The 144,179-nt window shown below is 38.8% G+C and overlaps 3 long non-coding RNA genes across 6 annotated transcripts; 2 read left to right on the forward strand and 1 right to left on the reverse strand.

Annotated features, from left to right (window-relative positions):
- Nucleotides 1-40,859: 40,859 nt before the first annotated feature.
- On the reverse strand, nucleotides 40,860-65,238 carry LOC119243021 (uncharacterized). Of its 3 annotated transcripts, none has more exons than XR_005124610.2 (4): nucleotides 64,832-65,238; nucleotides 53,633-53,730; nucleotides 47,920-47,991; nucleotides 40,860-41,847 (listed from the first exon to the last, which is right to left on the reverse strand). It is a non-coding gene; the product is annotated as an uncharacterized LOC119243021 (long non-coding RNA). The 3 variants fall into 3 exon arrangements; XR_008551346.1 differs by lacking the exon at nucleotides 64,832-65,238 and adding an exon at nucleotides 54,775-54,994; XR_005124611.2 differs by lacking the exon at nucleotides 47,920-47,991.
- Nucleotides 64,859-112,083, forward strand: LOC119243020 (uncharacterized). Of its 2 annotated transcripts, none has more exons than XR_005124609.1 (4): nucleotides 64,859-65,243; nucleotides 91,522-91,601; nucleotides 92,155-92,261; nucleotides 112,054-112,083. It is a non-coding gene; the product is annotated as an uncharacterized LOC119243020 (long non-coding RNA). The 2 variants fall into 2 exon arrangements; XR_008551345.1 differs by lacking the exon at nucleotides 112,054-112,083 and adding an exon at nucleotides 110,847-110,965.
- Nucleotides 112,084-113,321: 1,238 nt separating this feature from the next.
- Nucleotides 113,322-115,382, forward strand: LOC129145584 (uncharacterized). Its single transcript, XR_008551347.1, has 3 exons — nucleotides 113,322-113,350; nucleotides 115,161-115,226; nucleotides 115,323-115,382. It is a non-coding gene; the product is annotated as an uncharacterized LOC129145584 (long non-coding RNA).
- Nucleotides 115,383-144,179: the final 28,797 nt, after the last annotated feature.

Raw genomic sequence — 144,179 nt, forward strand, 5'->3', positions numbered from 1 at the left:
CCTGCTTACTTGACTCATAAATCTTGAGACTATCATGAAGCGTTAGAAGTCATACAGACTTGGGGGCTTCAGCTTCCATTATCAATGTACACGGGTTGCTGGAATCTTGGTTCTATGTTTCAAGTCACTGAACAAGTTAAACAAGTTATTGGTTAGAGAATTACTGCCTTTTAGAATCTTAATTGATTTCCACAAAGACATATTTGGTTTAACCACATAAATCATTTGCATTTATGAGTATTTGGCTTACCCTTTTTAAGTCCCTGAAAAATCCTAAGGAACAACATGCCAAAGCGTATGTTGCTAGCCCTATTTCTAGATCCGGAAAAACACCAGGGAAGTCATGGACACTGGGAGACAGGGTGGTAACTTTTGCAGGCAAGCATACCTGCTCCGCCCTGGTTGCCTCACGTGTGACCTTAGGTAATTGAACCACAATGGACCTCAACTTCTTCATATGGAATCAGGGGGATTAAAATGCCTACTATGATTTCCATGAAGTTAAATGAGGTAAAGTTAAAAGTGCAAGCAGAATGTCTGGCCCAGAATTGGCACATAATAAATGTTCCTTCCTGTTTCTTCCGCCCCCTGACTTTTAGAACATGTAGCAAAAAGAAGGAAGTAGTCTCTGTTCTTACAAATCATCTTTGAATTTGTCCTCAATATTCTTGAATCCATGAATTGATTTTCTCCTTTCTCGTCTTTGCTTCTCTTCATTGTGCTTTGCAAAGGGAAGAAGCAAGTTGGACTCATCAGGCCCCCTCCCATGGCGGAAGCTGTTTACATTTTCAGGGTTGGAGCTATGTTTAAAGAGAGTTTGTAGCAATTCTAATGATCTCATTGCAAGTCAGGGATGGAGGACTCCAGAGCAAGGTGGATGTACCAGGTCTTTCTCTCAAACAATGTCTCACACTTCTAGATCTACCAACACCTAAAAGTAATATACCCAGTGCTGCAGCCTCAGAATCATCAAGTGTGTATATTAAGGGAATTTCATGAACACAGGTCTTATTCAATGGCTGATAACCCATTATTTTAAGAATTCACTGTCATTCCTTTAAAAAAAAAACTACATAGTGACTAAATATTTCCACTGTCTCAGTGTCTAGAGTAAATTCATACTCAGTGACTGGTGAGAAAACCCCACGGCCCTGGAGCAGACACTCAATTCCACTGTCTTCACCACAATCCCCATGGCCATCAACATACACATTCACATGCTATCCATTAGATAGCATTTTGTCTTGTTTTACAGTCATCCTCAGATGGCCTGACTGGTGAAGGCAAAATCCTCAGCACTGCAAAGAGCCAGCAGGAGGCAGATAGCCATAATTAAAATTTGAACATACAGGCAACATTTTTCCCATTGACTGAGCTTTCTCCCTTTACAACATGTCCACTAACACCTAAAACAGTTGGTGGAGGTCTCTATGGTTATCCTAATTTCACCAACGAGGCTTAGAGAGGAGACGCAACGTTCTCAGCAAGAGTTGTCAGAACTTCAAGACACTATGTATGTATCAAGACACTAACCATGTGTCCCTCCCCATGGAAAGAAGCCACAGCCTAGGGGCCTGGGACAAACACTGATTTTGCTTAAAGTGGGAGGAAGCAACTCCAATGTGCTTTCTGGTCTAGCAGAGACTTAGGCACTAGCACTACACAGAATTGTGTCATTACATTTGTAGTATCCTTTGTGATATTAATTTACCTCCTACTTGTCTTTTCTTCTCCTTCTTTATTCCCATTGCAGGAACCCATTAAGGAGTTCAAGTGGGGGAGGGAGAGGGAAAAAAAGCAGCCACGTTTCTCCTCAGTCCTGAAATCCCACAGTCAGATTCACCCTTCAGGGCATTTACTGCTCTGAGAATAAAGAGTTCCAACCCCACCTAAATCCTGAATAGTTGTTTAATTCCAGCAACTTCAGAAAGACAAGTCAAAATAAAATGAAAACATGGTTTCATAGGCAACATGGCCTTGGCTGATATTCTGAACCATATTCAAAAGCATTTGTTAAACAGGTGAACCCCAGCACTTGGTTGAGGTTGCTTAGTTGCTCCAAAACAGCAACAGACCCACTATGCCAGAATCAGTCAGGTTCATTCAGGGTCCTTTTGACAGAGTCTGCTAGAGAAAAACAGTTGGAAAAAGGAAAAAAAAGAGATGTACCAAGAAACAGCTCTTTTCTTCACAGTTATCTTTAGTCCAGTTACAAGGAGAGCCTTAAACCTAGAAAATAGGCAAAACTAGAACAGAAACTACAAATTTAAAAGGGGAGGCCATTGTTCAGAGCTGGTGAAATGGCCGCACTTGCACATCCTGAATTTGGGATTGAGAAGACATGAATCCAGTGACAATGTGGCTAGAGTGACAGATGCCAGGTTTGATGGCTTGGTTTTGAGAAGGGTCTATGCAAAATTTTCACAGTTAAGGAACCTGGGAGAGGATTGGTCAAAAGGGTAGGCCTTAGGCAGGATGGGGAAAGGACTATAGTTGAGGACTCCCCTTTGGCATAAGCAGGGAGGCCCATGTTTAGTAAATCCTGGGAAAGAGAAGATCAGATCCAATAGTGCAAGTGAGTGATCTCAATGGTGCTTATGCTGATTTCCGGACAGTTGGTGGTGGTGAGAGTGGTTTAATTACAGAGGCCTTTAAAGAAAATGACCCAGGACTTCTTAGAAAACCCCAGCAAGGGATGGTGTCCTAGTTATGGGATGTTCTAACATTACCAACATCCTAGACCTGAATTATTAACTAATAAAGTAAACAGTCATTTGGATCATTCATTCCTTCTTTTATTTTCTTCTTCTTTTTTAAGTAGCTATTGATTAAGGACCTCACGCCTGTGCCACGCTCTACGCTGGGAATACACACAAGAGTGACAAAGGGTCCCTGCCCTTTGGATTCAGACAACTATAAAATGTTGTGATAAATGGTAGAAGACATACATAGCCATGCACTGTTAGAATAGAATGTAGAGGCATGAAAAAAGCCTCAAGGATCTGGAAAGGGGTGTGACTTTTTCCTAAAAGCAAAAACAAGATACCTCTCAGTGATATTTAGTAAATATTTGCTAGCAATCTATTAACCTCTTTTTGAAAATTAAATGAAGGTCTGATGTAGTTATAGTATATTTTTCAAATCCTTCATGTTCAGCTAAACTTTTATGTGCATTTACCTGAGTCATCACCACTTGGATCAAAAGAGAGACATTTCCATGCCCCAGATATTTCCCTCATGCCCCATCTCAGTCAATATTCTCCCCCCCCAGAGGTAACCACTGTTCAGACTTCTGCCACCTTAGATTAGTTTTGACTGATTTGAACTTCACAGAAACAGAATCACAGTTATGTATTCTCCGTGTCTGTCTCTCTCCACTCATCAACTCAATGAGATTCATCCAGATTATGCAAATGTTTTTATACTAAAATGAGGTAGCGGTGGAAGTCATTCCTGGATTTTAGGATTTTCTTGAGGGGAGTTAATTGGCTGGGAAAGAGGAAACAGATGGTGGAGTTGAAAAACATGGACGTTTAGATTCAATGGAGATGGCTTTCAGTCTTGAAGGGGCCACTTGCTAGCAGTATTTCTTGACAATATCATGCTCTGAACTTCAGTTTTCTCTGCAACATGAAGATAAGAGCCCCACCTACTTTATGGGACTATTATAATGTACATGAAGAAATAACTTTTAAGTTGTTAAGTTGCCACAAATAGATTTTTATAACTTTTCATTTATTGTTTGTACACAATCAGTGTCTATGTGTATTTGTGAGCGGCTAAAGATAGGTCAAAGACAATCTCTCTATGTTGCCTTTTATAAGAAGACTCCTAGTAATCAGTGGAGTTTTATTACTCAAATGCAAATCAATTAACATTCAACAATCGCCTTGTTAACTTTAAAATCTTATTCTAGTTGCACGTAATCTGATGCTAAAACACAGGTTGGTGTGCTAAGTCTTGGGGTCTGGTTGCCAAATCAAACAATACTCTGAATTTAGCAGACTTACTAACACCTGTAATAATGCACATTAAAAAGGACCCTACCTCGAGCATCTACTTCCGTCTGTTACAAGTCTTGCATTGTAAAATATCAAAAGCAAACATTCCACAGAAGGAAGGAAAGGTTTTAGATTTTTTCTTAGTTTTTTCCCCAATTTTCACTTTGTGACCACAAGGTAAAAGGCAAAGATGAACGTCTCTTGAAATTAGAAGTGACAAGAGATGGCTAGAACCGAAAAGTTTCAATTTAAGTCAAGTTAGAGAAGAAAAACTTGGAGGCTGGCTTTTTAATTTCTTGAATTAATTGGTAAATACCTTACTTGTTCTTCAGTGAGATTTGGAGTTCAAAATTAGAAAATAGATTCATTCAAATTCTCCACCAACTGTTGTAAATTTTCTTACTGATGGGAAAGAGGGGGAATTCATTTTCTCAATGGCTACATTGCCAGCCATCATCTGGAGCATTCTGTCTATAAACATGAAACCAGAAACGTCGGCAGGAGGAGACATTCACCAATCCCCTACCAGGCTGTAAGTAATACCACAGCCCCCACCTGGCACCATTAATAATCCTATTCAATGAACCCTTTATTATTAATATTACTGGTATAAAAAATGACCCCAGACTTACAGGTGTAACTTAATGAGGCACATGTTGTGGCCAGATGTCGTGCAAGGCCGACTCCCCCACCACAGTGACCATCTTTGTTCACGTTTCATAAAAAGAAACCATCTGAAAGCATTCATTTCAAGAGCATATTCATCACGTAGTGTGGTCAGCTCAGGAGTGACGCTCTTCTACTTAAGCTTAAACAGATGGAAAAAACCTGGGAATTATATTCAACATACCTTTTTTTTTAAAGTAATTATCTGATTAAAACTGCCAAATACATTTTCTTCTTTTCACTTCCTTCATGAAAATGTTGAGGAGTTGGCAGTGCTGTCACAGCCCCAAGTTAGGAGGGACGCCTGCCATTCAATTGGCCTCCACCTGCTGCCTGTTAGAGACTGGGTTTTGTGATTTTATTTCTTTTTCCTTCCCTGCATTTGCTAAAATGTAGAACAGATCCTTGTCAAAACTCAAGGGCCATTCAGAAGTGGATTTAAATAATAATAAGAAGAGCACCTAATTATGGCTTCGCAGACATCTCATTTAAACTTTCAGGATCTTCCGGAGGAAGGCAGGCAGGCAGGCAGCGGGGCTCTTGGGTGCCCCTACATTGGAGAGGGTCCTGCCTCCTACTGCCTGTGAGCAGCCTGGATGCCCTTGTGTCAACTGGCATTTGCAGGGACCATCAAGGGCACAGACATGTTGAGTCTCTTTCATCTTTCACCCTTCTGCAGAGAATTCAGTGTGGGTGATGGCTTAGATAGAACCTCTTTAGTCACTGAATAAAAGCATTATGTAGAAAAAGTGTGGACGCCTAAGAAAAGGTACAGAGCCTGGAATAATCACACAGGACCAGACATTCAAGTATCTTTCATAGGTTCAATTAGGGGTGCTCTGAGCAAGCTTTAATTTGTCATTCCTTCAAACTGAAGATCTCTAAATTTGTTTAGAAAAGAAAAAGAGTAAGACGCTACATGAAAGGAAGGGCAGAGAATAAAAGGGTGAGTGGCAGCACTCAAAGATCTTCATCTGCAAATAAATTGAGCTTTGGCTCCAAACATGTATGTCTCACTCAACAAAACGAGAGCCCCTGATCTCTTTTGAAAGTTATTTTAAGACAAACTGTTGAGCCTTGGGGATGTCTTCTGGGGAAAGGGTGTGTCTTCTGCTGCTCCAGCAGCTTGTCAAAGACTGACTTTCCTCTTCATCAGGAGTCCCGCCGAGAGGAGTGATAGAAATACAACTTGCTACCTACCGCTACATTTCCAGTGCCATTAGAATTGGGGATATTCTCGTGTAGGTAAAAATCCCTAAGATTATTTTAATACATTTATGCAATGATGCCCCATGCACTCTCTTAAAGTGTCCACCCCTTCATCTAATTCTGAGTCTGACTTGGCTGGACAGCAGTGAGGTGAGTAGAACCAGTCATCGAGTTGAAGCACTTTCCAAGTGTTGAGTCTCCGCCCCACAGCTCTTCCACTGATCTCTGCTAATATTCCTCCGGGGAAGGAATGCCTGATTCCTCTTTCCCTTCCTTCTCGTTCTCTTAGAATGTCTAACATTCCCTCTCCCCCTCCTTCGACAACTCCTCCTCCTCTCCCTCTCCATCTCTGCTCACTCTTCTCCCTCTACAGACAACCGTTTTCCTTTTCTTTGGTTTAAATGGTCAAAACATGGCTAATTAGGCTTTCAAGGTTTACATATTCATACTGCAGTCATCTGGAAAAAGAATAATTTCTTCTTCTCTGTTCTAGCTCCAAAATTTTCCAGGACAGGCTTGATGGACTATCTTACCCCAATTCTCTTACCTGAGGGAAAGTGGTTTGGATATCAGTGTGGAGATCAACTAGGAGTTGAGGTAAAACTTCAAGTAACAGAGCTTTGGGGGAGCATGAAGAAACAGGAGATTAAAACTAGATGATGGAGACCTGAGTAGTCAGAATATGTGACTACTATGTTTTCAAGAGAGGATTGTTTCCAGAAGAATAATCTGCCTCAGTCAGGTAGGTGGAAGGGGTGTCAGACTGATTAAAACAGAGGGAGATTGGAATAAGGGAGACACATTTAAAGGCTATTACTATTCTAACAGGATGTTGACTGTAGAATTATTTAAATTTAGTCCCAGATGAGAAAGTATAAACTGTGTTAGAATCATGGATTAGCTATATAAACCTCAATAGTAAATTATGACCAAGCCACATGATGGAATACTGTGCACTCAACAAAAATTCTGTTATGAAATGTTATTAAGAGGCATATCTCATGGTCTCATATTTTGTAGCTGGTCTCTCAGGATGTGGATGTCATGTTACACATGTTGAAGCCACTGAGTCTAGAAGTAATTGAATTCCAAACCTCACTTTGCCAAACCAAAACCAACTCTTCTGATGAAGTTAATATCCAAGTCTGATTAGATAAGACTACTAAATCTCTTACTCATTCCCTTTCCTGTAGAAGTCACCAGGGATTTGCTGAATCATACTGAAGTGTAAATATTCAATCAAAATAACTGTCATTTACCTCTTCAAAAAGTATAATTTTAATAGTTCAAACTGATAAAAAATTAAAAACCAATTGGCATGCACATCTTATATAAAATACAACCTCTGCTTCTTTTAGAACTGAGTTGGGAAAAACAAACTGGTGAGGAGATAAACAAAAAGCAGGCCATCTCTGCCTGCGTTGCACCTTATCAGTGGAAAAATAGAGCATTTGCGATTTTACCACTATCAATTTGAGTATTCTTTTGCAAGCACTAAGCTGTTTTATGGACTATTAGCTCTCTGAAGGAAGTCGTGCTGTAAATCTTTTTTTTTTTTTTTAAGCCAGTCTTAAGAAAAGTGGGTAAAGCACAGTAAATGAGTAAATAAAGTTCAAAGAAGGCTGTGGTCGCCAGCGAGACAGCCATTTACCGATACAGCCTTTATAATACCCAAGTCTGGAACCTCTACACACAGTTAATATCCTCCATGCAATTATGCACTTGGCAAAAGCAGTGTATTTCGTGAGACAGCTTCGATCAGGGTTCATAGAACTGGCTTACAAAGAGGCATCACTTTAATTGTGTTGCAAGAAAGAACAGTGCTATGATCTCAAAAGGACAGCATACTTGTAAAATTTATGTACCTCTTTAATACAATGCGCTTTGGTTTAAAGAGGTGGGGGATTTACATGTGTTAAGTGCTCCTACAAATCTACTTTACCCTTTCTTAGAAAAGGGCAACACAATAATAATAGTTAAATTTATGTGTAAGATGTCTGTATAGTAATGCTGCTCAAATCAGTAACTATTACACAGTAGACTAACTGCTTCTGCTTTTAATCTTTAAATATCCTCAACAAAATGCTGTCTGCTGAGCGAGGACACTTAGCCCACACTCTTTAAACCTTTGTGGTCTGGTTCTATATGATGAACAGAAGATTATAAAATCCAAACTCCACATGGGCTTCCTGCCCACTGTTGTTTCCAGATTCTGCCCACCCTTCATGGAGATGTCAGAATATTCTTTCCTAAATAACATTTTTAAAAGAGTGCTTTTCTATTGAATTTTATATCCTCTCTATTTTCATCTCTGTCCTTATAAGCCTCCGACAACTTTTTCTTGCTTTTATTCTTCCATTGGAAAAAAAAGCCCCTCAATTCTCGTGTTTCTTCAGTATGAAATTTATAAGCAAATCTTCAAAGTATTAACTTGTTTGCAGGATCATCACACACACACACACACACACACACACACACACACACACACACACACACACACACACACACACCCTCACTATATAATCAATATTATTTCAAAGGAAAAGAAAACATATATATCACACACATTTATTTCTTTCTAACAACTCCCATGCTCTCCCCCACCCCCACACTCATATTCCTTTCTTTACAACCGCTCTCTCATGCCAACCCACTGGCCCAGCTGAGGGGTTAGACCCCTCCTGCCTTGTTTTGTCATGCGATTTTACTCCTTTTTGGCCACAGTTGATGGGATGAGAGCTGACACCTGACCCATGACCCGGGCCATTCAAATTCTCTCTCTTAAGAATTTAAACTAAGACACGAGAGACCAGAGGTCATGGTGTTTCCTGGCCCATGAAAATTTGGTGCAGAGAGAGGCCGTCTGCTGAGAAAAGCAAGAGAAGGGAGCAGATGGTAGATCATGTGGCCCCAGAGAGAAAAAAGAGACTGAGAAAGTAGCTGCTTTTGCTCCTGATGATTTTCCAGGTCTCAGTTCAGTCTTCTGAGGACTGGCTGTACTCCCTGCACTGAGGATCCCTGCTTCCCTGTGCCATTGTAACTAATCCCTCGGCTCTTAAATTAGGGGGACTAGGTTTCTGCTTTGTGTACCCAAGTGGATACTAAGAAACTGTGCATATATCTACGTGGGTCATATATCTAATTTATCATGTCTTTATGCGTGTAGATATCATTTATATTTGTCTATGACAGACGCCATGTGCAAAGAGAGTAGGTTTAAAACTGACAAATACTAAAACTTGGCTGCTCCTTTCCTATGGCTCTTAACTAATAAAACAGGCTATAGAAGATAAGAGCACAGCGAGGGGAAACCACTGCAAAGGTCCAAAGAATTTGGAAAAGGAGAGACACCCCATAATGGACCGGTCAACCGAGGGATGGACACATAAGGCAGAGAATAATTGGGTATCATATCACAACAATCGAATAGTCAAGGCTTAGGCAGGCATCAAGGCAAGAGAGAAAAAGAAGTTAGCAAAAGGAAAGTAAGAAGGCAATGAGTGTGTTTGGGGAGTTGGGAAGTGATTAAACGACACTGCTTTGTAGAGGATTCAGGTTGCAACTTGCTACACACACGCTTTCAAGCCCTTTCCTCTCAGGGAGGCCCAATATCCCTGAGTTGGAAACTCTTTATGGGCTGAAATCTTAATTTTGTAACTCAGGGTTTCAAACTGATTGAATTAGCAACGGTTATTAGCTAAGCTGCTCAGATTCTGTTTTGATAATTTGTCAAAGTAAGATTATAAAGTACAGCTTCTTTTTTTAATTTTGAAAAGTATGTTTGGCTATAAGTGATCAGTCATTACCTGCAAGTGAGACAGGACAGGACCTCTGGCTTCTTCTCCTTCGAAGTCGATGTAAATTCCTTATTGTCTTCAAAGGAGCTTTAATTTTACACACCCTCAGACACAGGCACATGAGTGTATCATCATTGGGGTTCCTCATCTGGGAAAGGAAGAAACAATAGGCTTGTGAAGATGGGGATGGTGGGTTTTGCGTTGATAGGACCTCTTCCTCCGCATGTGACTGTGGACAGGGGACCCCAATGGCCTCGACTGTAAGTGGAGTAAGCAACAGCCCCTCCCTCACAGTAGCGCTGGTAAGGATTACACGAGAACATGTGTGCAAGATCCCTGCACCGAGCCTGGTTCAAATCTTGAATTCAAAACTGGGCACCAATCTTACTAGGCCAGGAGAGTCTCCTGGCCCAGACAGCTAGATGTTGATGAGCAAAGATTGACTCAGGACTTCTGACCTTGAGATCAGGGTTCTTGTCACAATTTGTCCTACAAGGATATTTAGAACCATCTTTATTTTATTGTTTTAAAGATTCATTTATTTATGCATAGGAGAACTGGGGTATAGGCCAGAGGTGCAGGGAGGAAGAAGGTGAGAGGATGCACCAGAGACAGAGTACAGAGCAGAACAGGCAGATCTACTGAAATACAGGGGCTCTCTGGTGGTGCTGGGGTTAAAAACAGCACTATCGAGCTATCACCAGCCAATGCAGCGCACATGAATTCAATCCCCGGCCAGCCAGGAAGTAACCCACATGGCACAGCAGACCTTTCCTGACTCTCCCGCTGGTCCCCTCGGCGGTGTATTTCAGTTGATCTGCCTGTTCTGTTCCCCACTCTGCCTCTGGTGAATCCTCTCACCACCCGCACCTCTGGCTTATACGTCAGTTATTGTACGCATCAATAAATAAGTTTTTAACAACAACAAAAAAAGGCCTTCTGAAGTACATTGCTGAGGGGAGCAGCGGGCGAGACAGGAGAGGTCTGCTGTGCCATGTGGGTGGCTCCCTGGCCAGGGATTGAACTCAGGCTGTGGTGGTGACAGTAGTGACACTTAACCCTTACACCACCAGGGAGGCCCTAGAAGCAACTTTAGAAGGAGCAATGATAATAGAATTTGAAGTCAAGGAACTGTGTTAGACAAGCCAATGGAAGTTATTCTTCACTTAAATTTGAGTTAAATATTTATCCTTTTGCATTGTGGAATTTGGCAGTGGGGCTTGCTGGTGTGTCCTGCTTATGCCACAGAAATATTATCAGTCCATGTTTATCTGCCTTTTATGTTAATTCCTTGTTTCAAACTTTAAGGTAAGTCGCCCAACATCTCTACCAGTCATTCCCCTACAACTCTCTAGTTTCAAATTCCTTCTACATTTCAAGAACTAAAATTCCTTTTCCCTCTATCCTCTCCTTCTTTTCTTTCTTTCCCTCTTTCCCTCTCTTGCTCTCTCTCCTCCTTCCTTTTCATTATAGAGGGAGTTTTGTTTTTGTTTTTTTTCAGGTAATACATTCCTCTCTGTTGCTTTAAGCAAATACCCTGTATGTGTGTCCAGGAAGCTTGGGGTGGGTATTTCTCAGACTCCCTGCTAAACCACCACAGTTCTGAGTCTTGTCGAACTGATCTGCTACCCTCAGAGGCCCCAGCCATCCTGCCCTTTGGATTTTTTCCTTGAATATGCCCCCGTGCTGTCTTGCCTCAGAGACTTTACTACTGCTGCTCCCCGTTTCGGTTGGCCTCGCCTGTTAAGATTCCACCCTCCCACCAAGATGACTGCAAATGCCTTCGACTTCATGAGCCAACACTATGAAGCAGGTGTAAATCTCCTCTCTCTGACATCTCCCAGCACGCCTCGCCTTCACTGTAGCACTTCGAGTAACTTATTTATGCATTTGTTTTATTCTCCAACTAATTTTTAAAAACCCCTTGACAGCAGAAATTAGAATATCATCCTTCTCTATTCCCTCTGGTCCTCTGAATAGTGTTTGTGTTAGGTGTTCAAAGAAAAATAGCTGTTTTTTTTTAATTGAATCTACCTGAGTGAAAGGGGTAATACAGCAAGGACATTGCTTATAGGAGTTCAGGTGCTCTTTTGAAGTCTCTCTTTTCCTATTTACTGTGCATGAAATTCCATCGTGCTACAATGAGAAATAGTTTAAACCTGGAAAGCGTCATGGAGGAGGGATATCCATTAATTTAAATACATCTCCAGGTATATAAAAGATGTTATTAATTTGAGAAGGTAGAAGGAGGGTTGGAGTTGATGCATTCTTTTCCTTTTTGCTACTATTTGATGCTGGGTAGAGGAAGCATCCTGGTGGTATAAGCAGGCATAGCTAAGAGTGTGAGCTCCATGGAAACACATTTTCTGCACTCCTCAGCTCTGCCACGGACTGGCCTTGAGCAGGGTCTCCAAGATATGACCTCAGGCCCTGGATGGTGGAATGTCAGTAAACTTTTCCTTGTGAGTGTGGGAAAGAAGTTTTTTGCATTTTATTTTTTCACACCACTCCTAATTCCACATCCTAATGTTCAAATTCTATCATCACTGTTAATAGACTGATATGGAATCTTTCAGACTTATTGCTACACATAGAACAGCTTAATTTTACAAAAATAGGATTTTGTTATTTGCACTGGTCTACCATGGGTTTTGCTTTTAATGAACAATATAATACGGCCATCATTTCAGATCAGTGTGCTTTAACATCATTTTTTAAAAATAATTTATTGTCAGGTAGTATGTATTTTAACAATCTGAAATTTACTCTATCAACTGTATTTCAAGCCCTAAGATTCTTTTTTTTTTAAGATTTATTTATTTATTTATACAAGCACTGGGTATAGTCAGAAGTGCGGGAGGGTGAGAGAATTCACCAGAGCCAGAGTGGAGAACAGAACAGGCAGACTGACGAAATACACTGCTGAGGGGAGCAGCGGGCGTGGCAGGAGAGGCTGTCGCACCATGTGGGACCCTCGCCGGATCGAACCGGCACTGCAGAGGCTGCAGGCAGCTTCGCAGCCCAGTGCTCAACCGCTGCGCCTCCTGGGGAAGCCCTCAAGCCCTAAGATTCTAAACTTAATAGTCCGGTTCTTCTTATCAAGGATTTTGCTTAGGAATAAAGGGGCCTCCCATCTCCACCCCCAACCCCACCCCAGTGTGGGTGGAAACAGCCAGTTTCCCTTGGAGATGCAGGGCAGATACCCTGATGCCTGAAGAGAGAAGGCCGTACAAGTCTACTCTCAGGTTTCTGCAGTGGCATTTTGTTGCCTATCCGGGTACCTTTGAGTGTGTTTTCTGTAGGTACAGATTTGAGTGAGAAATAAACCTGAAGGAAATCTATCCACTCCTGCCTGGCAAAGCCAGTTGAGAGGAAGGACAGTGTGGTCAAACTACCTGGTGAAAGTCTAGCTTCACCTGCATCAGTCTTGTAATGTATGAAAAGTTTATTTAGCCTCCTGTGCCTCAGCTTCTCACCTTTAAAATGGGCATAACAGTAGGAACCTACTATACAAGATTGTTGCAAGGACGAAATGATTTCAAACGTTTAAAGAGCTTGTAAGGGCCTGGCACATAGGGAGTCTTCAAAAAAATGTGAGTTGGACCATGGCGCGTGGCCCTACAACACAGCGGTACCAGCAGGCTCATCTGACGGCCGGGGTGTGAGTTAGACAGCAGGGGAGTATTCTGGTGATCAAACAAAGGGGTTTCTTGGTCCACATAAACACTGGTGGTTGCAGTTCCCTGCAACTTCATCAGGTTTCCTAGCACAAAACCACGCCAGGATAATTTAGCGTGTGCCCATGTAACCTCGGCGCTGCCATCATTGGGGACTAGATCATTTTCTGTTGTGGGGAGCGGTCTTGTGCACTGTGGAATGTTTAGCAGCAACCCTGGCCTGTACCCACTAGATGCCAGTAGCACACCCTCAGCTGAAACCTCCCAAAATATCTCCAGACATTGCCAAAGGTCCCCTGGGAGGCGAAATTGCCCCTGATTGAGAATCACTGATGTAACCTCATGCTGCATACGGAGGTTGCATATTCTAGCTGCTTCTTGTATGCAAACCTTACCTATCTTATTAGACTATAAGAATCTGCAGGTAGGGAACACCTTTGTATCCCAACCACCCACCAACACAAGTGCTACATACTCAGACTTCACTTAAATACATACTGCTTAGCTCAAAACAAGCAATCAAGCTAGTTGGTTAACATTTTAATTTCTGATTTGTACTAAGATTGATTTAAATAGAGGTGACATCAAGACTAATTATTTCTGCTAACTCTTGAAATGTCAATTACTTCAAAACACATCCTTCTCATATAATATGTAACACAGCTCAAGCTGGGTTTTTGTTGTTTGTTGGTTTTTTTTTTTTTTTCCTCTTTTTTCTGATCCCCATTCTGTACATACGTCACACAATAGCTGGGATATATAAAGTTTAGTTTTAATTGCCATCTATTCATTTCCTTCTTTACAATGAACTGCAAATATCTCAGATGCACCAAAGCCGTCGTTCTTGAGATGCCTTTGTCACTGGTGTCACGACGTCTGAATTTTAAATCACTAAAGATGTTCAGCCAAAGAGGCAGGGGGTTGCGCCATGCCTCGCACACGGCCTGGCAGGCAGGGATGCTCCAGGAGACTGTTTGTTCCCTTGAGAGGCTTATTATCCTGACATTTATCACATTCTGATAAATACAAATTCCACACTTCTACTTTTGCAGCTCCTTTATATTTTATACTTCTTTTTGTCTTGCAAATGGAGACACACATGAATATATACACCGATATGTACCCTTGGGGATAAATATATATTCAACCCTCAGTGAGGATGGAAATGTATTATACTATGGGCATGAAGCTGGGGTTGAGAAGCACATTCCTGTGACCACAGGAGACACAGAAAGTGTCAGGCCACCAATGAGAGGGCCTAAGGGGACAGATGTGCAGAGTGCAAGCTATAGAGGCACGCCATAGGGAGGGGCTGGAGAATGTTTGAGAGCCTGGAGGGTGTATTTCCACACTGGACTTGCCTAGGGGTCAGCTGTGTCCTTTGGCCCTGAGACTCAGGACGTGAACTTCAGTCACAGTGATGACCAGTAGGTCCAAGGGCTGACTCACCCCAGCATAGTTCCTAAGATTGTCCAGTCAGAATGCCAATGACTGCTTTGCAATGAGAAGTGAAGATGTAAGAGGTACTCAGTTGGCTGGACTGCATTGTATCCCCCTGTGGCATGGACATGACAGTCAACATAGGGCTTCTGATGGGCTTGGAGTAAGTGCAAAGGGCTGGAGCTCTAAGGACTAAAGACAGGCTTCTTCTCCGAGACATCCAGGACATCCATTCTCCCCACAGGGAGATGTCTTCCCTACAGAAATCAAGCCAAACACAGCTCCTCTGGTTTGAGTGCCCACAGTGCCAATGGTGATACTTGACTCAAGGGCACACCCTTGATGTTTCCATGTCAACCAAACCTCCCCTACAGACTCATTTTTTTCTTCAGAAGAGTATATACCTCTGACAGTTTATTCCTTACTGGTATCCCATGCAGGAAACAGAGGGTGTAGGGGGGTTGGGAATCAAGGGAGACACAAGACTTGACCAGGAAATTAGTGAGTGCTTGAGGGAAATGGAAATTTATAAAGTGTCTATCCTGAAGGACAGAATGGAGAAGAGCATGGACTTCAGAACTGGACTTCTACTTGACAATTTCAACTTTCTCACTTCCTGGTCTGGCCTAGTACCTTTCTGGGACTTTCTTCCTTTGTCTCTAAAGTGGGGATAACAAGGATATTAATAAGGATGGTGGGGACAATCAAGCGAGTTCCACAAAGGGCCTAGATCTATGCCTGGAGTGTAGGATGCCTTTCAAAATGCCAGCCAATACTTTTTAGTCTAAATTATTGAAAAAAATATGAGAATTTTTAGTCCTTTTTTTTAAAAGCAACATAGAAATCCTTTACTAAAGTTTGGTTTAAATATTTTATGCACAAGCTCATAATTTCTTACTCTCTCAAACATAAAAGAAATCATGTAAAATCCTAGGTTCTAAAAGTCCTTGGAGAGCCCCCTTTGGTGTTCTGCACTCTGTAGTGCTGGACAGTGTGTATCTCAGTGAGGGCAGAGCACTTGTTGAAGGTCACAGAGCTGAAGGTCACTGAGTAATAGACAGAAGGAATAAAATCATCTCCCCATCAAAATCCAAAGAACTTTTTCTTATTGCATTGAAGGGTTTTATCAGAGAAAATAAACATTTTAACAATATCATTCCCTTCTTTTTTGACTTACAGCAAAATAGATTAGAGATAGATGATAGATAGGTAGGTAGACAGACAGACAGATACAACCTAAGGTTTTGTCATTGTAGCTGTGTCATATAAAGTGTGACTTGATCATGAAATTCACCAGTAGGAAGAACAACAGGAGCATTTGTAACCAGGAGGGAGAGGAAACAACAAAGTTAAGGGCATTGCTGTGACTGCCAGTAAGTAGGGCATTATTATTTTGGGGTTAAGCATGTCTGCTCATGTCAATGCCTGGTGAGAGAAAATAACAGTATAAATAGCTCATTACCTGCAAACATTACATCGAAAATTTATTTGACACCAGGATCTTAGGATTATTCAGAGGACTTCTTTTATTTCAAGTCTCAAAAACTTTCTGAAGGAAAAAAAAAAAACAAATCTGAAAAACCTCTCTAGCAGGAAGAACAGCAGCATCTGCTTAAGAACACATAGCAACCCTACATTCGGATTAGGACAGGAAGTTAAAAAAAAATAACACATCCAATTGAAACTGCAGGAGGACACAGCAGACAGAATGTAATTAGTTGGGTTGACTGTCAGCCAAAACCTCAGGCTACCACCCCCTTGCTCTTATGAAAACTGCCTGGAGATTTTTAATGATGATGAGCAGTTAGGATCTCGGTTTTAAATCTTCTCTGAAATGCAGGGCGCCATCATTCCCTCCAGCGACACTGGGATATTGGTTTTGCATTGGCTCTGAAGAGCACTCAGAAAGGTGATCCCTAACTCCTGAAGATCTGTGACTTCTATCACCAAGCGTTAGGTTTTGTCAGGACCATGGAGCTGCATTTGGGATGAGCTAGGTGATTACAGAATGAGGATACTGATGGATGGGATTTAGACTTGTGGTTTGGGAATGAGCATCCCCGTGGTGTGTCTTCCTCAGAAGGGTGCAATTTCTGGATTGGCAGTCTAGCTCTGAGTCTAGATTCAGAGAAGCTCTGTGGTATGGAGTAGGTGGGCAGTAGCTACCAAATCCTGCTGCTATTTCACCCTGAGGGTCTCTGAAAGAACCCCTGAAGGAGAATGGGAAGAGCATTGACACAAAAGCCAAACATGGTTTTGAATCCCAGTTGTGTCTCTTACTAGACATGTGGTCTTGGACAAGTCCCTTAACCAATCCAACTTCACATTAAAGAGGGCAGAGAGGAGGTTGCACTCTGTTTCCTCAAATTCCTTTAAGATATAAAATATATGTTATTTTCTGGGTTTTTCTTTTTTCACAAGTGCATGCACAAAAAGTGCCACTCATGGTGCTCTCTCCAGTGGCTAAGATTGGGGTCCAAAGGACCAAGCTGATCCAGGCCTCCTTCCATGCAGATCGTGTGTTTAGTCTGTCCTGTGGCTAATGACTGCAGCTGCTTCCTGCAGAGTCTGTTATAAGATCTATAAAAGACCGAGATATTATGGTTTCAGAAGCAGGTAATGAGCATACACAGAAACCATGTCATTTTTTTCTTTCCATTTGGATTTTTAGTTTGTGGGCTTTCTGCACAGGAGTTTGTGGTAGGATGCCAACTCTCGCAGACAACAAGGATTTATTGTATTAATAATCTGCAAATTATGGATTGCAAAAGCAAAGACATTTGGGGATTTCATTGAACTTCTACCAAAAAAGATGCCTCCATGCTGAGGTTTTCAAGTTTTTCACTGTGCCCGGTTGAAATTAATTATAAACTATACATCCATTTGCATATTAATTATGAAAACATACTATGGAAGATATTTAGGATAAAGTACAACAGAAAATGATGACAATTTATGAATACTGCATACCAAATCAAATGATTCCACTCAACGAAGACTACCTTCCAAAAATAGGATGAAAAATATATCTTCAGTGATAGAGAAATTTTATCCATTCAAGTCCATAAAGGACAAGTCCATTTACACATTTTCTTGATTTGGAATCATGTGATAGTACATACTGGAACAAGTGTGGCAAAACTGTTCTAAAATCAGTTTGACACTTCTTGACTGATGACCACTAGCACAGTCACATCTTGTTCTATAGCTGTTCTACTGGCTCTAAAAATTGGTCCAAAAAAAAGAAAAAGTGGCCAAACAAGTTGTGAAAATGTCTGGCTTGCAATAATTAATTTATTTTTTAAAAGAGTTATTTTTTATTTATTTATGCATACAGGAGCTAGGGTGTAGGCCAGAGGTGCAATGGGGAGCAGAACAGGCAGATCGACTGAAATACACTGCTGAGGGGAGCAGCGAGCAAGACAGGAGAGGTCTGCTGCACCATGTGGGTCAGCTTCCTGGCTGAGGATTGAACTCGTGCTGCAGTGGCTGTGGATAGCCTCATAGTACTGAGACTTAACCCCTTGTGCCACCAGGGAGGCCTGAAACAATTAATTTCTTTATTGCCAGTATGTATTGCAAGTAGTACACAATGGTTACCAAAGCATCTAACCACACCAGTATTCTTTGGGAAATCTTGGTTTTGGTGACTCGCTATTGCCTCAACATGTCTCTTGTTTTCTGGGTTCTTCTTAGCTTTCTGTCCTGCCACTGTGATCATCACCTGCGGTTGGAGCAAGGCAAGTAGAACAGACAATCTCTATCACATCCCTTGTTTATTTCATCAGAGGCTGAACTGCTACTCACATTAGTCCTTTCTGGCTAAAGCTTCATGAGCCACCCACGTTCTGTTCACTTCTGACCTGGAACAGTAGCCTGTGGAGGAAGAGCTGGGAATATCCTCACTGGCTAACTCTGAATCCCATGGCGAGGCTGTGTTCAACAGGAAGTCCATTGTCAAAGATGGAATGTAGAAGCTGTGGCCAATTGTTTCTTACAGCCTTTCTTACAATCAGCATGCTACAGCTACATGATATGTCAATCTTGGTAATTCGATCTGGGGCATTCTATCTCTTTCACAAGCAAAGGGAAAATGCAAAGGGGGATAGTTCTGCCAAAGATGAAAGGAAAGGAAAGAAGAGAGGAACAGAGCACCACTGGAGCTCCTCTGATGTACTCAGCACAGCGTCAGGCACGGTGTGCAGGATGGGTCATGAATCCCACACTGGGACAGCATTTGAAAAGGCCAGAGAAGTTAAGGAAAAGAAGAGAAAAAGAGAAAAAGAACAATGGGGGAGGGCCTCCCCGGTGGCGCAGCGATTCAGTGCTGGGTTGTGAAGCTGCCCACAGCCTCTGCGGTGCTGGTTCGATCCCCGGCTGCTCCCCGGCCACCGGAGGAGGGTCCCACATGGCGCACAGACCTCTCCTGCCGCCCGCTGCTCCCCTCAGCAGTGTACTTCAGTCCCCGCTCTGGCTCTGGTGAATTCTCTCACCCTCCTGCGCTTCTGACTGTACCCAGTACTTGTATAAATAAATAAAAATAAATCTTAAAAAAAAAGTTATTAAAAAAAAAAAGAACAATGGGGGAGCTAAATAGAATATCTCTGTCTCAGGGGAAAAGTTGTACCACCTGTTCTCGGCCAATATGCCACCTGGACCTTTATCTATCTCTTCCCCTGGGACAGCAATTCTCTCCCTTCATCCTCATTGCAATCCCTCTGTTCCACTTCTTTCTTTGCCTGGCAGACATTAAAAGCACTACTCCTTACCATCAACACGCCGCCTCTCCCCTGCATTCTCAGTAAAATGCTCTTTTTGTCCCTCGTTCTTCAGCTGCCCTTACACTCAATTTCCTCGCTGTGGCTCTGCCATCCAGCACCAAGTCTAACCAGTAGGATCACCAAGGACCTTCTAATAGCCAGAACCCATGGGAAATAGTGAGTTCTTGGCGTAGCTGAAGAGTATTCAGTAACTTGTAATCCTGATACTTCCTCTTCGCTTGATTTATTACAATTGTTCTTTTATCGTTCTCTTAAACCTTTAATTCCTTTTGAGACTGTTTGCCTAACTTATCCTTCCCCTACTGCCTTTAATGGTGGCACTTCCAAAGTTTCTATTCTTAGCCTTCTCATTTTACATACTCTCTTTGGGAGATCTCATCCACCATTCCATCTTTAACCTTCCCAATCATCGTGAGTTCTAATTCTCAGTCTGTTGATGCAGCCTGAGCTTTATCTTACATATTCAGAGTGTTTATTGGATATTATATACTTCATCCTTGTTTGCTTTTTATTGACAATGCATCTGATATGGGAGTTTCATTTTATATTTTATTCCTGTACATTAGTGCCCTTTTATACCCAGTTTCTTTACATCCTTTCTTTGGTATAAACATCTGAACTTTTGAGCAACTACTCTCCCCACATTTCACGTGCTCCTATTGGACTGTCAGTCAGAATGTCTTCGTTAGTTCCACCTCCGATTCACAAAGCAGGATCATGGCCTAAGCCAGGATAATCTCTTTTAGGATTTTCTCATAGGACCAAACCTCCTACACTAACTTATTTAGACATGTACTACTTGTGCTTCGAAAGCTATTTTATCTTCTACTTTTGATGATTGCTGGTTTTTTTTTTATTTTCATTGTGTAAGTGTGGAGTTTACTATCCTCCTAATAAATTAACTTTCCCTTAAATCAGCCCGATAGTGATTCTGTAGCTTGCAATGAAATAACTATGACTGGTTTGACATTGCTCAGCTCCATCAGCACTGAATGATGAACGCTGAACAACTGACTTTTGAGTAAGTGAGAGTTGAAAGGAAATGATTCTATGGAAATAGGAAACTTAGAACTTGCAATCCAAGTGGGAAGAGAAAATGAATACAAATAATTCAGGATCAACTAAATGATAAATAGAATGTGACTATTAGATTAATTATATATGTAATTTCTCATTTTGTCAGTAAAAAACTATTTTGGCAATTTTGTTTGGGCCAGCTTAATCAAATTCTAACGGGAGATCAGAAAACAGAGGAAAAACAGAAACAAAATGAACACTTTGAGATGGGAAAAACGTCCTGTGGGAGGTGAATTATGCTGTTCTTGGAAGGACGACAGGCTTGAGAGAAAGAGAAAGGGCTTTGTGTAAGCAAGACACCAACTGGGAAAGGTAGAGAGTTAAATGAAGGTAAATGAGGAGCGCAGCTTAATTTAAGCAAAGGCATGTTTAAGTGAAAAGTAAAAAGAATACAGGAGAAAATGGTTGTGGTAGAAAGAATGTGGAGTGTATGAACTAATCTCCAGAATCTAAGAATATGTTAGGATATTTTGCAAAGGGTAAATAGCTACAGATGAAATTAGGGTTGATTATCAGCTGACCTTAAAGATGGGGGATTATCCCAGTGGACCCATTATTTTCACAAAGGTGTTTGTGAATAGTAGAGGGAAAGAGAACGGAATTTGGAATGGTATGATGTGAAAGGGTTCAACTGTTGTTGAACCACCATTCACTATGGTGGAATGGTGATATTTAATAAAATAATTACTGAAAGATGAGACACAGAGAATGACCAGTGAGAATAAATATGCAACCAATCAGAAGTCGGTGCTGAATGGGACATTCAGGGTGGATGGGAACTAGCCCTCATTCATAGAGAGCCTTGAACTTGATTCCATGAACATAGCTTACAGAGGTCTTGGGTAGACAGAGAGCCTGGTGAAACAGAAGCATCAATGAGGTAGTAAACTGGATGTATCATTGGCCAAACACATTTCTGACCTCAAATAGGGAAGAAGTTTCATTCAAAAGCTGCCTGGTTTGAACATACCAGGATCTTTAAAACTCTGCATGATTCACCTGTGGGACCTGCTAGATCATTTGGTTTGAGTATTTATGTTTAAATTATTAATGTAGCAGATACTGTTGATGTTTATAGCTTGTACTAGGCATAGTTCTTTGGCAGTCACTTTTCTCAGCAAGAGTATCAACTAAATGAAAACAAATTAAAAATTCATAACATTTAAAGGTTTCTTTTTGTATGAGTTATAAATGAGGGGAAATGATGGATTTTCCCCTCTACTCCCAAAATACAAGATGAATGGAGGAGACCAAAGAATCCACGAGGACTGTTTCTGAGTTTAGACGTCAAAGAGCTTGTGATTCTCTCAGAAAGTTTTGTAGCTCAGTTTTGAGGATCACCCTAGAATAAAGGGCATTTTTGTCAACTTTCTCTCCATATAGTCAATAACACAATTCTTTTTTAGTCCAAAATCGTTCAACCTCATTTATACCATTAGCAGCTATTCTGCAAGTGAAGAAATCAAGACTCAGAGATTCTTTATAAACTGCACAAAGTCTTAGAGCTAGAAAGAGCTAGAACTGGGCTCTGAACCCAGGTAGTCCAGTTCCAGAATCTGATCTTAACCATTTAGTCTAATTACTGGTTTCCTTCCTCAATTATTATTTGAAGAATTATGCACACAATGCTCAACTTAAAAATAGGTTCTATTTAAAATTTTCATTGAAGTTTGCCATCTTGATTGTATTTCCCTCTTAAAAAAAAATTTTGCTATAAAATTTTGAATCTACCTTGGTCATTAAAGAAAAGCAAATAAATAAATAAATATATAACCCTAATTGAAATAAAATATTATAGTTTGTATCATAAAAAAAGTAGAAGAAAATACCATACAGGACAGCAGAAATGGAAACAGGGATGATTTAGCATTTTTAGGTCTTCGTAGGCCTACTTATCAAAGACCTTATACCTAAGATTGGAACTAGATAAGACAGTGAATGGAAACTGTAATGGAAAATCTGAAGGGGGAGTCTAGGGTTACATGGCTATGTTTAGAACTTGATGACATGGACTCTTACTTTTGTTAACTTCCCTTCAAAAATACATGAATTTCTTTTCTTTGATATAGGTAAATCATTAGCACTATCTTACTTTTTTTTTTTTTTTGTCCCTCACTCAAGAAGAGAGAAAGGAAAGAGCAGGAGGAAAAGAAGTGGTAAAGGAGATGGTAACATGGAGGACGCAGAGCAAGAGAAGACTCATTGTCTTTGGGGAGATGAGGAACAAGATAAAATGGAGGGGCTAGTTGGATAGATTTGAGGGTGGGTGAAAGGTAAGAGGAAAGTGGTCAATTATGGTAAGTCCAAAGTCTCTGTTAAGTGCATCCATATTGGTAAATCCAGCTCAAGCCAATGTTAAGTAAAGACCTAAACCTTATTGCTAAATGAAAGCCCTGATAAATAAGTACATGGGAAAACAAATGAGTTAAGGCATGAATTTGTGATCAGTTATCTTGTAGATTTCAGAACCGTTGAGATCTGGGGCTTAGATGACCCAGTGGACTGCTGACATTGATTCTATAGTCTGGCTGTTTACTTTTTTCTTTACTTCTCTGAGAACCAGACAGCTACAATTTATAAGGTCTGTTGGTATTGTCACAAAAGTTTCTCAACCTCTCTCTCTTCTCAACATATATTTTTTCTTCATGGGAAAGTAAAAAAAAAAAAAAGCACCTATAAGTCAACCTCTCCTTTTAGGTACAAATTGTTGTATGAAGTGAGGTGGTTGGGAGTAATAGATTGTTTTAAAATTCTGAAAACATTCTAGACCACCAAGTACTGAAACATCCAAGAAAAAGAGAAGATGATCGATGATCTTAATAGAAAAAAGAAGGGCAAAGAATTTGAGACAAGAAGAAAGCCCGCAAGGCCTTCAGTATCTTTTCAATGAATAATTGCCCTGTATGATTCACAGGGAGGAGAAGAAGGTTCTGGAGGTGCCAGATAAAAGAGAAAAACTGATAAGCCAGTCTTCACCTGCTTTACAAATGAGCCCAAGATAACCCTGCTTAGCATTTATTGGAGGGACAGAGGGCTGACCAGGTTAAAGAAACTGGATAGAGAAGCCACCACCTTCTATTGCCTGTTACAGTTGGCTGCTGCTTCCTTTGGTGCCACAAACTGAGTAAAAGTCTCCATCACTAACAGTCCCCGGACTGAATTTTCAGTCCTCTGTGGGAGGATGTCAGGGCAGCTTCCGGTCGTGGGCTGTGCTGGTGCCATATGCGTCACTGGGGCCAGAATCTGGCCCCCAAGCAGTGTGGTCAGAGACCTGGTGAGTGATGTGGTCGGGGGCCGTGGGTGCTCACTGGGTCCTGCTTTGGTCTTGACCACAGCCTCAGAGATGATTTGACGCACTGGGCTTGAACATGTTTTAAGTTACGTTGTATTGAACACACATGTAAAACAAATCTGGGAACCCACAAGTGTGTGACCAATTATTTTGCTCCTCTGCAAAGTGTTTATTAAATTTTGAAAAACGAGATGATACAAAGAGGCAAACAACAGAAGCAATCACAAACCCCAAACAGTTTTCAAATCTATAAACAATTTTTGAAAAACATTCAAGTAACTTTCCAACTGTGTTGCCAATGCAGCGTGGAAAACAGATCTTTCTTAAGATTCGGGAAATTTTCAAGTATGGCCACAATGACCCACACATGTCTGTTTGGCTGCTCTGAGCGACAATAAATCATGGAGACCCTTGCCCTAGATATTCAGGACATAAAAACAGCAGAGGGAAGGCCCTGCAGACCATCACCCTTCAGTGACAGAAGCCTCTTGGGATTTGGAGTCCAGAAATCTGGGTTCAGGGCCTGTTCCGCCCTTGTCATCTGAGCACTGTCAGACAAGCCCCACTGAGTCTCTCTTCTTTATCTGTAGAAAGAAGTGCTTTGTCTGTATCAAAGTTTTCAAGCCATGAGCAGTGACCCATCAGGTTCTGAAAACAATCTGATGGGTCACAAACAACACTTCAAATGAAACAAAGGGAATCAGAATCAAACCAGAGAAAACACCAGTATGTGGCAGGTAGGAAAAGAACATCTTATTTCATGAGATTTTCATCTCACTATGTCTGTATACTGGAATTGCTTTGCTCCTCTATAATAAGCTTATTAAAGTTTTAAAATAAAATACTATAAAGAGGCAATATCAGAAGCTGTCACAAACAAGCACCAGTTTTTAACAATTTTTGAAAAATGTTTAATAATTCCATTCTACAGTCCAGTGATTTTTTTTTTTTTTTGTACTGGGCTATATAATGAAATATATTCTAGGGATTTTTGGTCAAAAGTTTTGAAAACCAGTTCTCTAGGTTTCTGTCCAGTTTTAAAATTCTGGGCTTCTAGGAGATAGGAGAGGCTAGCTCCTAAGCCCATAATGATAATACTAAGTGTGGCATTTTTTAGCATTTACTAGGCTTCCAGGCACTGTGTTAATTGCTTTCCATACATCATCTCATTGAACACTCCCAACTACCCTAAGTGTTAGGTAATCATGATGCTATTTTGCAAAGACTAAGAAAATTAAGCAATCTTGGAGACACTCAGAATATATAGTTGGCAGGAGAGCCAAGATTGGAAACTTATAAACTAACTCAAAAGTTCTTCTCAATTTTTGTTACATTTTGCTGCCAAGTGTGTGAGACTGTAGCATTAGCGAGCAGCTCCACCCGTGGTACAGATGGGCGCAGGTGTTTTGCCTGGATCCCCAGCAAAGGCTGATGACTGACTGGTCCCCATCCTCCTGACTGGGGAAGGTGGTTTGTGCACCCAAACTCACGCCTGGCCCCCGGAGACAAGAGAATCATTTGATCTCTTGGAATTTCATTTATTCATCTGGAAACTGAATTCACGTCACTATCTTTCAGAGTCCTTATGATATCAGAGAAGACAAAATCTGTGAACATGGCTTCATAAAAAGTGGAAATATCAAGCCTTACCATTTTCAAAAGGATCCCTACACTGTCTGAGGCTGGGAAGAAAAAGCACAACTATGCACACTGCGATGAGAAGAAAACTTTAGAAAACCTGCAGTGTGTAAAGGAATAAGTAAGGCTTTAGTAGAAGGATTTATATACCTCATAAACTGCATGAATCCTGGCCTGGCCTTACAAGGAGTCAGGATAGCCCTGGCTATGAGAATAACAAATGTTTCCCTTCTAAAGTCATTGAGGTCCATCTGCATGAAATTTTACCATTAGATAGTCATTCCTTAGGCTTTAATCTGCAGAAATTCTTGTTTAAAAATGAAACCTTTCTATGGCTCACATACAAACTAATTAATAGCCCAAGTCACAACTAGCCCATAACACAACAAAATTCCAATGGTATACTAACAATAAGTTCAACTGGGGTCCAGGGAAAGCACTGTAGTATAAGGTATAATTTGGAGAGTTAAGTTTAATTAGGGGTCTGCGTGACAAAAAATCATCAGTGAAACTCAGAGGGTCACAGAAAAGCACTGAAGATCATTAGGCCAACATTATAATTTTGGCAGAAATTGCAATACTCCCGGATAATCACTATTTTTTCACAGGGTATTTTCCAATTCACAAGGTGTTTTACACTTAAGCCCACGCCATACCCACAACAGCCCTTTGAGGTAGGTATTTCCTGACAAGGAAACTAAGAGTGAGAGCAGGGAGGTGACTTGCCCAGCTGTGACATGGCAGATCCTATAAGTCCTCATCTTCGAATTCAATCACAACTCTGGCTGGGTACAGGGATCACCCTCAGTGCCCACTTCTGTGCCCAGCACTCCTCACACTGCTTTTGATAGGTGCCAGGAAACATGAAGGTGAATAGAAGAATAATAGGTTTCTGGCTTTCATCTTTATCAGTGAAATAAAAACCAGGGATGTGCATGTGTGTGGCACAGACACACGCACACCACAACACACACACACAACGCACAGAGAGGGTCGGGGTGAAAATACATGGTCTAGGTTCATAATTCAGCCACGATGAAAGCATCTGAGCTTTGCTCTGATCTCGGATTTTGCCTTGACTTTCAGTTCTCTGCTTCTTTCTCCTTCTCTCCCCGCCCACTTTTTAGTGGCCTTTGTTCTTCGTTCCTGAGCCATCTGGTTGCAAAGTATGGTAGGAGCACAGTGCAGCAGGCACATGAAAAAGCAGTACAAAAAAAAAATAGTAGGAGTGAAAACAAAAGACATGAAGATTCTGAATTTTTTATTTCTCTTTTCAAATTGAAATATCACAGCTCCTAGTTCTGATGCAAAATTGTGGAGTGTGCACTGGGTCTTCAAATAGGAGACTGACATATGGAGAAAGAGGAGCAGACACCCCCAGGCCACTGTGTGGGACAAGGCTGGACTCGGCATGCCCACTGAGGTCACTCAGTCAACTCTGGACTTGGGGCCTGTGTCACAGGAGATAATAAGGGAACTACAGCAGCCCAGCTGCTTCAAACAGCTCCCAGGCCTCAGACTCTGCCCCTGGTATCATGGAATTGTTTTCTGGAAGCCCAGGCTTTGAGTATCTTCTCCGACAGAGAGCGTGTGTTTATGTCCACGTTCTCCACCATGTGAATGCATGCAGCCACTACCTCAAATATCATAAATCCTCTGTCTCTCCCCCTTTCTGTCTGCCTGTTTATCTACAATCTGTCTATTTAAATTCTTTTTAAACAAGAAGGGAATATCTTTATGCCTGTTTGTAGGAATATTCTACATCCATCTGTTATTTACATCATTCGTTTTCCTGAGGTGTCTCCAACAAATCCTGGCTGGATGCACTGTATGTGTTATTAATAAAACAGCTGTAAAAATATTAACTGTACGGCCTAATTGTCAGCCCTGATTAGGAGCCAAGTTTATCCCCGGACGGATGCGGAGACTCAGAATTTGGGCTTTGGTCCAGATCTGACCCTTGCAGCTCACTTTACATTTGATTCTATGACCATTTAAGCTGCTCTGGCTTCTTTCTCCCCCCAGGGATCCATGTGCATCCGCTGCACTGGCCTCCTGGCTCCTTCAGGTGATGTGGTTCCAGCTTCCTTAATGCTCATGCCAGGACCTCTACCCGACTCTAGCCCCCACTCCACACCTCCTCACCTTAGTTCAACCTAACAGTCATATACTCCATAATGCCCTTTCAGAATCGTAAGAGATGCACAGGAATATAGTCAGCAGAGCTTTTCCTTACACACTAGTAAGAAATTGCATTTGGAAAGTTTTTTTGGGAAGCACATCCCTGTTAAAAGCTGTTGGTTTAGGACACAAGATACCCCTGGGGGAATGGCTACAAAGTGATAATCTACCCCATTCCCCTCAATATCTAAAAGTAGATCAATCATTCAGATCTTCTGAACATGGGCAATAAAGAAGTGATAATACATTTTATTTTTAATAAAGTGTTCAAAATAAACCAAATGAGGGTAGAAGTTAGCAAATGAGACAACTTGTTACTGTTCTCTCTTTACTATAGTTGAGACCCAGGTATTTAATGAAGGATAAGGCTGGGAGGAAATAATTGGGGAGAAAAAAATTTGATTTTGCCAGGTCCCACAAAGCCTTGGCAATGTCTGTGCCATCCAGCTTTTAGTGGATGGGAAAGCAATTGGAGGCAACTTCCACAGACTTGTATTGATGGTTTGCTTGATTACATGTGAAATACATAAATCATGTGCCAATAGATCAAAAGGTTTTCTTAGATCAAAAAATTAATGATACAATTAAAGCGCCTAGTTACATAGCCGTGATCTTTAGTCAAAAGTTGGATAAGATTCCGAGCTTCATGTTACCCTTCCATCAATTACTTTCTTTATGTATGCAATATGCTCACGGAGGGCTTTGTAAATTTTATTAGTAATGACCTTTGATTTTGCTTATTTTTCCAGGAAGATTCCAAGCTGCCTTTCCTGCCACATAAGATTACTTCTTAAATTATCTCCAACCTCACAAGTTCCAGGCCACCCTTGCAAATGTTTCTGAAAAGACAGCATGTGCTGGGGTCGCCATCCTGCTTTCAATTCTCATGACCATTGGTAGTGACAATCTGGTAGGAAGCTAATGGTTTGCTTGACTTTTACATTTTAAAATAATCACTGCTGAGGGGAAACCATATTTTTGTCTCAAACAGAGGTGATGAAATTTGGAAAGTTTTTTTGGGAAGAAGAAACTGAAAAGAAACTGAAAAGAAACTGAAAACTTCTCATGACCATCTCTTAAAAGTAATTGTGGCAGGATAGTAATGAAATCATTGCATAAGCTACTGGAGAGCTGACCGCAACAGCAAGTTCAATGTCCTGCTGTCTTCACTTACAAATACATATATATTTTGAGACATGGTCCATTGTCTTCCCCCAAAATGTCTGCACTGTAAGATGTTTTTGCCTAATAATTTGACTAGATTCAAATGACTTCGTGGATACAAATTATTCTGAAAGGATTAGTAATTGCTCGATGTTTCAACAGATGCTGCTTCCTTTTCTTCTCTTGTTTACTATGATGTAGTCATGAGTTTAAATGTATTGTTGTTTTATGGCCCATATCTACTAACCAGATGACCTTCCAATGAAGCAAATGGAAAACAGCAATATTAACCTTCATGAGAGCAACCCCACTCCCTACCTTGCCTGTGTGTCTCCTACATCCCCTACCTAACAAACAACTGTATATGGACAGAGGACAATAGTCCTTGACTAATAACCAGGGTAATAAAATGTTTTGTTTGGCATGGCAGAAAAGGCTAAATTTCATCTTTCAGTTTCTATGTTTCACTCTCAAATGATAAAATGTTTTCAGCAATTCTTTACTTTGTTGGCTTAGATGTTCAACACTCTTTTTTTGCCCTAGATGCTAAAAAGTATGGTACTTAGCACTAGGCTAGGCACCAAGGTGAATTTACAATACACATAACACATGCTTCCTGCCAACATAAATCAGATAGCTTCCTTAGAGAGCCAGGATATCCCACCTGGGAGGCATTGTATAAGCTGTGTGAAACAGTAGTAGATGGATAGAATCTAATAGAACACTTGATTTTAGGGACAAATGTTGTGGGATTAGTAAAAACAAAGTTGCACATGTAGACAAAGCAGGAGTTGGGCCATGAAGAAAGCAGAAAAGGAAGAAATGTGTAGTTTAAGATCGAAAACTTGGTAAACCCGGCTACAACTTCAGACATTGCTGAGCTAGTTGCTCTAAAGTCCTAAAGCTAAATACCATTAAAAAAAAAACAAAACAAAAACAGATGGAGGCTGGCCGGCACACACAGAGAATACAGAGACAGACAAATCTTTCTTATAATCAATGTTTATGATGTGAAAAAATCTGCACTCAAGTATCTGACATGAATCAACAACTTACTATGTTTAAGACAGACCAAACCTCATGTCATCATTAATGTTTATTAAAACTCAGCAATCTGAAAAATGAGAAATTAATTTTTTGTGATGGCTTCTGGAGAGGGATGGAATAAATGGTTAGTGCATTTCATTACCAGAGAAAAGTCTACTGAGGAAACCAGTTTATCTCACACCATTCTGAAAGTCTCAAGTGAAAGCACTTTCAAAATGACAAATTCAGGAAATATTTACCATTTAAAACAAAACATGGACTGGGCTGGCAGAGAAGTGGAATTATTAATCTCCGAGGAGATAGCATTTTGTTTTGGGAAAAAATCCCGATAGATATTGCAGCTATCTTAAAAGATAAAATGAACGAAGTGTGCGAGAGAGAAAGTTAAACTGTGCTATCTAAAATATGAAGCAGAATTTGGGAATTGGCCACTGGTACCTCAGTGTTGGTTAGAGAGAGCTGAGAAATCTGGCAAGAGAGCGGCAAGAAGCCTGAGAAGAATAGGTGGCTAATGCGGACGTCAAGGTAAGTGGGTCTTGGACGGATTTTCAAGGGTAGTGGCCATTAGTATTCAATCGTTATTTTATTTCCACTCATGCTGTGGAAATATGAAAGCTTCTGTTAAGTCTCTGACTGTAAAGATCTGCCTGGAGGTGTATGTATTAGGGGGTGTCGAGAAAGAACATCATAGTGGGACCATGTTCAGCCTGCATGAAAGCAGTGAAGCAAGAGGGCGTTGGGTCTTGGAGTGAAGAGAACAAGTTTGGGGGCAGAATACACAATGACTGCGCCCGATTTTCCTTAGGAGTCCTTAGAGGCTTCAGGAAGAGCATGGGGGACTTCCCACTGAACACAGGGTAGAAGGTTGAGCGATTTCATTTGGATAGTGAAGGGAGTACTCAGACATCTGACATCTAGGTTACTTTTAGCCTTGCAAACCACCTGGTTTAATAGAACAATGATGACATATCCATCCGTTCAAGCATTGATCCATCAGTCCACCCATCCAACATTCAACAAGTAGCAAGAATCTACTATGTGCAGGGCATCATATTATAGGCGACAGCACACACAGACAAATCGAAGAAATAAAAGTCAAGCCACATAAGGTAAGAGTCACCCACATGTATACACAGCTAATCCTCGTTATACACAGACTCTGTGCCTTTGAGCTGGCTTCATGCTAAACTTTATTTCTCCCCTCAAAATCAATACTCAAAGAGTCTTCACTCATGGACATGTGCCGAGCCATGGAAAATGTGCCTCTTTTCATGTGCATGTTTCCAGCGGAGCTCACACACAACAGCTCTGCCTTCTGGATTCAGCCTCATACTGTAAACCAGTGTCCCCCTCATGGTCTGTTTGGTGCCATGTCTTCCATGAGTTTGTGTTTTCTGCTGGTGATTTTCTTATTTCATAAGGCCCCAAGCATAGTCTGAAACACCATTTAGTGCTCCTATGGGATGGATAGGCCTTATGGAGAGCATGCATGTGCTAGATGAGTATTGTACAGTATGAGTTACAGCGCTGCTGGCCATGAATTAAGTGCAATGATTCAACAACAAATAGTAAATAAACAGAAACACACATGTGACCTGAGGCTCACAGGAACCTAACCCTGCATCTCCTCTAGGAGCAAAGGTTCATGATTTACTCATTCGGTGTGTGTGGTAACTTAATAGAACATAGCCACTCTGAATAATGAAAATTGACTACATTTATATATTCTTTGACTTCAGGTATTAAGTGCAAAGCATTGTACTAAGCATCAAAATAAAAAGTCAATAAGTCTGCATTTTCCAACAGATCCTTCTATACTAAAACTACCCCACGTGCCACAAAGCAGACTTCAATACAGGTTCTCCCTCAGGGAGTGTCTTGGACCTCATCCAGAAGGGGGTTATTTCTGGAAGTAAAGTTATAAGGCACTTTCATTTATAAGGAGGTTTCTAATAAGGACCCAGAGGACAACTCAGAGGACATTTAAAGTGTGACTCCGTGTACTTAGGGTCACAGTTTCCTGTTATAAGCACTACTCTGATTTTCCAGGAGGCTTTGTGGGCATGTGAACTTGGATGAGACTTGGCATGCTGCTTCCCAGCATGGAAGCTTATGTAAACAGGTTGTAAAATAATCAACTTGACCCTTTCCAAAGGTAGCAATGGTAAAAGACAAACAAGCAAACAAAAAAGCATGCTCGCAATCCACTGTCTATGAGAATGATGGTTTCTGCACCTACACAAATGAAATTGACGAGTTTATGAAATGAGTATGGCAAATTAGTGATAACTGACATTGAAGGTAGGACTCTCTTCCCCCTCCAAAAAAATAAAACACACACACACACACATACACATATCCATTTGCTATCTTTAAATCTTGGAGAATTTTAACTCAAAGTTGGTATTTTGACACAGTTATGAAATCATACTGCCAAAGAGGCTACTGCAATCCTCAGGTAAGCTTATGGATAGTTGGGGTTGAATGCTAGCATCTTTCCAAGGCTTGGTGGCAAAATAACTAAAAGTGATAAAATACAGAAGGATGAGGAGCTTGACCACTTTGTTCACTGCTGTATCCCCAGAGCCTAAAACAGTGCCTGAGGTAGGGAAGGCAATCTGGAAGTACTTGTTGAATTAGGTCTGCTCAACATTTTACTACATTGTGATGGGGCCATGCTTATGCTTCTGGGTGAGTATGGCATTCTACATCCATGTCCTGTCTCTCATTTCTGTGTCCTTTTACTCCCCAGCCCAGCCTGCCCCATTATGCTGTTTCAGCCCTAGAGAAAACCAGCAGAAGTGCAAACACCATGGTGTGGGAAGGCCACCAATTCCATCCTAGTGGCCCTGTCCATGAAGCTCCATTCCTAGTGGCCCTTGCCCTGACCATTTCTGAAGGAGTTTTTCAATTTCAGAGCAAACATCCCCTGCAGTTTAGAGGGTTTATACCTTATATATTAGCAACTGTGAGTCTTTTGGCATAGAGTTCTCAACTTGTTTTAACAAGAACATCCTTGAGGTGGAGAATGAAAATGATTTTGTGATTGTTATGCTATTTTTTCTAACTTAGAATCTTTTCCTTTTATGTTTCATCACCCACCTGGAACACAATCTCTCTAGATTTCTGGGAGACCCAGGTGGTTGATTTGGGATTAGAAGGCATACTCTTCCATGCTCCCACAGTTTCCCCCCCTCACATCTGTTCCATTTCTAGGACTCTTCCTTATGATCATTTCTCTAAGTCTCTTATATCCTGTCATACTCTTTGGGAGCAAACTCCCTTTTCATACTAGGGATATAACTTTTATATGAATAGGTAAAATATTACCCCTTGCACTTTTTTTTAAAGATTTTATTTATTTATACAAGAACTGGGGGTACAGTTCAGAGGCGTGGGGGGTGAGAGGCTTCACCAGAGACAGAGGGGGGAGAAGAACAAGCAGATAGACTAAAGACACTGCTGAGGGGAGCAGTGGGTAAGGCAGGAGAGGTCTGCCACACCATGTGGGTATCTCCCTGGCCGGCCGGGAATCAAACCCATGCTGCAAAGGCTGTAGGCAGCTTCACAGCACAGCACTCAACCCGTTGTGCCACTGGGGAGGCCCCCCCTTGCACTTTTTAATCACTTAATGTATGCTGAGGTTTTGAAGAGGGTTATTGACGGAATTGTGCCTCTCCCCCAATATTCATATGTTGAAGCCCTACCCCCAACGTGACTGTATCTGGGGATAGAGTCTTTAGGAAGTAATCATGGTTAGATGAGATGATAAGGGTGGGACTCAAATCTGATAGGGCTGTGTGAAGAGAAGGAAGTGCCGAAGTTCCAGCTCTCTCTATGGGAAGATACAGAGAGAAGGCACCTTCTAAAAGCCAGGAAGAGACACCGTACTAGGAACTGAATCTGCTAGCACATTGAATATGGACTGCCCAGCCTCCAAAACTGAGAAACAAATTTCTGTTGTTCTAGTCACTCACTCAGTCTGTGTTGTTTTGTTAGGGAAGCCTGGGCTAAGACAGAGACCTGTTTTCTACTTTCTATGTAATTCAAGAAGTTTACACAGTATTTACAGCATGAAAACTTACAATCTTAAGAATATTAAAGCTTACACAAGTCCTGAGCCTTCCCTGGCGGCCCAGGCGGTTGAGCACAGCGCTGTGAAGCTGTCCACAGCCTCTGCTGCGCAGGTTCAAACCCGGCCAGCCAGTGAGGGTCCCACATGGAGCAACAGACCTCTCCTATCTTGCCACTTGCTCCCCTCAGCAGAGTATTTCGTCAGTCTGCCTGTTCTGTTCCCTGCTCTGCCTCTGGGGGATCCTCTCACCCTCCCATGCATCTGGTCTGTACCCCGGTTCTTGTATAAATAAATAAATAAATCTAAAAAAAAAAAAAAAAAAAAGCTTACACAAGTCCTGTCAGCCACCATGCTCCTATTTGTAGCCCTATCACCCTTGCCTTTTATTGTAGAACCGCCATGGATACACAGTTCTTACCTCTGATGAGAGCTTTCTGATGCTTATCAATATTCTGGGCTACTATGTAGAACCTATCACTTGATTTCTCTCTAACTCCTCTCTGGTGATGTCCTGTCACCTTTCGTGCTCACAGCTTGGACTTTAGGTCTCCCTTGAGTTTCCGCACCTTGATGCAGTTGAATCAATGGCATCTTCAAGGGCCAAGATGGCACCGTGGTTCCCGAACTTCTCGTCTAACTATCTCTGGTTTTGTATTCACTCTCCTTCAACCATCTTCTGTTCCCCATAGGACTCACACAAGGATCCAGAGTGGGTTGGATCAGAGACAAATTTGAGTCATAACTACCAGGTTTTACTTAAAATGCCTTATCTCTTCAAGAAACGAACTTTTGTTTCTGATTTTATGTCCAGTATGTTGAGTTCCCTTTCAGGAATTGTCTGACTGTTTAAATTTTGATGTATGTTATTTCTCATTCTTTATTCTAGTATTTTCTTTGTTTTCACCTAACGCTATACTCACTCCTCCCCAAGGATTTGTCTTAATTTTCCAGCAGATCATTTAAACATATGTATGTCTCTGAGACATAATGGCACAAAAATGCTATTATCACACATAGAAAAATTAATAAAAAGTTTAATATTATCCAGTATTCCAGTTAATGCTCAAATTTCCCCAATTAAAAAAAAACGCTATTTTACAGTTTGTTTGCTTGGATTGGGATCCTAATAGTGTTCATAGAAAACATTTATATTTATCTAACTCTCTCTTAATACATAGGTTTTTTGTCTCCCTGAAAAGTTTCCCCTTACAATATATTTGTTGAAGGTCATTTGTCTCATAATCCCCACAGTTTGGATTTTTATAAATTAAATTCTCAGGGTGTCATTTAACAGGTTCTGCTGTCCCCTATATTTCTGTGAATTTATAGTTAGACCTAAATAGGAATTCTCCATCTGTGGTATGTAGCCTTCAAAGAGGTTCATGAATAAAATTCAGCAACACATAAATCTGGACCAAAAAAAAAAATCTTCATTTTTACTAGCTTCCAACTAAAATTTAGCATGTTCTTCAAGAATAATCAATTAGTCAACAAACCACACTATGCTAATAGTCAGGTAACTCTGTCATTATAGACATTACATACATTTTTATATCACATTACAGCAGTTGCAGATACACAAAAATATTACTTAAGCTTACCACTACTCATAATTATTATAGGCAATATACCTGCCACTAGAACTTATTATTGAATGCATTAATTACAAAAAAAAAACACTGCATATCAGACTTACATGTGAAAAACATCTATACTGAAAAACAAATGAAAAGTAACTTTCAAATAGAGTTGGTTGAATCCAAGAGTTGATTAGGGGAAGTTTTTCCTTGGAGAAGCATTTTAGCTAATATAACAAAAGAAATGGTAGCATTTGAATATCATCATTATTTTTCTACCACTTGATTACCTAAATTTTAACATAATTAGGTTTATGCTTTTAAACATATTTAAAAATAAAATTTACTATTATTTATGAAATGTTGAGTCAACCTAGTATTTTATTTTATTCTTTTAAAATATTATGATCAAAATGGGCCCAACTATTTTCACCACTCTGCCAAAGTAGTTTGTAGTACAAAAGGGTAAAGAATCCCTGCATCTTGATCAGATGTGGGCTCTGTTTTTTGTTTAGAATCCTTCATAGACAGTATTGTGTACTTTCTTGGAGAGACATAGAATGTCTGGCTTTTCTTTCTCATGTGTGGGATTAGTGACCAGTGCTGATTATGATCCAGCTCCATCAATGGTTCCAAAATGATAATGTTCAAATTCTATAATTTCTTTTTCAGTATCAGTTAAGATGCTTCTATAAAGAGAAACTTCCCTTAATAAACTACTTAATTACTATGAGATGAAGTTCATATAGAACAGCAAAACAAATGCTATATTCTTTCCCTTTATTTTTTAGTTTTCAAAATAATGAGTTGAATCCCCAGAATGCTCCAAAGGTAACCAAGGAATTTTTGGTTTTTGTCTTCTTTTCCGTATCATTACAAATTTATGAATTTGAATAGAGTTTCACATGTTTTAATTTATTAGACCTATTATCCTTAGTGATACTTAAACTGTCTCCATTTTGGACAGTGGAACACCTTAAAGTTGTCTCCTGCATCCTTTGATATGATTCCTGTTGTCATCGACAACTTCTGTGTTTTTCCAAATGAGAAAAAGTTCCTGGTCTATATTGTTTATTTTCTACCAAGACTTGGAACCATGTTCCTTTTAGCTTGATAAGATACTTGGAAATCCCAATCTCTGTGCTAAGAGGAGTACACATTACTATTGTGTTGGTATGACTTCTTGTATTTTTTACCTTACAAATCTAAAAAATATATTTTAAAGGAAAATACACCACAAATTCTTTCTGATGAATTCCAGTGAAATGAAAGGACCATGGCGTTTTGTTTAAACTCACCAATTTTACTTCTGTGCTTTTTCACAAACTGAAAATCCCAGGTCTTAAAAATATTAATGTAGTTAATAACCTGCTTTATCCTCAATATATAACAGTCTCAGAATAACTGTATCAATATTACCATCATGAACTGGTTACAAAAAGTAGTTTAACATTCTTCTACAGTTCTTTTCTTTAGAAAATACCACTTTAGGATGAACAAATGCATTATTGGGTTTTAATATCATTCAAAATAATTCCTTTTTGTATATTTAGATTACCATATCAGTCTCCAGTTAGTTTCATTTTTGCTTTAGTTTTTTTAATGATTGCTTTTTAAAAATATTTTATTCTTTAATTATGTAACACAGTTGTGTTTCCAAAGTCCAATTAACAAAACTAGAGACAGAGAAGTTAAGTTATATATCGGTCTCCTCTAACACTTATTTCTCCATTCTTTGATAAATGGTCATATAACACAAACACTTTTCTTTCTCCATCCCTATTTTGTCCTTGAGATTGTTCCAAGCAGTTTAAAGAGATTCCTTCATCCTATTTACAGCTGTGTAATATTTTATTATGTGGCTTTACCATCATTTTTTAATCATTCCCAATTAATGGATATTTGGATTGTTGCATTTGATTACAACTAGACTGAAGGAAATATAGAATTCATCCAGATGACTTCTACCTTTTCTTGTTTTCCAGTGAATCCTTGGGATAGACTCTTAGAAGTGAGTAATTGAAAGTTTGGTAGGTGTTGCCAAATTCCCTTCCACAGATGTGGTATCACTTAGCTTCCTACCAGCAATATATCAGAATGCCTGCTCTCCCACAACTTTGCCAACCAAGTATGTTTTCCAACTTTTGGGTTTTTGCCAATCTGATATGTGAGAAATGGTATCTCAGGGTATTATAATTTGCATTTCTCTTATTAGGAGCAAGGCTGTGCATATTTTCATATGGTTAAGAGCCATTTGCTTTTCTTTTTTTAGGGAACAGTCTGTTCATTTCCCTAGTCCATTTATCTACCAAGTTGTAGCCTTTTTCTTCTCTATTTTTAGAAGTTCTTTATATATTTGACATGTTAACCCTTTGGGATAAAAGTTGCAAATTTTTTCCATTTGTCATTATTTTCACATCACTTAAGAGTATTTTTTTCTTTGCAAAAGTTTTTTTTAAATGCCATCAAATTCAACTGGATTTTTCCTTAATGCTTATGGACTTTGTTAAATAGTTGAGACAATTTTCTCCATCCTAGTTATTGGAGGAAAATACCCATCTTCTCCTTAAACATGTATAGTTTCATTCATTTCACATTTAGATCTCCGAGCCTTTTGGAATTTATCCTGGTGTACAATGTGAGAAATGGATCCAATTTTATCTTTTTCCATATGGCTATCTACTTATCCCAATGCCACTTATTTAAAAGTCCATCTTTTTGCCACCAATCTGAAATGCCATATTTATTGTATATTAAATTTTCATTTGCAATTAAGTCTATTTCCAGATATTCTATTCATCGATCTATCTGTTCATGTGCCTATCCCATTCTTTATTAATTACAGGTGTGTTATAATGTGGCCTGTCTCTATTCTCATTGGTCTTCTTTTGCAAGGATTTCCTAACTGTACTAGCTTATTTTTTTCTTAATGATAGTTTTTGAATGACATTAAATTGAAAAATTATATGAGGGAGAACTGTCTCCTATCTGTCCAAAAAACTAATATGCTCTCACGTCTACTTTTGTATATTTTACAAGTGATTTTATGTTTTTCTGTACAGTTTGGTTTTACATCATTTGGTTATTTTTTAAATAACCAGTTTTACACCATTGGGTTGTTTTTTAAACCCAGGTTTATTATTATTATTATTATTTTAAAGGTTTATTTATTTCTTTCTGCATAGAAGGACTGAGGCATAGGCCAGAGGTGTGGGGGGTGAGAAAACTCACCAGAGGCAGAGTGGAGAGCAGAACAGGTGGATCTTCTGGAATACACTGCTGAGGGGAGCAGTGGGCAAGACAAGAAGTCTGCTGTGCCACATGTGGGTTGCTTTCTCACAGAGTCCTTTGGATTTTCTAGTTACATACTCATGTCTTCTGCTACTAGAGATATTTTTGCTTTTCCTTTCCATGTATTATGTAATGGCAGGTGCTGTCCTGTTTATCTTTCACTAAACATTATATTATGAGCATTATACAAAATCACTTAAGTGGTCAAGGCACAATTTTAAGGGCTGCTATATTTTGTCATTGGAATATGCCTAATTTAGTCACCTCCAACTTGGAATTCAGGTCTTCCCCTTTACTTTTGTAAGTAATGTTGTAATGAATATTTTTTGTTTATATATATTTGTGTACATTTCTGATTATGTCTTTTGTCTAAATTCCTAGGAATGGGATCAGGAAATCAAATAGCAGGCCAGTTTCAAGGCATTTAAAATATGCAATTGACAAACTATTCTCAAGAAAAGGTGAACCATCATAGGCTCACACCATCAAGTTCATCATCTCTGTATCCCCATTAACCCGGGTAAAGAGTTAAGGAAGCTACAGAGGCAAATAACTTCACATGGTTATGTGACTGGTGTGTTGAGCAATCTCAACACAGTGTAGGTACATCTATGAAACAACTTTATAAGAAAGGGGAGTGTGAGGATAAAGGATCAGTGTCTTCTTACCGATAAGGACATGATGGCAATGTTGTTTCCCCCCCCCCCCCCCCCCCCCACCGGGATGTGATTGCTTTTCTGACTTAGACTAACTGGATATTGATATCTCTACCTAGTAAGCATCCAGGTGCTGCTCTGCCACAGGGTGGATATAAAGTCTTTTGGGGGTTGCTGGATTCTCTGGAAGGTCTTTTGAGATCCCCTCTGTGCTCATGTCTGCTGGGGATAGAGCTGGGCTCTATCTCTTGATCTCCAGCTCCCGCCACTTGGAATGACCTCACCCGTTAGACAGGCTTGAATGTCTCAGTACTAGCTAGTGTCTCTGGTGTCCATGTAATCACCAGAAATGGGTATGTCCTTGGGGCTAGTTGGTGGAAAGTCAGGCTACTCCTCTGTCACCTCTTGTGACTATTTGCAATTCTCTAGCCTTATTAGACAGGCATAAAAGCAGATCAGAAAGCCTGCCTACTACTGAAGCAGCATTCCATACAGGGAAGTAAGTAAGAGCCTGTATATCTGTTTCAATCTCAGTGGGTGAATCTCTGTGAAACTTCTCTGTTCTTTAGGTCGAATAGAACTGGGGGAGGGAGTGCAATCTCCTCTCTCACCCATGGGAGAGAGGGAGTAACTTCTGATGAGTAACATGGCCCCAGTGCCTGACCGCTCCCAACTTTGATTCCTGTACTCTCCTGCCCCTTCCTGTCCTCTGCTTACATAGTGGTGCTGTGGGGCTGGGGCCTGGCTGCTCTTTCACATGTCAAGCACTTAGCACCTGTTGTTTTTGGCTGGGGGCCTAGTGCTGATTCCAGAGCAAAAGGAGAAATTCCACTTCATATCCTAGTGTGCTTGTTTTTATTTATATTTCTTTGCATAGTGGTGACACTGGACATTTTTCATATGTTTGCTAATAATTTTATTTCTCTCTTTATGATTGCCTGTTTATGGTTTGTTCCTTATTCTTTCACTTCTTCCTCTTTTTCTCTTGAAGGTTGCTCTTCATGAAGTCCCTGACCTGAGTTCTCTGGGCTACACACTTTTCTAAGCCCACTGGTTCTGAGTTGAACACAACTTTTTTCCAATTGTATTTCTACCTTCAGGGTGTCAGTATTAATATTCAGAATACAATGAGCTAAGAAACAAGATACACAGATCCTCTACTTAATATTCAGCAGCTGGTGTATAAATTTATGCTAAACACACACAAACAGTGATATATATTTACATGTATGTATGAATACCTAATGTATAAAAAAAGACATGATGTTCAAAATCAGTTTTCACCTCCCATTTAATTTTTCTACAGCTTTTAATTCATTCAACCTAATAACAGTGATCTTAGTCAGAGAATCCATTTATAATCCTACCAGGTGGCAAAAGGCTTCTTGAAGTGACCTCTTGGGGATCCCTTCTGGCGATCTTCTGGAAAATAGGAGATTAAAAACATGTGTGTTCCCACAATGCTGCATTCTGAAGATGTTTCATCTCCTAGTCCTGCCCCCATGTAAGTTATGTAAGACTATTGAAATCAACAAAGAGCAATTCATGCCTTGCCTGGGATTATTGCTGATGTTGTTTTTAAGGACAGACCTAAAAAATCAGAAGAACAACTCAAACGCAAGCAGCTCGTACATACTGTCGAGTTCATAAAACATGCACTTCTGACTTTTCTGCAGAAGATATAAGTAGATAAAAAATCTTGGCATTTTGTGAGTCCATTAATTCTTCAGGATGAAAATAAAATGGATTTCATTTAATATCCTAAGACCTCAAGCCATCGGAGCTGAAACCTGGGGAGCTAGACCTGAAATGTGGGAGGACTAGGAGAATGCCTCCTGAGCACTTGAAGTATGAGAGTGCCCAGCATTTTGATGTTACTATGGGGATTGCTATAGTAACAATTCTACTCATCTTTCATTTATTAAGTTATTTTGTTGTGGAACCAAAAGGTAAACCAAACATCCAATGAAACAATGACTTAAGAGATTTTGCTGTTCCTGCAGTCCAGGCTAAATGCTTCAATGAAAGTACTTTGAGTGGAATGGACAACATTGGCAGATAATTTAATACAATTGAAGGAATGAGATTCCTCAAGGTTTCCTCTAAGACTGCAAAATAACAGCTGATCTATGTCGTAGGGCAGTGTCCAATTTGAGAATTCACCAGTCCTGATATGCAGCCCTCAGAAGCAATAGTGGAAGTACCCTGCACCCCGACACCGGTTCTTGCTCTTTTACTCTCTTGTCACCGTGTCAGAAAACAGCTTCCTGATTTTGTTCTAAAAGAGAATGAGAAAAATTAAGCTGACTAGAAAAATGACCTTAAACTTTATGGGCTCAAAGACTTTAATGGCAGCATCCCACCCACCAGGCCTCAGCAGGACTATGGTCTGCACTGGAAACAACAGAGCTTTAGAACTGGGAGGGGGACAAAGACTCAAGAGTGATCCTGAGGTGGAATTTCCTGCCCTCACCCTTTCCTGGGATCCCTTCTTCTTGACCCCAAGAGGAATCTCTGCTGGGGTGGGTGTATTATCCTGGAAAATGTTCAGAGTTTTAGAAACCAAAGAGGGGTGGAGAGAAGCATGTATTCTGGGGTCTGCCCTATTGTAATGGAACATTGTAATAGGAAATTCCTCAGGGGGTGAGGTTACATAGAGGAGAGAACATGACAACAGAGTGGTTAGGAAAGGCAACTCTGAAAAACGAACCCATATCCATATGAGATAATTAATAATGTGAAAAATTTAATCAAGAAGTCGGCTTGCTCCTCCCACCCCCTCATACGAAGGGGGAGTTTGCACTGCCTTTGTACTTGTCATAATTATTAATTACCAGCCAATGGATTGTTCTGGCGTGGTGAAACCAGGGCTTATGAACAGAGGGGATCACCAAGATAAAAAGGATAGCAAGTAGAGACAAAGTACAGCAAGATATCAAGATACAAAGTGAGTCTGAAAAGGGATTTCAGGAAACAGTAAAACAATGGAATGCCATTCAGCTATAAAAAGATGAACTCTTCACAGTGCACCCGTGCACCATCACCAGTCTCCTGTGCTCCTCCCTCCCTCCTTCTGGTCCCTCTCCCTCCTCCCCTGCAAGGTGGCTTTGGTTTATAATTGTCTGTTTTTGTTTTGCTTTGTTGTGTTTTGTATTATTATTTTTCCCCCTGATGTCCCCATAGGGGACTATACCTGGGGGTGGGGGGAAAGAAAACATTGTTTAAAAATGAACAATGATGCAAAATTTTATAAATAAAAAAGTAAAAGATAAAAAAAAAAAATTGGGCCTCCCCGGTGGCGCAGCTGTTAAGCGCTGGGTTGCGAAGCTGCCCGCAGCCTCTGCAGCGCCAGTTCCATCCCGGGCTGCTCCCCGGCCACTGGAGGAGGGTCCCGCATGGCGCGCAGACCTCTCCTGCCGCCCGCTGCTCCCCTCAGCAGTGTACTTCGGTCCTTCTGCCTGCTCTGCTCCCCGCTCTGGCTCTGGTGAATTCTCTCACCCTCCCGCGCTTCTGACTGTACCCAGTGCTTGTATAAATAAATAAATAAATCTTAAAAAAAAAATTAAAAAGATGAACTCTTGTCATTTGCAATAACACAAATAGAACTAGCAGGGATGATGCTAAGTAAAGTAACTCAGAAGGCAAAAGACAAATAGCAGATGATTTCACTCATATGTGGAATACAGAGAAGGAAAAAATTAAAACAATTTAATTAATTTAATTTAATTAATTAAAAAATTAAAAATTAAAACATTAATTAAAAATTAAAATTAAAAATTAAAAAATTAAAACAAACCCTCAAAATCTGACTATAGAACTGAGACTATTGCATGGGGAGGGAAAGAGTGGGGAGCAAGGTGTGGAGGGGGCTCCGTGGACTGTGCTGCAGGACTGCGGGTGCTTGGGTGGTGGGTGTGGTGTGGTGATGTGAATCTGAAGAGGTGTGAACTTATATTCTTAAATCACACACAGTGCTGCAAACCAATATTACCTCAATAAAAAAATCACACAATTCAAAGTAGATAAATGAAAAAAAAAAAAAGAAGTGTTTGTCCCGAGTCTTTCACACATTTACTCAACCAATTCACACAATTACCCTGGGCAGTACTCATGTCCTCAATCTTCAGATGGGAAACCTCAGACAGAGCTAAGTGATTTGTCTACAATTAAATATTCCATAAAGAGATGAACCAGGTTTTGATGGCGTGTGTGTGTGTGTGTGTGTGTGTGTGTGCACGCGCACTCCTGTGCAGGGGACGGGGTCAATGTTTGCCTCCTCACCCTGACTGCTCCTCTAAGGCGGCTTGTGAAAAACAGGGGAAACAAATTCCAACCTGACTTTCTAATAACCTGGAGGAAGAGCCACACCAACAATAGGGCTTGGCTAATGAAGGTTCATGTTCTCCGGCTGTGGACGAGCAGAAGCAGAAGGCATCTCAAGAGCTAAAAAGCTTGTCAGGCAGAACACCTTGAATGTGGGATGAGGTAAGTAGGCCCAGGACGGCGGCCTTTGATGCTCAAAATGTGCCGAGGTCTGTATCTCCCTTCTATAACCAGATTAGTTCCTCTGCGCTCCCCTTGTATACTTTATAGGAGCAAAATAAGGCTTTATTCCTTTTCTTTCCTCCTTCACAGACCAGAAGAATCAGAAAGAAGAAATCAACTTTCAGATTTTTCTGTTGCATCCCTCAGAGTTAGCATGAACAGCTTAGAAACCTCCCACAAGTCACTGACACCAGCACATTTAAAACCCCCCGTGCACAATTCCTCACCCCTTCAAAGAGAAACAAAAACATTTTAAAATCTCAGCCTCTATTATACTTCAATAAAAAGCTGAAACAGCCCCTGGCCTCCTTTTTAGGAAACCCTCAGTTATTTTATTTTCATCATTTTGTTTTGTTTGGTCTTTAAAAGTTTCAAGGTCTTTGCCACCAACAACTTAAAAGTGAAAGAAAGGCTGGAGCAGGTTTGTCTGGGGAGCAGAAGCAGGAAAAGCTATGGTTGAGAGTTGCCTTGATGAGCGTCCTCTAAGAGGAGAGACTGCACGTACGGATGGTGCGTGAGGGCATGTGCGTGCCTCTGTGTGTGTGCACGTGTGTGCCCACGTGTGAGTACACGTGGGCAGTGGCAGCTGCTGCTGAGGAAGGAATAACCTCCCTGGACTATAATTAAGCCTCCTCGAGGCTGGGGCTTTCGCTCACTAGGCACGTTTTCCTGAGTCTCAGGCTCTGCTAATCATGCAGAATCTTTTGTGCCTCTGAGACCCCAGCTCTCTTCCCACATGGCCAGAGCCTGGGAAGCCCCACCTCATCCTAAGTAGGAAGTTACTGTTCTCCAAGGATGAGTTCATATGGAAAAAAATTACAGCACGTGGGAAGTCTCTGGAAGCCACAGATCCAAATGCCTGGAGGTGGAGCCTCGGAGAAAGGCAAGGGCCAGGAGAAGAAGGAAGACAACAAAGAATTGAACACACTAAATGTCCTTACATTTTATAAGGTGCAAACACGAAGCTAGCTATACTTTGCCACCACATAGTAAATACAAGATTACTAGGCAATTATATTTAAACATTAGAGAACCTCCAAAAATAATGGCCATGTTCGGGGGTAGTTTTTCAATCCCTTGATAACAGTATAGTTTAATGGATAGAAACAACTATATCATTTATTCCTCTTACATAAAACGCTGCCAACCATGTAAGTACATGATCAATAATAGGGGTTTACAGTGGGCGGCAGGAGTCCCAAGAGCTTCAGTTTCATGTGAAGCAGTAAAAGGTAAAATGAAAAACAAAAAACACAGAAGGGAAGTGCTTCAGCTGAACAAGGACCCCAAAGGCTTCTCAATGCATTTCTTTTTATGATGCACAAGGAACAATGTCAAGGCTAAACTTGGCACTTTTAAGGGATTTTTTTTTTTTGTAAATCAGCTATAAAATGCTAGCCCTGGATTGGATTTTTCCATTCGGATATAATGGAAATGAGGATTGGAGTGGCAGAAGAGTTTTGGGCATGGTGGGGAGAATGAAAACACTGGAGATGAGAACATATGTCTTGATTTCTGACCATTTTTCACATAACTAGGTATTAGAAAGAAAATTAAAGTATTGGTTGGAGGCAGGCCTGGATGCTTTGCAAGTATTAACTTTACTGGAACAGATATTCCCAGGTCAGCTATTATGTACCCTGTGCAGCATATCTAAAATTGATTCAATAATTGACTACTCTTCTGGAAAAGCAACAACAACTGCAGATCTATTAATGGGAGGCTGAGGCTGGGATGCTAAGAAGGCAGAGGTGGAGGTAACTGCCCCTGCATCATCCAACCTAGAGAGGCAAGGGACTCCTTTGGAGAGTGTCAGTTTGCAGAAAGTTGTACCCCCTGAATAATTGCTAAGTTACTGAGGGCTTCCTATCTTCCAGGCACTTAGCTAGCTATTTGACTTGCATTGTCTCATTAAATCTTCACACGAGTCCCATGAGGTATGTAAAATCATCCTTGTAGATTCTTACCAAGAGGGAATGGATATTTTTTGAGGTTACATTAGGTTACACAATATTTTCGTGGTAGGGTTGGGACGCAGTCCAGGCCCTTTGAATCCACAGCTTTCATTCCTAACCACTACTGCTTCCATTCTTATCCAATCCAATAATTGATTGCATTCAGGCCAAAGGAGGGAAAGATACACTTGTAAGAATACACTTGTATCTTACCACATAGTTGTTATCGCCCATGTGTGAGTTTATTTACACTAGAAATAGCCTACGGGAAATTTCTTTTCCCTACTGTTGAGAAGAGGAAACTAAAGCTCTAGCAGGTAGTAGGTAGTGAAGCCAAGGCTCAACCCTGCTCAGCTTGAAGTCCAATCTTCCCTATTGCCACCCTGGCAGGTGCCTCCTACAAGCTAAAGTATCCAGGTCAGCTAACCCAACTTACCCAAACTCAGATTGCATTAGTGAAAATTAAAATCTTTTCTGTCGACTTGTATTTTGGGGTGTCAGTGTGACACCCCACACTTCAGGGTGCACTTTCGGGAGAGCTGACGTGCCTCTCAGCTCTGTGTCTGCCTCTCTAGACAGCTAATGTCTTCAATGGTGATTGTAGGGAGATTATCTGTTCTTAATATCCTCTCTCTCCTCCGTTAGGCAGACAGTAAAATGATCCAAATTCGACTTCTGTATCAAGGCTTAGCTCAAATTTGTCTTATTTTCTGGGGTCGTCCCTCTCAAGTTTCCCATGTAGTATCCATTATTCCCTGATCTCCTAAATCATGCAGTGCTATACATGCAGGATATTGTCTGTTTGAAGGTTCTAGTTACTAACTCTTAATTCCTTAAAGTCTCCAGGAACAATGCCGTCTACTTAAAAAAAAAAAAAAGCCCTATAAATGCCTACAGTGAGATTGGAGTCACACACAAACACTTGTTGAGTTTCAATGGAATAAGCTGGCAGCTTTGGGGCCCTGAATATATATTATGGGAAGAAAATAAGAGGAAAACCAAAAAATTAGTTAATAGGGTATATTCAAATGAGACAGCTGGTATAATAAAAAACAAAACTGGGATTCTTGTAGGAGACATCCCCAATATCTTGACACAGAACCAGTCTCGCTCAGTAGTTCTGAAACTTGACTTTGCAGCATAATCACCTTTCAAGACTTCTTAAAACATATCACTGCCCTTTCCCCTCACTCCACTAGAATTTCTGACTCAGTAGTTCTGAGCTAGGGTCCTACCTGAGAATTTCTAACAAATTCCCAGGAGATGCTGATACTACTGGCCCAAAGACCATGCTTTGAGAACTACAGTGATTTTCCACCCTGACTACTCATTACAATTTCCTGAAGCAGGGGTTAAATACTGGCCTGCCCCACACCACAGCCATGAAATGTGAATCTCAGGGGAATGGTCTGCTCTAGCAAGTCATTCTCATAGCTATCACACTGTTTTGTAACTATCTCTTTGCTCCAGTGACTCACCTCTTAAAACTGAGATGCCTGGGGCTTCCATGGTCTTAGTCATTTTTCAGGAATGCACTTAGTAAGTAGAAGGAATTCTACAAGTGTCTATTTAAAAACAAAGAAAGATCACAGAAAAGGGTCCACCCCTGCGATTCAGGGCAGGGGTTACCAAAAAAAAAAACAAGATGGCTTCTGTGGGTATGTTTGTTTTCTTTGAAAATTGCATTATGTCCTCAACATCTAGGATTATGGTCATAGAGGTGAACTTCATATACATTCTGTCCACACTGTCCAAACTGAGAACCATACAATCAAAGGCATACAGTCATGAAGGTAATATAAATTAGCAGAGTTGGGCTGATGCAAGGTACATAGAGGGTTGTCATATACCTATGTGGAGCTGGACTACATCACTGTTAAGTGTTGCATCATATTCCCTTCATGTGTTATTTGCATACCCACCTGGGGAAACAAAAAAGTCAAAGTCATTGATTCTCAAGTGTTATTGAGTATCTTTAAATATTTTTTGAGTATCTATTCTTATTAAGCACCTTTAAATACTTACTGCCATGTGCCAACCACAGTGTCAAGCAAGTTCTTCTGTTATAATCATATCAATGTGCTAGCCATCCCCACTCAAGGCTCAAATGACTCTAAATCTGTGTTTTAACTTCTGCCAGTTCTATTATTGAAAGGACCTAACCTCCCCACCAATCAGGTCAAGATGTCATTCGATGCTGAATTAAGTTGAATCTTCTCCAGAAACCTTCCCTTTTCCTTGGGGTTTCATCTCACGATTATTGATGGCTCTCCCTCTCCTCTTTATGATCACCCATATTTCACCCATGGCATGTAATGCAGCATTGTGGTTGCCCCATAAATGTTAGCTAATGAAATTAACTGCAAGCTTGTTAGGTGCCCAGTCATTTTTCCTAAATGAGTCATCAGGGATGAGTCGCTCAGCTCAGAACCCTTTTATCCTCTGGAGAGTGGAGCAGTTTCTTCTGGAAGCTCAATGAAGTCGAATCCCTGAATTTTGAAATTCTCTTTGCTCTGTTGGGACACGCCCCTTCAACTATAAATGTTCTCTTTTTTTCAGGATTACTTCCCATTCATGAGTATATTCATTTTTCTCAAATTATTAGGATATTTTTCATAAAGGTCTGCATGTTCAAAAGTGAACATTTTCTTTGACCCAGAACAGTGAATAATTTCTACCTAATTGATAGTCCTGCTGGATATTTAACTTAAAATTACTTCCATAAAATCTGCAACATATTTCTTTTATTGGTTTCTATACTGACTGCTTTTGGCTAGATTCACACCCTAAAATTCCAATGGGTGTGAGCCAAAGCTGCATAGTTTTGTGGCTAATAATAACAATAATAATGAGCACATTTCAAAAGTGCTAATTACAAATTCAATTGGATTGTGTTCTCATTATAAATTCTACAGGTTTTCTGCCAGGTTGGTACTTTATGACAGTATGTTTTCAAACACCTGTTTACCTTTATTATCACTAGATATATTCAGAAAGAGAAACTTTTAAAAGTTGAGATGCATATTAAATTTCATGTGCTTTGTAAAATTTGTAAAAATCTATTTTACCCAGAGTCCTTTACTATACACATTGAAGCAAAATGAGTAATTCTACCTTCTGCAGACAAAGAGCATGAACATTTCAAGAATTCTTTACTTAGGGCCTCCCTAATGGTGCAGGAGTTAAAGTCTCAGTGCTATCAAGCTATCGCCAACCACTGTAGCATGAGTTCAATCCCTGTCTCTGGTGAATCCTCTCACCCCCTGCACCTCTGGGCCACACCCAAGTTCTTAGATGCATAACTAAATAATTTTTTTTTTTAAAAAGAACTCTTCATTTATCCAATAGACTACAACAGAATGGGGTTTGGAAGGTTGAGAAGAGCATCATCCTGGTAATTTTCTTGCCCCAAACTAAATTTTACTACAAGTCAATCATATTTAAATCTCTGCTCCAGGTATGGGAAAGTAAAACACAAAGGTGGCTAAGACATAGCCCCTGCATACAATATAGTGAAGATCCCATTAGACAATGCCATAAGGAGAAGGACGGTGGACATCTGGAGAAAGAAGGAAGCCAAGTGGAAAACTCTGAGTGTGGACTTCAAGCACAAAGGCATTAAGGTTAAGTTAAAAAATTTTTAAATGACTCTTTAAGTTCTGTTCCAGTAATGTGGTTAATAACAGATCTTCCTTGGGTCAGGAGGCATGAAAGCACATTGATGATGGATGGGCACCTAAAGTTATTGGAAAAGTTCATGGGGAACTTGATAATGGATGGATCAGGCAGATCACACCAGTGTTACTAGTTTCTTATGGCGACTGTAAGAAAGCATCACAAACTTGATGATGTAAAACAACAAGAATTTATTTTCTGTCTGTTCTGGTATCAGTTTCATTGAGTGGAAATCAGGTGTTGGCAGAGCCAGGCCCCCTCTGGAGGTGATAGGGAAAAATCTGTTCTTTGCCTCTTATTTTCTGGTGACTGCTAGCATCCCTTGGTTTGTGGCTATTTCGCTCTAATCTTTACCTCCTTAGTCACAATGCCTCCACCTCTTGTGTGTGTGTGAATGATATGTAATTTCTGACCCCCTCTTATAAGGACACAAGTGATGGCATTTTGATCCTAACCAGATAATACAGTATAATCTCTCTATCTCAAGTGCTGTAAGTCAATCATGTCTGCAAAGAGCACCCCAATATTTTTATATTAATTAGCTTTGTGTTATATTGGATTATATTATGTTACAGGGATTAATATAGATATATTTTAGGGGAATATTTTTCAGCACACCATGATAATGAACTATTGATCAATCTTAATGTCAAAGAAAATGGAATTAATCCCATCCAATCCCACCGTTGTATATACATATTTATTCCCCTATGCCTATATATACCACTATATATGTGGTCTGTATATATGTGGCATTTACACATATAACTACTGATTTATAGGAGATAGAAAAATATTTTAGATAACACCAAAAGATATATTCAGCCAAAGTCAGGAATTATTTAAGACAAAAAAACCAACTCTTAACTTCTATAATAAATGCACCAAAGAAGGGAAACTATTATATGTCAAAACATATGTAAAAGAACACTCACCACTTGCAACATTCACAGAATCTTCTTTGGATTCTGAATTTAATAAATCAACCATTAAAAAAAAGGTGTATTTGACACAATTGATAAAAACAACACAAATTGAAGATACCAAGGGATTGTTGGGTTGGGAGGGATTCTGATTATAATAAAAGAATAAAGCTAGTTACGCCTACTGAAATATGTCCAAGTAAAATAATATTATGTCTAGAATTAGCCTTAAAATGTGCCAACAACAAATAAATAAGAACAAATACAAAACAAATAAACAACAGAAAAAGTGATAGTAGGGGAACAGATAAAATAAGAACAACAGATGTTAATTGTTGAAGCTAGGTGATAGATGTGTGGGAGTTTATTAAATTTGTCTTTCTACTTTTATGCATCTTTGAACATTTGCAGAACAAAAAGTACATATATGAGACGATGTAACAAGTCCACACCAGGCCAGGTTTAGCTGACCGTCCTCATGCCTAGCCTCAATCCCTCCAGGAAACGTTCACGGAACAGTAATATCCTTCTCACCTCTAAGAACTACTGTGGGGAAGCATCGAAATAGATAAGACAAGTTTACATGGAACTCATTCCTGAAGCCTCAGCCTTTGGTTTGTCTTTTACAGAAAACTATCACACCTTGACAGGCACTAAAATTTCAATAAGAAGTTGAGATCTGTTCATAGATCGCATTCAATGCCTCCCATTCTGCTCCAAGATTTTACTCACTGAGTTAACTCCAAGTGAGAATGGGAAAGAGAACAGTGGACAAAGACAGAAGTTTGCACACTAGCCAAAAACTGGAAGTAACCCAAATGTCCATCAGGAGGTGAATGGCTAAACAATATGCAGTGTATCCATAGAATGGAATATTATTCAGCCATAATAAGGAATGAAGTGCAGGTGCATGCAACCACCAATATGCGGACAACTGTTGGCAAGATTATGCTAAATGAAGGAAGCCATACATGAAAGGTTACATGCCATATGATTCCATTTATATGAAATATCCAGAACAGTCAATCTCTGGAAACAGAGAGCAGATTAGTGGTTTCCAGGGCTGAATGGAGTGACTCCTTAATGCATATGGCATCTCCTTTTAGGATAATGAAAATATTTTGGAACTAGGAGGAGATGGTGAATGCAAAGCATTGTGAATGTGCTGAATATCACTGAATTGTTCACTTTTATGTGGCTTATTTATATTAGTCCAATTAGAAGTTATTTAATAAATTCAAGCAGGAAAATGCCATGATCAGGATTGATATTAAAAAGAGTAACTCTAGGAGTTAGGTAGGAATGGATTATAGATGGGGGAGACTAAAGCAGAGGGAACACAGCGAGGAAAGTAGTGGGCAAGTTGGAGTAAATCCTTCTCTTCCGTAAGCCCCTGAAGCAAGCCCAAAGCAGTATTCCTTAGTGTCTCTATTCTGAAACCCAACTCATCCCCTCTGTGTGTGCCAATACACCCATGAATTCCACAGGCTCCCAAGCTTCAGGGAGAATTCATGACTATAGGTGTTGATATTCCACACAGTCCAAAATATGAAAATATTTCACAGGTATGAAAGACATGGTCTGAACTTTGCCCCTGCTTCCCATTTCCTTGAGAGACTTTTCTAAAAGAAGGGAGACTTTGTCTGCAAAGTGTAAAAAGATGGTACATGGGCTTCTGGGTTCCTTAGACCTGAATTTGAATCTGAGCTAATGTGATACTCTCCTATAAAATAGTTTGTGTGAGGATTATGAGAAATGGCATAAGTAGACACTCACAAATAATTTTCATTAGTGTTTTGAAGTCTTCACTTGAACTTAAACTGGGATGCAGACATGACTGAATATTTTTGATGAAATGTTAAGTAAGAATATTTTTGATGAAATGTTAAGTAAGAAATGGAATGTCTCCAGGACATCATTCCTTCTAAGGTAAAATGAGATCAGAACAATGCATTAAGCTTCACTAAAAATAGTTAAAAGGTTTCATAATTGCAGGAAGAAATGATTTTAAATCACTCAAATTTTTTTCAGAATTAATCCCATATACTCCTTGATATTATTGTAAGGAAAGGCTATAAATAAAACCAAAATAGCTGCTTGCTAAAACTCAAAAACAAGCATCAACATTACATTGATAGCCTGCAAATCTAGGATGATTCACAAAACATTTATAAAAACAGGCAAGGATACCACCTAATCAAAACAGAACAAACACCAACCATGACCTGTGATGAGCTCAAGGTCATTATTACCAAAAGATACCACGAAAGTTGGTAAATAGACATCCCTTCTAATTTGCTAGTAATCCCAGGACCCTCATGATCCTCTGTGATTCCCTCTGTAGCCACAGAGGACAGGGAGGTTTGCATTTCTATTATTTGGCGCCACCACTTTCTTCCTGGAATCCCTCTTTGGGCAAGTTGGGAGAGCAGACTGCGAAGCAGACCCATCCTATGAACTAGATCACATAATTTATTCCAATTAAAGACCAAGACTTGGGGTTTAGAATTTAAGATTTTTAAATTATGTTTTGAAACTACAGGGAAGGCTTTTTTTTTTTTTTTGCTTTTCATGAAACAAAACAAAATGATTAAATTGGTTGCATTCTCAGACATTGTGATTAATTAGGATGCTTAACTCTGCAGTAACTATGCTGCTTATAAAGGTAAATCCTGAATACTGATATAAAAAATTCAACTGTCAGTTTTCACTCATAATTTTTGATCAGGATGTTAGACAGGGTCATCCATCCATCAAAGACAATTCTAAGGGCAGACAGACAAAAGACCTTATACCCCGGTATAATCTCTCCCCTAACCCAGCGTCCTAAGACATTCATAAGGGTTGGCACTGAATTTAAGCTCCAAATCACTCAAATCAAAAAGCTTCTCTCAGTCTGTCATCAGGAAGCAAGCTCTCCAAGGTGTATTTTTATCCCTGCCTCATCTAAGTTATGACAACTCACCTGGTTGGTTTCTGCCATTTGAGTAGAGAGAGGCATCAAAGTGACAGGACATCACTCTCTGTGTTCCTTGTGAGGTGTGATGGAGAAGAAAAACAAACCTGGGGGAACAGATTTCAAAGTATTTCCAAGACGTCTCCAGATTGAACAGATACAGGGCGCTGTTTATGCTTTTTCTTACCCAGGACTCTTCTGGAGTTGAAACTCCTGCCTCCTTCATAGGTATTTATTTGTTTGTCTGTTTCTTTCTTTTACAGCTTGGATCTTATAAACTTACCTCCCTATCTTACAGTTCTTAAAATGTGTAACCCTAATATGCTGTGTTCCTGGTCACTGCCTCGAACCTTGGATTTCAACATTTGGCACCCTCTTCCCATTGCTAGGCCACATTTGTACTGGATTAGTTAACCTTCCATATTCTTAGGCCACAATGATTTCCCACTTTGGGAAGTAGTGGAATCTAGTGCTTACTTAATATAAATACATAGATTAGGTAGAGAGGTAGATACATAGGTAGGTAGATAGGTACAGATATGAATATGTGACATATAGTCATGAAATATATATAAATTTATATATAACATCTATATCTACATTGAAATGTAGGTATGTATATCTATTACATATAATTAAAGATGTTAATAGCTATCAGAGACCTTCAAATCTATACAATAAATGACTGTCAAATCTAGCCAATCTCCTAATTTTCCAGTTGAAGTATATTTTTGCTGCCTCTGCTGATATTATTTTAGTCAGTTAATATTTATTATAATTTATTATAATTATGTATCTATATCAACTTTTTCATCTTAATATTGGCTTTCTTGACAATATTTTTTTCCTTTTCAAGTCACTGAGTTGGTTTTATTTTCAATCTGTCCTCTACTCGCTTTGAGACTTGTTCTATTCTTTTAGACATTATTCTTAAATTTTTAATATGGGGCTTGACCTAGCAATGTCTAAAGTTAATCTTTTAGTTTTGCTCTAATATCTCAAAAGCCTTATAACTATGCTCACCTTCTCCCAACTGACCCACTACTTTGTCTAATATTTAGTTTATATTATTTTTATATACTTGCAAATTATTCATCATAATTATCACCATTGCTGATTTATACAGTTATTGGTTGTTTATATAAACTCACATTTTTACCAGTTTCTCGGCTCATGATCTTACATCCACCTCCTTTCTTTGGAGTCTAAATTTCTGTTTCCCAAACCATACCTGTATATGCTGTGCTTCTGGCATGGTTCTGAGGGTGGTAAGCCCTCATTTTTCACCTAATAATTTATTTTATTCTTTTTCATGTGTGATAGCGTATTTGTATATTAAAGTCTAGGTTGCCAGTTATTTCCCCTGGCACTTTGAAGATGTCATTCCCTTGCCTCCTACATTTCCCTATCTTTACTGAGGTCATAGTTACTATGATTGTTTTTGTCACAGATGATTTATCTTTTCTTTACTGTTACTTTTAAGATTTTTTTGGTTGGTCGTTAGTATTTTTGTAAGATGTGTCTGTGTATCACTTAATCCTGCTTGGGCCTCCTAAATCTGTGGTATCATATATCTCACCAAATCTGGATGATTCTGAGACTTCTCTCTACATACACTTCCCATGCTCCATTCTAGTATTTTCTCCTTATGACATTCTCATGACAGAAATTTTTCTCTCCTTAATGAGTCTTAACCTCTTTTATATTTTTTATTTTATCTTAATCACTCTGCTGTTTTGGAAAAATCTTTATTGGACCCTTAGAATTTCTCAGTTAAACTATTTGGTGTGCTTTTTTTTTTGTTTTCAATATTTACACGTTTTAACCTTAAAAATTCAATTTAGTTATTTTCTTTTTTGTAAAGATTTATTTATGCATACAAGAACTGGGGTACAGGCCAGAGGTGTGGGGGGGTGAGAGGATTCACCAGAGACAGAATGGGGAGCAGAACTGGCAGAGTGGCTGAAATACACTGCTGAGGGGAGCAGTGGGAGAGACAGGAGAGGTCTGCTGTGCCATGTGGGTAGCTCTTTGGCCGACCGGGGACTGAATGAACTCTTGCTGCAGAGGCTGCTGATAGCTTCACAATGCTGTGCTTAACTCCTTGTCCCACCAGGGAGACCCCAATTTAGTTATTTTCAAAAACTTCCCATGCCTCACTTCTATTGTATTTTAAATCAAATTGTACTGAGTTGCCACTTACTTATATCGCTCTATAATTTTGAGAGTACAACTTCATACCTGAACCTGGGCACATGCTTCACTGTCCCGCACCCCACCCCGCCCCACACACAAGGGTCCAGTGTCAATCCGGATCACACTCCCTCCCCTATCCTGTCCTTCCACCCCACCATCTGATAACCACCATATATTTCACAGAGACTAAGAGTTATTTTGTTGTTTTGCCAATTTGTTTTCTCTGGTTATTTATATTCCACAAATGAATGAAACCATCCGGTAATTGTCTTTCACTTTCTCACTTATTTCACTTAGTATAATCACTTCAAGATCCATCCATTTTGTCCCAAATGTCACTATTTCATTTTTTTTAATAGCTGGCTTTCTCTTGCTGTTTTATGCTTTTCTGACATGTTTTTCCTTAACCATTTTTAACATAATATTTTATAGTCTCTAATAATCCATTACTTAAAATTCTTTTAGTGCTAATCCTTTTTATTTTGTGTGTGTGCTCATTAACATTTATGATGGATTATTTCCTGCTGTATTTCATAATTTGGGGTTGGACATTCATCTTCAACTTTCCCTTAATCCCATCCTGTCCCAGGAAGACCACGATGTCAAGTCCACTTCTTAAGTACTTGTTTGAGTTGAGGATTCTCTCACTCTCCTTACTTCTTGAAGGACTCAGCTGTGTATTCAGAAGCATGTTTATAAATATTTTGTCCACTTTTCTGTGGTAGCTTTTAGCAAGAACTTCTGCAATTATCTACTCTAAATCATTGCCAGAAGCACATGTCACATTCCCGAGAATTAAAGTTACAAGGAGAAGATACAACTAGAACTAAATGAGCTAACTAACAAACCAACGAACTACTTAACTATTGTCCCTTGCTAAAACATTTTGTCTGACGTATTTGTATTTATCTTGCAGACCTCATGCTAAAGAGGATCTCCTCAAGAAAACCAGTAAATTTCCCCTTTACTTCTCCTATCATAAATCTCACCATATGTTACTGAAATTCCTTGTTTCCTATCTGAGTCTCCTTTCTCCCTTTGCTCCCACCACGCCACCCTTCTGTTCTGGTAGCCTCAGTTTCGCTCAGATTTTGAGTGTTTGTATTGTCTATTCCTTTGTTTTGTTTTTATATTCCACATAGGAGTGAAATCATGCTGTATTTTCCTTTTTCCTTCTGACTTATTTTACTTAGCATAATCCCCTCCAGTTCTATCTGTTGTTGCAAATGGAAAGATTTTGTCTTTTTTTTGTAGCCAGGTGGTATTCCACTGCATATATACCATATCTTCTTAATCCAATCATGTGTCATTGGGCACTCAGGGTGTTTTCATAGCTTGACTACTGTAATAGTGCTGCAATAAATACAAAAGTGTATATATCCCTTTGAATTTGTGTCTTTGTAGTCTTTGAATAGATACCTAGCAGTGGAATTGCTGACCATATATTAGCCATATTTTTAATCTTCTGAGGGACTGCCATACTGTTTTCAATAGGCTGAACTAGCCTACATTCCCATCAACTGTGTACAAACATTTTTTTTTCTCTCTACCTTCACAAAACACAAGTTGCTTTTTACTTCTTCCTAACTCATAGGGTTACTAAACAAACAAGCAAGAGTGAAATTGTATGGGGAATATAAAAAAAAAAGAAGAGTGAGCCCTAATTAAGAACTATGCACATTAGTTAAGAACAATATATCAGTATTGGCTCATCAATTGTAACAATATATAACAGTAGGCAAGATGTTAATAATAGAGGAACTTTGGGGAAGGGGATGTGGTGTGGTATGTATGATATCTTTCAGGTAAATCTTTGTGTTTAAAAAATAAAGAACATCTTTGAAACTACATGCTACTTGAAACAATATGGTGACTACTCAAATTTTACTGTGGACACACCTACTATAACTTTTAACAGATTTCAATGAAATTGAATAGTGACAGAGATAAATGTCTTAAATGAATCTGTAAATTCATTGATAATTTTCTAATCCATCCTACTTTTTTATTAAATTATCTTTTGAAAATTTAATTAAAATTTTAATTAATTCCATTTATGAATGGCAATAATGTCTTCCAATTATGTGATCACACCAAGTGAAGTCTGCTATTCCTAAAACTACTGGCTAAGATGTCTAAAATTACCAAGGCTACATTATCTTTCCTCTATAATATACATAACATAGAAAATTGCCCTTGTGATTAGTACTCTTTATGCTTCATATAGTACATTAACAGAATCTAAAGTGCTGATACTAGAACAAGTGTAGGATGTGTAAACTGTGCCAGGCAAGCTGGTGCCAAATGTGTCCAGCTTTCATGGTGGCAACTTCACAGAAGACACGCGGTAGTTAAAGGATGTTTATTGAGAGGAAAGCGTCAGAAATGACAACATCTTAGTTTGGAAGGCACTTGGAAGACAGACACCTTGCATCCGTAGATCCATCTTACACTTTTCTTGACTGGGAAAGGCAATTCCTTCCTTGCACCCCCCCTGATAACATCTGCCCCTTTCGGAGACCCAGTGGGCTTTGCTCAGGGGCATTTCTAGAGGAGGGTAAGCAGGATTCTTGCCCTTGGTGATCTCAGAATCTTCCAGAATCTTTAAGTTTTCGACAGATTTCCTGGACTAGGCAGTTTGCTTCCTCCTAGCAGTCAAACAGGCGCTAGAAGACCTCTTGTCACTTATGAAAAAGAACGTGAAGGATAGGGTTCAGGTTTTGCTGCACTCACTCGGGGTTGGAGAGGTAGGGCAGAGGATGGCTAGACCATCTCCAGCATACATTAACAGAACCTTTCTTCCAGGTAACGCCACATGAAAGCAAATCAGTCTTCTGTCCTGCCCTTGAGACAAATGGAGTGGCCTCGGCTACAGTACATTTTCTTCCTTGATGCTATGAACAAAATGCTGGAGCTTGTCTCTCCCCCCCTCCCCAACCCATCACTACAGAGAGATGGTCCACGATTTCACAGCAGTTAACTTCCCACCAAGAGAGAAATTGCTCTCAACCAGTCTTTCATTAATGACAGTAATCGCTACATCAGCTTTCGCCGAATGACAATAATAGCTAACATTTATGCTGTACTAATCATAGTATAATACTATATCATTGAATTTCATGGTACCCCACGAAGTAGGTAGCATGGATATTTCCTTTCTGCCCATGAAGGAATGCAGATTCAGAGACGTTTAGGGATTTGTCCTTTCTACCACTAAACATTCTAGAGTCACAATTCAAATCCAGTATGATTCTTAAGCTGGGCATTTAACCCTAAAGAAGCTGCCTCTATTTGGGGAGCAGAGCAGAGCATGGGGGTGGCTAGAATGGAAGCACAAGCACCTGCCCGCACACCTGGCCAGAGTTCTTGGAATTCCAGACACCCCTTAAAGCCAGGCTTATGTCAACAAGAGTTTCGAGAGGAGCTGAGGTTATCTGGGAATCTGGCTGCCAGCGTTCCCGTTCTCTGATCTGCCCTGCTCCTTCCAACAACATAGACCTGACTTTCTTGCCAGCAGCCAGCAGCACAGGGCAGCCAAGACTAACAAGTGTAGGCACTGTGCAGGGGACGGGGTGCATGAATAGCGCTATTCTTTGCTGGCCAACACTGGCCCCATTGTTTCAGGCCATGAATAGAGCTGTGTGGAAAAAATTCACACACGAAGCAAAAGCAGCAAAATTTGTCTCTTTGTGATGGTTTCAAGACTGGGTGAAAAAGTCGTTCTTCACCTGGTGCTATTTTACATATTCTTTCACAAACAGAAAGCACTTTCTGGCAAGGGAAGAGCCTTTCTCTCAAAATTAAAAAGTTACAGGTCACAGTGCAGGTGGGAGAACCGGGCGCCGACCCGAAAGTTGAACTGCATTCATTCATTGAACACTGCGGAGAGGGTGAATGCTCATGCATCATTTTGATTTAGTGTCATTGAGCTCTGTTCCCACAATCATCTCGATCTATTTGAGACACGCGGGGTTCGCCTGCATTTTCCCAGATAACAGAGGAAAAGTTAAGCACACAGCATTAACTATGGTAGATGATTAGGCTTTGTTTTCAAGGCAAATAACTGCCAAACTTCTATTTCCCCTCTGCAACATTGGGCTCAGGCTGTCCCAGAAACCATTTCTGGGGTTGCCTTGCTGGGCTGCATAAATGACAGTCGGGGGGTGTACTGGTAGTTTGTCCTGTGTCTGCCACTCAAGGAAGTCAGAATCCCGCAGACCACTGCATTTCATTGCACTTCTACATGTGCAAAATATATTCCTCTCTTAAAAACAGGCGCTAACACGGTTCTACACAGGCGTGGGTCCTTACACAGAGTCTGCTTCGCATTCTTAAATGTTTGTAAAATCACCACGGGGAGTAGATGTCCTACAATACAAATAGTCCCAAAGAGAGGCTGAAGGGATTGTGATTTTGGATGTCCCGGTGCCAGACAGATCGGTGAATTCAGCTCCTCTGAAATTGATATTCTTATTTTTGTATGACTTTCAGAAGCAGCCTAATGCGGTGACAAGAGCAGGCATGGGCTTTCGATGCAAGTTGATTTAATTCCTTTGCTCTAAAGTAATTCTGTGGGGTGACTGTGCTAATGTCCTGGAAAGCCCCCATTTACACTCCAAGCCTTGGTATAACTGTTACCATTACCCTCTTTCATTCTATGGAGTGTCCTGTTTGAATGATAGATGATAAGGTCACCCTAGGGTTATGTTACCTTGGGCCAGCAACTTAGTTTCTATCTTTTATGAAATGCTTTCTTCATTTATTATATCAGAACAATACCGTCCATCTCTTAAGATTAGCACTAAAGAATATATGTGTGCATCTCTCTGGATACTGTCTGAGGCATAGCAGGAGCTCAATAAAGAGTAGCTGTGGTTAATATTTCCTCTGGAGACAGTGTTTTACAGCAAGTTTCCAAATGTCTGAGAAATCAGGGACCACAGAATTAAAAAGAAAAGTGAAAAAATATTTTGAGATAAAGACATTGAGCACCAAAGATTTATTTTGACCTTAGAGGGAGAAAGATGAAAAGAAACCTATTTTCGTGAAGGAAATGTTCTTTTAAAAGCTGAAAATGGAGGAAAGAAAATCTTAGAATAAAAGTCCATTAACTTTAAGGTATTTAATCAGTATTTTGCAAAACATATTCTTACCTTTTGCTAGGGATCACAAAATGCCACCCAAAATATATCACTATGACATAAGGATTATTTTGAGCCGAAGGCAATTAAGACTCAACAGATGCAGGGAAAGTTCTTTGCCTTCCCTTTGGCTACCTAAAAGCAGGGCACAAATTTCTCTTTGAGGAAACTACCCCATTCCCCAGCCAGGGAAGAAAAAAGACTCATATTTAAAAATAGTAGTCAACAGCAGGAGGATGATTAAACAGACCTTACTAAAATAGCTCTTCCATTCTATCAGTGCCCTCAAATATTACCCAATCACCTCCTACAACTTGTCCTGTGAAGTCCATATCCCCTTTTCTTAGTTAAGAAGGGTCCATAAAGCCCTCAGTGTCATTGCTTCTTTGAATTTTGCTTCCTTTCTCATGAACATGTATGCAGAGAAATAGTAATAAAAATTGTGTGCCTTTGTCCTGTTGATCTGTTTCTTGTTCATTTAATTTGCAGACCCCTGGTTACTAAATCTAAGAGTTTTTCCTCCTCACTCAATCTGTCCTCCCCTTTTCTGACCTATGTTCTCTTCTTGTTTCCTGTCATTTCACTTGCACACACATCACCTTATCATTGATAGCCTCATGCTCCTAACCATTCTTTACTCTTCAAGCTCAGTACTCAGAAGACTATGGATGCTTTAAAATTATGTGGATGATTTTCAACTTCATGTCTTCTTAGGTAAAATTAACAATTTTGCCAGTTTAGTTAAACATGATTGTTACTTTAATTCACCTGTGCCTTTTTCTGTAGGCTTTGTACACGACTGGAGATTCCAGTTAATATAGGTAGAATTTAAGTGATTCAATAAAGAAAAAAAAAGTGGTTCTGCAGCTGCCCACCTCATACATTCATTTTTAGCAACTGCAGCATTATACAAACTTAGTTTGCCTTTAAATCTGGACATATGCAGAAGCAAAAACTCTTCCCGCCCCCGCCCCCGCCCCCACCTTTAACTTTCTAAAACATTCACCTTTGATAAAAGTTGAGACAATCTGGTCCAAGTAGATGGTTTTAAGGAAGGAAGAACCTGAGAGACCTCCTCACTTTCCTCCCATTTTTCCCCCTCTGAATGCCATTTCATACCTATAACGATTTCCTACCATTCACCCTAACAATGCTTTTAGAGATTTAATATTACCCTCTTTTCCCTCAAATGATATTTGCATAAGCCATAATTAAGTTTTTGGAGTCTTATGAAAAAAAAAAAAAAAAACCTATTGAAAGAAATAAAGCAGTGAGGCAAACACTGTAAATTGGAGTAGCTAATCACACAAAAAATGATAATAGCTTCCAAACTGTAAAGTCAAAATTTACTTATATTTCCCGAATATTATGACTACTAATATCTTAAGATCTATTTATACTAAGATACATCTTTGCTTTCTAATTTGCTCCTTTATTCAAAAGGATATCTTTAACAACGAAAACCCTGAAACCCGATATCTTAATCAAGCTATTGAACTTTTAAATTGAAGCCAAGTTCTTTTTCAGCACCTCATTTTCAAACATCATGAGATGAAAAAGCATTTATTCTAAGATGCAAAGTTTTAATTGTTTAGGAAAGTAGAAGCTTCTTCAGACCTAAAATTGCAATGTGAAATGTCCTTTAACAAATATGAATCTTTTGAAGAGATGCAAATTCATCATTATTACTTTAACTCTACCATTAATTTTCTATTTAACAGAATATTACATTTCATTGTATTACGTTTTTTTATTTTGCATTATCAAAGTCCTCAGCAACTTAACAAATTCTCCCAGAAATGGAAATGTGTAATTCAAGCTGTGCCTGCCACTGAACCCACACAGTTTGTAATCACACAATACCTATCACATGAGGCTGATAAGCAAATGACAAGAAACACTGTACATTTCAACAACATTGACTTCGATTAACCCTCTGCGACTGGAATTTTTTTTGCAGGCCTCATCAATGTTCATTAGACGCATGAAATAAAAGGGGGAGGTAGAGTGGGCGTGAGACCAGGACACCCGGAAATCACATAAACAATGAAGAAAACCAGAGAGGTACAGGCAAGATGGTTGCCCTTAGCGTGGGTCTCATTCAAGCCCTCCTTACACAGCATTTCCTCAGAACTTTGGACAAAAATTACATTACTGGCTTCTCTTTGAAGGTGACAGTTATTTCCAATATTTTATATAATGGAGTGATAAAACCACGGGAACTTTAAATTAAACCTTAGCATGTGCCAAACTGAGTTTTGTGTGCTAGGTTGGGAAGAGCCCTGCAGACATTATTTTTTTATCATCTTAACAAATGTTTGTTTTCAATTTGTATTTGACAATGGACTTAATAAACTCTTTTACCTAGTTAAGATTTATGAAAAGTGTTTCTCCCCCTACTTATCTCATTTATAGAATGTGCAATTTGCATAATGGTAAGACAGGGCATTTCATTCTTGCCTTTCAAGCACTTCCATTCTAATTTTCATGGTAATGGTAAGTGCACTTAACAACAATGGTCCATTGATCCAGCGTGTCTCCTACCTGCCCCGGAGCAACTGGGCAATTGTTAACCAGAGGAGCCACGAAAACAGATAACGGAATCAACCATTAGTGTAAAAGCGCTGCCTATAATGGTTTCAATAATAATTAATATGCAGGATAGCTAGTCCTGTCACACACCATTTCAGACTAGAATTGCATCTGTCAGTCCAAATCCTGACTCCATTCGAGGCATCCAGCACCGAATCTAGTTAGACAGCTAACTGAATTAAAACAAAAATCTACAGATGCATGATAAATGCGCAGGATGCCATGTCACACATGAATGACTCCTGTACAGGCCAAATGACAGATGTATTTCCGAGACTCCAGGCCAGGCTCCAGCACAAACCACTCTTCATTTATCAATAATTGGGCCTTAATTTCATTTGGCAGTGGTGGAGCAGCATGCTCAGCTTCCTCTCCAATAGACGAACACTAATTAGACTTTTTTTTGGGGGGGGGAGGGTGGGTACCAATCTTTTGATTTTATTTCAAATAGTCAACCATAAGCAAAGTTAGAGCTTGTCCTTTGGAAGGGAAAGATCTGTTCAACCACAACTCATTATAGTGACAATATCTAGCAAGGGGAACTATTCATTATTTATGTTTGATTCTGATAAAGATGAGAAACATAGAAGAGGCCAGGCTTGTGGAAAAAGAACATGAGGATGAACCAAGGTTCTATATCAAATTTCTGAAAATCCTTGCTAACTTTTCCTCCTCTTTGTTGAGTTTTACTTTGGTTCTTGAGAGGGGAGAGAGAGAGAGAGAGAGAGAGAGAGAGAGAGAGAAAAGAGAGAGAGAGGAGTGACAAATATTGTAGATAGACAGATGGCCTCTCAATGTAAACAGAAAAATTGTAAAATATTCTGAAATTTTTTAACTGTAAAATGTAGAAAACTATTCAGATTATTTTCTCAAATTATCATGAATTTTTAGACCAATTTTAATGTGGTTGCTTTTATTTTAAGTGAATTCATTGAAAGAAATAATAAAATGCCCAAGAGTTCCTGAGGGGAGTCCCATGAACATCTCCATGAACATCCCCACGGGAGAGACCCCCCAAAGGATTTCCAACTATACAAGGGAGCAAACCAAGTCTCTACTGCATGTCAAATAAACCACCCCAGAGAGATGAAAGATACATGGAAATAGCCACATATTGGCCACTGTCCTCTTATATCTACATTATAGAGATTAACATTCTTTCTCTCAATGTACACATAGTCCAAGTGTTCACTTGTTTGCCAGAGGCAAATTGGCACCATAGAGCATGGCTTTCGCGCTGGGTAGATCTTTCTCTATTTAAGGAGTCATTGTTACTCACTCATTTGGATTTAGAACTTTCTATGACTTCAAGTTCTCTTGAGCTTCTTGCCTCTTCTTCCAAATGCCAACACAAAAATGAGTGACAAGTGGGTGTTCTGCTTCTCCCGCCACTTCTGAACATTAGCTTAATGTCAGCAGGGAGCTCTATTGATCTACTCTTGTGATTACACTATTCCCTGTCACTCAGAAACTCTTCAATACCACATTTATTATTCTTCGTTGGCATAGGTGACGGCAGTGATGTTGTCCTGAGGACTGATTGCTATGCCCAGATGATCTGTTGAAGTTGGCTGCCTGATCCCACATACAGCATAATTGAAGAGGATGAGGAACAGAATTCATTCCCGTTTCACCCCAGTAACTATGCCAAATTCAACAGAGAGCTCTCCATATGGTCTAACACAAGTGAGGTAATGTGTATATTATGCCATAATAAATGAAGTCTCATAGGTTTCAATGGCTCATAGTAGCTATCAGGAATCTTTCCTAGCAACTCATGGGAAACTGAGCAGCGTGCCATAAATGGGAAAGCCATAAATAATTTTGCAACTCAGTCACCAGGGTTGTGGTGAAATGCTGTGCTTGCATTATCCGCTCTAAACACTGACAGACACATGAGCATGTCTGCCATTTTGTAAGCAGGCTCCCCCGCAGACCACAGGAGCACTGAAGGACTGACAATTCACATGGGAACAACATGAAACCTTCAGAAGTTGTGAAGACAAAGCTTTAGACTATGGTACTAATAATTCCAGAGTTACAGGAATTTTCAAGACTGTTGGTACTTGTATTTCTAAAGACATGCTTAATGAGTATTCATAAGATATACTGTAATATTTACACTGGACAAGGGGGCAGGCCTGGGGGGTAGGGGTCCCTAAGTTCAATCCCACCCTCCAACAATACAGTAAGCTGGGGATGAACCAGCCTCTGTCCACTGCTCCACCCACTGGAAATCAGAGGGATGTACAGGGGTGGCTGGTCTGCTCCCAAGTCCAAGAAAGGGCCCTTGTGACCCTCTGGTGAAGACTGAACCTACAGTACAAGGGCAGGCAAGGAGTCAGCATTTATCCATCAGGGGAAGACAAGGAAAGAGAGGTCAGGGGAGACCTCTCTGGGCATTCAAGACTCTGAGGTGCCAGGGTTAGGGGTCTATCTAGGTTTTAGGGCTGGGGTCTGAGAACAAAGGAATTAAACTTTTTGACTCAGAAGGCAAGGAGGGTGGACTTGGCTAAAGTGCATTTCTTGTTGCTAGCTGTGAGCACCCATCAGCTGCAGATTGGCTGTGACAGGGCCCATGACCATCTCATGATGGTGAATATCTCCTGGACACTGTGAGCCCACAGCTCCAGTCTGATCCTGTCTGGTCTCAAGGTCTGTAAAGAGATAGCTCAGGAATGCACAGGCTGGGGAAAGTTAGTTTAAAATGGATCAGAGTCAGATTTATTTAACCTCTTGTTGACCAGTCCAACAAAACAACAGGAACAGCAAGGTTCTGTCCTTGATCCCTGTCCTGTTTTTCCTCCAGGACTCTTCTTGTCTCATCATTACTTAAAACACCCAGTGATTTCTTCTGTGAGGGAATGTCTCTACCCTATTGGGTTTGACCACGAGACTCAGTCAGTGAAATGCGAGTGAAAATGTCACATGTCAATTCTCAGCATGAGCTTTATGCTCATGTGATTCTGCCATTCTCTTTCCCTTTGCACGAGGCTAATGATATCCCAGACAGGGGCTGCCTCTCCAGTCTGGGTCCCAGAGGGAGACTTGGAATAGTCAGAGGCAACCTAGGATGAACATTAACTGAGCAGAATTGGACTGCTGTTGCTTTGTCACTCATGGAGATTTGGGAATAATTTATTACTGCAGAATAATTTACCTTAAGGTGGCTGATACAGATCACAACACATGTTTAAGATATTATGGACTATTTAATTCTAATTACTTAAGTGTTAACATTTAACAATGGCAACCCATGAACCTGAACAAATGAGAAGAGGATTTGTTTTCAGCCATATATATAAATACACATACACAATAGTTATCTGCTACTATTTAACTTCTCTTCTACTTGTGTGTAATTCCTTAAATTGACCTACAGCAGTTTCTGCCATTACTCTTGCATGTAAAACTACAGGTGTGTTTTTTTCTCCTAACTATGTGGCCTCCTTCTCATATTTCTAGTTCTTGCTTAGCCATCACTCTCCCCATGGTTTCCTTAAGGTGCGATTTCAGAGACTAAATATGAATATGAGCTATTTCCAGGCATGCTGATCTACACTGGGATAGATCAGTGTGTGGTACACAGCGATAACATTGTCTTATTATACTCACAGTCTGTCATGGGATCAATTAGTTGTCCCAAATCCCTCCTGGAAAATGCAAGCCTGAAGATACTGACTTGGGCAGAGATTCCTGGAACTTAGATTGAAGTCAAGGGCGGGGCAGACTTGGCAAGAGGTCTAGAGTGGGTAGGGCCATGGACCCTGGGGATAGGGCCAATCCGCACTTAAGTGATCCCACTGAGCAGAGAGGTGGAGTTCAGGCATGAAAGAGAAACTGGAGATCAGGGTTCTGAAGGAGGCTGGGAAAAGGAGTAGAGAGACATTCCCAGGAACACTCCAGCCTCGCCCCAGGGCACTATGGTCTTGGTTTTGCCCTTAGGTATGAAGGTTTCTGTTAAGAACAAAAGCCAGGTAAGCCCCTAATCAGCCTGACATGTTTACAGGTTTACTGAGCAATGTTGCTTTCAGGCCTTGCACACTGAGCAAGTCTGTGCTCAGCAGAAAGGTGAGCCTGCAGCAGAGACTTCTATCTATGTGTGACCTCCAACCCTCCACAAGGTGAGGAGCTCTGCCTCCAGGGTCCTCTTCAGAGGCCTGGATCTAGTCACCATTTCTTAGACCAGGGCCTGTTTTTCACACAGCAAATTGAGGAATTTAAGAACAATATAAATTAGGTTTTCCCAAAAGTTCACTTAATTGATTTGATGTGTGTATGTGCATGTGTGTAATTTTTGCACTGCCTGCTTTTAGTCTTTAAATTTACATTTCTTTTAAGACCTATACAAAGAAAAGTATAAAACACTATTAAAAGAAATTGAAGAAGACACAAAGAAATGGAAAGATATCCCCTGCTCATGGATGGAAGAATTAACATTGCTAAAATGGCCATCCTCCCGAAAGCAATATACAGATTCAATGCTATTCCAATAAAAATTTCAATGACATTCTTCAAAGAAATAGAACAAATACTGATGGAATTCATATGGAGCCACAAAAAAAAAAAAAAAAAGAATATCCAAAGCCCTACTGATGAAAACAAAGGAGAAAGGGGTATCACACTTCCAAACTTCAAGCTATACTACAAAGCCATAATAATTAAAACAGTTTGGTATTGGAACAAAAACGGACAATGGAACCAACACAGACCAATGGAACCGAATAGACAGTCCAGAAATAAAGCCACACTTATATGAACAACTAATCTTTGACAAAGGAGAAAAGAATATGCAATGCAACATGGACAGTTTGTTCAATAAATGGTGCTGAGAAAACTGGACCTCCACATGCAAAAAAATGAAACTAGACCACTACCTCTCACCATGCACAAAAATCAACTCAAAATGGATAAAAGAACTGTACATAAGACCTGAAACCATAAAATATATAGAAGAAAATATAGGTAAAACACTACAAGACATACATCTCAGAAACATCTTTATTTTTTTAAACTTTTTATAAATATTTTATTTTATATAATTCTTACATCATTTTTCATCTCTGTACAATATATGCATTTTCATTTTGGTTATATTCCCCATACAACTGCACGCCCCCCCCCCCCAGTGTGTCTCTGGTTTATAGTTGCTTGTTGATTTTGATTTTTACTTTGCATTGATTAGCCTTTTTCCTGGTCTCTTATTTAGGTTTTCTAAATTCCTGCTATGAGTGAGACCATCTGGTATTTTTCTTTTTCCTTCTGACTTATTTCACTGAGCATGATCCCTTCTAGCTCCATCCATGTTGTTGCAAACTGCGTGTGTTTATCTTTTTTGATTGCTGAGTAATATTCCATGGTGTATATGTACCACATCTTCTTGATCCAGTCATCTATTTTTGAGCATTTGGGTTGTTTCCATATCTTAGCTATTGTAAATAGTGCTGCTATAAACATAGGCTTGCAGGTGCCCTTTGGAATTACTGTTTCTGTGTCATTTGCATAAATACCTAGGAGTGGAATTGCTGGATCATATGGAAGCTCTATGTTTAGTAGGTCCAGAAATCTCCACACAGCTCTCCATAGTGGTTGGACCAGTTTGCACTCCCACCAACAGTGCAGAAGAGTTCCTTTTTCTCCACACCCTCGCCAACATTTGTTGTTGCTAGTTTTTTTAATATGTGCCATTCTCACTGGTGTAAGATGGTATCTCATGGTAGTTTTGATTTGCATTTCCCTGATGACAAGTGATGTTGAACATTTTTTCATATGCCTGTTGGCCATTTGCATTTCCTCTTCAGAGAAGTTTCTTTTTAGCTCTTCTGCCCATTTTTTGACAGGATTATTTTCTTTGTTGTTGTTGAGTCTCATCAGCTCTTTGCAGATTTTTGTGATCAGTCCTTTATCATTAGTGTTGTGTGCAAAAATGTTCTCCCAGTGGTGGGGTTTCTCTTTGTTTTTGTTATTGCCTCTTTTGCTGTGCAGAAGCTCTTTAATTTGATGTAGTCCCAGCTGTTCATCTTTGCCTTCACTATCACTGTTTTGGGTGATGTGTCTGTAAATATGTCTTTGAGGTGCATGTCATGTAGTGTTTCGCCTATATTTCCTTCTATGTATTTTATGGTTTCAGGTCTTATGTCTAGTTCTTTAATCCATTCTGAGTTGGTTTTTGTGTATGGTGTGAGGTAGTAGTAGAGCTTCATTCCTTTGCATGTAGTGACCCAGTTTTCCCAGCACCATTTATTGAACAAATTTTCTTTGCTCCAGTGCATATTCTTTGCTCCTTTGTCAAAGATTAGTTGACCATAAATCTGTGGGTTTATTTCTGGATTTTCTATTCAATTCCATTGGTCTGTGTGTCTGTTCTTGTTCCAATACCAGGCAGTTTTGATGATTATGGCTTTGCAGTATAGCTTGAAGTCTGGGAGTGTGATGCCTTCATTCCCTTCTTATTTTTTCAGGAGCGCTTTAGCTATTCAGGGTTTTTGGTGATTCCATATGAATTTCATCAATAATTGTTCTATTTCTTTGAAGAACGTCATTGAAATTTTTATGGAATAGCATTGAATCTGTATATTGCTTTTAGTAGGATGGCCATTTTAATAATGTTTATTCTTCCAATCCATGAGCAGGGGATGTCTTTCCATTTCTTTGTGTCTTCTTCTATTTCTTTTAACAGTGTTTTATAGTTTTCTTTGTATAGGTCCTTTACCTCTTTTGTTAGATTTATTCCCAAGTATTTGATTTTTTTTTGTCAGAAGCATCTTTAAAGACTCATCATCCAATGCAGTGATAGTGAAGGCAAAGATAAACACCTGGGATTACATCAAACTGAAAAGCTTCTGCACATCAAAAGAGACATAAACCAAAATAGAGAGATACCCCACTGACTGGGAAAATATCTTTGCACTCCATTCAACTGATAAGGGACTGATCACAAAGATATAAAAAGAACTCATACAGCTCAACAAAAACAAAACAAACAATCTAGTCAAGAAATGGGCAGAAGAACTTAAAAGACATTTCTCCAAAGAGGAAATGCAAATGGCCAATAGGCATATGAAAAATGTTCAACATCCCTTATCATCAGGGAAATGCAAATCAAAACCACATTGAGATACCACTTTACACCAGTAAGAATGGCACATATCAAAAAAACAAGCAACAACAAATGTTGGCAAGGATGTGGTGAAAAAGGAACTCTCCTACATTGCTGGTGGGAGTGCAAACTGGTCCAACCACTGTGGAAAGCTGTCTGGAGGTTCCTCAGTCTACTAAAAATGGAGCTACCATATGACCTGGCAATTCCACTCCTAGGGATTTACCCAAAGGACACAAAAACATTGATTCAAAAGACCACCTGTACCCCTATGTTTATTGCAGCACTATTTACAATAGGTGAAACCTGGAAACAACACAAATGCCCCAAAACAGTTGACTGGATCAAGAAGATGTGGTATATATACACAATGGAATATTATTCAGCAATCAAAAAAGATAAACTCATGTGATTCACAGCATCATGGATGGAGCTAGAAGGAATTATGCTCAATGCAATAAGCCAGAAGGAAAAAGAAAAACATTGTATGCTTTCACTTAGAACAGGAATATGGGGGAACCAAATAAGACATCAGTGTAAAAAAATAACAGTACAAAACACAACAAAGCAAAAACAGACAATTATAAATCAGAGACATACTGCTGGGGAAGAGGAGGGAGAGGGATCAGAGGGAGGGAGGGAGGAACACAGGGGACAATGGTGATGGTGCATGGGTGTCTTGGGGAAGGAAATTCTATAGGGACTCAATCTGAGGGGGTGGGGGAAGCAAATATTGTTTAAAAATAAAAAAAAATTAAAAATAGATAAATTTACCTTTCTTTTAAGTATCAGTGGTGATAGGATTTGGTCATATTTTTCTACTTTCATACCCTTATTTAGCAATATATATTAGCTGGATCATATTCCTGGCTAAGAAAGATTCTGAGATTTACTATAGATGTAAGGGAAAAAAAGGGAGATGGTGAAGATTAAGTTTTTTTCTACTCTTCTTTCCTTCCTCCACTCCCAAGGTTAGAAAGGGGCAGAACAGACTGACCCTCTCTCAGGTGATTTCAAGGACTTTGAAAAAACTATATTCTCCCCTATAAATTCTGTAAATGGTCTGATGGATTGTCTAATGATAAGATAAATGTATAAAAGACACTGAACTCTGTGAAAAGCAGAAGTCTATGTTTCTGTGATCACTCTACCTTTACCAAAGGTTTACCTTTATAAACCAATCTGTGTGAAGCTTTAGGGGGTAGGGTAAGTCCTTAACATTGTTGCCCACAGATTTTTGGAAACTGACTTTAAGAAGGGACATTGATGAAAGGTGGTCCTCAAATAATGTCATTTCATTCAACCTCAGAATTCTATTATTCTCATCAATGTTTCAGTAAAACATCACTGAACAAAATGATGTTATTCGAAGACCTGTTATGTTTGGCTGTCTACAACCTCCCTGCTATGTGTCTATGTGTCTTTCTGGATGGAGCTTATTCCCAGGTTCCCAATGACCCACATTATCTACATCTCCTTCAGGATATATGGGTTGGTTAGGATCTTATGTTATGCTAATAAAGGGAAGAAAAAGTAATTTTCCCAGTACTCTTCTGAGTCCTTAGCTGAGACCCCTATAACAAAAACCAGATTAACAGAAAAAAATCAACAAAAGTGTATGATGGTAACGTTTTATGTATAGATGGGAGATACTTTAGGAGAAAATGTAACTCCCTCAGATGACTTAGAATTAATTTAAATACCATCTTAATAGGGAAAGGGGAGGGAGGCATTGGTCTTGTCAGAAACTGCATGATTTTTTGGAAAGATGAATGGGCCCTTAGAAGAATAGATGGGGGTGTGACAACATTTGTGTGGGTGTAGTATAAATTTCCAGTCTCCTCTTCTGTGCTAAGAGTCAATCTTCCCGGGTTTGATGATATTCCCCAGAAGGGGATTTATGACAATGACATTCCTTTTGGAGGGTCTATCTTTAAGGGGAGTTTAAGGAAGCCTCTCCTAGAAGTGACTCAGTGCTGACAGCTCAAAAGAGTCAATATAGCGAAGTAGCATATCTTAGAAGGGGGGAGGAGGGCATCATGCTACCCTTCACAGCAGCAGAAAAGAAATGTGAAAGGAATTTGTTGGCAGGATAGACTTCCAATAACTACACTTTGGATAACTCCAAGATCAAAAGCTATAGAGATAAAACAGGTCTTAGAAAGACAGATGAGCCTCTAGGGATCTCAGTGGTAGCAACTACACAACAGTCTTCCCAGCAAGCCAGCACTGAGATGAAGCAATTCTAATCCATTTTAGATACCACACCCTCAATACTTAAAGAGAGTCTAATATCAGTAGCATCATGTACCTGTCCTTGGTCTGAAGTGGATGATGCATTTTCACCTGGACTGTAGCCAATGGGAGGGGGGAAGTCCCCAAAAGGAAGGCTGAGGGACTATGACCAGAAGGCAAAGGGTGGCTTTTAGATGGGATTCAGATTAGCAGAACAAAATCCACCTGAGTCTTCAAAGAAACTTTCTTCTCTGCATTCCAGATGAGAACCCAGGAGCTCCCCTCTCCCATCAATCTCATCCTTAGTGGGATGCATTGTTAGCGAGAAACTCATAAACTCACTGGCTTGGAGCGGGGGGGGCACTTGTTATTTTAGCAAGAACAACATATTAACTTAAAAATCATTTCCTGGCATTTAAAATGGACTTAACCTAAGAGTAAAGCTAATACTCCCGGCAGGTGGAATTGCCTTGGGGTTTATGATGAGGGAATTTACTGATTCTGATTGATGACCTCAGTGCAAACCTTTGAATGTTAACAGAAAACAAAACTCTGTTTTCTGATCATATAACCACCCCCAAATCATTCAGCACATTAAACATTCTAGCTAGTCAAATAATCATGGACAACAATTCTTAGGCTCTTATCATTTAAGTTACAGACACCAAAGAAAGTCCTTTTGAAGACTCTCTACTGATACTTAACAGTTTACAGCAATATTCTGACTATATTTGTATGTGCTATGTGAAAGCTAACATCATTTTTTTTATTTCTTATGACTGAACACTCTACAAATTATCCTTTATGTCCTATACTACTAGGGCCAGGAAAGCTGGTACTTAGCTTTAACAGGATTTCTGAAATGCAACTTGATTCTGGTACTGAAAGAGTCTGTTCCATCTTATTTCATTTTTGATTATTTAAGAATTTTGGATTTCACATTATTTTATAATATTTCATGCATTATCACCAAAAGAAAAATCTTAATGAGTTTTTAGTGCCATAGGCCTTTATTGTCTTTCTTTTTTTCTTTTGGTACACATAGCCAATTTAATTTTCAGCACAGTAGAAAAAATTTTTTTTCACATTGCAAAGGGGAAAAACAGCTTGTTGGAATTGGATGCATGATTTTTACAAAAGGGAATAGATGCTTTTGTTTAACTGCATTATAATGGAATATGGTAATTGATTAATTAGTTGTGGGTATTTTTAGGAAATTATTTCATACTCACCTTCCTCACCTAGGTCCCTTGGAATTTAAACATAAGTTAAAACACAGTGATAACCTTTGCCTTCTGTGCCCTTGATAATCATCTGCTCTCTCTTCTATCGATTATCTTGCCAATCTGTCAGCATTTAGATGCCTTGTGCAGAAGAACAGGCTGACAGCCAGAAAGCAGACAGGAAGGTGGAGGATAGGGGGTGTTAACAGGAATGCTACTCTTGTCCCCCAAAACTGATTCAACTCCCCTTAGTACTGATCTCAGAGCATGTGGTTGAGCTTGGGATGAGTCATTCATAGTCTGCTCAGAAACATGGAATCATATAGAAAAGCTGATGTACATTGGATGAACCCAAAGGTTTCAAAAGCACTGTACCTTGAAACAACAAAGGAAAAGAGAAGGAGGGGTAGTGGATCTTTGCAAAATGGAAGGCCTACAGACTTTCACTACCTTCTCTTCCCGCCCTATCCCCTAATTATCATGGTGTTTCAAAAGGTAACACATTTATGGAAGATCTGAGAGTCCAGCCAACCTTCAGTTCAGCATATTTTATGACCTTGTCCCATAAGGTCATAAGGGGATGAACAAATAACCCACATTCTCTCAACTTGAGTTTTCTTACAATGAATCTGTGAGGATGAAGTAAAATACACCCTAATAATACCTTCTTTTTTCACTTTAGTTTGGTGTAATTGATGAGTTAAAAGAAAATCAATTCCCAACTGGGAGGAGTTTGCATAATTTCCCCAGGTCTGATTTGCTTGAAGTCTAAGCTTCCAAGAATCTATCTTCCCTATCCATCATGTTAAATGAGGACTTACTGTGATAAATCAAAAGGTTTTGGTCTTTAAAAAGTGTTTTAGTTGCTTTAAGATTAGCTCCCATTTAGAGCTGGAAGGGATTATGCTAAGCAAAATAGGTCAGAAGAAAGATAAATACCAGATGGTTTCACTTATACGTAGAATACAGAGAAACAAAACAAAGGGTCAGACAAAGACAAACCTTGGAAGCTGACCACAGACCTGAGGCATGTAGGAGGGGAGAGAGACGATAAAAGGTGAAAATGGGGGTGGAGGTAGAGCACAAGGGACCATAGTGATGGACTATGGGCGCTTTGGTGGTAGGAGAACTACATGATCACACTGGAGGGAGAAATAATATATTGTCCAAAAATTAACAGTGATGTAAGAAAAAAAAGTACTTCATTTAAAAATAAATTAATTTAAATCATAAAAAAGTAAAATAAAATAAATTTAGCTACCATTTAATGAGAGCCTGTACATTGCATGTATATTACATATACTCATTCCAGATACAATCTAAAGGAATCATCACCATTTAAAGTGTAGGAAATAACAGTTCAGAAAGGTTGAATAATTTGGAATTTGAACTTGGGTCTTTGAAGTGCAAGACCTACAGTTTGTTATTGGGTGCTAGCAACTTAGAGTTCATCCGTTTGATCAAGTCCTGTGAGCCCATAGCAAAATTGGGAGTTCTACAAAAGTGTTCACAAAAGTGTCTATATTCAATTTTCAAATGAAATAAAAAATAAAATAATAAAATAAAAAAGGTGGTATACATACTACCAGATTATGTTTTAAATTACACTTGAAGACTTTGCATTCAAAGAGGTCCTGCTATGAAGCTATTAGAAGGATCCAGTTGCCTTTTCAGTACCTAACATCATTAGTGTGTTCAACTGTGACAGTGGATACATTAATAGTTAAATATATGATAACTTAATACTTAAAATTTAAGACTCCAAAAAGCAAATCATGAAAGTAAATAGAAATCCCAAAACATCAGCTCAATTATCAAAATTTCAGATATATTCTTTCTAGTAATAATTAGTAAAACCATTGTAATAAATTAGAAAAAAATATTTACTACTTTTATCAGGAGAACAAATATAATTTTAGTCTTGGTTACATTCTAATGACACTTGTTAGTACACTGGGAAGTCCTTCAAGAAGAGAGGCAGGTAATATACTGGGGGCTGGCTGCACTTAGGAGATCCAGGGTCCAATCTTTGCTCTCCCATGACTGAGTATTCTCACTTTAGGCAGAACAACTTCTCCAGACCTTATGTCCTATTTGTGGAGTGTTTCTAAGGTTCCTTCTAACACTAAGATTGTATAGTCTACAGTAGCAAAGAGGAATAGTTAGGCAGATCATGTGGTTGATTTTCTAATTGCACGGCAGCGATGTGCCTAATTCTTAGACAACAAAGACAAATATGAAGGGATGAGAAGCGTTTTCTTCGTTGCCCATTAGCAAACACTCGATTGTTGCCTCAACAACCTTTCACAGGGCCCAGCACACAGCAGGCACTCTGCAAATGGTCATTGAGAGCTGCTGCCGCTATTGCTACTGAGCAGAATGATGATAAAGATGATGATCATGATGTTGATGATTATGAAGATGATGAACTAGAGCAGAAGGCAAGACACATGAATGCCTACTGAGAATGTTTCTTGCAGGTCATACTTCTCCCTTCTACTTCCTCTGAATTCATCTTCTCTGGCTAACAGGGGCCCAGGACTATAATAAATCAACAAAGCAATGAAAGGCAAGAAGTGATTTTGTCCAGATTCCAGAAGGGCAGGCATGAATTTGAAAGATTTTCTGTTTCTTTTAGAGCTGTGAAATGTGGTTTCTTGGTTGGAAGAGGAGAATGTCATGGGTTAAACATTGTCTTTCTGAATTCTCTTAGTAAAAGAGATTTTTTTGTTTTGTTTTGTGGATAGAATTGCATCTCTATCAATCATGATCTTTAGAGAAATTAGATTTTATTCTTGGGAGATAATGAATTTGTCCTTTTCCAAACATTGTTTTCACTGAGTACTTAAGGGTGCAGGCTGGACACAGAAGCACATCTTAACCTCTGTACATTATGCTGGAGGCACTGTCCATGCCAGGATGCCTGGGCACAATGCTCACTCTTCTCTTGAAGTCTGTATGTAATTTTTTGAAACCCTGAATAACCTAGATTTGGTGCTATGTATTAATCATGTGCTATTGCATTCCAACAGATTATGCTAAAAAAAATGCTCCATGCCTTAATTAAACAAATCAAAACAACAAAACCCAGAATTTTGAAAGCATTCCTTGGGTTCCTTAGAAACACATTAGTTAGGGATCCTGGACATCCTTTAGTGAAGGGCATTGGAAGTTCGGTCTAATATGATTGAGTATTAAAGGCAGTATGACTTCATATGACACCTGAGACAGGTAGGTAATACTTGGAATCAGTTTTTTTTCCCTAGGATTTCATGTATATTGTATCAGTTAGCATTCTTGGGAGACTCTTCCTATATATTTTTGCCCCCTACCCACAAAAATAGTGAGTTTGCATTAGAGATCGTCTCTTTCCTTCATATCTTGTACACAGTGAGGAGTTAATGACTGTCTTTTGAATAACTGAGAGAAATATCATCATAGTAAGGTTGAGATCATTCCAAATAAATGTAAGAACTGGGAAAACACTTCTATACTCAATGGAAATTTCATGCTATTTGTTTTTTGCTTTCAATTATCAATGCCAGAAAATATGTTATGAACCTTAAATATTTGCTGCTGAATGGCTTTGCCCAGTTACCTATAACAATTATTATGAGCAGTCTCTGTAGTTTTGAAGTAAACTAGGTTTATAGTAAAATACTATGCCTTTTTTGCATAACTATCTCATAATTCTTTGTTGAGTCAATATTCAACATTCTTACAGATATTAAGTCAAAAGTCATGGCATTAATTTCAACACCACTGCATTTTATTAGCAAGTCTCAATTCTCTCAGACCTTTTAAAAATAATAAAATAATAACCAATCAACCAGGTAATTAGCAAACAGGCTGAGTTTGAAGAAGTTTCCTGAAATTCCAGTCTTGGGGAGACTGCTACTTACGTAATATATTCAAAACCTTTTTCATAATAAATACATTAAAGACAGATTATAATTGATGGTGACAACAATATTGTCTGGGATATAAATTGCCTAAACCTATTGTCCTCTGTTCTGTCTAAGAAGGAGGGTGTCCCCTGTGTTCTTATTGGCTCACATCTGTCAGCATTAATGCTGACAGGATGTTCATTCTGGACATAACCATTAGGTAACACACTCAATGAAACAGCATTTGCAAGTTCTCTTTTATTCACAAGTTCTCCTTTCATAGTTAATTTTCTAAAGTGCTTTCTATGCCTTAAAAGTATTTTAAAAAAAGAGGAATCAACATTTATTAATGTCCTCTGATGTGCCAGGTTGTATGATCTGCAAATACCTCAATTAATTGCATCTATTGAATGAAAGAATAATGCAGCAAATAGCATATGTGATGTGCAGTGATTTAAATGCTCCTATTCTCAGTGGCTTCTCCTTTGTGGTACCTCAGAATAGCAACCAGATTTGAGATTCTTTTCAACATATATACTATTGATTGTAAGCACAAAGGAAAACTTCACCTTACAAACCAAAGGTTTTAGTCTTAAGCCCAAATATGTTACAACAAGTGTAACTTCAAGGAGAGTATCTGAAAAGGGATTTTCTCCTCAAAATGGGAAAATGGGTTTTTGTATCTAGACACAGTCAAAGTTGATAGATCTTATACTGAAGTGGCGGGATTTCAACTTAGAACCTGGTGTTGTTACGATGGTTTTGTTGTTCTTAAGAGGGTTTTAGAAGAAACTTATAGACTTTCTTCAATAGCAACAATGTGGTTTAGACAGAAATTTGAAGTATTCCGTGTACACTAATCAACTGGTATGAAATACATCTTTAGAAAAAACACAAGATTAAATAATTGGTATGAACCAAGTTTAAAAATGTTTGGAAAAATATGTGTGGTTATTTTTGTCAGGTTCACCATCCTGCTTTGAGACTTTAAAATCATATTTAAAATTTTAGAAAAGTTCTAAAATTAGTTCATAGTTCTCCCCAAAGTTCTATATACTTCCTCTAGCACAATATTACTCTATATCATCATGAACAGAATTTCTCTCAATGATCATTTAAGTCAAATTTGCCACAGAAGATGCTTTTTATAATGTGGGACATCCTGAAAATCTGTAACTGTCTGTGTTTACATTTTAAACTGGTGTGTACAGGGATGAGTGTTTTACAAGATCCTCTCGACCCTTATCTCACTCTCTATATGTCAGTGGATCTTCTCCCTAAATGTAAAAATAAACACTCTAAGTTTCTCAGAAGAAAACCCAGGACCAATACTTTGACTTTGGATTAAGTAATGGTATCTTGGCATGATACCAAAAGCATGAGCAACAAAAAATATATAGAGATAAATTGAATTTGGTCAAGAACTTTTGGAGAATTTAGAACTTTCATCCACTGCTGATGGGAATGTAAAATGATGCAGCTAATCTGGAAAATAATCTTACAGTTATTTAAAGTGTTAAACATAGGGTTACCATGTGACCCAGCAATTCCACTCTAAGTATACACCCAAGAGAATTAAAAACATATGTCCACATAAAAACCTGTACATGAATGTTCATAGCAGCATCATAAAGAACAATTGGAAATGACCCAAATTAGCAGCAATTGAAGAGATTGCTGTGTTATCCTACAATGTTATTTAGCAATAAAAATGAAGAAGGACTAAAATATGCTACAACATGAGTTGACCTTGGAAACAGAAGTCTGTCACAAATGGCCACATAAATGATTAAATTTCACTGGTATGAAACACCCCCAATAGATAAATCCATAGAAATGGCAAGTACATTAATGACATTAAGTACATTAATAGTGCTAGGAAAAAAGGAGGGTGACTTCTAATATGCATGGGATGCTGAAGATGTTATGGAATTACACAGTGATGATAGTTGCTACAACAAAGTAAATATACTGAAATCCACTGGATGATATACTCGGAGTGAATTCTATGGCATGTGAATTACATTGTAAGAAAGCTAGTATTTTTTTTTTAAAGAGCCTCTTGAAACAAATAGTTCTGTATTCTACCTTATTGAGGATGGTTGGGCCACAGGCTTATACAACAGCTCTTTATAACACAGCCTTTTAGGACCATAAATGGGTTAATTCAAGGCAGAGGGAAGGTATTTAATCAGTCGAGCATGATGCATGACATTAAAACCATTGAGTCATGGACCAAATGTTCATCTCATAATTGGTTGTCATTGCACGGTAGAGACATCATCTTTATTTTAAAGTCCACAGAAAGCCTCTATTCTTAACCTCTGCAGGGACACTGGTGAATGCCTCTGGGGTTGCTATTTCCAAGTAGCCCCAGGAGAAGTCAAATCAGAGAAAGATCAACTTCAATTAGACTACACTGGATCTAGTGCACCTTCCTCTCAGCTTTAGCTCTCTTTAAGTCATTTCACCACGTGGAGAATTAAACATGCAACCACAGAGTTAACATGTGAAACTTCCATGAAATCAGAACAGTAATTTAAATAGTTTTGGGGAAAAACCTTTCATAACTACAATGAATATTTTCTGAAAGTGGCTATTTTTATTTAGCCATTTGATGAAATGTTTGAAACCTCAAAGAAAGGCTGAAGGAAACTGAGTTTTTATCTAATCTTCTTATGGTAAGATTCTATAATTATATTTTTTTCAAGAAGCTGCTCTATACTCAACCATATAGAGTATATAAAAAGCATCTGAATATGTGACTTCTTTAATTAAGGGATTTTATAGCTCTAGATACAAGACAACAATATATGAAATCACAGGACACATGTCATTAGATGCTGCAATGATCAATTTGATCCAAGTTTCTTTGCAAACTTTAGTCACTAATAGGTAATGGAATAAACCAAGTCCTTTATTATCTATGAAGACATCATCCTTGGGTAAGTCTCCAAAAGGTACAATTAGTTTGTGTATGCTTTGACTCATCAAAGTAGGGATGTGAGTGTTAAAGAAAGCCATAGGCACTCTTAGGTCACCCGTGAGTCAGGAATGCAGATGTGTGATAGAATTAGTTGGGTTATTAACACAATGCACCTGCCTTTCTGCTTAAGAACTTGTTGTCTGATCTAATGATGACCTATAGGAAAAATTCCAAAAGAGCCAAAGACATATTCCAATGTTCAACTATTCCTCCCCAATGGGAATCACAGTTCAAGAGGAATGCCCCCAAATGAGAGATCCTGTGTTTCCTCAATAGAAACACACGCAAATGCTCCCCTCCCTGCTGACGGCTGCTGCTGAAATGTTTCCTTCTGAGGTAATTCCTTGACAGTGTGTATGTATGGTCAGTCTCCATGGCTAACACATACACATGCCTGGAACTGGGAAGTCCATGGAACAGATCTGAGGTCATTAGAAGCTAAAAATACTGAGCCTTCACATTTGCCCTGGAGCCTGTATTTTCTAGCAGTAGTGTTAAAAGGATTCCAATAAAGTTAACCAAACAGCCAGTCTATTCATTAGTATCTGGTGCTTTATGGAAACCAAAAAACAGGATGATTGACTCATGTACCATACTTTCAGAAAGGAAGGGACTTGGTTCATTTTAAATTTTTATTTATACCACAGGCATTTACGGAGATCCTTCTGTGTGCCAGTGTCTCTGGTAGACAATAGGGCTGTAAAGATGAAGAAGACGATTTGAACCTCAAGAGGTTAACAGCTGAGTGAGGAAGACAGACATGGGAATAATAATTACAGTGTGTTGTCATAGAGGGCCACATTATGCACATATGCATTCTACACCTATGTTGACAGGGAGGGGTGGTTATGTGGACACAATGTCTCATAGTATACTACTGTGGGGTAGGCATATCTTGCCAGAAGTGTAGTGCTCTGCTTCAGTTTTGAAGAAGAATCTAGAGATAGCCAGGCAGAACAATGGGAGGAAGACACTAAAACAGCATGTACATGTACAAAGTTGTAGGGGGAAAGAGGCATGGATAGGAGCTGAAAGTTGCATGAAAAGAATAACGTAGATTAGACTGGGAAGGCAAATGAGCGACACTGAGAAGTGCATCGACTTTGCTCAAAGAATTGAAACATGGCTCTTCTGTAAATCAAGCAAGTTCACAGCAAGACCACCATCTCCCTTACATCCTCCATAAGCATTTCTATGATGGATTGTATGTGCTGAGAAAGGCAGAGATGCTCTCTTCAGGCTATTTTAAGAATTGTTCTTATAACATGGTTCATCAGGTATTAAACTAGGTAGAATAAATACAAGGAATTTTTCTTGCATGGAGCTTTTCCTCCGCTGGCTGTCAGCTGGGTGAAGACCATCATAAATCACTCTGACAGCTAGAGTGGCTTGTCTGGAGTTGTTCTTACAAAATAGTTAGGAATTTGTGTGTAATTCACAAAATATTGACTCAATTCAATTCTTTGTGATAATTGTCATAGATGTGCTAATGACACCTATATCCAAGGATGGAGATGTAAAGAAGGAGGTTATGTTGGCAAGAACACATAGTCCTCTTCTGAATGTGGGTAGGGCCAGATAAGTTAATGCAACAGGAGGTGCTGATGTGATCAAAAATAATTCCCACCAGATAGTACTGACACTTTCAGAAAGTGACACTATTATCACTGAGAGTAACTGACATTATGTGACTGCCGTGATACTATACTATAGAAACTTAAATGTAGCACAACTCTTAGCATTTTCATTATTTTCTCCCCTATGGTGCAAAAATACTGAGAATAGCCAAAGTCCCATAGCCAAGCAGTAAACCTGCACTTGGACCCTGTCTTCTGACCCAAGCTCATCTCTACTCTTTGGACTCCAAAGCTATAGCTTTTCTAATGCTTCTTTGACCATTGTGCAAAAAGGAATAGTTTCTTGAGGTGCACATGTTGTAGATCCTTACTGTATTCAAATTCTAATAATAGCACACACTGACTGGGAACTAAGGTATGCTAGGCTTTGCTCCAAGCTTTTCACAGTAAATCTATATATAAGGACTATTATAATCCCTGTATTAGGGATGATGAACCTAAGGCATTGAGAGGTTCAGGAACTTTCTCAAGGTCACATGCCCAGTAAGTGGTAAGGAAAATGGATGCCAGGCCCTATGGCAAATCCCTTCACATAGATTATTTCATTTAATTTTCATCATAAACCCCTATGTTTATAGCAGCACTATTTACAATAGCTAAGCTTTGGAAACAACCCAAATGCCCAAAAATAGATGATTGGATCAAGAAGATGTGGGACATATACACCATGGAATATTACTCAGCATTCAAAAAAGATAAACACATGCAATTTGCAGCAACATGGATGGCGCTGGAAGGGATCATGCTCAGCAAAATGAGCCAGAAAGGAAAAGAAAAATACCAGATGGTCTCACTCATAGCAGGAATCTAGAAAACTTAAATAAGGGACCAGGAAAAGAATAACTATAAGAAAGAAAATATCAAAATCAACAAACAACTATGAACCAGAGACACTCTATGGGGGGTGGGGAGCGAAAGGAGGGCTTGGGGTCAAAATAAGGGGGTTGTAATTGTATGGGGAATATAAAAATAAAATTTAAATAAAAGAATAATAATTTTCATCATAATCCATATCAATACCTAATTAGGTATTAATCATGCCCCCCTTTTCTTATAGATGAAAAGGATGGAGTTGAGAGATACAGAGTCAGAATCAAGTCACAATCCAGATTCTGTACATATGGAACTAGTGATGATACCTAAGCAGGCAGCTCATCAGTATAATTAGGACATTGGATGCATTGCCACAGAATGTACACCTTAGATCTTTGAATCTTCACAGGTTAATTTTTTCAAACATTTCTCTGATATTTAATTTATTTTTTGGAAGCAATCTTTGTGTGAAGTATAAGTAATTGCTTGATGGCTAGCATACTATGCAGATTATTCCTGATATATGAGTTCATTTTATAAACTTCAGTTGTATTATAAAAACATGAGGCCCTGAAAGATGTGTGGTCCTGGCTTTTTGCTGTTAAATCCATCAGATTCTGCTCTTTAATTTCCCCCTCTCACATGCAGACTGCTAATTATTGTTCATAATCTACTACGGGCTTGAAAATCAGTCAAATATTGGGAATTGTTCTTATACTATAATGGATACCTAATAAAGCTTGGGAACATATACATAAATAGAATACTTCTTAAAAGCCTATAATTAACTACAAGCAAAATTATAAACAAGATGTCTATAGAAGATAAAATTTTTAAATATATATGCTGGAAGGAGAGAGAAAATAAGGAAACCTAAATATCAGGAATTGTTTCTCCATTTAACACATATTTGTTGAACACCTCCAAGAGACAGGCATTCATATGGTGGAAAATACACAAATAAAGTCAATCCTTGAGGAAAGTTTGAATTATTCTTAGGCATGTCATATTCATATTGTTGTAAAATAAAATACTATTTTCTTCACCAAAGAAACATACAAAGGAAAGTACCTTGGAAATTTTGAGAGAGCTACCCACACGGTGCAGCAGACCTCTCTTGTCTCACCTGCTGCTCCCCTCAGCAGTGTATTTCGGTCAGTCTGGCTGTTCTGTTCCCCACTGTGTCTCTGGTGAATCCTTTCACCCATCCCCCACACCTCTGGCCTGTACCCCAATTCTTGTATTCATAAATAAATCTTACAAAACAATAACAACAAAAATATGCCAGTCCTGTATAAGAAAAATTACATTCAGGAACACACCCTAAGCTTAAATAGATGGAGAGAAATACTATATTGTTGGTTATTCACAGATTGTACCCATTCACAGATTGGGTTATTCACAGTATAAATATTTATTCAGTCTTTCCACAGGGTTAAACTAATGTTTAATATTTTTACAGTTCTAATCAAAATCCTTTGGAATGTTTTAATTGAACCACTTATCCTAACTTACTCTCATCTGGGAAAATAAACCTGTTGCTATTTCCAGGAAGTTTCTAAAGCATGAAAAAGAGTAATGTGACCTGTTAGCTATAAAGTGAATAACACAAAGGTAAAATTGAGTAATGCCTGATAGTGTAGTCTTAGCCCTAAATATAAAATCAATGAAATAGATTAGGTAATTCAGAAATAAACAGTTAATCGATAAATCCTATTGGGGCAGCTAGTTAGCCATCTAGAAGAAAGTTAAAATTATAATTCAGATGATCCATTCATCAAAGTCTATCCCAGGTGTATTAAAAGGTTAAATATTAGTGTTTAGACACATGCAAACACATATACATTGGTGACTATTAAATCTAAGCAAGGGCTGTACTCTATAAATAAACAGTAAAGTACGATAATTATGGAAAATGTTGGTATATTTAACTACATAAAAATATAAGTATCAATTATCTAATTAGCTAAAGTAATGTGGAAATGCTAAATAATCCATTAAACAGAAGGAGGGAAATGGAAAAATTGGACAAAATTCTTCCCTTGAAAACAGGCAGCTTTAAGGTTCTGTCCTACCAAACTTTAAATCACTGATAATAAACCTATAATTTTTTCCCATTCTTATGGCCAGCACAGAAAATGGACACCAAAGAAGACAAGAAAGAAAAATAATCTCGACGTGCCTTTAAAATAAGAATACTTGACATAATACTCTCCCAATAAGTTTTGTCTTATCCAAAACACAAAGAATACTCAAATGATGTCTCCTCCTATAACTCAACATTGAGAGGGTTTAAGGAAAAATTTATGATAATCTCAGTAGATGCTAAAAGAAGTTGTAGTTCATAAATTTTAAAACCCATTTCCAGCAAAAACTCTTATTAAGCTAAAAATAGAAGAAAAATTTCTTAAAGTGAAGAAATAAAGTGTGTAACAAACATTCACTTTCCTGAAATCTATTCTCTCCTCCCAAGGTGGGGAATTTTTGGCCTGGCAGAAGGTAAAAACTGTGTTTGTTGCCTACCAGAAACCCATATTTCTTTCTTTTTTCTTTCCTTTTTTTTTTAAAGATTTAATTATGCATACAAGAGCTGGGGTGTAGGACAGAGTTGTGGGGGGTGAGACAATTCACCAGAGACAGAGTGGGGAGCAGAACAGGCAGATAGACTGCAATACACTGCTGAGGGGAGCATGGGCGAATCAGGAGAGGTCTGCTGTGCCATATGGGTAGCCCCCTGAATGGCCAGGGATCGAATTCATGCTTCAGTGGCTGTGGATTGCTTCACAGTGCAGTGCTTAACCCCTTGCGCCACCAGGGAGGCCCTAGAAACCCATATTTCTTTGATTCCCTTCCTCAAAGGTAGAACCAATGAAATCAGGCTTCGGTCAATGACATTTATGTGTAAGTGTACATGTATGTTTCTTCCTTCCTGGTACCTAGAATATAGACATGATGGGGGAGGCTGGGATGGCCATATGAAATTATGAATAGAAGTTATATGCTTTCTAATGTTGATCAAAATAGAAGGATACAAAGACTCTGCTGACGGGAGAGATAAGTCACTGCAGCACTCTGCTTATTCCCAGACTTGATATGAACCATTACCACCTTGGGTCTTTTTTATTATAGCAACTAAACTGCACCCTAAATAATATAATTACCAGATATCTAAGGCAAATGCCACATATCACTAGTTAATAATCTTCATTAACTCATCCTTATTAAAAACAAGGATGTCAGGCCTCCCGGTGGCGCAGCAGGTTGAGTGCAGCGCTGTGAAGCTGTCCACAGCCTCTGCAGTGCTGGTTTGATTCCTGGCCAGCCAGGGAGCTACCCACATGGCGCAGCAGACCTCTCCTGTCTCACCTGTTGCTTCCCTCAGAAATGCTTTTGGTCCATCTGCCTGTTCTGCTCCCCGCTCTGTCTCTGGTGAATCCTCTCACCCTCCTGTGCCTCTGGCCTATACCCCAGTGCTTGTATAAATAAATAAATCTTAAAAAAAAAAAGAATGCCTACTATTACCATCACAAATTAACATTACACAAGCAAACTAGTCAAGGTAATAAGAAAATAAAAAGAACGAGGGAGGAATAAAAGAAAAAAATTGTCATGAATCAAATATGTGAGGGTCTATCAAAAATTTAGAAGAATCAGCTATAAAACTATTAGAAGTCTCTTCCCAAGGAAAAATCCATATGGAGTTATCTTCACATAAGCAATAAGGAATTTTAACATGCAATGGAAAAATAAGATGTAATTCATTATCATGACAGAACTTTAAAACATCTAGAAATAAAATCTAAAAGAAGTCTGAAGGAAGATATAAAACTTGCAAATAACCTGAGTAGATGAACAGACTTGACTGGAAGACACAATATGAATGAAGAGGTAAATTTTCTCCATACCTACATGAAAGTACCAAACTATTCCAATCAAAATTCCCCAAAAACAGTTGTAAAGGAGTTTTACAATCTGATTTTGGAGAGAAAGTACAAAAGATTGGCTGTGAAAAATAACATTTAAAAGAGACTCTCCCTGGGCCTCCCTGGTGGTGCAAGGGGTTGAGCACAGCACTATGACACTATCCACAGCCTCTGTATCACAAGTTCAATCCCCTGCCAGCCAGGGAGCTACCCACATGGTGCAGCAGACCTCTCCTGTCTTGCCTGGTGCTCCCCTCAGCAGTGTATTTCAGTGAATCCACCTGTTCTGCTCCCTGCTCTGTCTCTGGTGAATCCTCTCACCCCCTGCACCTCTGGCCTGTACACCTGTTCTTGTATGCATAAATAAATAAATCTTTAAAAAAAGAGAGAGACTCTTCCTGTAAGCTAGCAAAATATAGTGTGTATATCCTGCATATCTATATAGTAACTAATACTATACTCCTTTCATAGTGTCTGATCAGGTTTATTTTATTACAGATAGTTATTTTATATCATAGTTATTATTAGTTATTATTATAGTTATATCATAGTTATTATATCATAGTTATATCATAGTTATTATTATATCACATTAACATAGGAATGGATGCACAGACCTTAGACAAAATTAAGTCCTAGAACAATTTCATGTTGTGTACACACACACACACACACACACACACACAGAACATTTCCTGAAAGGGTAGACTTCAATTATTGGAGGTGGGACAACTGCATATTCAGGAAAAATAAATTAGATTTTTTGCTTAGACCACACATAGAAGCTAGAGTCTACACAGTTTAAAAGTTTAAACAGCTATAAAATTAGAAAATAGAAAATTGGGTGAAAGTCAGAAGACAAAAATGAAAATTATGAAAATGTGACCACATGAAAAAGAATAACTACTTTAAAGTAAAGATGGTAAAATGGAAGAGATTAAGGGAAAATATCTGCAAAATGTGTAACAGATGAAGGCTTAATATATGCCATGTATAAAGACAAATAAAATTAGATCAATTTAAAATTAAAAATGAATTTGAAGAGGCAATTCAGAGAAGTGCAAATGGTCATGTACATCAAAAAATATGTTCCACTTCACTAGTAAATAGGGAAATATAAATTAAAACATGGAGATTCTATTTTTCACCAGATTGGCAAATATTTTAAATTTTCATAACATCCAGTGCTAGAAAACAGAATTTCTTATTCACTGTTAATAGGAGTACAGATTGGTACAGTCTAATTCAAGGACAGTTTGGCAGGAACCATCAAAATGAAAATTATGAATACCTTGCTACCCACTTCCTAGGAGCTTATCCCACAGAAAGGGCACAAAATTGCAGATAAGCACAAAGATATCCTAATAGATTTATTTTGGCATCCTATTTTGATCACAGCAAAAATTTTAAATTGACCTAAGGAACTTTCCAGAGAGGAATTTGCTGACATAAAATGTTTTACCCTTTTATCACATTTTTAAAAATTTAGAATACAGTCAGGAACCTATACATTTACAATCAACAATTCAAGGTGACAATGTTAATGAGAGAATGAATATGAGCTGTGATCCTGTGTGTTCTTTGATAAAGGCTAGTCCACATGAAATTCTTAAGTTTAATGTAGTCATAATTAAAATGTCATCATGTATTTTAGGAATTTAAAATAATTCTAAAGTTTCCCCAGAATGTAAACAACAATAACAGGTAAGCATTTTTCAACAGAGATGAAAGTTATCCACTAGAGGCTGAAGCATATTATAAAATTACATGTATGGGATATAGCATTTAGAAGAAAAATCTGCAAGCATATTAATAAAACAAAGTAGAAAATGAATAAAAAACCTTGAGAGGACACTAGCTACATAGGGACAATAGACACATCCAGAGAAGAAGGGATGAATTAACTGGACAAGAATGTGGAATCCGGTTAGATATTTGCAGGATGGGTTATATAAGATCCGGTTTAGCTATTAATATTGTCCAACATTCATTAAAATAAATTTTAAACACACTAGTGCTATAAAATTTTGAAAAGAAATTTAGGAAAATCTAAAAGAAAGTAGAGATAAATATTTATAAAATTTCTAGAGGGTAAAAATGGTCTATGTACACAGTCAGTACCGGAAATCCCTAAGGAAAAAAGGTCGGTGGTAGGACCACTATCAAATCATATTTCTTTTTTTTTTGTCTCATCTATTTGTATTTTTTTAATTTTTTAATTTTTTAAAATAAATTTTATTTTTATATTCCCCTTATTTTGCAACCCCCTTATTTTGACCCCAATCCCTCCCTTCCCCACCCCCAAACCCCCATAGAGTGTCTCTGGTTCATAGTTTTTTGTTGATTTTGATTTTCACTTTCTTATAGTTATTCATTTTCCTGGTCCCTTATTTAAGTTTTCTATATTCCTGCTATGAGTGAGACCATCCGGTATTTTTCTTTTTCTTTCTGGCTTATTTCACTGAGCATGATCCCTTCCAACACTATCCATGTTGCTGCAAATTGCATGTGTTTATCTTTTTTGAATGCTGAGTAATATTCCATGGTATATATGTACCACATCTTCTTGATCCAGTCATCTATTTTTGGGAATTTGGGTTGTTTCCAAGCTTAGCTATTGTAAACAGTGCTGCTATAAACATAGGGGTGCAGGTGCTCTTTGGAATTGATGTTTCTGTGTCCTTTGGGTAACAGCTTCTGCACAGCAAAAGAGACAAAAAAAAAAAAAAAAAAAAGAGAAACCCCACCAATTGGGAGAACATTTTTGCACACAACACTAATGATAAAGGACTGATCACAAAAATCTGCAAAGAGCTGATGAGACTCAACAACAACATAGAAAACAATCCTGTCAAAAAATGGGCAGAAGAGCTAAAAAGAAACTTCTCTGAAGAGGAAATGCAAATGGCCAACAGGCATATGAAAAAATGTTCAACATCACTTGTCATCAGGGAAATGCAAATCAAAACTACCATGAGATACCACCTGACACCAGTGAGAATGGCACATATTAAAAAAACTAGCAACAACAAATGTTGGCAAGGATGTGGAGAAAAAGGAACTCTCCTGCATTGCTGGAGGGAGTGCAAACTGGTCCAGCCACTATGGGGAGCTGTGTGGAGATTTCTGGACCTACTAAACATAGAGCTTCCATATGATCCAGCAATATCAAATCATATTTCTATAGCTCAAACTTTAAAATGGACAAAAAGCAATAGAAACAAATTGGAAGAAGAAAAAGGTGGTCTTATGTACATAAAGAGAATTTGCAATAAAGATAAGAAAACACTACTAAAATAAATATAGGAAAAATCCTGAAGGAGATCATTTAAAGTTGGTTGGCAACTGGTAAAAAGAAAAAAAAATCAAGAGAATACAAAGTCAGTCAACATTTTTATTGTATTTTTGCCTATCATATTAGATAAAAATGATGCCATTTAGTAATTAAAGGACTACCTCATACCAGATGGAAGCATGAAACTTTTAGAAATCAATTTGGCATTTTGCATGAAAAGCCAATGTAAGTTCCCACATTGGAGTTTACTTCTGGAAATCTTTCTGAAGGAAATAATTCTTAACACACATACCAAAGCTATATGCACAATGAAGTCATGGCAGCATTACTTATAACAGCAAAATTCTGAGATCATTTTAGAAAATTTGCAATAATTCAACAATAAAGGAGTAATTAAGTAATTTATTGTACTTCTACTCAGGGAAACATGCAGATTTTAACTGATTTTTATGAAGTGGATACTAAAATAATAAAATGACTAACATAAAATATTAAATGAAAAAGAAGGCACTTTCATAGCTACTAGACTCTCAACTACATATAAAATGCAAACTTTAGAACATATTTAAAAGACTGAAAAGAAATACATAAAAAATTAAGTGATTTTATATGAATGATGGGTTTGAGGTTGTTCACCTCTCAAAATTTTTTCCATGTTTTCCAAACTTTCTAAAATAAATGTTTGTAAAAGCAAAACTTTATTTTATGAAACTGTTTGGAAAAATTTGATGGCACATTCTGCAACATAAGCTGTCCATGCATAGGGCTCTGGGGATGCTAATTAGAAAATGATGAGTTAATTAAAGTTGTGTGCTTAGTCTCTATGGCAAGGATTCCTTTAATCCAACGGTGGTTTTCTCTCCATTTGCAGAACGCGGTTTCTGGATGAAAAACTGAGAACAGACTGACCCTCTGGCCACAGCAATTCACGTCAGAGATGCAGAGTTGCAGGTGCATGCTGTTTGGTTTGGTTTGCCAAGTGAAAATAGCTGTGCTTCCCACTGTGGCGAGCATTTCCAACTTCAGATGGGGCAGGAGAAATTCTAAACTGTTTGCCCTTTGCAGATGTATTGAAATATTACTGTAACTTACTGGTTTTCCCTGATTTTTTTTTCTGTGCTTTTATCACTACCCTGAAAATAAACAAGGAGGCTAGCATACTAAATGTGTTCTCAGTTACTAGGCTAAACAATGTTTTACTGAGTGTTCTGGTGCTTCAGTGCTGCTGGCTTGACATGAGAGCAAATAGAGAAAAATATAAAAGCCATGTTTTTCCCCTCCAGAACTTTATTATAGCCTTGAATGATAGTAGCACTTGTACCAGAACTGCTACACAGGAAGTTGGGACACTGTTCATAGGGAGCAGCAGGAAGCTGGGGGAACCTTGGAACATTGCCCCACCATAGCTCCTCCAGAGCTGGGGGCTTCAGACAACCACTTTGTTCTCTAGTTCAGTTTCCTCTCCGAATCGCGACCATGGTGTTAATCACTTATTGCTAATTAGGGCCATGAAGTTGAAGAGCACCAGAGGACACGTGACTCCCTTCATGATCTCTTGCTGAGGGTTTCGTGAAGATTACAGCACCCATCCTGGGCTATCTCCTCATTGAGGTTAGTGCCTCCTTCACCCCCATAATCACACACAACCTCTTCCCTGAACTGTGGTTATTTTCACCTAAAGAGAATCAAGCATCTAGGAAAAGAATATCACCAAAGTTTACCAATATAATGTGGAGGGAAGAATTCTTAATGAGCATCTTGTGGACTTGGATTTAGCCCCTAGAAGTGGAAGCTTCTAGAGTGGGGACCTGAAGTCATTTGTGGAGTAGAGAGCGGGAGTTGGAAGACCCCACTGACAGTAGTAAGGACTCATCAAGGCATGAAGAGGTATCACAAGATATTTGGTCATGGTGTTTCCCAGAACCTCGTACCCTAGATAGTACAATAACAGGAAACAGTGGCTGAAATGACTGATAATAAAAGAACGAGAAGATTAACAAGCAATTCCCTAAAAGCAGAAAACAGTGAGGAAAGCATTGGAGTTCTTGTGATGCAATGAGTTTGTCATTTAGAAAGCACTCACCATTCCTTTAAAGCCTGTCTTGGTCAGGATCTTGGTCAGGAGCAGCTGTTCTGCAGTTTAGTGTCCAGGACCACCAACCAATTAGGGCCTGCTGTGTGTCCATGCACAAGCCATGCTCATTTCTCGTTCTCTCATGTGACCTTCTCCTGGAAGATTTTTTGCTTAATGGTGGGGTTGTAATTCTCCAGTTCACGTTGTTGTTCCCAGCTCTGGACCACAGTGACAGTGAAGGACCCTCAGCACTCACATAATAACTACGGCCATCTTTGTGAACCACCACCTCTAATAGCCACCAAGTAGCTCTTTGGGTCCAGAACAATAAAGAAACTTCAGCTTTAGCGCTTTACAGTCAGAACTTCAAGCATATTCACTTGATGCAGCTCCCAGGACAGCATAAATTCCTGTAATTCGTTCCACAGTGAGATTGGCAGGCTTCTGTGGTCTGTGGTGGGAGTACACATCATACCATAATAGAAGCCCTGGGACCAGCTAACCAGTAACCCAGACCCTGGGGAAGCAGAAAGCTTGTGCAGATGAAGGGCTGACCACGGGCTGGATACAGGGGAATGTAAAACAAGTGAGAAGGAGGAAGGGTATGTGTAGCCTCTTTCTTCAAAGTAATTCATAACCATGAGATGTGATTCGATAAAATTAAATACATATCACCAACCGTGCATAGCTACAGAATAATTGCTAATTGAACCATTCAGTTGAAAGCACTATAGAAAATAGGTCACTACTTAGTTTCCACTGTGACACTTGAGATGATGGTGGCGATGAGGATGATGATGAAAATAGATAAAACCTCACGATTCCCATATTAGTTAACTTCATTGTCGTGGCAGCTCTAAGAGGCTACTACTACTAAAATATCTAATTTGCAGACAAGGATATTTTAGCTCCTATTATAAAAGGCATGGTTTATTTCTTTACTGTCATGTATATAAATGTGTGTGTGTGCATGCCCATAACTATGACGTGAAAATCAGATTTCAAATTCTGCTTCTTGATAACAGCTTTGCGAAAATCACAGCCATTAGGCCATAAGTGAAGGAAGTTAAGTAACTTGCTCACACAACTAGCAGGCGGCTGTGCCAGAGACTGAACCTGTGTGATCTGACATCAGAGATTATGTTCTTAACCTCAGTGCTCTGTTCTCTCATTGAGTGATGAGGTTGGATGATGCTAGTTCCATGGTCATTGTGGCCAAAAGGTCCATGTAAGACTCTATGATGAAAGTGATAGTGTGTGTATTTCCCTTTTTTCCTTTAAAAAAGTTGAGATATTCATGCACTATAAAATTCTCCCTTTCAAAGTATACAAGTTCATGGTTTTTAATAAATTCACAAGTTATGCAACCATCATCAAACAACTATCTAATTCCCAAGCATATTTGCCACTCTAAAAAAGTCATCCTGAACCTATCTCCTCCAGGCCTAGGCAATCACAAATCTACTTTCTATGTCTATGGATTTGCCAAGTCTGGATAGTTCATATAAATGAAGTCGTACACTATGTGGCCTTTTACAGCAGCTCGTTTCACTTGGTAGGATGAGTTCAAGGTTTATTCATGTTGTTGCCTGTATCAATACTATATTCTTTTTTATTACTGAATAATAGTCTATTGTATGGATATATCACGTATTGTTTATCCAGTCATCCATTACGGACATTTGAGTTGTTTACACTTTGGGACGATTATGAGTAATGTTGCTGTTACTCTGCTTACATACAAATTGTTGTGTGCACATGTTTGTGACTTCCCTTGGGCTATACCTTGGAGTGGAATTGCTGAGTCATATGGTAACTCCATTTAACTTTTGAGGGGAGGGTGATATTCCAATATGATCAAATTCACTTTTTGCAAATGAATTATACACAAACTTTGATAAATTAGAAGTATTTTGAAATTACTTGCTAAACTCTACACAAGCACTTACAGTGGACTGGTTACGAGAAGGGAAGGCCATGGAAGATCAGAACACTCAAGGAAAAGTGTTTGTAGGATGCCTGCTAATTTCTCAGCCCAAGAGTTAGCACAGAGATCCAACAGAACTGAACAGAAAGAGCTACCTGTTCTGTTCTCCATGGAATACCACGGAGGTGAAAATATCTGGGCTGACTTCTTGTTAGTCAGCTTTGTTAAAAAACACTGGATTCTATACCCCCCCAAGGTATCATGCTTGCTACTTACTGCCTTTATTTAAAATGAAAAAAAAAAAAAAAAAAAAAAGGGACAAAGGGATTGTAGGAATTCTGAGTTTGTCTACTTCAAGCATGGTTTTTCCCATTGTTGGTGTCCAAAGGTAATTTCCTTTCCCTCGGCTGTGTGGGTATTATCTGGTTGGAACTTTTATAATAAAAATGTAATAGTGGGTCCATCTATCCTTACACAGATGGTATGAATGATTATCTTTCCAAAACAATCGCAAATGATTCCATCAAATGAACAATCTCAGCTTGGAGGGAGGGGGCGTGGCGGCTGATGAACTCATGTTGCTGATGGGGACAATCACTCTTTCTATGGCTCCCTCCTTGATTTTTCTTTATATAGGGTCAGTTCTCAAGTGGATAAACTCCTGAATCCTTGGTATAATTATCCCACTAGGATGAGAGAGTCGAATTCACCTATTGTCAGATTATTTGTTTTCAGCAAACTCTGCTGCTACCAAAAATTTGCATCATGTGATCTGAGAGAAGAGAAGATTCCTTCTGCAATATGTTTTCCTTATTAGCTGTCTGCCAGGGCTATTACAGGGAGAGAAAACGGAAAACTTCAGTCTGTGACCATATGTCCAATGTATGTCCCTCTCTTTGGTTCCCAGGGAATATTCTCTTTTTAATTTCCAAACTGGGTGAGTTTGGTTAATTTTATTTTCTTGACTGTCAGTGCCATAGTTTATTTATTTATTTATTTATTTATTTAATTTTAAAGTATCTATTTACTTTTTTATAATAAATTTTATTTTTATATTCCCCATACAATTGCAACCCCCCCCATTGGGGGGTGGGGTCGGAGGGGAGGGATTGGGGTCATAGTTTATTAATTCACAAATTCTTGTGCAGTACCTGCTTTGAAAATGAAACACTGTATGGATAATGGCTGCGATTTGGGGTTTGGTGTCAGGGGGAACAGAATTTGAACCTGATTGCCACTTCATAGTTATGCGCACACACATGTATACACTAGCAGCAAAGAAAGAAAGTGGGCCTTTGAAAATAGGAGATAAATACATACCCTATACATACATATATTTTAGCCTCTCCAAGCCTGCACTAAATGAAACAATGTACATTAAACTCCCCTAACGATATGACACATTATAAAAGCTCCATCCATGAGTGATAGTCTTTTTATTATCTGATCACTGTGTGATAAGAGCTGTAACAATGAATTGGATGAGCTGAGGTAACACAGAGAAGGAATCTACCAACCAGTTTCCTTCATTTTCTAATTTCTTTGGTGCCTTCTCTTCATTTCTTCTCCTGGTGAAAAGCTTTTGTGCCTACTCAACTGCAGATGCTGGCCTAAGTTTTGTCACTGTTCTTGAACATTATCTGCTCTGATTTTAACAGCTCTCCAGCTCCACAATTAGCACCCCCAATTTGCCCAGCAGTGATGAGAATGAAACCCCAGCTGTTGAAGTCTGTATTCACTCTGGGACTGTTCTCGGTGTTCATGAAGAGCCCCTTGGCCTGTCCCTTCTGGCATCAACCGTCATCAGCTGTGTGGCTCTCACCATCTCCCACTGCAGGCCCCAGTGCCGGTGGCACTGGCTCTGTGGGGTGGAGCCCGCATGAACTCATGGTCTGTAGCAGAGCTGTAGTCGTGGTTCATCTGATTGATTTGCTCTTGAGCACTAGAAAGCTCAACTAGCTCACAGCTCTTTATGGCATCTGGCACATGCAGCAAATTCCTTCCAGCTCAGCTCGTGGAGCTGGGCTCTGTCCTGCCTTAAAACCAGCCCCGGCTCCTCAATTACCTTCTGTCCTTATTCATGCCCTGCCAATTCCTCTTTGCTGGAATCTGGATGAGGCTGCTGCATATGCCAAGGCTGAGAATCATTGTAAGGATGTATGGGCCTCCTCCTTGTAAAAATGGCACTTGGAACTTGACTGATGGAGGCCTCATTCTGCTATTGCTCATTCAGGTGAGAGGAAGAAGATGGAAATCTTGAGAAGAAATCTTCCTATAGGTCTGATATGACTTCAGGTGGGCCAGTGTCCCAATCAAAAGACTACGGGATACAGTTTCAAAGAAAGGCCATTCTTGGTGTGTCCGTTGGGAAAGTGCAGTCACTAGGGCCACGCCATCTTGCTTCTTGTGATCATCTCACCCAGAAGGGGCATTTTCTCTCTTTCAGTCCAAAACCCGGAGAGCTGTGCTCCTTGGGAGTCACTCTCATGGACCACTGCCTCCCTTTCTCTATAGTAGAAGGAATCACCACAGTAGAACACAGTGAGAAATAAACTGTGAAACTGAAGAGGCAGGAGGTAGGTGGAAATGTTTACCTCGGGCCTGGAGAAGTTCTGCAGGAGGCGTTTCTGAGTTTGCCCAGCTTATTTCTTTAATCCCTCGTTTCTCTGTGGTTTTACTGCATACTTGCTGGGACATGTCACACACAACAAAGAGCCTTATAACTAGCAAAGTCTTTGGCCTCACAGAAAGAGGGAAAACTCCCTGAAAATAATCTCTAAAGGGTTGGCCAGGAGCAGGAAGTGGGTGTCAAAGGTCACGTGTGGGAGTAATTCCTCTTGCTCACACTTAGACTGTCTTCTCCCTTGCCTCTCCTCTTTATAACAGGAGAGGCTCTCTTTCCTTACACTCTGAGGTCAACTCATTCAGACAAGTACTGTCCCTGTAGTAAGGGATAAATTACTCATCAAAATATGCATTCTTGTTTCTCCATCCGTAACTCATCATACAAACAAGTTTCTGAACATTTGAGCCATAGCAGGACAGGAGTGGGAAAGAGTAACATCCAGAAAAAGTGATCCCTATACATTCCACAGGCACACCTCTCAAAAGCAACACTCTCTTGACTCCCCTTGTTCAGAGCCACTCCACTGACAATCAACCCAGAGCCCCAGTTCTGCTTAAAAATGGAAATGACTTATATGACATCATAGGTATTGTAACTGGATCATCGACAGAACGACTGATAAATTTTCAAGTAAGTGGAACCCCTTGTATATGCACAAAGATGCAGAGTTAGATATTAAAAGGGAAGTTAAATACACACACCAAATTTTCTTGTTTAAAATTTCTTTACAAGGGATTTAGTCTTTATTCTGTCACCAGTGGTAAAATGTTTAACAGGATGCAGTGAACAATTAATAAATGTGAGCACTTCTCATCAGCAGCATTATGATGATGATTGTAGAGGTATCAGATTATTTCCTGAGAAAGAAGGCAGTGAGTATCAGAGGATCAGAGCATAGAGGAAGAGGCATAGCACATGGTGGAATCAAAGGGCTCATGAGGAGAAAACTGTAGAAGGAAGGGGACCTTACACCAGCCCAACCCTTCTGCCTCCCGCAGGAGATACAACTGGGACAGAAGCATTGGGAGCATCTTCACCACCCTCAATTTAACCTCCATGAACCACACATTTCTCAAGCAATCAAAAAAGCTGTCCATGAACATGGACAAACACATGCATTCTGGAGTCAGACTGTCTGAGTTCAAATCCTTGCTTTGTGATTTAGCAACTGTGTGACTTGGGAAAATTTCCTAAGCATTCTGCACCTCCATTTTCCCATATAAAATGAGAATAATAATTATAGTAGCTTACCTGAGAAGGCAGGTGGGAGAGTTAAATTGAATAACTTATAAATTAGGTTGAATGTAAAAGAAGTGTCTACGCAGCCATTGCTTCCATGTTGTAAGTGCTCTCATCATTATAATCAGTATTATTATTAGTAGACTAGGCAATTAGTGTTAGGCAATAAAGCATAAACCCTGCTCACAATCTAGTAGGGGGAAGACAGTTGTGATAAGTGCAGTGGCGGCACAGATGAGGGTGAGGCAGGAACTGCATTCTGGAAGGGGCAATATCTAAGTTGAGTTTTTAAACTAGGAAAAGGTAAACAGGCACAGGCGTTCTAGAAAGAGAAAACTGTTCAAAAACAAGGAGGCATGACATGGCATTGTGCACCTGCAAGTGTTAGCAGTTAAAGATGGCAGGAGAACAGGATGGGAGGGAGATAGACCAGAGGGGTACATAGTGCCTTAAATGCCAAGTGAAAACCCAAATCATGTGCTGAACAAAGACAGACACAATTGTGGATATAAAGAAGCAAGTGATGGGTTAAGACAGATCCTTATTACATGGTCTCTTGTATAGAACAAAACAAAGGATCAGATAAAACCCTAGAAATCTGACTGCACAATTGAGGCTACAAGAGAGCATGGGGGGGGGAGGGGAATAAAAGTGGACAAAGCCCAATGGGTTGTGATGGGGGCCTGTGGGTGTGGGGTGGTGACATACATCTGAAGAGGCGTGAACCTCTGACTCATACACAGTGCTATAAACCAATGTTACTGCAATAAAGATATAATAGTAAAAAAAATCACAGAAATATAGAAGGTGGTTTGAATCAGGAAGCTGAAATAATTGGCAGGTCCACCAGTTAGAAAACTGTTTTGGCAATTCAGAGAAGAGAGAATGAATGGATAAGATAAAGTGTTGTGAAAAGAGTAAAAAATGTTAAGTAAAATAAGTGTTTTGATTTGGAAAATGACTAATGGAGACTGTAAAGGGAAAGGAGTAGTTAGGAGAGACCTTTCAGGTTAGGCTACCTAAGCAGGGAGTGGTGCACTTTGAGAGATGAAATAAGACAATCTGGGGTGGGAATGGAGAGAGCACTTGTTCAAATCTGAACCCATCTTGTCTGTTCAGTTTACTTTAGAAAAAGTAAAAACAATCAAGAGGAAACATTTTAAATGTAGTCAATTTAATTTAGCAAAAACTGAATATCTATACTCCATCAGTAGATGGTGCACACATATAGTGATACTGTGGTGGATGCAAACAACCTCCCTTGGGACTGCAATGAGACTGGCCTCTGCACATTGCTGGTAGGAGAAGAATTGGTACAACCCTTTGGAAATTAATTGCACAATATCACTGAGTCATTTTGGAAGATCTTACTCTTAGCAGAAAGCCCAACCCAACCAATAAACAAAAACCCTACAATTTTACAAGACAAGGATTCCAGGAGAGATTTAAGGGCTAGTTAATTTAGCGGTTCAATGTGTCATAAGGACTGAGTTTCTTTCTGCCTTTCTGCTTTGCCATCTGCAAATCACCTAGATTTCCTCATTGTCACAAAATGACTGCTGCAGCTCCGACATCACACCTTCAGCCATAAATAACCAGTAACAGAAAAGACAAAAACAAGTATCTCTTTCATGAATTTATTTTTAAAATCTTAGAAGCCATTCCTGGAAATCACCCCAGCAGACTTTCCTGTACCTATATAAATAAAGCTATATAATATATTCATACTCAGGATGGAGCTAGAAGGAATTATGCTCAGTGAAATAAGCCAGAAGGAAAAAGAAAAATATTGGATGGTTTCACTTATAACAGGAATATAGGGGAACCCAATAAGACATCAGTGTAAAAAAAAAAAAAAAACAGTACAAAACACAACAAAGCAAAAACAGACAATTGTAAACCAGAGCCATCCTGCAGGGGAGGAGGAAGGAGAGGGATCAGAGGGAGAGAGGGAGGAGCACAGAGGACTGTGGTGATGGTGCACGGGTGTCTTGGGGAAGGAAATTCTATGGAGACTCAATCTGAGGGGGTGGGGGGAAGCAAATACTGTTTAAAATTTAAAAAATAATAAAAACAAATAAAAATAATAAAAATGAAAATGAAAAAATATATTCAGATTCATTGGGTTAAAAACTATCCTTATACTGGTTATTGTTTTAGGTTGGGTTTTTACCTGTGAGAGAAAAAGGTTTTCTTTTTTTCTTTCTTTTTTTTTTCTGATTCTTCTAAGCCTTCTAGATATTTTTGGCACATTTGTTTTCCTTGATTTCTTTGGGGAAAGGAGTCAACTAATCCAGCTTTTCATGCCTGAGGTCCAGAAGACATCCACCTGGGAAAGGCCACTGAACTTTAATTAGCCTTTCCTGTCTCCTTACACTGCAGTCTTCCTCCTGTGCATGACCCTGTTGTCAACTGTCATCCTGAAATGTTTATAAATAAAACGTGGAAAAAAGTATGAGGTCACAGCGCAGGATAGGCCTTAAGCCACATCTTTAGGACTGTTGCCATAGCAGAAATGTATCCAGGATCAAAAACACTCTTGAATCACAAGACACCTATAAAGTCCATAGCTGCACAGCAGCTGGCCCATGGAATGCATACATTACATCATGTGGGGACCACCTCAGGCAGAAGTCACCCCAAAGAGAAGCTTCTCTCTTGGGTGAGGACCTTATAGTCTATGACTCCTGACTTGTCTTAAGGAAGAACCAGGGGCAGAGAGGAGAGAGATTCAGTTCAGAGATTCAATTCAGAGATTCAGATTCAGATTCAGAGAAAAGTCAATGAGTCAGCAGAAATGTAAAGATGTATTATTCATAATATTTCTTTTTTAATAATAGGAAGTTAATGCTTCAGTATAAGAGGGGGCTGTTGATAGTCTTTTTACCCCTGCCTCACAGTTACTGAATGCAATTTGGTAGCACTGGACTGGCTTTTGAGGGAAGGGAGGGTGCTCCAGGAAAGAGGGAATGGGTTGTTGTGTTGTTGGGTTGTTGTGACTTTTCATGCCCTGCCCTCTGTGGCTCCTCTCTGTGGGTTTGAGTGTGTGCTGGCTAAAAAGATACCTGGTGTGAAAGCTGTGGTCCTGGCTCCCTTTTGGATGACAACTTTGATAATCTAGTGAGAGCTAGACCTTCTCTCCAGAAAAACACCCAACTGTATATATGAACACAATGTTATTTATTTTTTGAGGAAATCGAGAGCACCCCCTGATACCCACAAATTGGGATGTCCATGGAACCCCTGGTTGAAATTCCTTTTCCTAGAAAGGGGTTTGAGGGTGAGACCCTCAGCTGAAAAAGCAGTGTACAAGTTGGTAAAGATTTGCTCGTGGGTCAAAGCATAGTTAAATGGAAACTTTAGGTTCCTGCCTGTGGAATCCACCCCACTTCATCCCTTCACCCCCAAACTAAACTCAACCCTAGACATTGTGGTATCTTCCCATTCTAACTATAGGTCAGAATGTACACAAGTTGCTTAATTATTCTATTGCGACTAAAATCTACCCACTATTTCTATATCTAGATGTGCAATATTTTCCATATCTCATCGATTCTAAGTCACATCATTTTCTACATCCTCACAATTGGCATAAGTCTTAAAACAGATAAATTAATCCATAAGGACAGTAGGAAAGGTTAACAGAGCTTTCTCCATTAGATAAAACAAGCAGGACAACGAGTCAGTATACAGAAGATGTGAACCACAAGATTAACAAGTTTACTCTCTTCGGTCCATAGAACAATGGCTGTGGAACACATTCTTTTCAAATATACATGTAATACTAAAATTTACCAAATGCGGGATGAAAAAAAAAGCAAGTTTAAACAAGCTTCATAATATCAAACACAAAGTGTATTTTCTGGCCACAGTGGAATGAAGCTAGCAATTGGAAAAAGAAACATAATCAGAAAATCGCCATAGTTTTAGAAACCAAACACCTCACTTATGAATAATCCATGTATAAAAACGAGTCACATCCAAACAACACCGTTTCTTCTCACCTTCAAGGCTCCCCACAATCCGAATCCTCCCTACCCACTCCAACTCCATGTTCAGAATTTTTTATATGCTAGCAATGGAACATGCAGAACACTACAGTAGTAGTAAGCTTTGTTCTATGATATTAAGGGAAAGACCGCTTCATCGGAGCTCTAGGAGGTCAGCAGAATTCCTTTTAGGGATACATGCCTGTGCTGGGAAAGCCTTTCAATGGACTGTTAGACAAAGCTGGGACATGGGTGTGAAGTAGAAACAGTGGAGACAGGTTTTACTTTGCAGGTAGTTGTTCCACATAATGAAATGACAGGCACTTTTCTGCCTACCCCTTACCCCCCCCCTTCCTGTATACAGAGATGAGAGTTGTGAAAGAAAGGATTGCAAAGGAAGAGGTGGGAGAAAAAGCTGAAAAAAGGAGGTAGTGTGATCTGTAAAACTGGGGTGGCTGGTGAGGAACTGAGAGGAGACCTCTGGGATGGAAGATGCAGAAAAAATTGCTTAGAAAGGAAATATTCAGCAACCATTACTTTTGTGCATTTTTTGTTTCTTGTTACTTTGTTGTCCAAAGGCAAGTCTTTCCAGGGTTTGTGGCCAGTGTTTAAGAAGTTTTGATTTTTAAATGGTGAGCTCCAACAACTGTGGAAATACTTCATAGCTATATTTTATGTGACATTTCTTCTTAAACCCAGCCATAACTTTGCTTTAAAATGCAGTTGCTTTTTACACAGGTATTGGATAATTCGTGGTTTTTTTAAAAATTGCTTTTTTTTTTTTGGCAAGCAAATTGAGAGCTATTCTGTCAACATTTCAATGGCAACGTGGTCTTTATGTTCACAACTGAGATAATGTGTATGTCAAATAAGAGTCTGAGGTTTCATCAAAACTGGCATTCATGTAAATATCTAGGTTATCCTGATAATTAATGTCACTTCTAACCTCTATTCAATGTCATCATAATTGTCAGGCTCCAAGGCAAACAAAAAAAATTACCGTATCAAAATACAGTTAAGTTACTGTTTGACAGAGTCAACTATTATTTACTTCCAAAAACATTATGTAAAAACAAAAGAAGAAGGGATTTATCATGCTGTTACCACTGTGGCCTGAGTTCGATCCCCAGCCAGGAAAGTGACCCACATGGCATAGCAGACCTCCCCTGTCTCACCCGCTGCTCCCCTTGGCAGTGTATTTCAAAAGATCAGCCTGGTCTGTTTCCCACTCTGTCTCTGGTGAATCCTCTCACCCCGCCCCCATAACTCTGGCCTACACCCCAGTTCTTTTATGCATAAATATATATATATATATATATATTAAAAAAAAAAAAAAAAAGAAGTACTGGGCCTCCCTGGTGGCGCAAGGGGTTAAGCACCGCACTATGAAGCAATCCGCAGCCTCTGCAGCACGAGTTTGATCCCTGGCCGGCCGGCGAGTGTCCCATATGACACAGCAGACCTCTCCTGTCTCACCCGCTGCTCCCCTCAGCAGTGTACTTCGGGTCAATCTGCCTGTTCTGTTCCCCACTCTGTCTCTGGTGAATCCTCTCATCCCCCACACCTCTGGCCTTTACCCCAGCTCTTGTATGCATAAATAAATAATTCTTAAAAAAAAAAGAAGTACTAGTATATATTCTTAGGCATCAAAGGTGAGCGAGAATGGACACACAGACCTGGAGACTGGGGACTAAAAATGGAAGCAGCCCTTACTTCCCCGCCCCCCGTTCTGATAAACTCATTATTTTATTTTCTTACACTGTTGTTCATTTTTGTACAACATTTGATTTCTCCTCTCATATATAATTCCCATAATTCTCCCACCACCATAGCATGCGCAATGAAATAAGTCAGAAGGAAAAAGAAAAATATTAGATGGTCTCACTTATAGGGGGGTTTTAGGGGAACAGAATGAAGGATCAGGAAAAAAGCAGAATTTTAGGCAAACAATGGATCTGAGGCACACATGGGGGAGAGGGCACGGAGAGGGTTAAAGAGGGAAGAACACAAGGGACTGTGGTGGTGGAAGTAGCCCTTCTCCTGCCCTTGTGACCAGGCTTGGGTCAGGCACTTTATTTTTCTGTTTCAATTCCAAGTTTTGTCCTAATAATGAGGCAACTTTTTTGATGACTCAAAGAAAGTGATAATATCTTTTTGGAGTCCTTTCTCTTTCTGGAAACTGCTCCCCCCCGAAACCCCCCAACGGTAACTAATAAGCTCCTGGCAGTTACTCTCTTTCTTAATGTTTATTACACTTGAGTAATGCTCAGAGATTTTTTTAAAGAAAAAGATTGCAACCTCATGGCTAAGCTAAATGAGATGTACTAATAAAGTTCTGTGAACATGTACTAAAATAAAACTTGCCGTAAATTTCCCCAAATAGTAACAGCTAATCTTCGCTGGATCCTTTTTCCTGTGCCAAGGACTGCACCAAGCTCTCTAAGTGCACATTTATCCTTGTGATTTTAGCATGAATGCAATTATATCATTAAAATTCAATTTAACAATATGAATTGCTCTGTAAAGTTGACTTGTTCACTTGGAAATAAGCTTCAGAGGGTGGTGTTATGGAAGTGTGCATTAAATGAGCACCTACTCCAATATCACTGGAGTGAGAAAGAGAAACATTCCTCCTTGTGTGGGTTTGGCTCAGGGAGGTTGGGATCCCGCTATGAAATGGCCAAATAAAATCTTGAATTTCTCAAAGAAATTGTGGAAAGTCAAGGTTTCTTAAACTTCAGTTGGAGAAACAAAGTCTATGCAGTTACTGGGCATTCTGTAATATTCTTTTTTTTTTTTTTTTTTTTTTTTTTTTTTTTTAATATTAAATTATTATCCCCTATACAATTGCAAACGCCCAATTCTGACCCAAACCTTTGCTCCCAAAAGTGTCTCTGGTTCATAGTTTTTGTTGACTTTGATTTTCACTTTCTTATATTCATTTTCCTGGTCCTTATTTAAGTTTTCTAGATTCCTGCTATGAGTGAGACCATCCGGTATTTTTCTTTTTCTTTTGGCTTATTTCACTGAGCATGATCCCTTCCAGCGCCATCCATGTTGTGCAAATTGCAGTTTATCTTTTTTGAATGCTGAGTAATATTCCATGGTATATATGTACCACATCTTCTTGATCCAGTCATCTATTTTGGGCATTTGGGTTGTTTCCAAAGCTTAGCTATTGTAAACAGTGCTGCTATAAACTAGTGCAGGTGCTCTTTGGATCAGGAAATGCAAATCAAAACTACCATGAGATACCATTCACACCAGTGAGAATGCACATATTAAAAAACTAGCAACAACAAATGTTGGCGAGGATGTGGAGAAAAAGAACTCTTGTGCACTGTTGGTGGGAGTGCAAACTGGTCCAACCACTATGGAGAGCTGTGTGGAGATTTCTGGACCTACTAAACATAGAGCTTCCATATGATCCAGCAATTCCACTCCTAGGCATTCTGTAATATTCTGCCTCGTGCTGCAATTTAACCTTTGACGTAGCTATCCACCTTTTATGTAGAATTACTTTACACAATTTTAAAATAAAGCAAGAAGGCATTTGAAACTTAAATATATATTATATAATTCAATATATATTAAATTAATATGTGTGTATACACATACACACACATATAGATACTTATTTTGGAATGTGAAGCTCACAACTGCTTGTCAACTTTCGAAGGTCTTGTGTTTACAAATATTTTCTGTAATTCCGAGGAGCAAAAAGGGTGGTTATCACTGACAGCAGGATGGCAGGTGTATCCAACATGTGCCCCCCAGGAAGTTACCTTCTGATTCCACGGAACCCTACTTTTCCAAAGAATGGATCATACTCACTATTCTTTGTTTTGTTCTCAAGACACACTATTATAATGGTTAGTTTTTAATACACATTAAATGAAAGCACAATTACAAAATGTTACTTTTATGTTGGCCATCATATATAGGAATAGGAAAGGTCTTTGCACTTGAGTCACATTTTTTACATTATTATGTCTTTCGTTAGGTCTTTTCTATTTTCCCTCCCTCGTCTCCTCTCTATTCAGGAATTGGACTTTTCTATTCTCTTTTTGAGGGAGACCAGAAAACAAAAAAAACAGATTCACTTTCTGGTTTGTGTCTCCAGAGCAGCCCGAATGGAGAGGCAGAGAGAAACATTTGAGAACAACTATATTGTCAACACGTGCAGCATACACAGAGGCACAAGAAATAGTTTGTTTAAACAAAGAAATGAACAATCCATGGGTAGGAAAAGCCTTTGAGAAGCTAGAAAACAGCAATTGTGGGTGAGCACTGTTTGGGGTGCCGTGAAGACCATAGTGTGTGAGCTCTGAGAGTGGGGCCCTTTGTCTCTTTTCCATGGCAGACATGCACGGAGGCAGCAAGTCACAGGAGGAAATGGTTACATGGTGGGTTTAGGCCAACAGGGACATAGGAACCTAGGCAAGACCTTGATGGTTTGAGTTCTTGCTCCGGGGTGGTATCCTTCCTATGCCCTTGAGCATGGCACAGAAGCAGTGCCAGGAAATCCCTTGTTAAGAATCTAGGCAAGTAAGAAAGAGAGACCACCCTCAAAAGCAACATTCATGGAGAGAGAACTGGGGACCATATAAGGTGATAGGGTCCTAGATATTAGACAGTATTAAGTCCTAGATGAATAGACAGTATCAAGAGTAGAGGACATGGCCCCATATGCATTGGCACCAACAACTCAGATACAATCCAAAATAAGGGACACAGTACTTTGAAGGAGATAAATAGATATTACTCTGTATCTCATAATATATAGATTGATATGTCTTCTTGAGAAACTGACCCTTTCACCATAATGAAATAACATCTTTATTCCTTGTAATAGTCTTTGCCCTGAAATCTACTTTGTCTTTAGATAAGTAAATTCCAGCTTTCTTTTGCTAATTATTAGCATGTATATTACTCTCCACAATTTTACTATGATCCTCTTTGCATATTTACATATTTAATGACTTCCTTATAGGCCACATATTTTTAAATCCAGTATTACAACTTCTGCATTTAATTGAGATACTTATTTAGCCTATTTATGTTTAATATAATTTTATATGGATGGGTTTATATCTACCACCTTGTGATTTTTTTCTCAACTTACATGTTATTTTCTCCCTTTTCCTTCTTTTTTAATTTTTTTGAATTAACTTTGTTTAGATCTGGATACTCATTTGTCATCAATCTCCTGCCTGCAGCACTCTAACATTTCTTTTAGTCCAAATCTGATGAATTCTTTCAGTGGCTGTATATTTATAGTGTCTTTAGCTTGCATTTGATTTTAAGAGACATTTTTACTGGATATAGAATCTAGGTTGACAGTTATTTTCCTTTCAATCTTTAAAGATTTTCATTCAGTAACTTTTCATTTTAGATGAGAAATCTACTGTCAATCTCTGCTCCTCAGCATGAGATGCATTTTCCTCCCCCCTCAACTGCAATGAAGATTTTCTCATTATCAGTGTTTTTGAGCAATCTGATAATGATGTGCCTTTGTGTGGTTTTGTGTATATTTCCTATGCTTGCGGTTCATTGAGCTTCCTGAATCTTCAGGATTATAGTTTTCATTGAATTTTAAAAAATGGCACCTGTTATTTCTTCAAGTATTTTGCTCCTCCACCAAATGTGGGAACTCCATTTCTAACTTTATTAGGCCAGTTCAACTTATTCTCAGTTCACGGATGTTCTGTATATTTCACTTATGGTATCTGGATGTTTTATCCCTTCTCTCTTAATTTATTTAAAAGAAGGTTGTTTACAGCAAAACAATGAGAAGTTTATGATGGGGTTCATATAAAATATTAAAGTAAAATATGTTACAATAATAGCACAAAATCTGGTAGTGGAATGAATGAATGTACACTGCGGTAAAGTTCTTGAATTTTACATGTAATGTTACGATAATATTAGACAGTAGTGAATTTCTAAAAAGGATTCTACCACTGTGTCTTCAAGTATATTAATCATGGTTTTCCGGCAACATCTAATCCAGTGTATTTTTCACCTCAGGCATTATAGTGTATATATCTGATGTTAATGTCAAAATTTTATTCTATTTAACTTAGTAAACATTTGGAATATAGTTATAATTTCTGTCTTTGTCAGATACTTCTAATTCAATCAGTGTCCTTTCAATTGATTGATTCTCTTTTTGTAAGTAGTTATGTTTTCCTTCTTTTTTAGTCCCAAGTAATATTTGATTGGATACCAGTTTAATTTTTACCTTCTGGACCACCAAATATTTTTGTATTCCTAGAAATACTTTTTTTTTTTTTTTAAATAGAGGCATGTTTTATTTATTTATTTGTTTGTTTGTTTTTGTTTATACATGCACTGGGTACAGTCAGAAGCGCGGGAGGGTGAGAGAATTCACCAGAGCCAGAGCGGGGAGCAGAGCAGGCAGAAGGACCGAAGTACACTGCTGAGGGGAGCAGCGGGCGGCAGGAGAGGTCTGCGCGCCATGTGGGACCCTCCTCTGGTGGCCGGGGAGCAGCTGGGGATCGAACCGGCGCCTCCGAGGCCGCGGGCAGCTTCGCAACCCAGCGCTCAACCGCTGCGCCACAGGGGAGGCCCTTCCTAGAAATACTTTTAAGTTTTGTTCTGAAACATAATTAAGTCATTTGGAAACAAATTCTTCCTTTTTAGTCATAAAGATTTATTAGGCAGAGCTAGAGTAGAACTTATGCTCAAGCTAACAACCTTTCACAGCCAAGGAAAGATTTTTCTGTGTATTCCCCCAATGCCCTGTGATTCATGGGCTTCTCTGGTTTGGCTGGTGGAATCAGGTAGTATTTTCAAGTCTGTGTGAGATGAGGCGCTGCAACTCCTAATCATCTCAAGTTAGTTCTTGCCTGACCTTGAGTAGTTTCTTTATACACAGGTTCTGGTCTGCACTCATTTGAATATTTGAGGACAGCCCTGATTGACACTACAGTTCTTTCTCTGTGCAGCTCCCTCATATCCCAAGGTCTTGCCTATATAATCTAGTCCTCCTGGTCCCATTGTTCTGTCAGCTCTGCCTCCTCAACTCAGAGATTCTGCTAGGCTCTGCTTGGGTCCCCTTGCTGCATTGCAACCTAAAAACTCTCTAGAGTATAATTTGGAGAGAATTGTCTAGTTATCTTTTTAAATTTATTTTAAACTATCTTTAATTGCTTGTTGTCCTACATTGGAAAACCATTACTTCACATATTTTGTCTTTTAGTTGTTTTAGGCAGGAAGGTAAATCTGGTCCCTGTTATTCCACCTTGCTATCTCCTGTTATTATTTCTGAAATTGCCTCTTTTGCCAGAAGCACCTACCTACTGATTTACTAAGAGGCAACAGAAAGTTCTTATCCTTAGCACGTCTCTAAAATAATTTCTTGGATATTCTAATTTGCCATTGGGTCTCCACGGTTATCCAAGTTAAAGGCAGTGCTATGAAAATCTAAGCATTTTCTCTAACTGACAGAGTAAAATACAAAGTTTCAGGTGAGTTTCCAAGTAACATGTTTGCAGGTGTTTGGAGTAAAACATCATTGATTCAAAATCCTCTAATTGTTAAGAGAAATCACACAAATAATAGTAGATTAACTTTACACAGTTGATTCTGTCTCATTAAAAAAACCCCTATAATTATAGAGTAAAAGGATGTCAATGGGAAAGGTCTAGATTATTTTAAAAACATTCCTTTAAACATAAACAGATTATGCACAAAAACTTTAATCATTTAAAATAAGCATAGTCTATTTATTTAAATAAGTTACTTAAGGTCTCTGAAATAGTTATATAAATGAGTTTTTGAAATCTACTTGAGTTATTCTGTCTCATTGCTAGTTTTCCACAAATTCTATTAGTTACCACATCAAACACAGATTAGAACTTCTACATGGCAGATGGTCCCTTTCTCTTTCATACCTGAATGTGACATTATTTTTCCTGTTAAATATATTCTTCAATTCAGACTGCTTTGCTCTTTTTAAAGTCTAAATTATATAATGATAAGTTGGCAGTGTTTGTAAATAAGTGAAATCTTTTTAGGTACAAGTGCCAATATTCTTTCCTTTAGGAAGCATAAGTTCTCAGAAAACTGGATCCTTCCTGAGCCCAATATGGCAGCCTGATTTGCATTTTAGTCTTCCATCAGAAAGGAGGCTGTGAACTGATAAAAGTTACCCTCGAATAACGATCTGCCTGTCTTTAAAAGAGTCGAGAGATGGTTTCTTTCACACACGTGTATCGGCTTGCTTTAATTTAATTTAAAACTCTTAGAAGAAAATTTCATAAATTCTGACAACCTCTCTACAGTGATCGACATGTTGCATTTCTCTGCCTTTCAGGAATCCATGAGGCTATATCCTATTTCCTGTGGGGAGTCAGGAGGAGAGAAAATCAGAGACTGGGAGGATGATGACAACTAATACTAGAGAAGGAATTTTTTGGCCACTGGCATAGAAATGTGGAGGGAGATGATTCCAAACCTCAGAGAATCACCCATGGACCCACAGAAATCAGATGAAGCTGGAGGTGAGATGGTGTTGATGACCACAGCCAAGTCAACATTCAGGAGCTGATCGCTTGTTTTTCCATCATGTCCAGTCGTGCGATTGACTCGATGCCAAACCACACACGAGTGTTCAACTTCATGAATGTTTTCAAAGTATTAGTAAAAGGACTAGCTAGGAATTAGCTTCATCCAGAAAGAGGCAACAAAGAAAGTGGCTGCAGGACACAAAAGAAGAGTCCAAGAAATTATGGTCTTCTGTGGATTCTACTTTCATGTAGAAAATGAAAAATGGTTTCATTCACAGACTCTGAATCTACTGGACATGACTAGGAATTCTCCTCAAGCCAGTTCTTTGTGTGGAATTTTAACTGCCCTCTTGCTCACAGGAATATCATTTTAAAAATCCTGGGAAAAACAGTCCCCAAATGCAGAACTTTGCCTCTGAAAGCACATCAGCCTGGAAGTCAGCCTGAAAAAAGGACCCTAAAACATTTGCTTTTCCATTGTTCTGAAAGATTGTAAAAGTTTTGTAAATGTAATTTTTATCACCTTCTTTCCTTTTTTCCATTTATGAACATATGTGTGTTTTATGATATTCACAACATGCTTGTGTCACAAGATTCAAATTTAATTTCCTGCAATTACTGCACAATATGCATGGCAAAAATGATATAAAAATGACAGAAAATAATGAACAGTTACACCATTTCTACCAAGTTACCTTTTGGAAATAAAACTCAAGCATAACCCAGCCAAGGCTTCCGATCGGCTGTTCCCACTCCATGTTGTTTAGAGGCATTGGTAATAATCGTTAGAAGTTTTCAAATCTTTTGATGGTAGCAGGATTTAGTTTATGGGGAAATTATCATCCAGCACACCCAGAGATTTAAGAGAGGTTGCGATTTCCTTCTAACTACTCAGGAAATGTGGAGTTAGGGTGGTGAGCTGGTGGTTTGTCAACAATGTTTTATACCTTCTAAGTTGGAGTCAAATGTACTTGAGCTAATTACTCATGTCATGATGTGTCTCATTTCTTACAGGTGGCAATAATGAATGTGTCAACAAAACTTACTTATGTCAGAGATGGAAGAGGAATCCTTCTTCCTACTATTTCTGTGGGAAAATTACTCCCCAATGATTAAGAGCTGTGGTCTGCTGAGACAAGCAGACCTGGTTCAAAATCCTTCTCCACTACTTGGTAATGGTGATATTGGGACAACATTTTTAACCACTCAAAGCATTGATGTCCCCATCACAAAAAAAAATAGACATTTCTGCTTCATAATCTTGTTGGAGATTAAATGAGGTAAAGTATATGACATACCTGGTACAACGTAAACATTTCATCTAAGTTAGATACTGTTCTAAAGATAATGAAGGCACTTTCAATAATGAAGATGAGTGTTCAGGACCTTTGTCCATGCAGAAAGTAAGCGCTCTATTGCACAGCCCACTGAGGTAGATGTCAGTGTACAGTAATTTCTGTTGCATGAGTGACACCTCCCACCTGTGTTTATTTGCTTAGTTCCAATTCAGACATCCAAAAAAGGGACAAAATATGTTTTGTCTTACTAGGTGTAATTTTCATGAAATGTCATCCCTGAATTGGCTTAACTTCTCCCAAATGTTCATGAGTGGGAGGAAATGCTCAAGTAAATCGGAAAAGAAAGGAAGGTGGAGGGGGAGGAAAAGGAACAAGGAGGGAGAGAAAGGAGAGAGAACAAAAACTACAAAAGATGACTGTCTTTAAAGATAAATTACTTGGAAAAAATTTGAAAGAGAATAGAAAAAGAGGATTAATTGGCAGCACCTCCTGTTAAGTAAGGTGCAGTGACGTCTGTCATGTTGGCATTTGATGGGCTGTGGATCTGCAACGACGAGCCATGCCTCAGTGCTTTTACTCCAGTGAAGCAGAGGAAAGACATTTCCCAGAGGAGAATGGGGCTTCCTTTTCCAACTATTTGCTCTGCTTACCAAACTTACTGGCAATAAAATAGCCACTTATTGAGAAATAAAATGACATAATGGAGGATATCAAGGATTATTTAAGACTCCTTCATGTTGCCTTCATTCCCTGGTTGCCCGTATTTCGCTTTATATTTCGCCTATTTCTCTACTTGTATCTAGTCTTTCAGTCCTGAGGTTGGAGTTGGCAAGAAAGCAGGAGTCTAGGATGAGTAAAGAAGTGTCTGCTTCCTGGAAGTGTCAGCTCAAAGAGAGCAAAGGTAGAGGACAGCGAGCACTAAAAGGAGACAGGGTTTCTTCATGGGACTGAATGATACCGGCAAATTCTTGGACCAAGTCTGTATGTTGCCTGCTGAGAGTCCCATGTTAACAGTGAGTGTCATCCAGGTTTCACTTATAGCAGGACTATAGGGGAACCCAATAAGACATCAGTGTAAAAAATAATAACAGTACAAAACACAACAAAGTAAAAATGGACAATTATAAACCAGAGCCATCCTGCAGGGGAGGAGGAGGGAGAGGGATCAGCGGGAGGGAGGGAGGAGCACATGGGACTGAGGTGATGGTGCATGGGTGCCTTGGGGAAGGAAACTCTATGGGGACTACACCTGAGGGGGTGGGGGAAGCAAATATTCTTTAAAAATGAACAATGGGGGCCTCCCCGGTGGCGCAGCGGTTGAGCGCTGGGCTGCGAAGCTGCCCACAGCCTCTGCAGTGCTGATTCGATTCCCGGCTGCTCCCCGGCCACCGGAGGAGGGTCCCACATGGCGCGCAGACCTCTCCTGCCGCCCGCTGCTCCCCTCAGCAGTGTACTTCGGTCCTTCTGCCTGCTCTGCTCCCCACTCTGGCTCTGGTGAATTCTCTCACCCTCCCGCACTTCTGACTATACCCAGTGCTTGTATAAATAAATAAATATATCTTTAAAAAATAAAAATAAAAAATAATAAAATAAAAATGAACGATGATGTAATAAATAAATAAATAAATAAATAAATAAATAAACAAATAGAGATTAGGGACACCATCACCCTTAAGCATTAGAAACAAAATAAAACAAAAAAATAGTGAGTGTCATCCACACTCAAGGGGAGTGAGTACCAGTCAGGAGCCATTACTGGGATCTACCATGGGCCCAGATTTGAAACTCAGGGGCCCATATTGAATTGATAAGGCAGGCGAGGGTGCAAGGGCTGTGAATATAAAGGAAGTAAAGAAAGTAGGGCAATAGAATGCTCTTTTTCATGCTTGAAGGTGACCCATGTGCATGAGATAATATTATGTCCCCATTCTGCAGTAGATCCCATTGAGCAACTAGAAGAAAACTATTAAGCAACTACAGATTGACTATTTACCCCGCCCCCACATCTAGCTCTGAAAACAATCACCTTCTTTTAATGAATTGAACTAAAAATCATTTGATGTGAAATTTTTTTAAAAGCCATCTGCCATGGACGCCCAGATCGCCTTGCTTCATCAGAACGTTGTATCCTGTTCATTACTCAGATAGTTTTCATGTTTTTAATTTCATGATCTTTACACTGGTTATTGAAACATTTTTATTAAAAATCAGCCATAATAATTTTTCACTTTGTTTGTGATTGAACATGTGTATGTCTTGCCTAGCACAGAGTTCATTTTAAAATGTGAGCAATAAGCCAGTGGCATGGAAACAGCAGGTTTCTACCAAAAAACCATCTTGAAATCACATTTTGCACAGAACAATTTCACAGAAACAGAAGTCTCTCATCACCAGAATTTCCATTTCAGTTAACAACACTGAAACAATCCACTGGTATCTGCTTTTGTCCAAGGTCTTTCCATGGGCTAGTGCCCCCAAGCTGATTCTCCTCAATGAATTAAAGGTCCATGTATGGGAAACATGTACAGCTCTGTTGTAATGTGCATGTAAACATTCACAGAGCTGATTTATTATGACCCCCGTTTTCTTTTGAATTAATACCAAATGTAAAAAAAATGTTTTAAAATTGAATGTTTCATAACAGTCGCTCATTGAAAACAGTACTGGCAGATGTGGACTGAGTATTTCACTGGTTCAAAATGGTCAAAAGTGTAAGTCAGTGGTCTCATAGTAGGAGGGAAGGTTTAAGATTTAAACAACTCTTTCTTGAGAGTGTATCATACTCTGTGCTCTTTGGAACATGTTTCTTATACTTGTTTGCAGTGCTGGTTCCGTAGACATAAGGAAACAATGACAAACGAAAATAGAATTGTCCACAAGAGGACAGAGGTAAGAAAGAGGGGAGTTCGGAAGCCATGTTTTATGAGTCAATGGAAGCTGACATGATATTTTTAGGAGTCTAAGTTGTGTTCCTGTAATTATCAGAATAGCTCACGCAAGAGGGACAACGTACTCTGTGTTGTTTCGGAGAGGAAAACAAAGAATGGTGTGCAGAAAAGCAAATCTTACTAAAATATGAAATAGATCATTGTAAGTATCACAGACCTATTTTCCTCACTATGAGACCTGTTTCAGCAAAGGCTGGGCTCTGCCTATGACCTGCTTTATAAAGGGACTCCCCTGCCCCCTGCCAGGGGGGCGTGAGGGTGGGAGTATGTGGGTGAGGGTGGGAGTATGCCATCAAAGGAGTCTCAAATTTCATTCTATCACTCTTTGATCTGTCAGTTTGCTTCCATTTAGTTTTCAGAATAAATAAATATATAGTTTATCTCATAACAATCAATGAATGGACCCATTTGGAAATTGTGTCAATCAAAAATTTTGTGTAGCTAGAATTATATTATAAATGCACTTAAGTAAATTATTTAGAGGCAACAGAATGCAAATCTTTTGTTAAGAATCCTTTTGCAGCACAAATAATTGCTTCCAAAATGAAACATTTGTATTTCCTTGAATTGGTTTTTCTTACACAGAGAACATCTGTACATCCCAGCAGTGCAGGATGCCCCACAACTCATTAAATAGATGAAATTCTGCTACTTTTGGTGTTGTGGATAAAACACTGAGGCCCCACCCTACTCCTCCTCTCATTGAATAAACACTTCATTAGAATGTTTCACACTGGAAATATTAACACCAAATTAATGAAATTCAGTGCCATCAGGGAGCTACAACATTAGCTTCTTGTGCCCTGTTTATTAGAGTTTCTTCCCAAGTCTTGTATTAACTAGCTATGGGATCTGCTTCACCTATTTGAACTTCAATTTTGTCCACTGTAGGATGGTAGGAACAGCACTATATGCCCTTAGCCAAGAAAGCTGTATCCGAATAAATCACCAATGGAAAATTTGAAACTTCAAGGTGCCTTTCAGGAGGAACAGCCTCAGATCCTCTTGAGTTGGCTAACTCGGGAATATTTGAAAAGGAGGGAATCTCAAAAGAATGTTTAATCCAATGTCAGATTAAGCCAGAGATGCTGAAGTATCAACTACCCACAAAGCACTAACTAGAGGTAACTGAAAAGATTAGGTATTAGAGAAAGATCCCATCTTAAGCAACAAATGGCAATGATTTCTCTAAAGTTATGACCAAGAGTCGATATTTAATAAGAAACAGGCAGGAATTCATATTTAGTAGAGTTTGTATAAAATTAGAGGAAATTACATAAAGCCATTTCATAATTTATGAAATCTTGCAATCTATGCTTGCAAGGGGGATAAATCCAGGAGTTTGCTTGGGGCAGACTCACAATTTCTCTGTTATTGGTGCCATTTTTCAAAAAAAAAATCTCTCTGCTAAAGGGTTTGTGTGGTCTTGAAGCTTCTGTCGTGGAGAAGATGCTAGAGAGTGGGGGTAACACAGATGAGCCCACTGTTCAGTTGGTCTCAGGAATGTCGATAATCACCACTCCCCAGGCTGTACAATTATGTTCTCCAACTCATCATTTTTAACAACCCAACTACTGGCTCTCTCCTCTACTACTGCTATTTTCCTTTCTTTCTTTCTCAAAATGAAAAAAATAGAACAAGTCTGGTCAGAAGTAAAAAGTGGTCAGGACATCTGCTGTGTGACCTCCTCTGGGCTTCCGTTCTGCGCTTGTACATAAGGAGTTTGGAGGAGACCTCGGTTGGCAAATCGTATTTCTAGGTAAATCTGGCCTGCTGTATGCTTCTGTATGATTGGGTGTCTTTTATGTTTTTAAGTGACAGACAAAAGATCAAAAGAAGAAAAATTTCTTGTGAAAAGTTTAAAAAATTCAAATTTCAGTGCCTAAAGTTTTATTGTATCATAGTCACACCCGTTCATTGATGTATTTGTATTACGCATTATGTGTTATGTAATGGCAGTGTTGTGTAATTATAAGAGAGATCATAGAGCCTGGGGAAACCAGAAATATTTATTATTGGCCCTTTATAGAAAAAGTTGGCTGACCTCACACGATTACTTGTGTACTCTTGTCAACTCAAATCATTCATCATTTCTTCCCACTGACATTACTTTAACTCCTCCCTCCATCTCTCCCGCCCACCCCCACTCTCGCCATACTTTTATTATGGAAACAGAATTTAAAATAAGTGAAGTTAGATGGCAGAGCCAGGGGTAGAATGCAAGCCTCCTCTCTGCACCCTCCACAGCTTTCTGTTTCTCTCCTTTCTGTCTGAGTCTCCCTTCCTCCCCTTTGACCTGCCTTGCTTGGATTCACCAAGACCATTTCTTACAGGCTTCCTCCACTGTCCTGCAATGATGACATACCTTTAGAGTCACACAGGCATCTCAAAAAAGAGAGGAAATATTCTTTTATTTTACAAATATAATAAGGAAAAATTGCAATGGAATGATGGCAGAATTAAAATCCTCATTTTATGATTCCTCGTCTCCTAGTAGGTGGTTGCTTCCACATTCAAATGATTTTTATTAACTTTATGGAACAATCACTATTAAATGGAGCTAACATCTTGAATATGGAACGCAGGGAGCCTGATGTTATTGTAGCCACAGTCAGACAACCCTCCTCTCTTCCCTCACTCTACTCTTTCCTCCCTCTGCTGTTGCTTTCTCTATGGGCAATTGCCTACAAGGTGTTCTCATGTGGGATATATAATCAAAAACAAACCATTGCCTGGAATCTTTTATTTTCTATTGCATGAAAAAGGTATATAAAGTTCTCTCCTTTACAGGCTTTTCCCCAAGAAAATAAGATTTCATAAACTAACAAATGAAGGTCATAGGTAAATCCCTCTAAATATCAACTCCTACTGAAGCTGTTAAGTGTTTGCTCTTAATCACAACTTTGGAGATCATCCCTGTCATTCTAGGGAATGGATCCTCTCCTACAGTATCTTCTTAAGAGAACAACCAAATTTTCTTTTGCTGATGATGTATCAGGGCCATCAATTAAAAGTGAATGAAACTAAAATATGGCCCTTTCTTGGTGATGAAAACAATGAAGAGAATAATGTAATCTCCTAAACTTGGTAATAAGAATTTAGTAAGTCATTGATAAATTCAGCAAATGATTGCTTATGCCTCCTGTGTTCAGAATACTATGCCACATTCTCTGGAGAGTAGAAAGTAGTAAACAATGTGGTTCCTACCCTCCAGGAGGGCAGGAGAATAGGACAAGGAGAAAACCACAAAATAACCAGAAGGGACCCAGCAAATAAATGTCTATGGGAGGTTAAAGGTCTTTGTCTTTTTTTCTGGGTTGAGCATGGACAGTTTCTTTGGGAAGGGGGAAGTAGTATATGACCTGCGCCTTCAAGGCTTGGGTGGGAGGATTTCACAGGCAAAAATAAGAGAGACATTTTTACCCTGGCTAGAGATACCAGGCCTGAACAGGGGCCAACTTGAAAATGTGTTCCTGAACATTCATCTAGCAGAGAGTTTTGTTGGGTTTTACTAAAATAAGAAAGAGAAAAAGGATAAAGTATAGTTTTGAAGTCAGAATTTTTCTCCACTGCTATTTCTCACTTCATAGCTTTCAATTCAAGTACCCTTTGAAGACATTGCTCTGAAGCTTTTACAAACTAATCTGAGGACATTTGTACCTAATTTATCCAGAGATGATAGGTCCTTGGACTGCACACATGGTCTGCATATTCCCAATTGCTAATGTCACTCTGATGATTTTTTTTATTGGTTTTATGATGGTGATAAAAAAAATTGTGTTGCATTTGGGAAGATTTTTTAGACATTACACCTATACAGAGGATATCAGGTTTCAAGCCCCTAAATAGAAAAGGATTTGTGCAAATTTGTGGCATAAAATGGGAGTAAGAATAGAGCTTTTGTCTGTCATCATGGACTGCTAGGGCAGGAGGATTCGGGGAAAAGACTTTGAAAATCAGAGTTCTTGTTAGTGCCTCTTAATGGACTAACAATTTAGATGTAATTGATCACAGCTTTAATTGTCCATAATCTCTATATATACTAGGGTAGCCTTCTGGGATATTACTAATCAAATTACAACTAATTCAAAGCAATCTCCAATTATAGAATGTTTTGTCTCTCTTTCAGGCTTGGGGAGTCAGGGGCGATGTTGTGTTGATGACAAGGCTGAACCACACGCCTGCAAAGTTTTAAAGGGTTTTGAAGATTCATTCTCAAGATGTGACGGTGCTTTGTGGTCTTATGCAATAGAGTCTTTAAAATATTTAAAAATAACTTCTTTAAAATTATTTAAAGTTACTACCCTGGAGAAATAACTTCTCAGCTTGGGTACCAGTCTCTTACCAAAAGTCTTTTGCTCCTTAATGAAGATATTTTTCTGCAAGAGACCATCCCTAGACATCCTGGCATAATTTCTGGCCACAGTAATACCCAGGTGTGATAACACCATCTATTATTTATCTATTGAAAGTTAGGATATTACAACTTCTACCAGACAGTAAGTAAATATTAGCTTTTATTGATGATACTATTAATGCCAACTTTGATTAATGATCATTTAATCTTGAAGAACTATCTACAGAATTTTGGCAAGTGCCTTATAAAAGTGGTACAGCAAGGATCCCCACTAATCATTACTCTAGCTACTCAACTTAAATTCATTTTCACACAATCATTAAAATTGTTCTATCTGAGGCATGTTGCCCTTGACCTTCTGAACATGCTTGGTTACGAAAGACATTACTCAATTCTCCAACAAGAAATCCAGTTGTTATTTTTCTGTTAAGTAACAAAATCAGAAGGTTCTTTTTTCTTTCTTTCCCGTTTTATGCTGCTTTATTGTTGGCTTGGAAGCAAGAATGAGAGCTTTAGAGGGAACTGATGCATCAATATCAGTCAGGATGGCTATGGGTGTGAGCAGATTTTTCAGGAAATTCTGGTAAGAAAAGTAGGAAGAACGTTGAATAAATGGAGTATTGATTTCAAGGACAAGATGCTTTTGGTAAATCCTGTTAAGACAGGAGACCTAGCTTTAACAGAAATTGTCTGGGTTCATAGCAGAAATGACATGAATTATACAGGTAGAGATAAAGTCAATTTTTGTGATGCTACATTGTTGTATGGAAACCAAGTAAAGACTGGCCTTTAAAGGATCCTCTAAGAGACAGTCCTAGGAAATTCAGAATAAGGGATTTTTTTTTTTATTTTATTTTATATAATTCTTACATCATTTTTCATTTTTGCACAATGTATGCATTTTCATTTTGGTTATATTCCCCATACAATTGCACCCCCCCTTATTTTGACCCTAATCCTTCCTTTTTCCATCTCTCCCCACCCCCGCCCCGTAGTGTGTCTCTGGTTTATAGTTGCTTGTTGATTTTGATTTTTACTTTGTATTAATTAGTCTTTTTCCTGGTCCCAGAATAAGGGATTCTTAATTTGAGTCATTTGTGACTTAAATTCAGTGGAGAACCTTACAAAATGAGACTTCCTAGTTCACAGAAAGAAGGACTTTAAAATCCCATAAACAAAAGTGTCCCAAGGCTTCTAGGAAATCAAACAGCTCTTACCAAACATTTGATGAATTAAGTGCAAATGATTTAGAAACATGTGGATTAAATTTCCTTTAAAGTCCACATGGGTTTAAAAGTTAAAAGGGAAAAAAATTGCTTTGTGAAAGTCATTTTGGATTTTGTTAAATCCAATAAAAGGAGGCAGATCTGTGTTTCCTCCCCTGAATGTATCAATATATTAAGCATTTCAGTAATAGTCACATATTATTCAAATTCTATAATACTCTTTGTACATAATATAGAATAAAATTCTGGATACAGAATTCTGTATTATGTACAAGGCAAGGCTTAAAAGATGACCTATTAATATCTCACTAAATTCTCCTGTCAAGGGCCTCCCTGGTGGTGCAAGGGGTTAAGCACAGCACTATAAAGCTATCCACAGCCTCTGCAGCACAAGTTCAATCCCCAGCCTGCCAGGGAGCTACCCACATGGCACAGCAGACCTCTCCTGACTCGCCCACTGCTCCCCTCAGCAGTGTATTTCAGTAAATCCACCTGTTCTGTTCCACACTGTCTCTGGTGAATCCTCTCACCCCACCCTGCACCTCTGGCCTGAACCCCAGTTCTTGGATGCATAAATAAATAAAAAAAATTTTTAAATTCTCCTATCAAGCAGTTGGAAATATTTTCTAAACTGCTTTCCTCATCCAAGATGATATGGTGTCAAAACAAACTGTGTTATCAGATAAGTTCACAAGGTACTGTACATTCTTGTGGACAGCAAGACAACCTGAAGCATATCAAAGTCTCTGAAAAGAAGCCCAAATGGGTGAGACATAGTAATATCATGAAGCACACTTTGAAAAACCCTTTGGGAAAGCTTTTTGTGTCTAGATTGATTTCTATAAATAAGGATTTCCCCTGAGTCACCCTAAAACAATTTAAGTTTTAAGAATCAGTGTAAGAGAAGAGAGTTAGTTTCTTAGTCTCAGATTTAGTGTGAAAACTGATGGTCCACTATTTATAATTTCAGATTTTATGTTTTTACAAAACCTGCATGTAACAAGCAATTGTATTGACATATAAACTTGGACCATCTTTGCTCCAGCTTTCTCTATTTTTTTTCATTCATATGAAGTTGCTCTATACACTTGACAATTCTAATTATAGTCTTCTCTGCCTTTTTCTCTCTTCCTTGCAGTAGCGGATCAGAACAGTCAATGATATTTTAATTGTGGATGCATTACATGTAAGATTTGTCATTTCGCTTCTGATGACACCAGTGCCTTGTAGACTTTCCTGACATATACTCAGGAAGGAGATTTCCATTTTGTACTGTCCTACTGAAATTTTGTATTAAAAATGAGACATAGTGAGGTCTCAATGTGCTACGATCAGTGAATACTCTGTAAGATTTCTTTTGGGGGACTTTTGGCAGCATAGTGCATGAAATAGTAATGTGAAGCAAACATTTTGTAAAATTCTTGACTTTACGGATCTGTCCAGCACGTAGCCTACTGTGTCCTGCTGTTTGCCCTTGCTCCATGCCTATTTAATGCTTTTACCTCACTTTCCTGAAGTATTTTTCCTTTTCTTTCATTCATAATTTCTATTATTATTCCAGCATTCCCATTGTGTTTAACCAGACATTATTCACACAAGAGAATCCTCAGAAAAATGTTCCGAGTCATACAAACTTTGAAATTGCTACTGATTATCTCTCTCTCACTCTCTCTCTCTTTTTTTTTTAAGATTCCCATACACGTCAGTGTATAAAGACTCCAAGAAGTCCTGGAGAAAGAGAAGCCTGGTGGCCTGGTGAACAAGGAGTAATCTGGTGTTTTAAAGGATTCGATTACTGTAGCCTATTTCTTCATGTCCAGTTCAGTTTATGATCTCCTAGTGCACAGCGCAGTGACTGCATTCAATAAGGACGTGAGCATTATCACAGGTACCTTGGAGCTCAGTGAAGACATGGCGTACTGAGGCAGGTGGAAGACACCTGAACCTAGCTTTCATCATGCTAAGTCCAACCATAGCAACCTATCGAGTCAAATTTAAGCAGAAAAAAAAAGTGTTTTAAGGATTGTGACTAGTTCCCAGCTCATGTGGGATAAAAATTTGGAGACTGCACATCCAGGAACATCCTATAATGACAATGCTTTCTAAAGCTATGATTAAGACGAAATCAACAACTTTTTTTTAAATAAATTTTATTTTTATATTCCCCATACAATTGCAACCCCCTTAAGTTTGTGATTATTGGTCTTTTCTAATTCGTTTGGTGTTGTGGCAGAGACACCTGGGCTTGAATCTCAGCATTTTCTCAGTCTCTTGACCTAGGAAAGTCAACCATCCCTTCTAGGTTGTACAAAATAACGGTCATAAAACCTAGTTTGGGGGAGCGGCAGTCTGAGGCAGTTGAAATAAGGTAATCCATGTTACGAGTTCGGGATGCAGTAGGTGATTCACAAAGAACCTACATTATATTGTAAAGAGAAATGTGCTTGCAATTTAGGCAACCATTCTTAATCAGATGGGGACTGGGAAGTGCCAGGGAGGGGGGCAGGTAACCAAGGCACAGGCACTCTCTCCCCTGCATGTGGCCCCCATCATCTGCTCTGAGCTCACAGGAAATGACCTGGAGGCAGAAGTTTCTCTTGTACCCAAATCTGAGAAAATCTTTGACCATTTCTCTCCTTTTGGAGAACTAACTGAATGAACTGGGATCCTTGGACCTCAGCGTTTTATTTTTTTTTTAAATGATTTATTGATTCTAATTTAAAAATTTTCAATGTATAGCAGAAACTAGTTAACATTAATTTAGGACTGACATTTACATCCTGCCTAAGAGTGGGAATCCAGGGTGGACAATTCATTTTCCTTTTGGTGAAAAACATCATTTAAATGTCAGAAAACTGCATATTTAACATTTGTGGTAATTAAGGGACTTTAATTTAATAATAAATCTCTCTGTCTTTATCTATTTACACACTTTCCTCTGTCCTGGTCTGGCACTTTCCTTAGTGAATCAACTATCACTAATTGCTTCTTTTTGAAGTGTAAATATGTTTTAATTCTTCTTACAGGCCAAGTAGCACGTTTACTATTTAATTGGTAATTACCTTTTCCATGAATTACTTCCTTTGGGGGGCTTCTCTCAGGGGAGCAAAGCATTTTGTCTACACTTTGCCACTGAGGATATCAATCTCCCTCAAATTCTTAGGGACTTGGCTCCATGACCCCACCCCCTCAAACAGAGCTCCACTGGGCTCTATATTTCAGCTCAGAGGAATACACAACATCTGAGAGCCACGTGGGCTCATCCCAGCTCCAGCTGAGGACTTTACAGAATCCCAGAGGAACAAGCTGTGGATGAGGAGTAAAAGAATATAGAAACGTTTGAGATTTTACTTTGCTTTTCATTTCAGTGTGCACATTTAATATAAATGCTTCTAATTTTTGTTTACTGAGGAAACATTGGTTTACAAAACTGTGGATGATTTAGGAGAACAGGTTCACACCTCCCAAAATGGACGTCACCCACCACCAAGCACCCACAGTCCTTCGGGCTCTCCAACCCCCTCTGGTCCGCCCTCCACCCACCCTCCCTTTCCAGTAGCCTCAGTTCTACATTCTGATTCCAAGGGTTTGTTTAGACTTAGTTTTGTCAGTTTCTTTGTTTTGTTTTTCTATATTCCACATGTGAATGAAATCATCTCATATTTGCCTTTTTCCTTCTGCCTTAAATTTGGTTGTTGAATTGTGGTTGACTTAAATATAAAGAGTCATGTCGTTGAGGTCTATCCCAAGGAAGACTAGTGCCAAGTGCTGTTTTTTATGACCACCTGGCCGGCAGCTTTGATAAGGCTTATGGAGCCATGGAAGGAACAAAATTTCAGGTGCCCTCTGGCGAGTGAAGGGGAACACCTATGTGCCATAGAGCACAAGATGATCCTTTATATTAAAAAACAAATCAATAAAATATCAAGACACCTTATATACATAGTTTTCTGATATTCTGGCATATATAATAACTATTAAAAGACTAATATAATTTAGTCTTGATTTAAATGATGATTTTTTTTTCATTTTTACATAGATATTACATGCATATGACATAGAATTCAAGAGAAGCAGATAAATTTTTTGTGATAAATTAATCTCTGACTGAGTTCCTCCAGTCACCCAGATGCCCTCACAGAGGTAAGAAATGTTCCCTGTTTACTGCTGTCCTCTTCTAAGGAAAATCTTCACACATAGAGTATATATGTACATGTATACATATTCTTTTGTGCTTCACAAATGATAGGATATGACAGACACTGCTTTATGTCTTTTTTACTTGACAATGTGTCTTATTTAGAGTATTAAATACATAATAGACTCATTTTTAATAATTGCTTAAAATTTCATTGCATGGAATGAAATTTACTTCACTTGCATTAAATTCATTAAACAAGGAAGCCATTACACTGAGGTGGTTCTAATGCCTTTGGGGCCTACGTAAGCAAACCAAAACCTAGGCCTGCAAATGCCTCAAGGTTACAAGATCAAATGGTAAGGACAACCAACCATAAGCAAACAAGTCTTTCAAATATAAACAAATAACAATTTCCTTACCTTACCTTACTTTTGTACTTTCTCGATTAGTCTTTCCCAAAGTTCATATCTGTCTCCTGGTTTGGCACTGTCCCATTAAAAAGATTTTTCACAAGTAAACTCTCAAAAAATTAAATATGCCTCAATTTATTTTTAACACATGTCCCTCTCATTGAAATCACCTTGTTTCTAGTTAATTCCTACTAAATATAGTATAGTGAATATTCTTGATTATCAATGATTTCATACTTGTGAAAGCATAACTTTGGAATAAATGTCTAGAGTTGCTAGAAAAGAAGGTGTTTGCTTTAAAGTTTTGATTTATATTATCCCATTGCCCTCCATGGAAGTTGTAGGCACTTACATTCTCATTAGTTCTAGGAATTTATATTCCCACTAGCATTCTTTTCCCATGAGGAAGTCTAGCTACTATTCATGTGGCAATACCATACAGTTTTGTTTTTTTTTTAAAGATTTATTTATTTATTTATACAAGCACTGGGTACAGTCAGAAGCGCGGGAGGGTGAGAGAATTCACCAGAGCCAGAGCGGGGAGCAGAGCAGGCAGAAGGACCAAAGTACACTGCTGAGGGGAGCAGCGGGCGGCAGGAGAGGTCTGCGCGCCATGTGGGACCCTCCTCTGGTGGCCGGGGAGCAGCTGGGGATCGAACCGGTGCTGCAGAGGCTACGGGCAGCTTCGCAACCCAGCGCTCAACCGCTGCGCCACTGGGGAGGCCCAATACCATACAGTTTTAATAATTGCTTATATCATTGTAATTAATAACTTGTAAACCTAGTCTTCCTCAATTGCCCCCCCCCAAACTTTCTTTTTTTTTTTTTTTTTTTTTTTTTTTTTTATAGAGGCATGTTTTATTTATTTATTTATTTGTTTGTTTGTTCGTTTGTTTTGTTTCTACATGCACTGGGTACAGTCAGAAGCGCGGGAGGGTGAGAGAATTCACCAGAGCCAGAGCGGGGAGCAGAGCAGGCAGAAGGACCAAAGTACACTGCTGAGGGGAGCAAAGGGCGGCAGGAGAGGTCTGCGCGCCATGTGGGACCCTCCTCTGGTGGCCGGGAGCAGCCGGGAATCGAACCAGCGCTGCAGAGGCTGCGGGCAGCTTCGCAACCCAGCGCTCAACCGCTGCGCCACCAGGGAGGCCCTACCCCCCCCCAAACTTTCCTGGCTATTTTTGTCACTTCATGTAAGTTTTAGTTTATCACATTGAGTTCTAAAGTAAACCTGCCTGTATATTTATTGAGATTGCGATACAAACATATACAAAGTATATTTTCTGATCACAATGAAATTAATTTCTCAGTCAAAAGTGAAAGATACCTAGAAAATCCCCAAATATCTGAAAACTAAACAATACACTTTAAAAATCCATAGGTAAAGAGGAAATAAAAAATTGAACTAGAAAGTATTTCCACTGATTAAAAATGGAAACATAACAAATAACAAATCAGTATTTCTAATTAGGGGAAAAGGTATACCACTATAATCAATATTAGAAGAGAAGACGAATCTAAAATCAATCATCTCATTTTCAATTAAGACCATTATGAAACTTTGAATAAAAGAACAAATTAAAACCAAAATACAGAGGGGCCTCCCCAGTGGCGCAGCGGTTGAGCACTGGGTTGCGAAGCTGCCCGCAGCCTCTGCAGCGCCGGTTCGATCCCCGGCTGCTCCCTAGCTGCTACCCGGCCACCGGAGGAGGGTCCCACATGGCGCGCAGACCTCTCCTGCCACCCGCTGCTCCCCTCAGCAGTGTGCTTCGGGTCCTTCTGCCTGCTCTGCACCCCGCTCTGGCTCTGGTGAATTCTCTCACCCTCCCGCGCTTCTGACTGTACCCAGGGCTTGTATAAATAAAAATAAATAAATCTTTAAAAAAAAAACTAAATACAGAGGAAAAAAATGAAATAATTAATATTAGGGCAGAAATCAGTTAAATAAAAATCAAGAAATAGAGGACATAATAAAATTCAAAACATGTTCTTCAAAAAGATCAATACAAGTGACAAGCAGGAATTTAGAAAACCTAAATAAGGGACCAGGAAAAAGACTAATTGCAATAAAGTAAAAATCAAAATCAACACGAAACTATAGACCAGAGACACACTACAGTGGGGGGCTGGGGGAGGAGAAGAGGGATTAGGGTCAGAATAAGGGGGGTGGGAATTGTATGGGGACTATACCCAAAATGAAAATGCATACATTATGCAGAAATGAAAAATGATGTAAGAATTATATAAAATAAAATAATTTATTAAAAAATACTATTGACAAACCTCTACTGAGACTGAGCAGGAGAAAAATTAAAACAACAACAACAACAAATTAACAATATGTGAAATGAAGTGACACCACTGCAGAATTTATAGCTTTTGAAAGGATCATAAGGAAATATTATGATCAATTTTAGGCCAACAAATTCAACAAATTACACACATTCCTTACGCAAACCACAAAGTTTATTTAAGAATACAAATAGATGACCTGAAAAGTCTTATATTTATTAAGTAAATTGAATTTGTACTTGAAAACTTTTCCAAAATGTAAATTCCAGATCAAGATTTCTGTTTTGGTGAACATTTGGTAAACATTTAAGGAAGAAAAAAAAAATCAACTTTGCACAAACACTTTTAAGAAAGATGAAATACTTTTTAACTCTTTCTATAAATGCCAACATCAGACAAACACATAGTATAAACTACAGACAAGCATCCCTCTTTCCCCAAAGATCAGGAGCAAGACAAACATGTCCTTCCTAACTTTTTCTATTCGACATTATATTAGAGTAACAGCACAATGAAGCAAGAAAAAGAAATAAGAAGAATCCAGATTGCAAAGGAAGAAGTGAAACTCTCTTCATTCCAGTAAAAAATCCTATAAACCTACATGGAAACTACTAGCCTGGTTATAGACTACCAGATACATAATCAAAAACCAGTGGAGTTTCTGTATACCAGCAATGTAACCTCAGATATTGAACTGGCCAACTCCTAGCTCACTTACACTATTTCTTGCTTTCTGTCTCTCCTAGTCCACTGTCATAAAATGGTAGTAGCATAGATGTGGAAATCTTAAATTAACAGCCATAGTTACATGTATATAGCCTAGCTTGTACATAGCCAGCAATCATATTTGCAGAAGTTATTGAGTAGAGCAGGATGGTCTTCAAGAAGAAGAAAGGATCAGACTACAAAACATTTAACTAAAATATATTAATGGGTTTAAAAAAAAAATCAAACCATGAGAGCTGAAGAAATGTCTTGCCCTAAGCTGGTGCCAACTACCATTGCCACAATAATTCACCATTTGAATCTTTGATGAAACAAAAGAGCGTGGGATAGATAAAACAAAGATGTACTCAAAGCCACCTCAAGAGCAATCCAATATTTGAGCCATGCAGTCTCAAGGCTGATGAACCCCACCATAACGATGGCATGATCCTTTCCTCCAAACCCTTGTACTTCCTATACATGAGTGTAATGTCTGAGACACAAAGAAATCCCTCAATTCTACAAGACGGCAAGCCATAAATTTCTTCTTGGGTAGACACCGGACTGATTCAACCACAAGCTGGAAGGCGCAACTTAACCATACCAGAATAATTAAATCACAGTCTCAAAGATGTTTCAGTAATATAATGTAAATAAGGACAAGATGGTTACACACTAATATCCTGGTACTAATTTTATAGTGTGGAAGTTATAATCATGGGTTGACTTATATTTATTGAGCAATAACTTCAAAAGAGGAGCTCTAAAAAGGGAATTGTTTTCTCCAAGTGCATTCAGGACTCCTGCGGAGCAAGGGTGTGGCTCAAACCTTAACTTTTGCAATGGAAGAGAGGGATAGGATGTGCCGCATAGATAAGAGCTATGTTCTGAGCTATTCCTGAGTTTTTTAATTTCATCCTTGCTTTCTGCACAAGTAAAACTTTTTTAAACCTTTGGCAACAACTTCTTGAAATTGCAGTTAGGAAGGAAGTTGTTATTTCATACATCTTTAAGCACAGTTTTGTTCTACAACACATATATGGCAAGGCATAATGCTGCATAGTGTGCTCCTGGTAGGTCTGAGTTGATCAGACTGTAGCTATGGGGATGATGAGGGAGGAACTGCGGGACCTTATTTTCTGCCATTGTTCTGAAGGGCAGGTTGGCTACCTCAATGTTTTCCATGATTTAATAGAGTTACTTTCTTTTTACATATGGAGTGACACATTCTATTAGACAAGAGCCACAAACAAGTGACTGGCAGGCAAATTCACACATCATGTTTTGATAGCCAGCATGGATTTTTTTTTTTTAATTTTAATTTCAATTGGTAGTTTTAGTGGAAATTTAGCAATTATTTTGCTCAACAATTTCCTTTTAACACTATGTTTGTGCAGTATATTTTGGAGTTGATTGCATAACCTCTGAGGCTGACTGTCTTAGTCTCTTCAGACTGCTATCACGAAAGGCCACAAACTGAAGGGGGGAGGGATTATAAACAACAGAAATTTATTTCTCACATTTCTGGAGACTGGAAGTTTAAGGTCAAGGTACCAGCATCTTCAAGTGCTGGTGAAGACTCTCTTCTGAGTTGCAGACAACCAACTTCTCACTCTGCCCTCACGTGACAGAAGGGGCTAGGGAGCTCCCTGGCCTCTTTAACAAAGTCACTGATCCCAAGAATAAGCCTCAGCTCTCATGACCTAATCAGCTCCCCAAAGCCACACCTCCTGATACTATCACCTTAGGGAGCAGTATCTCTAGGTATGAATTTTAGGAAATTACAAACATTCAGATCATAGCACAGATTCTCTGGTTCTGGAGCCAGATTCCACATTATTGTTTTAAAAATTCCATTGTTTCTTAAATTAGTTGGAGAAGTGTCTGTTACTTGCAGTTAAACAGCCCAACTGATAAAATTTTCAATCTTAAATAATGGAGGGAATTCACCAAACAACCTGAATTTCTGGTTTCACTTGGTAGAGCAGATCTAGCAACTCTGGGTTTATATCACTGTAGAATGCCACTCCCGAGGGCCACTCCTCCCAGGCATGGGCCATGCTCCATGTTTGTATTTACTCTCTAAGTACTCTAATGTTATTTAACTCCTGTTTAGTTTCCCACAGGCCCACTGTTTTATACAGACATAATACCTTCTCAAGTCATGTATTTATAGTACCTGATATCTTGACCAACTCAAAACTTGGTATATTTATTTATTTATTTTTAATGAACTTATGTATTTAAATAAACAACCCTTAAGAACTGTAACTTGGTTGAGAAAAGGGAGAAACAAATAAACCACCGTGTAGATTATTCATATTTCTACAGTAGCTATAGAGCAAGTTGTGTGTATTAAAGAAGGGGCCAACGCATATATAATTACTCATTCATTGATTAGGAAAACCTGTATTATCCTATGTATTACATAAGATACAGTACTTATGTGAAGTTCTTTTTTTAAAAGATTTATTTATTTATGCATACAAGAACTGAGGTGAGCAGCGGAAGAGTCAGGAGAGGGCTGCTGTACCATGTGGGTCACCTCTTTTCGTAAGTATGGACTGAAGTGATTTTCCAACTAGTTTGACCCATGCTTCCCTGTCAAACTGCCATATTATTCCATTAGATGTATCTAATTGTTGTTAATTATATAGATTTATTATGGAACAACCACAGCAAAGCAATTAGATCATATTTAACTGTCCATTGTCTTCTATAATGCATGGTGATGTTGATATTCAAAATGGCAAAATCTAATGTTATAAAAACTTAGTGCTCAGGGTGGGAATCCAAATAATAGGTGGTGGAAAGGCAAATATAAGTAAGCTACAAACAGTGACACTTCACAAATCAGACTAATGGTGGGTGAAACTGATTGATTATTAATAGACATATTTGTCATATTCTTAAGTCATTAATCATCACCCACAATTTGAGTTATATTATGTATTGATGTAGAGTCAGATATTGACTCTGCAACTTGACATGATTTTATTTTCTTGGGTTAATGACTTATTAGCTCTGAGCCTCAGTTTCCCCATTGTAAAACAGAGACAAAAATATCTACTACAAAGTCTTTAATAAGAAAAAAGACAAAGGGTAAATATGCCAAAGTCGATAGATGTAAAAGGACACATACTTATCCCACCATCACCACAATACACACATTCATATACATACCACCCTTCCCAATCCATAGAAATTCTGGATAAGCTTAAGAAACAATAAAAGTAAACTATTAAATTATAGTCAAGGAATTTCTGGTTAAATATAGCATAATAAACACAGGAATTAAGCATCATTCCTTCCCAAAATTTCACCAAAGGAATGAAATGATTACAAATCCTTAAAGGCAAATTGAACAGGAAAAGATTCAACAAATATGAAGGTTGGAAGAAATGAAGTCAACAGGCTGCTGATAATTGACTCAACACAAGAGGAAAATACTGTAACATAAATACAGGAATGTGATATCATGCAAAGCAAGTTCACATGTCAGGTAGAAACCTAGGAGATATCTAGAACTATAAACACCAGATTTGATAGAATTTTTGACAGAAAAGGAATAAGGCAAGAGCTAAAAGTGGGGCATTGGTTGAAAATTTAAATTTGCAACAACCCTCCTTCCTTCCCACTCCCAGCCAGATAATGACTGCACTACCACATTAGGGATTATTTTCTTTTGGGGGCTGGTGCACAAAAGTCAAAAGGTTTCAGGTCTGGAGACAAAGGCTCAATGAGGGCAGTGAGTACCTGACTAAACTGAATGGTGATATGCCTGCCGCCTCCCTCCTACCCTTCTCCCAAAACATCAGTTAGCAGCCAGCAGACTGGAGCCTGCTTTTTCTGAGAAGCTGAATGGTTAAGAGAGGAAAAAGTAAATATACATACTATCTGGTTATTCCACAACAAAGAAAGCTATTCTCATGTCCAATGACACTGCCATGAAGCACACCAATTAAGTATGAAAGGACAGCCAAAGATCACCGCAAATTTACAGGTGGTCTGCAATGTGAAAGAAAGAATCAAAATAAATAGGAAAGAACTTGGAGGAAAAACAATGGAGGACGCAGAAAACATCCAAAAGAGGTTACCAGTAAACTTGCTATGATAAAAGGAGGCAATGCATCAAGCAATAATAGGATGTTATTTTTCAAAAAGAAAGAGAGACTATAAAATAGCTTTGAAAATTAAAGGTGGGACAGTGAAAACAAACTATCAATACAATGAATAAAATATAAAGTCCCAGAGGTAGAATAAAAAGACATATGTCATATTCACCAAGTCATACTAACATGTAATTTTGCAATACTAACAGCTTCTCAAAAGATTTTTTTGGAATAGCTGAATAGAAAGAATTAGGAGTTAGATGGCATCATATTTTCAGGAACAACACTGGAAACTAGAAGACAGTGGAACACTTCAGACTTCAAAGGGAAGATGACGTCGGTACCCAACCATGAAGTCAGCATAAAGATATTTTCTAACATGAAATCAACATAAAGATATTTTCAAATCTATAAAGTATCAAATAGCTTCCCCTTACACAGCTGTCTATGCTAGAAGAGATAAATCCACCAAACAAGGGAAGTAGTTTAGAAGTAACTGTGACATCCAACAATAAATAGCAGAAAGGGGAAATGTCAAGACAATAGCTGTACACCAGGCCTAGAGAAAACTGAGCACAGATTAATTACAGCAGGAAAATGGGTGTTTAATATAGGAAGATTACCAGGGAACAAATGTGGCTGATGAATTGTTGTGTTTACAATCTTGGATTAGAATACAAAAGCAAACCAAAATTGGTTAGGTGTTGTTTAAAAGAAATACTTTTGAAATACAGTAACTCACAACTTGAAAATAAAAAACAACTAAAAGGTATTTCACAATTCAAAAGAAAATTGTTTTTAAAAGTATTGGCATCATACAATATAATTATGGCAAAAAAAAAAAGAGCAGTAAGACAGGACACTACTAAAAATAAAAAGTGCAGCTCATTGATGGGTTATAACAATCACATTTGTCTTCACTAAAAACACTAAAAACTTCACTAAAAACTTTAAGAAGTAAAGCAAAATCTGACATAATTCTAAGCAGAGCATGATAAAGACACAATATTCAGGAAATTTCAACATATGTCTCTTTCAGAAAATGAGTTCTCAGTCAGACCGAAAGTTACTAGCACTGTAGGAAGGTTTTAACAATCAACAAGTTAATAGACGGTCAAGGAGTTTTTGTTTCCTTAGTCACTGTTATAGTCCCACGGCCTAGAAGAGTGTTTGGTGCATAATATATACTCAGTGTTTCCAGAAAAATGAATGGATGAATGAATTAATGAATAGAAACTTGTACCCCCAAACAGAAAATATGTATTTTTAAGCACATGCAACACATTTATAAAAGTTGGCCAGGTACTAGACCACACAGAAAAATCTGAAAAAATATACATATATATGTATATAAATGATGTGTCCTTTCACAATGATAGACATATAATTATCACCTCATTTCTTTGTGGAGAACATAAACTACCCCTCCTGAAATTTTTAAGGAAGTGTGATTTCTAGAGAGTAAAATATTGATAGTATAGTGAAGAGCTATGTTGAAGCTCCTAGTTAGCAGTTCCTACTCTACTGGTTATTTTGGGGACCAAGTAAGTCTCTATCCTTCAGTGTCTACTTTTTGCAATTTAGGGGGTTGGGCCATTTGTATGCATAGCTCCTTCCAATTCTAAGTACATATCCATTGCTTTTCAGCCTGAATTTGTTAAATAAAGAATGCAATCTGGTTTATTGGTAAATAATAAAAAGCATCTTAACCAATCTTAAAATAGGTTTAAAAACAGGTCAGAAAATTCTCTTGAGTGTATAATAAAGTGGCCAGGAAAAGAGAGAAGCCTAAATAAAATATACCACAGATGAGAAGTGTCAACCGAAAGGAGACTCAATAGCATGTACCAGTATAAACAGACTCCAAAGTGGAAGAAGAGGTCATTTATGAAATGCCAGTTGGACACTAGAGATAGCATGTTGGGGTCCACAATTTATACAGAAGGAAAAGAAACATCCTACCTCGATCAGGAATGGTTTGGCGTTCTCCCATGTTTCCTTCCCAGATTTAAAGCCTTAATATCTATTCAAACTGTCACAGTACTCCAATTATGTCTGGAATAAAATATACCACAGTTCAGTACTGTAAGACATTGTGTGTCTTATAAATGACTAAGTTTTGCCTTAACTGATAACATTTTCCCAAAGTCAAACAGGCTCTGCTTTTGTCTCTCTGCTTTTCTCAATATAGCTGCACTTTATTTCAATACTTCTCTTGTAATTGAGCAATTCCATAAAATCAAATAAAATGATTTATAATGGAATGATTACTCCAGGGTAACATTTCAAGTGAAATTAAGATTGAAATCTAATTTAAAAGCTTTAATGTAAATGGGTCATTAGAGGAGGCTCTCCAGGGAATTTGCAATTAAACTAAAGTGACAAGGGTTTTGTAGGGGTGATAGACCTAAAGGTGTTACAATACTGATACATGCTCATTTCAGATGCAGCTAGCCTTATCAGAACTGTTCAACAAGATCAGAGTTGTTGAGTTAAAAATGCAATCAAAGTCTAACAAATACATACCAAGACTTTATAAGAATTTCTCATGAAAAGTTCTGATTTATGCAAGGGCTTTCATGAATTCAATGTGTTAATTGACATCAATTAATCTTGCTAACTGTTGTTAACCAGTTCTATGTTATTTTTATATTAAATCTTACTTTGATTAACTATTTATTTAATAATACTAGGTTTTCTATGGATGCAATCTTTTTTTTTTTTTGAAGATTTATTTATTTATGCATATAAGAACTGGCATACAGGCCAGAGGTGTGGGGGTTGAGAGGACTTACCAGAGACAGAGTGGGGAGCAGAACAGGCAGAACGACTGAAACACACTGCTGAAGGGAACAGAAGAGGTCTGCTGCGCCATGTGGGCAGCTCCCTTGCCGGGGATCGAACTCATGCTACAGAGGCTGCGGATATCCTCATAGGTTGCGTCTCAACCAATTGCGCCACCAGGGAGGCCCTTAATGCAATCTTTAATATGTAATTTACTACTGTAATCTCGGTGTAGAGTAATAGAATACTTCCCCTTTCCTTTTTGTCTTTTTGAATCCTGTACATCTTCACATTCACAAGTTTCCTTTTGACTGTATGGTTCGTTGACAATTAACCATTTCATCATTTTTAAATTCCTTTTTGTTGTCGTTAGATCTCTATTGGTAGTTAACCTTCCATGTGAATAGATTCTGGCTCTCCACAAAGAAACCAAGTTGAATTCTTTTTTTGAATCCCCATGGTGCTTGAAATTCAGCATTATATGTAGTAAGGGTAATAAATATTTGATCTTATTAGCAATAATAGTTAATTGTTAACTTTTACTGATCATTTAAAATGAGTAAGGCATTATGTTAAGCCCTTAATGTAAGTTATCTCATTTAATCTTCATAATAATTCTAGATAGCAGAAATATTATCATCTCTATTTTAAAGATCTATAAACTGAACATTAGAAATGTTTCAGTAACTTGCCCAAGGTCATAAAACTAGTAAGTGGCATGTCCAGAACTTCAAAACCACAACTACACAACTCTAAAGCTCATGTTCGTACCTATTTGCTACAGAATTGAAGGCTGATATTGGATATAGGTCTTCTCTATTGTGTATATTGATACATCTGATTGATTGTGTACGTTGCCAGATTTAATTGATCCCAGATCTTCAAAGCTGGACTCATTCAGAAATAATGAAAATAAAATTCCTGAACCATCCAACAGATGTTTCCAAATGTTTAGATTTATTTTTATGAAGGTTTTATAAAAATCAATTTCAATTTATACGCTTTATTTTTGTGGATGACAGAGATTTGAAGAGCTCTATTGAGAGAGAAGGCTGAAGTTTTACTTATTGCTTTTGAAACTCTCCAATTATATATATATGAAAGCATTTTGTAGAAGCAGCAACAAAGATGGTTCACAAACCACTTCCCCCCATCTCGAATCTCACATATAAGCAAAGGTCCACTGGCTGGAGAGGTGTTCAGATCATGAACTATATACCCTGTATCAAAAAATCAAGAGGCTGCACAAACCACTTTAAGAGGGAAAGTGGAAAGCAAATAAATCCTCTGACCATATATACTTTCTTGCCTTCCACTTATAAGAGATACAATCTTTCCTTCAGACCAGCATAACAGTTGTCATTCATTTTAATGTTGTCATATTTGGCAACTTGATTAGATTTGATTGACAGAGTTGCAGGGGTGTGGTTAGAGTAAGCTAGGGTAATAGTTTCCAGGGGAGAGAAAAATAACAACAATTGATAGATCATCAAGAACTTAGACAGCTAGAAATATTGGCAACTCTTTTTAGTTTGTTGTGCCAGGATCTCAGGTTGAAAAGCAGGTATGTTGGATTATCTTAGAAAATAATCAGGTATCTGCCTGTCCTCTCAAGAATGAGCATGGATTGGTTTAGATAACATTTTGAGAAATGTCTGGATATGAGAAGGGACAGCTTAATTGTGCCTAGAGCTGATTTTTTGAGAATTATGTTCTGTGGTTGTGGAAGACATAAAGGAAATCTCCCAGGGAAGACGAAGAACTTATGACCGTGGTCTCCAAGTCATATATGATGTGGCCTTGGACTACTTCCTTTTTTTTTTTTTTAAGATTTATTTATTTATTTATAAAGCACTTGGTACAGTCAGAAGCATGGGAGGGTGAGAGAATTCACTAGAGCCAGAGTAGGGAACAGAACAGGCAGACTGACAAAATACACTGCTGAGGGGAGCAGTGGGTGCTGCAGGAGAGGTCTGCGTGCCATGTGGGACCCTCGCTGGTGGGCGGGGATCCAACCAGCGCTGCAGAGGCTGTGGGCAGCTTCGCAGCCCAGCGCTCAACCACTGCGCCACCAGGGAGGCCCCCTTAGACTACTTCTTGATTTTTGTGAGGCTCTTCTCCATCATTTCCTCTCTGGACACTCCACACAAGCCCTGCTGGCTTTCCATCACTCCCTGAACAGACCTTTTCCTGCCTTCCTACCTCAGGGCCTTTGTATGTGCTGCTCCCTCTATCTGGAATCCTCCTCACTAACATCTTTTTATCCTTTGGTTTTTGTAATCATTTAAATATAAGTCTTTTCCAGAGTCTCTCTTCCCTGACTGCCCCAACACACGCACACACACGCACACACACAATTTTGATACATATAAAGAAATCCCTTCTTATTAAAAGTTTACTGCTAATGAAAACCAAGGAAAAATAGAGGAACTGTAACAGATTGGAGAACACAAATAGACAAGGTGAGTCTACATGCACAATATTGGACAAGGTTCTTAACCTGTGTAGTTTGCATATCTCTAAAATGGGCATAAGAATGACACATATGTATGGCTTAAATAAGTTAATTCTATAAAGCACCATGAACAGTGTCATACAGGAAGGTCTCAATAGATGTTAGTTGTTATTTTTATTAAAATAAATATTTAGGGCCTTCCCGGTGGCGCAGCGGTTGAGCACTGGGTTGAGAAGCTGCCTGCAGCCTCTGCAGCACCGGTTCGATCCCCAGCTGCTCCCCAGCCACTAGGCGAGGAACACATGGCGCGCAGACCTCTCCTGCCGCCCTTTGCTCCCCTCAGCAGTGTACTTCAGTCCTTCTGCCTGCTCTGCTCCCCGCTCTGGTTCTGGTGAATTCTCTCACCCTCCTGCGCTTCTGACTGTACCCAGTGCTTATATAAATAAATAAATAAATCTTTAAAAAAAATAAAAATAAATATTTAACATAAATGGAGTATGAATTATGCTGAAAAACTACCATGAATTACTATTCACGATAATTTATTGTATGTTATCCTTCCACATTAAAATTCACAGAACCTATTGTTAAAATAAGAATGTCATTTTCTTTGTTGATTTGTACAAAGCATAAGCAAAAATGCAACACACACATATATCCCCTCCCAGAAGACTACAATATAATTCCCTCACTCTGCCCAAAAGATATTGTATATGTAGAGAGAAAAATAACATTTAATAGCTTGAGAAAAGAATTCTCATTAACATACATTATTAATTTATCTGACTGACCTTAAATTGGCCTTCATTCTTGAGTTGTGAAATTTGGCTATTTCTTGTTCTTTTTAACTTCCCTATCAGGTAGCTCACACATATACAATTTTATAAGGCATTACCACTACCATTTCAGTTTTCTGGAACAATGAAATGGAAGTACTGATGATTTGTGATAAACTTTGGCTGTTGTAAGATTAAAATATTGCCATTTAATGGTTAATTCTGATGCCTTTCATGATGGCACAGGAGATGGAATCCCACAGCACTTAGTGAGCACTAGATCTCTCTGCAGTAGTGTCTGTCCCTCCTGTCCCTTCCCCCCACATTATATTCTACCATCTAACCTCATATGTGGACTCGAAGAAAGAGGGAACAAAGGAAAAGAGAAAAAGGTTTCATGGTGAAGGGTCAATGAAGATTGCTCAGTGCTGTTGGCCTCAGTGGCTATCACCTGCGGCCTTGAATGCAGGAGGCTCCTGGGAGCATGGGCTCCAGGTATGCATGCCTGATGGTGGACACTGGGAGTATGGTGTGGGCATGCATAAGTGGGCACACCTGAGCAGAGAGACTGAGCATACAAGGGCAGCACCACAGAGTGCAGTGGAGAGCAGTGGAGAGACATGGAGAATGGCTAAGAGGAAAAGCATATAGATTCTCAAGGGAGCCCAAGTTGCTCTCTCCCTGCTGGCTGTTTCCCCTGCCTAGGGCTGCCAAGGGCTCCAAGGTTCTCTTTTATGTTGCCTGCACCGACAATGAACCTAGCAGGCGTGGGATGGTTGCAGAACACATGGGCTTTCAGCGATGGTTTTGCCAAGGATCAGAACTAGGCAGGTAGGGATCATGGCACCAGAGCAGTGTCTGTCATAAGCACGGTACTTCTCTAGCTTTAATATGCTCTACCTTTATGGTTCTGGAAGACATCCACATTGTTGATGGAAGATTCTCCAAGAATACTGGTTCTTACATTAAGATATGGCCCTGAAAATATTGACAATATCATCGATATTTGTATCTCTTGTTCTTTGTTTTTATTTTTAACACTGATTGTCTTAAAAAGCAGGAGAGAAGGGGTCTCCCTGGTGGCGCAAGGGGTTAGGACGCAACCTATGAAACTATCCACAGCTTCTGCAGCGTGAGCTCTATCCCCGGCCAGGGAGCTACCCACATGGCACAGCAGACCTCTCCTGTCTCACCCACTGCTCCCCTCAGCAGTGTATTTCACTCGATCTACCTGTTCTGTTTCCCACTCTGTCTCTGGTGAATCCTCTCACCACCCACAACTCTGGCCTGTACCCCAATTCTTGTATGTATAAATAAATAAATCTTAAAAAAAAAAAAGCAGTAGAGAAAAGAAGAACTATTTAGTCAAAGAAACCAAGTTCATATCCCTGGTCATTACTCACAATTTCCTGACTTTGCAAAGTTACTTCTTTATCTATAAAACACATGGTATTCCATGTAGGAATGCATAGGCGAGTACTAGTTGCTACAATTTTATGACATGCTGTTTACATACTTCCCTCTAAGAGGATTCCTGAGAGATAAAGACATTGGGGTTGAGGTGGGGAGGGGCTTCCTCAAAAATCAAAGTAATTGCGGAATCTGGACTTCAAACCAAGATTTAGTATGAATCAAAACAGTAAAACTAGCTACACCTGCTGAGCTTCTCCAACCAGCCAGTACAGACCTTATGTGTATTAACTAATTTGAACTTAGCAGCAATTCTAGGAGGCACGATTATTATCCTTATTTTATAGCCTATAATATCCACTATTCTGCCTTACTCTACTGACTCACTTCTCATCATAAGCTCTTTCATTAATGTGTATAGATGACATTTTTTAATTTCTTTGTGACACATTTAATCACAAAATGATAATAAAACTCTTGCACATCGTTCCCAAAATGTTGAGGGAGTTTTCTTTCTTACTGTGACTTCTAATCATCAACCCTTTCTCCAGGCAATTATGTGATGCCTGGACAAGGCATGATTTATCTTCAATTTACGGAATATCTTTCAATGTATATATCAGTTAAAATATACAACTTCATTTATAAGATATCACAGTGACTTTAAAAACCCTTTGTAATTTTCTACAAAGGAAAATATAACAATTTAGCGTTTCAGAAACCAGCAAGAAGCAATATATCTAATGAGGAATTAATGACCAGGAGAATTATTTCAGTCAATTTCTCTACTAAGTTGAATGCTAGGATTTTTGTTCAATCAAATATCACCGTGCGGGTGTGGGAGTTTATTTTTTCTTGGCATCATATAACTTCCTGTTTCTAAGAAAAAAGGATTAAAGTGTCCCATTAAAAAAAAAAAAAAGCCCCAAAAGCTTCTTGGACATCAAAGAGACCTTACACAACAACATTTTGATGAGTTAAGTGTAAAGGAATCAAAAACACATGGATTAAATTTCCCATAAAACCCACATGTGTTTAAAAATCAAGGGAAAACGTGCTTGGCCAAATGCGTTTGGGGTTTTGTCAAACCCCAAACATTTGAGGAATAGTGTGAGATGTTTAAGGAACCCAAAACACAGCTGGATCAGCCTATATCATTCCAAAAGCATACGCCAGTGGGAGACAATACAGGAGATAAACCCACAAAACCAGAACTTTGGCTTGATCACATCCCTGCTTATTGATAAGAAGGTTGTGGCTTTTAAATATATATTTAAATATATGTTTAATTTACTGTAAACTTTGAAGACTGCAGTCTATATAATCTGCTAAAAGTTCCTTATCAAAGAGTTCCTCTAATTTTTAAAAAAGAAAAAAAGAATCATCATTTCCAACCTTCAGATTTTCCAACTTAACCAGATGGGATCTTTTCCACAGCTTTCAAACCTTGATCAAGTTGCCTCGTGTTTTGTATTATCCTTGATTTAGCTTTGCTAGACTAAGCACATTATTAATTGGTTCTACTTTTATTTACAATACTATTGCCTGAAATATATACTGGAGTGTATAATTGAATTTTGGGTTTATTGTAATTAAAAAGTCAAAAGAGCAATAAACATAAGCGTTGGTAAATAATTGCCTCTGAGAACCAGCATAAATCATCAAGATTAAATGATTTTATATCATATTTAAACTCCTTAATTTTAATTTATGATTGCCAACCTATTTTCAGTCATTGTTGACTAAAATTTCTTGTCAGTGTTTTGCATCTTTAGAGGTGATAGCCAGGGATTTCTGAAGATTCCTTCTTTATGGGGGATGACATTATTAGGCTGAAATAATTGATCCCTGTCTTTTCTTTCTTATCATGCTATTATATTTATTTAAAAAATCCCAGTAGAGAGGGCAATTCGATCATGGATTTATGTACTTTTTCCCATCTACTATTTTAGTTTAGTTAGTTTTTGATATTTGGGGAAGATCTAGTTTATAGATATATAAACAAGTCAAAGTTTCCTATAGCTAACCTATTCTCGGTATCACTTTTGGGTGATAAAAATAATTATTGATAGCACTGGCATGATTTCTAAGGGGGCACAAAAGCCAGTGAAACTATCTTTGTGCCTCTTGGCCTCCCAAATAGCTAATCAGCAATATTGTATATTCCATTTTATCCTTTCCAATAGAGAACATAGAACATTCTGCAGAAATACAACACAGCGGAAACATAAACAAAGAAAGTATTTTCCCTAATGAAAGCAACACTGATAGGGGAGTAGTCTGTATATTTTCCCACTCGCTGCCTCATACACTGCTATATGAATTAACAGTTTCTACACACTTGAATCCAAGTTCTGTTCTCCACATGGTAATTTACAATGCATGGCAAGGTCACATCTCAAGAGCTAACCCTGAACATTAATACAAATAGCAGTAGCAACCACAATACCATTTACTGCTGCCTGCCATTTGCTAAGATCTGAGTTAGACATTTTAAGACATTACCTCAAATCTCCATCTACATGGACAGGTACATTTCTTTTGTTTCCATTTTACCATTGAGGATGGTGAGTCTCAGAGGTTAACTTATTCATTTGCCCTAGATGGACCTGCTTAGTCACAGAGTCCTTGTTGCCTCTTAAATATTTAAGGTTAATAAAAGAAAATAGTGACCCTCTCTTAGGCTAGAAGAGGTGGATCGCAGGAGAGAGAAGAGCAACATAATCCTGTTTTAAGAGGTTGGCAGGCTCTTACATCGATATGGTTTACAGTTCTTGAAATCACAGGTCCTGCTCTGTTGCCCACCCTAATGGCTATTCTGTGTCCCAATGTAATACATCTTTCACTCCAGACATGACTTGGATTAGTGTGCTGCATTTATACTCTTTTAAATTTCCCTTGCACATGCTCAGGGCATCATTTTGGAGAGTAGTCAATTGCTTGGGGAATGGAGTCCATGATGCTTTCAAGGCCATCACCTGTTTCTCATTATTTCTTTCCTGAGCTTAGCTAACAGACTCGAGTGTTATAACTTGGGAATGAAAAGTCTGTGGCGAAAAAAACAAAATCACATCTACCGTCATGTGCTCTTCCTATTATATTCTCATTTCACCAGTCAGTATAATGTGTCATGGGATGAAGAGAAAACCTGCTAAACAACAAGCTTTTTTTTTAATTTACCACAGCCTTCCAGGTCTTTCCATTAATGCCCAGGGTCAGGAACTCGGCGGGTGGGTCACGTTAGATTGGCAGTGTATGGTAAAATAATTAGAGGCGATCCTAGACTCGAGCAGGTGCTGTCCTGGGAATGAGAACTACAGAGAGGCTCCAGCAGGCCAAGATTGTGAACAACAATGCCAACAACCAAAATCACTGCATGAGAACAAATCAGCAAAGTGAGATTCTGAAAGCGGCACAGCTCCTCCAGAAAGAGATCGAAATATGTGCTGCCTTGACAATCGGAGTATTTTGGATTAAGGTGAACTACAACTGGGGAGATGATCAAATAGGAATAGGAAAAAAAAAAAAACTGATACAGTCACTTGAAAAGAACAAGTACATTCATTTTTAGGAGGCCTAAACAGTTGGAAGCCAATATTTTCAAAAATCTGATAAATGTAGTCAATTGATACATGGACAAATAAAGAGGATCAAATTACAAAAAAGAAATATAAAGAAAAATACTTCCTTACTAAAAATAAGTCTGTTTTGAAACGTTTTGAAGCCTGTCAAATTTGTATTTTTAAAAGTGTATATACTCCCCATGGATGCTGAGAATCAGAAGGAATGGACACTTTCAAACACACTGATGGTACTATGAATCAGCACAAATCTCTGACAAGGAGATTTACCTATACCTATCAAAATCAAGTGATTATGTAATTTGGCCTACTTAGAAATTGATTCTAAGGAAAAATCTTAAGTAAACACACAAAATTTTCACCACGGCATTATTTATAATCAAAATATAGAATCAAACCTTAAATGTCCAAAATAGACAAATGATATATTTGTTCAATGAAATGACTGCAAAAGAAATTATATGAACTAAAAAACTCACGAATATTTTTGTTATAATGTTGACTGAAAAGTACAAAAAAATTCCTTGATAAAATCTACAGGCAAAATTTTGTATCAGTGAAAAATTGGAAAGAAATATACCACTAGTACTGAGGTTGTATTAGCATGTGTGCAATGCTTACTGAATATACATATACATGTTTATATAT

Source organism: Talpa occidentalis, unplaced genomic scaffold (genome assembly GCF_014898055.3).
Source record: "Talpa occidentalis isolate TD23 unplaced genomic scaffold, MPIMG_talOcc4v2.1 talOcc4.13, whole genome shotgun sequence".
NCBI classification, from domain to species: Eukaryota; Metazoa; Chordata; class Mammalia; order Eulipotyphla; family Talpidae; genus Talpa; species Talpa occidentalis.